Raw genomic sequence first — 144,179 nt, 5'->3', positions numbered from 1 at the left:
CCTTATTTAAAGTCCAATTGTCCGAGTTTAAGTACTCACGGGTGATTATTTTAGAAGCCAAATTGTCCCAGGAAAAAGGCAGCACTCTCTGGCAACGACTGTGCGGCTTCGCTCCACGGAAGAAGCAGTTGACTCACAGCACCGCGCCACTTTCCCCTCTTCGCTCCGGAGCCCGTTAGTGGGTTCTTTTGCGGGTTGGGGGGCGCTAAAGGTGCCCGCTGAGTCCCATGGTCACAGGCTTCATCCGCCTGTGATTTTTGAAAGGGTCCCCGCTTCGCCGTAGCGGAAAAGACCCGTTTCGCGTGGAGCTAGTCCCTCCAGATCAGAGGGAGTCCGCCATTGCCGATGGCGCCACCCCGGAAGCTCGACATTTCCAAATTTGTTGATCCCACCCTGTTGAATCTGGGGACCTGCCTCCTCATTCTGAGCCAAGCCCTGAATTTCTGCTCCCAAAATCTTGCCCTAATGGCACCACTGATGGACTCAGGCACCAGTTGATAGCAAATATGCCAGTGCCAGTAGCCACCTTTTTATTAGGAGTGCTTGTCCACGATACATTCCTATGTGGTTGTGGAAGCACGTTATGAGAATTAATAGTTTCTTCTGGAATACTGATACAGTCACTGGGTTGTTATTTTGGGTGAGATATTTCTGATGGATTCACTGCTATTTTTAATTTGATTTAACTGCTGAAATAGTAATGGTATTGAGTCATAGTTATTTGCAGTCTTAGTCTTACATAGCTATTTCAAGTCTAGACTGGATCCGAGTGATGCACAGAAGCCACACAGAAAAGTGCTTCAGTTTTAAGGCAAAATAGACCTCTCTTAGTGTGCCACTCATATACCTGAATTTATATTTATCAGTTAATCAAGACTTAGATTTGACTGCGCTTCTCTGCAGTTGCCTTATTCATTAGCTGCAAGTACGGTAGTTTGATCTGGCATTTTGGGTACTTGATTTCCTTGACCATTTTTAACGGGAAGTTTATTTACTGATCTTGCACAATTCAGCAAAGTTTTCATATCTGAAATTGAGATCCTTGAATCAGAGGTGCATACGGCTTGCAATGAATCAACTTTTTATTAGTTCGTACCTCACAGAGAGGTCTCTCTCCACTAGAAACTGGAGTCATGCAATAAAGCTGAATGTTGTGAGATTCAGAACAGATAAAAGGAGGTCTTTATTTATACGTCACTTTGTTAATCTATGGAAAATGCTCCCACAAGAGGCAGTAATGGCCACCAACTTAGATGGCTATCAAAGCAGGTTAGACATATTCATGGAGCATCAAGCTAAGTTTTACCTCTGTTATCAGAGGTAGACTGTCCATTGTGAATGTCCATTGCTGGGAATCACAAGTGACTCAGATTCTGCTTGTGGTCTCTGACAGAACAATATTCTGGACTGGGTGGCTTTTTGGTTTGATCCAACAGGGCTTTTCTTCTCTTTATAAAGGTCACACTCTGTGTTCAAAGTTTCAGAATTTTTAACTGATCATATTGCTGAGTCACTTGTGATTCTAATTGTAGCAAATTTGCTTATTATAAGAAATTTCATACTGTAGTGAAATGGCACCCCCAGTCCCCCCCCCCACTGTCTTTCTTATGCTTTTGCTCCTTAGATACAAATGAAAGGCAAAAGAGGGATAAATATCCCATTCATAGATAAGCTTAGTGCCACCAGATCACCCATTACCAGACAGAGTGCAAGGGGACCACTGGTACTGCTGTAGTCCAGGCATGTTTCATATGTTGCCTTGGCCATGTAACACTTACCGGGGGGGCGGGGGAGATTCTTCTTGGTTGAAGTTCATATGCTAACATATCCCAGAAGTGCAAACATGTGCAAGCATCCATTTCATAAGCTTACAACCCCCACAGCACCAGAGCTAGTCCTAAAGCATAAGATGTAAACATGTGATTGGGCCAGGCTATATGTTTGGGCCTCATATGTGTTACCACTGTAATATGGAGCACCGTGCATACAAAAAAGCATCTTCACTGCACACCATAACACCAAAGTAATGTATTTCAGATAACAGCTCAGAAATGCTAGCTATTAGAGCAGGGGTGGGGAACCTTTTTGACCCGATGGGCTAGATTCTTATCACTTTCGCAGACCAACTTTGACTGACAGGTGTGTTGTCTCACCCACCTATCCCCTGGTGTCATAATGATGTCAAGTGATGGACACCTGTCCCTTGCCCCAGTAACTCAGGAAGCTGACCATTGGCCCATCCAACTCAGTATTGTCTATACTGGCAGCATCTCTCCTGGGTTTTCAGCAAGGAACATCTTCCCTCCTACTTGGAGATGCCAGGGATCGAACCAAATAATAATAATAATAATAATAATAATAATAATAATAATAATAATTTATTTATACCCCGCCCATCTGGCTGAGTTTCCCCAGCCACTCTGGGTGGCTCCCAATCAAATGTTAAAAACAGTACAGCATTAGATATTAAAAACTTCCCTGAACAGGGCTGCCTTCAGATGTCTTTTAAAGATAGGATAGCTGCTTATTTCCTTCACATCTGAAGGGAGGGTGTTCCACAGGGTGGGCGCCACTACCGAGAAGGCCCTCTGTCTGATACCCTATGTATGCAAAGCCTGGTTTGCTTTCAGGGTATTTATACATCTTTTTATTCATCATTTGTCCCTCTCATGCTTTTCAGTGCATTTCTCTGTTGCTCTCCTAATTGCAAAAAGTCTTTTGCTTTTTTTAAAGTGGATTTGTTATGCTACGGCTTCAGAGCACTTTAATCCTATTTAATTGTGTGAGCCTAAATTTCTGGCATACACTTGAATTCCACCCCCGAAATAGTGACAGCCTGGAGGCACCCAAATATTGCATGTAGCCTTAGTCGTCTCCACCCAAAGACAACTTTGCAGCATCCTGAACAGCCTCTTGAGATTTCAAGGTAGGAAAGGAGCCTCGGTCAGTACACTTCTTTGCTGCCAGAGGGAGCCTGTGTTCCTTCAGTAAACGTGTGACTTAATGAACACACATTCATATCTGCTCCTTTCCGAATGAATGAAAAGTGCTGCTTGTGGATTCGTCAAAAACAACAGCAGTCCTTTCCACTAGCATCTACATCAGTTAATGAAACTAGTTTCCCTAGGATTGCCTGAAACTGATCTTTAGCTCCTAGGTCTTGGTTACTACTGCCCCAAAGTGGATCAGTCCAGTATCACGGACACCTGTGCCTTTTGGGCTTGTTTTGGTTTTTTTAAAAGGAGAGAGAGAAAAAAGAAGTCAGGAGAAATGGGCAGGAGGGGAGGCATTGCCAGAGGGAGGGAGGGAGGGAGGGAGGGAGGGAGGGAGGGAGAATACTGAACATATGGTTTGAGAGCAGAGATGGATAAATTTGCTTCCATTTGCATTTTAATGTAAACCTACCTAATTTGCATTTGCAGGGCTGAATGACAAGGGATTTGCCTTTTAGCCACCCCAAATCATTGCCACCCAAATGGAAAAAGGTGAAGGTAAAGGACCCTTGGGCAGTTAAGTCCAGTCAAAGGCAACTATGGGGTTGCGGCACTCATCTCGCTTTCAGGCCAAGGGAGCTGGTGTTTGTCCACAGACAGCAGTCCGGGCCATGTGGCCAGCATGACTAAACTGCTTCTGGTGCAACAGAGCACCATGATGGAAACCAGAGTGCATGGAAATTCCATTTACCTTCCCGCCACAGCGGTACCTATTTAACTACTCGCACTGGTGTGCTTTCGAACTGCTAGGTTGGCAGAACCTGGGACAGAGCAATGGGAGCTCACCCTATTGCAGAGATTCAAACCGCCAACCTTCTGATCAGCTAGCCCAAGAGGCTCAGTGGTTTAGACCACAGCACCACCCGCGTCCCTGCCACCCAAATGACCAGGATGTGAGAAGGTGCACCTGGTCAAACAAGGTTAGCAAGAGGCATTCCCACTGCATACCATGGCTACCCAGCTCTGAACCAATATGCAGCAACTGAGCCCCAGCTGGGTTATGTGAGCAGTAAGAAATGGCAAAAAATATCCATCTGAGCCTCTCGGCCAATCTAATGTATATACCCCACGTTCATCACATTTCTTCCATGAATAAAACTGTCTTGCTTATCTTCAAATCTGGATTACCCCAAAAAGCTAATTCAGCATGAGGATATGGATCAAATTGTAACTGAAGAGCCAATATACAGCATTTCTGTCTAGTTGCTAAAACTGAAGGTGGTATCAGAACCATAGGAGCCATCTATGTAGGGCAGTGGGGGGACACTGCCACCCCCAATGTTCTATGTTTCCCATTGAAAGTATGACTGCAAATTTTCCCTGATTTTATTGTTTTATCTTTCTGCAAGCCACTTTGAGGGTTGTTGGTGTTTTTTACAGTCAAGCGATATATAAATTTTATGAAATAAATAAAATAAAAGTATTTCCGGAACTTTCTTGCCAATCCGTTTCATGCAAAAAAAACCCCACCTAAGGGAGACATAATAATCTAAATACATTGTTATGCTTCCTCCCACATCCCTGAGTAGTAAGAAGTTTCTTTAAAAGAACCCCCCCACGCACACTTTTAAGAGATGCTGTTGCAATTTTCAGAAACACAGATAGCATTAGAAGTATTTAAATGCTCTGCTCAGGAAGCCTTGTAAAACAAATATTCTCTTCCAGGAAACTATAAAAAGGATAAATCAGCCAGCTGCAGACCATTTAGTATACTAACAGCTATCTTCAAATGGAAATCACAGTTTATCAACAACATGGATGCTCATTACATTTTAGAATATCCAGATTTTTTTCTAGTAGTTCTCCTGTGCCTTTTAACAGCTGCATGAGAAGGAACAAATAAGCAGGTAAAGTTGATGGAATAAGCAGGGAAATATGATCACTGGGTGAATTTTCTTCAGCTCTGCAGATGTTAAAAGCACAGGAGTGTTGCCAGGGAAAGAAGTCTCATATTTTAATATGGCATAATAACATGTTCTATCTATGCTACATCCACAGGGCTGCAGAAATCTTAAGACATGCTAAACTAAGGCTGCCATGTTGGAACAGGCCCACAGGCAAGAATCAAGGCTAAGATAGCTACAAACCAGAGCAATCCTAGTGAATAACAGCAGCAAATAAAAATTAGTTAGCTGGTCATAGGCAGATAGGATTCAGAATGCTGACAGCCTAGGTCTAATTCAGATGTCCAAAATGGTGTGGGAACAGCTGCAACAATGTGACTCCTACATCACTCCACAATGCAGGACACTCTTAGCAGGCTCTGTAAGGCTGAAGGAACCAGGGCAAGAAGGCTTATGGTGTTATGGGAGGGTAAAGCAACTGGACAGGATCCAAAAAGTCAGTTTCCTCAGAATTATTGACTTGTCAGTGCACCTTGTTAGTTCTCAGCTGGTTCTGACCCAGCCTGCTCAGGTGTCCAAGATACCTGCCTGACATTTAGCAGTTCCTATCTCCATCTGAGGGACGCGGGTGGGGCTGTGTGTTAAACTACTGAGCCTGGGGCTTGCCGATCAGAAGGCTGGCGGTTCAAATCCCTGCGACGGGGTGAGCTCCCGTTGCCCGGTCCCTGCTCCTGCCAACCTAGCAGTTCGAAAGCACGTCAAAGTGCAAGTAGATAAATAGGTACCACTCTGGCGGGAAGGTAAACAGCGTTTCCGTGTGCTGCTCTGATTTGCCAGAAGCGGCTTAGTCATGCTGGCCACATGACCTGGAAGCTGTACATCGGCTCCCTTGGCCAATAAAGCGAAATGAGCGCCGCAACCCCAGAGTCGGTCACGACTGGACCTAATGGTCAGGGGTCCCTTTACCTTTACCTATCTCCATCTGAAGACACCACATTCACAGGCAAACAAAAGATATATGTGACAAAATACTCATTATTATTAAAAAATGTAAATAAAGAAGGTCTTAGGATGGGCTGCACTATGGACCATATTCAAGAACCTAAAGTGAGCCCAGGATGGAAAGATGTTTGACCTCTGAGTGTACTGATTCAGCACATCCAGCCCCGAGGTGAGCACTGGGCTGATCACCACCAATCTTCCTAGCAGAGTGGAGGATAATCAAGATCTGCATAGGTGGCAAGTTCAAAAACAAGGGACTGCTTACTTCTGGCAAAGCTCTTGCAACTTGGTATTGTTTAGTTCCTCCCTTGAGTAAATTCCTGCTCATTTTCTGCTTTCAATGATCAATATTTTTTTTAGCTCAGTAGATGCACTGAAAGTGCTTATCACATCAGACTTTGAACCTAGATTGTCCATCTCTGGACATTTGGAATGTTGAGCATCAGGTCACTGTGGTTCTTTATACACAGTGGCAGGAATGTGAGGTTAACTTACACTAAATCAGACCGCTGTGACATCTAGCTTAGTATTATGTAGTACAGTGGTACCTCGGATTAAGAACTTAATTCGTTCTGGAGGTCCATTCTTAACCTGAAACTGTTCTTAACCTGAGGTACCACTTTAGCTAATGGGGCTTCCTGCTGCCACCGCACAATTTCTGTTCTCATCGTGAAGCAAAGTTCTTAACCCGAGGTACTATTTCTGGGTTAGCAGAGTCTGTAACCTGAGGTACCACTGTATACAGTTAATAAATGACAGTGGCTCTGTAGAATCTCAGGCAGGTTCCCCCGACCCCCCCAATCATGCACTCTGAGATCCTTTAACTAGAATGCCAGACACTGAACTAGTGGCTTTCTGCATGTACTGAGCTATGACTGTTCTCTGAATTACCTTCTTTGACTAATATCTGGCTAGCAGATTTGATCTGATACTACTGTAGCAGAAGCATTCTTATTTTCCCATTTAAAGCAGCACCACGACCTTTCTGGATCCCTTGAATACTGCAATCTTATGTACACTTGTTTGGGAGTAAGTTCCTTTGGGATTTACTTTGGAGTAAAGCTGCATAGGATCAAGCAGTGCATCTTAGCAAATGGGTGATAGTGAACAGACTAGGTGGATCTTTGATTATTTTCAGAAACAATTAGCATCAGATGTCTCCAGTTCTACTCTGATCCTTTGAATGTAAGCATGAGCAAGATCAATCAGTGTAATGAGCACAGTGGAACAGAACATGCTTTGCAACTGTTTGTCAGAAGAGGATAACCTTGTTTTCTGATCTCTGCAGAAGATGCAAGAGAACTTGCTTCATCCGGCTACTGGTTGCCAGATGGCAATTCTCCCTAAAGGAACAGGCTATGCAAATCATAGGTTTCTGCATATTTTCTCTGATATATACAGTATAAGAAGAATGTTTCTCACAGGCAGGCATGAATGTTGGAGCCAAGAATTTCCTGTAACAGTTTCCTCTTCAGAAATTGATTTCTTTCTCCAGTTGAATGAAATCTGGAACTTGTTTAAATCCCTTTCTTTTAGATCTCGTTCAGGTAAAAATGGTGAGGTGTGAGCTATTTAGTGACTTTTCTTTTCACTGTTCCTCCTTGCTCACCCCCACCCCTACCCAAACCTACAAAAGGGATTATAGGGGTGCACATACATTTTAAACTAGAAGGGGAAGAAGGTAGGTGCTGAATAAATTTGTGCCATTCCCTTGTCATTCTTTGAGCTGCTGGCCGGGCAAGGTGAATGAGGCTGGGAGCCAAGCAGAGAATAGAATTTCAGCAATGGATGCTGTTTCACCAGTAGAGAATGCCAGTTAGCCAACTTCAAGTTTTTACTCTTTGTACATAAATAAAGCATTTTAACAGTTTGGGACCAATTTACTTAAGGATTACCTTGCCTCAAACAGGCCTATTCCACCACTTTGATCTGTGGAACTTGAAGTTTTATATCATGCTTCTTCTGCCCCTGCGAGGAGCTGCTCTTTTAGTGTGACAGCAACTTTGTTTGGGAACTCCTATCCTATTCACATCAGGCAGGTGTTTGCATTGTTCTAGATGCCTGCCGAATTTATTTTGCTTAATCTCACCAAGCCTATCCAGATATAGAATTTCATCAGCTGTATTTGCTTGAAATGTTTTGCTGATTTTATTTGCATTTTAATGATAATTGTTTCATGTTTTTGATTTGTTTGTGGGTTTTATTTGTGCTGTTGTTTATTTACTGCTTGGAGAGCTCAGTGATTAAGTGATATATAATTTTTTCTTCTTTAAAAAATTGAAACAAATTGTTAAGGGGTCACTGTCATTGAGGCTGAAGTGTGTGGTAGGGGTGCCATTTTTCTACTCTGAGGATCCCCACTGGAGATTAAGCTTTCCATAGGATTCCTCTTAGAGGGACTGTGACACACAATATTATGAGTAGGTTCTGTTGCCGATCAGAAGGTCGGCGGTTCGAATCCCCGTGATGGGGTGAGCTCCTGTTGCTCGGTCCCTGCTCCTGCCAACCTAGCAGTTTGAAAGCACGTCAAAGTGCAAGTAGATCAATAGGTACTGCTCTGGCAGGAAGGTAAACGGCATTTCCGTGCGCTGCTCTGGTTCACCAGAAGCGGGTTAGTCATGCTGGTCACATGACCTGGAAGCTGTACGCCGGCTCCCTCGGCCAATAAAGCGAGATGAGTGCCGCAACCCCAGAGTCGGTCACGACTGGACCTAATGGTCAGGGGTCCCTTTACCTTTACCTCTGCCCTTACAGCTGCCAAGAGTGTTCCTAAATGCACCCGTTTATTTTGCCTCTTTAGGAGTCAATAGCGGCTATGCACTAGCATGGGAGAAAGTAAAGGGAAGTCCTCAGAAACAAAAAGCTGCTGAGAAATTTGGGGGAGAAACTTGATTTCATTGCATTTTAATGAGGAACTACCTACTTCACACATTCCAAGCCAATATGTGAACTGAAACACAGCTATTCTTTGAAATCCATGTATCTCCAGATTTCCCAGTGCACTTCTCCAACCAACTAGTGTACTGCATATTCAAATGTTTTCTTCTTCTTCTTTGGAGATCACTCGTAGCCAAGTAAGATTGTCTTCCATAAACATGGTTTTAACAATGAGTCCGTAAGTCTGTGGAGGCCAATTCTGGATCCATATGTCCTTCCACAGTGGGGACATTGGTTTCTGGGCAGGGGTTGATCACGGTGTGGATTTGCCAAGCGTGCCTTCCTCTTAGCACGTTTCTTCCTTTTGTCCTGAGTTTGAGTGTCTTCAAAGCCCATGACACCTTTGGTAAAGGCTGTTCTCCAATTGGAGCGCTCGCAGGCAAGTGTTTCCCAGTCGTTGGTGTTTATATTATATTTTAAAAAATGTGCCTTGAGACAATCTTTAAACCTCTTTTGTTGACCACCAGCATTATGCTTTCCATTTTTAAGTTCGGAAAAGGGTAGTTGCTTTGGAAGATGATAATCAGGCATCCACACAACATGACCAGTCCAACGAAGTTGATGTTGAAGAATTATGGCTGGTGATCTTTGCTTCTTCCAGTCCACTGGTATTAGTTCGCCTGTCTTCCCAAGTGATGTGTAAAATTTTTCCAAGACACAGTTGATGGAATCTTTCGAGGAGTTGGAGATGGTGTTTATAAGCGGTCCATGTTTCACAAGCTTATAGTAGGGGAAAGGATACATAAAAATGCATGCTCTCATGAAAATAGCACATACTGTTTTAGGGGGAAATGCTTGCAAAAATGTGAAAGGTAGTCAAAACCTGTGCATAAATATGTGTACCTTAGGAGAAATTTGCCTAATAATTCTGATGAATTTTCATGAGGTTCCCCCCCCCCCCTTTAATTGCAAATTGCTGCTTCTATTATGATTGGAGAAAATGAGAAATGGAGAGAAACCCAAATTGCCAGATTCATCCATCCTTTACTATACCTCTCAGCTTTTATCTGCACCTCTTTTCTGTGTTTTATGGCTTTGCAAGGCTGTACTTTTAATTGTTCCCACAGTGCTTGAAACTGGCCATATGCAAGCAGAGGCTGCTCTCTCTGGATCCTTCCTGCCTATTTGGTTTTACTTAACACCCTTCAAGGGAGCTGTGTAGCCTAGCTGTTCCACCAACCAGCTTCTCTACATCATCCAGTCTGATTTCTCACTGCCTTTTTCTTGCAAGACCTGTTGGCCAAGAAAACCGTCAGCTCTTCCTTGTAATTGCTGCTTATGTTTCTCCTTTTCCCAAGTGTATCTTGACCTGCTAGCCTGAAGGGATCATTAAACTTTGCCCAGAACTCTTACTGTAAAACTGTTGAATAATGCTCTTGGAAAATGAGCATGGTTTTGCATTGTTTTGCTTGTGAAATGAATTCCAGTTAGCAGAGCGTCTCTCTTACCACCTTCTTCATTGATCTACACCCTGCCACCCTACATTTGCCTCTCAAGCAGATATTTTTCTTCTTCCTTTTAGTAAATCTCACTTACTGTGCCCATGACATACAGTAAACAGGGCAGTATTCCAGTGAAGTATTGTATTGTGTTTTGAGAAATATGCTTTTTTAAAAACAGCCTTGCTCTTGTATTCCCCTTGAAGACTTGGAGACCATTTAGGCTTCAATGCACGTCCATTAACTGGCAAAATGTGGGAGCAAATTAGGAGCCATTTTCTGGTGTGGATTCTGTGAGAAGTAGCTAGCCATCCTCAAGAATTATTTGCACTGAAGCAGGTTAGCAATTTTTCTGAAAGAATTAATCAGAACACCTATGAAAAACCCTTTGAAGGAGAGGGTTTGCAGATTGCAGCATTAGCCCCCATCTATAGACTCAGGCTCAGGAGAATTTGCTCTCATGATGTCCTAGTTAAATACATTGCAATTGTTTCGAGTTTTGCCATTTGCTGCAAGCATGGGAATCTGCAGTGCACTTCCCAGCCACCATTGGCAAGTGATGGTAGTGATGGAGAGAAAGTTGCTTCTCAGTCACCACACACTGGGCAATGGTGGGGACCAGGATTCAGGCTAAAGGCACTGTGCCTGTACAAAGAAGCCTATAGCAATGTAGGGTGAGACATGCTGATTGGGTGTGCTTGGCCCAATATATCTGAAGGAGCATCTCCACCCCCATCGTTCAGCCCGGACACTGTGGTCCAGCTCCAAGGGCCTTCTGGCGGTTCCCTCCCTGTGAGAAATGAAGCTACAGGAAACCAGGCAGAGGACCTTCTCAGTAGTGGCGCCTGCCCTGTGGAATGCCCTCCCATCAGATGTCAAGTAAATAAACAACTATCTGACTTTTAGAAGACATCTGAAGGAAGCCCTGTTTAGGGAAGTTTTTAATGATTGCTGTTTTATCATATGATGATGATGATGATGATGATGGGAGCCCAATAATAATAATAATAATAATAATAATAATAATAATAGACCTTTTAAGAGGCATAGCTTTGGAACAAATGGAGCCACCATTTGTAAGTAGTTGCTTAGCAGCCTCAGTTCTTATTAAATGACTAATTTCTTCCAGAATGCTGGAAAACTATACATATGGAACCAGGAGGTTTAAGGTGCCCCTTCATAATAATAAATGAAGATCTGCTCACTTCATGTGAGCAATGTCCCATCTTTCTTTCCTAAATGCTTGAAGATAGCCAACATACTCTCAAACTTCACACTGGCCTAACTCCATAAGCAAGCTAAGTGGCTGGCAATGCTGAGTGGCTGGCAATATTTTTAGGGCCATGAATGTACAATCCAAAAAATGTTCTGTAAGATCCCTTGCAATGTTGCCCCTCTGTTAGTAATGTTTATATTGAGTTATCACACAGCAGGTGTTCGTAGCATTGTGGTCAGTTGCTCAGGAAGGACAAAAGAAAATACTCTTTTGCTTTACTATTCTGTAAAGCCTATTCTGTAATGTGCCTTGCCACAAAATAAAGGAGAAACAGTGAAGTACCAATAATCAGTTGCTTGTGTAAGTCATGGTATGCATGTTCACCAAAAGTACTTCCTAATAAGGATAGCCCAGCTACATCAGACCAACTAGATGTCTCTAGGAAGCCACAGTACGTGTGACAATCACTATCTGGATTATTATGAGCTGAAATACATTGCCGCCGCTGTGAACATGTGCCTTTGACCTTTAGATTCCTTCTCCCCTAAAGGTTTTCTCCCATTAAAAATCATTATTGTGCCTAGAATATATTCAGATTGTGTGCATTATAGTGGATAAGAAGTGAAGAACAGAGCAAAAAGAAGAAGAAAAGAAACCAGAGACTGACTTTTATTCTGTAGCCATTCTGCTACATTGCTGTACAGAGTCCTTCAGAATTGTAAGTGTATAATTTTTCAGAATTGTGCATGTCCATGAATAAGATATTTTCCCTTAAGACCTATATTTGTTCTTGTGCCATTACAGTATAAAGCTTAGTAGATAGATGATTTTTTGCATTGGAATGTCCTTGAATAATCCTCTCCTATATACTTTAGAAGCTCTCCTTTCCTACAAGAGAGTTCCTTGATTATACATTACCCAGACTTTGCTTGCCTGCTGCCATTGAACTACATTACTGAATAGCAGTTCCTTTTGAATTAGACTCTTCTCCTGTACTTTTCTGACCCCCTTAGAGACAACTGTGCTGGGCTGTGAATGGCTAGCATGAGTTATCTTTTATTCATTAGGATGCTAAATGTTATTGAAATATATGCTTAATTATTCCCTGCTGAAAACAGTGGTGTTCATGAACAAGTGTTTTGCATTTCACTATGTCCTGCTGCTAGCATAGTTAATAATGCATGTAATAAAAATCAGAAACTATTATTGCAGAAATAATAGAACTTATTAACATGATTCAATTTAGGAAATTGTTACTTCTGTCTTTCAGGAGCCATGAGCAGCCGTCTCTGAATAATTCAGGTGGCTAATCGTTATATGGAACTTTAGAGCTGAAATGCCAACATTTCCTGTTTGTTTAGAAAGAAAATCACTGCACACTGTGCTGCGAGTGCCTTCATCCTGGCATAGTAGTTCAAGAATTCCAGTGCCACCCCAATGATTCTATCCTGGGGAAAAAGCTTGCCACTTCCCCACCCCCCTTATGAGCAGAAATTTAATGGGCAAAGCGTTCCTCACTACTGCATTTCCATGCTGGCAAGAGTTGAATTTTTGCCTATCATTCAAGTTGTTGAATGCACAAAGCCTCTGCAGCTGAGGGGACATGAGAAGAAGAAGAGTTTGGTTTTGATATCCCGCTTTATCACTACCTGAAGGAGTCTCAAAGTGGCTAACATTCTCCTTGCCCTTCCTCCCCCACAACAAACACTCTGTGAGGTGAGTGGGGCTGAGAGACTTCAGAGAAGTATGACTAGCCCAAGGTCACCCAGCAGCTGCATGTGGAGGAGAGGAGATGCAAACCCGGTTCCCCAGATTACGAGTCTACCGCTCTTAACCACTACACCACACTGGCTATATGAGATATAGCTGGGGTATTTTTTCCCCCCAGTCTCGTGGGGAACATATGCAAAAGTGAGCAGAGCAGTGGATGAGCTAGTAGCCTACATTCCACTCACACACAAGTCAATGGTATCCATAGTACACACAGCCCTCTGTCTCCATTCAGGCAAGCCAGAGACACCATCAAAGGATGCATTCCAGATGAGCAAAAGCCTTTGAGGAAGTTGTAGACCAGGGGCATTGAGGGGCAAGGGCAGTAAGGGGAAGAGGCCTGTGAATCAGATGGAGAGGACTGTGGGCCATATGCAGCTTTGAGGTTCACCTGAGGCCTGTGTAAACCTCATCAATGTTTATGGGTCCTGGTCATACAAAATACCTTATGCTGCAGACATAGGGAACCTGTGGTCTTCAAGATGCTGTTGAATTCTAGCTCCAAACATGACTGACCACCAGATCATGCTGAATTTGAAGCTGTGGTCCAACCTCAACCCCCTTGTGCTGGCTGTGAGGGGTTTGAACTGAGTGGGAGAATCCTTTTGCTCACTTCTGCTGGCTGCTGAACATGCAGGAAGGCCTGCTAGAAGCAAGCTCCCAAATGGGTATTCCAAGAGTGGGATGGGGTGGGGGTGAGCTAGCCCAGATCTACTGGATTCTGAGCCATTCTCACTGCCAGTACTGGCTGGTATCTGGCTCGATCTGATTTAAATTGCTGCCCACCCAAATCAACCCACCCTGTTAAGCAGAATGAATGAAGCAAGCAGGAACTTTTCACTATGATAGAATAGAGCAGGAACATTCCTCAAGCAACCAAAATTTGTTTCCAATAACTAAGATTAAACATAAACCTGCACATTATGCTTTTTCACAAATGTGCCTAGATATGCTATTGCAATAATTCTCCATTTTTCTCCAGAAGCTGATTATCACCTGCCTGGCTTTGTACCTCCATACCCCTCCTTCCAACAATTACACACATCCATGGTTGTCCCTGACAACCAGTAGAGCCCAGGATCCTACCTAGATCCTGCTGTATTTTAAACACCTGGAGGCCAGGAAACCAATAGCCATCTAGTGATTTCACAGCTACATCCAAAATGGTGAAGAGAAGCTTTAAGGAAAGTAAAGGAACAGCAATTGGCTGGGAGCCATACACTCAGATTATGTCTTTTGCTTCCTCCAATTGCAAAGCATTTAGGTCAGTGGTCAGTGAGGGTGAGCCTGTGGCCCTCCAGATGTTGTTGACCATCAGGTCTCACCAGCCCCTGTCAGCATAGCCAATGGTCAGGGATGACAGGAGTTGTAGTCCAACTACACCTGGAAGCCCAAATTTCCCTAATTCTGCTTTAGAGCTGTGATTGGGTGATTGGTGGATTTCGAACTGCTAAGTTGGTAGATCTGAGATGCTGTTTCTCCCAAATTAAGTCTGGCAGCACAGAAGATTAGTCCCACAGAATAAGGCTTAAAGGCTCACAGTCTAGCATCCTGTTCTAATAGTGACCAATGAGTTGCCTATGGGAAGCCTGTAAGCCGCAGGTCTACTACTAATTGAAGTGCAGAGTTTTTGAGGACCAGGACATTCACAGGGAAACCAAAATGCTTGTTTACAAAGCTATTGTACTACCAACCTTACTTTATGCTTGTGAAACATGGACCACTTATAAACACCATCTCCAACTCCTCGAAAGATTCCATCAACGGTGTCTCTGAAAATTTGTATACATCACTTGGGAAGACAGGCAAGCTAATGCCAGTGTACTGGAATAAGCAAAAATCACCAGTGTTGAAGGAATGATTCTTAAACATCAACTTTGTTGGACTGGTCATGTTATTCAAATGCCTGATTATCGTCTTCCAAAGAACTCTATTCTATTCCGAAATTAAAAATGGAAAGCATAATGCTAGTGGTCAAGAAAAGAGGTTTAAAGATTGTCTCAAGGGAAATCTAAAAAATTGTAGCATAAACACCAACAACAGGGAAAAACTGGCTTGTGAATGCTCCAATTGGAGAACAGCCTTTACCAAAGGTGTCATGGGTTTTGAAGACACTTGAACTCAGGACAAAAGGAAGAAACATGCTAAGAGGAAGGAACGTTTGGCAAACCCTCACCATGATCAACTCCCACCCAGAAACCTATGTCCCCACTGTGGAAGGATGTGTGGATCCAGAATTGGCCTCCACAGTCACTTACAGACTCACTGTTAAGACTGTGTTCATGGAATACAATCTTACTCGGCTACGAGTGATCTCCAAAGAAGAAGAATCCATGATTTTGTCTAATCTTCCTTTAAAATTGCTTAGGTTGGTGGACATCACTACATCCTGAGGTAGCAAATTCGATTGTTTAACAGCAAAGAAGTACTTCCTTTTGTCTGTCTTGCATATTCTAATAGTCAGCCACATTGGATGGCCATAGGTTCCATCATTTATTTAAGTGTACCACATCCATCCAAGGAGGCCAATGTGATATACATAGTTATCTTCCTCCCTGTTTTATCCTCACAACAATCTTTATTTATCACTGAGAGAGACAGTGACTGGCCCAAGGCCATCCAGGGATCTTCATGACTAAGTGGGGATTTGAACCCCGGTCTTGCAGGACCAAGTCTGACACTCTAACCACTACACCATCCTGGTAGAGGGGCGGGGAAGTCTTGCTAGCCACTATTTCCATACCACGCATTGTTTCAATGCATCTCTCTTGTATACAGCTCATATTTTTTCTAAACTAAAAAAAGACCCATACATTGTAACCATTTTCCTCCCAAAGCAGCTCACAATCAGAAGGTTCTAAACAAAAGTTACAGTAACACAACATTATCAAAAGCCGATTACTTACAGTAGCTGCTCGTTTAAGCATTTTACAGAGCATTTTGCCTCCATTTGCTGGCCATATGTTACATATATGATAGGACAATCACAGGGATGGCAAATCCCGATGAAATATGACTTTATTTGGTATGCATAACATTTGTTTTGTAGTCTTTCTGTATCATGTCGATTTTTGTTGCACATCTGATTTAATGTCTCTTCTTTTTCTTTTTCTATTCCCTACTGGGTTGTAATTTTAACTTCCTAACAAAGACTTGGATTATTATTTTTTAAGCTGATAACTAAAAATCACACATTATCTAGAAAGTTGGAAAATGCTAAATTCTTAAAAATCTAAACATCTTAAAGTAAAAACAGAGTAGCATCATAACACTGCATAAAAAATGGTAAGAGGCAGCCAGTTTGCTGGAGTGTCAGATACAACAAGAACATAGGAACCAGGGGAGGAAGAGGAAACACTAGCTTTTATTGAAAGTTGTGAAAGCCTCTGTAGACTTCAGAAATGTTGCCTTATGGAAAAAACAAGATAACAGAAAAATCATTATGCAAAAACATCGCCTTAGAGAGATTTATGCCCCCAAGGAAGAGCTTTTGACAGCATCTAAATATTTACTTTTTACAGAGTTTGGGGACTTCATGAGTACAATAGTCTTAATCTACAAAAGGTTTTTATTGTGCCAAATTTTAAAAAATGAAGAATGATTTTAGGGGCCTGCAGCAAAAAGGAAGCATTTAAGACCCAGTTATTTTACATAGCATCATTAAAGAGCTCGTTATTTTGAAAGGAAGACAAAAGACGTTGAACGTGTCCCTTTGATTCCTCCTTTGAAGTATCAAGAGGGATTTTGAGATTCACTTGGCATATTTGAAGCTTCTTTGTGTTTATTTTTTTCTTCTGTTTGCAACCAAACCTGAAATTAAAAAACATCTCCCTGATATTCCCATCCTCCATATACTTGTAAATATCCTACCTCAAGAAGTCCGAAAGAAACAATTGTTCCAAGGTTCTGCAGACACACAAACATTATTTTTAGACAAACTGTAAAGTATAATTACTTAATTGACACTAAAATGGGGAATGCCTGACTGTGTACTACTGAAGGCTTTAACATGGGGGATTTTCCCTGGAGTATACTAAGTGGTCTCTGAGCTCCTAGATGGATTAAGTATTGTTGTTTACTGCTAGCTAACATGTGAGTGTTTAACCTTAGATCAGGTGACAAAGGCATTTGGTTGCAAATTCTCTATTCTGGAAGGGTGGTGGCTGAGTCTTTGTTCCCAGGCCCGGTGGGAGTAAAGTGTCTTTCCAGGAGCTGAACAACCATAGGGGCTAGAATGCAAACAAATGGAGCCTGAGGGAGAGAGAGCTATGTTGGCTAGCTCTGATTATAATTTTCTTTTATTTTTAAGAAGATGAACCTGTGCTGGACTTGTACAATATATTGTATGGAATTATTTGGATGTATCTTTGATGTTTTTGTCTTGCTTTAAAGAAAATTATGCAAGTAAAGTTTTGAATAATACTGTATCTAATTGGTCTGGACAATGCTTCATTCCAAAAGAAGTCAGTTTTTGTGCATCCAGTCACTTCAACCTGCAGAATATCAGTATCTGCAATATAAACACTGATTGATGCAAAATTATTATTATTATTTTTAAAAAGAGGTGATGAAAAATATCAAGGAAAAAGAGACTTTGAGGGTAGGCAGACTCTTATGCGGCTTTCTGAGTGGCACCCTGTCAAAAGCTTGTGAATACTTCTGAACTATCTGGAAAACTATAAAAGGACTAGACCTCTTATGCAAACACACCTCTGTGGTCTGAGCACTTTGATTTCTTTTCTTTTCTTCAAATCAAAACAGATCCCCCCAACCCATACATACACATGGGAAAATCTGGACATACAGACCAATCTGCTTGACTAAATCACTTCCACCTCATTATGATGTTAAGTAATGAATGCCTTTTGTGTCTGCATGGTATTGACTAGGGGGTCTGATCACAGCGTTTAAGCTGGCATGCCATATGGACTGCTAGAATAACAAGAGCTGCGTTGTGTGCCCAGTCTGAACAATTTGGCTCTTTTGCAATCAGGTGAAGAAACTTAATTGTGATTTTCTGTAGGACAGGTTTTGCAGAATGGTTCCAAGTGCGTAATGCAAATCTTCCTGTGACCCTTATCCAAATAGTTATGCACTGCTTGTAGCTGAACAAATATTGTGAGCGACAAGATTAAACAGACAGTGCTGTGAGGCTCCACTTCACTCTTAATAAAAACTCTCTGGAAATTCTGTGGAGGTTCTTGTTATGAAGTGGTTATGTACCATTTGATCTTAGTTTCCTTAGAAAGAAACATACCTCTTTTATGTATGTACAATAAAATGTCTGTGCAATGTTCAGTTACTGGTGTGTTTACTTTATCTACTTGCCATGCTTTTCTGCTTTCAATCAAAAACACCTATTCTTTCTGTTCTTGAGATTGTTTATATCTGTTAAGAAAGTAAGGCTTAAATAATAGATTTTTTTATTTTTTTAAATTGCATCATTTCCTTCACAGTTGGACAAACTTGTTGTAGAATTGAGTAACTTGTGTGGAAACAGATCAATATCACTTAAAAAAAAATACCTCAGACTGCCAAACTATACCTAGCAACCTGCGAGTAAGCCCAGTTGAACTCAGTGAGACTTACTTCTCAGTAATAGCACTGTCAATTATGTCACTACGTACTGGAAAAGATGTCTCTTCATTTTTAAATTTTGCTGATGTTCTGTTTGATCATAACACTTTAAATGCAATTTGTGTTCTATACGTTTGCCAGTAGTGTATCCTAAGGCAAAATTCACAAAGAGAATGAGTCGACAGGATGTGGAACTGATTCAAACTCTACAGAATCTGATAGAAATATAAAAAAAAGCTTTGATCCAGTCTTAAGAATCAATGAAAATACTGCAAAAAGAGGGAACAAGAGCTAATAGAGAATGAAAAATAAAGGGAATAAAAGATACTCAGGCATAAATTTCTGTAAAGAACAAAATCACACTTTGATCTGATAGCTTACAGTTCCATCTTATGTTTGAACTATCTATATGCATTTCATAACATGGGGAAATTCCACTGAAGTATACTAACTGGTCTCTGAGCTCCTTGTTGGGCTGATAATTAACTATTGTTTTCTGCTAGCTAACACATGAGTGTTTAACCTTAGATCAGGTGACAAAGGCATTTGGTTGCAAATCTCCATTTTGAAAGGAGTTGCCTGAAGTCTTTGTTCCCAGGCTCTTCAGGGACTCAGCAGGCTAATGGAGCCTGTGTGTGAGAGAGCCATCTTTGTCAACTCTGATTATAAGCACTTTTATTTTTAAGAAGATGAACCTGTGCTGGACTTGCACAAGATATTGTATGGAATTATTTGGATGTATAGTTGATGTTTTATTCTGTTTTACTCTGCAAGTAAAGTTTTGAACAATCTAATTGGTCTGGCCAATGCTTTATTCTGAAAGGAGTAAGTTTTTATGCATCCAGTCACTTCAAACTGCCCAATATTAACACCTGCAATATTAACTGTGCTGATAAGCATCTAAAAGAATGAGAGCTGGAGACACGTTGGGCTCATCCACACTTCCTTTTATGCCATGTTCTTAGGCACAGGTCTGAGATTTGCAGGTCCGTGTATGAGCAGATTGGGGGTTTTTGTCCCAGTGATTTCCCCAGGGAAAGTCTGTGTTTTATCTCTGAATCAGAGGAAATGGCAATTGGGTTTTCCAGTGACACGCCTTGCTCTGTACTGTGACTAACAGAAAAGCAATATCGTTTGGGGCTGATAATGCTGTGAGCCCCTCCATCCTATGCTCAGTTTTTTTATGTGTGTAAATAAATCCATATATCCTAAAGACACAGCAGTCTCCATTGAAACAATATGAAAACATCCTCTGTCTTTATAAAAATGCCTTATTCCTTGGCCTTACTTTGGAATTGTAACCTTATTATCATTTGATTCATTGCTGAAGCTCTGGGTTCCATGATGTGTTGTTAATACTCCCCTCCCCTTTCAAAATGCTATTGTTATATTTTATTTGTGCATTTTATCTTGCTTTTATAAACTGCCCTGGGAGCTCTGCAGAAGACTGGACTATTGATCTTTCAAACAAATAAGAGGATATGAAGACTGAGAAACAAGTTTACAAAAAAAAAATGCTGATTTGTAAAAAGTGGAAAGTTAATGCATGACAAAAACAATCAAGGCGGTCACCCTGCTGTATGCTTTCAAGTTTTGGGCGATAACATTGGGGGGGGGGTGGAATTGTGATGGCAGAGTGAGAGCAGCTGAATAAAAGGCTTGATCTTTTTTCACATTTTTTTTTTAAAGTTCTCTTTAAGATTGACAAAAATAGCTGGCTTCTTTCCTGGAGCTGTGTCTTCTCCTTTTAATGAATGTCAATGAAGCAGAGGCAAATAGCTCCATTTTCCTCACGCCGGGGCAGCTGCTCTCAACATGTAGTAATGTTTGGTGCTAGGATACAGATCTAAATTTAATCTTTCCTTGGGACAGAAGCGCAGGGGGAGATTACAAATTAACTTGAATGTGTTTGACAGCCCTGTGAACTCGTGAATAACACATGTGGGATGGTGGGTAAACATCTCTTGACTCTTCCACCCGTTTGTTATGCCAGGGGCCGCGGGCTCTGTGCATTCTGGATGGTTCCCATGTGTGCAGAAGGAAGAAAGAGACCCTTCTGCGGATCCCTGCAAAGAGGCGAGTTTCTCTCCAGGCTAATGTGCACCCAAATCCCACACCAATTAAGGGGAACTCTGCAGCATCCCATTTAACACAGAGAGATAATTCCTCATTTAATCATTGCGTTAGATGGAGCTGTAGCCTTCGTTTTGGAGCTGGGCTCTTCTACGCAGCTAGGTACTAGGGCTGAGCTTATGGAGAGGTGTGTTTCACAAACATTTCATTGCCTTCTAAATGGTATCTGCCCTCAGTGGCGTAGCGTGGGGGGTGCGGGGGGGGGGGGCGGCCGCACCGGGCGCAACATCTGCTCGCACTCGCAGCTCTCTGCCCCTACCTGGCTCCACGCGTTAGGGGGCGCAAATTACTTGCCTTGCCCCGGGTGCTGACAACCCACGCTACGCCACTGTCTGCCCTTCTTAGTCATGTTGTGGGAGGCTGTTAAAGGAGGGGAAGTGGAAACTGAATCCCCACGGTCTCCGCACCATTTATTAAATGATCACCTGGTGCTCTGCATGTGACAAACTGAGTCATGCAGGGTACCAGACATCATGCTAGGGATGAGCAAATCTGTTTCAGTTTCACATTTTTCCATTCTTAAGCATGGTTCTCCACATTTCTACATCAGTTTGTGATTATTATTATTTTTAAGTCCTCATGGCATTTTAATTTTGTAAAGCAATTTCCCCGAACACAATGCATTTTGGTATGTTATTTTCACCAAGCTATCCTGTTATCTACATTTTTTCTACATGTTACTGGGCTGGAGAACTGCATTGCAAACTTGAAAGGATGTATTTCAATTCTCATATTGTAGGTTCATCTTTAAATGCAAACCAACTAATAATAATAATAATAATAATAATAATAATAATAATAATTTATTTGTACCCTGCATCTTAAAAAGCAGAGACATCACCTTGACAACAAAGGCCCGTATAGTTAAAGCTGTGGTTTTCCCGGTAGTGATGTATGGAAGTGAGAGTTGGACCATAAAGAAGGCTGATCACTGAAGAATTGATGCTTTTGAATTATGGTGCTGGAGGAGACTCTTGAGAGTCCCATGGACTGCAAGAAGATCAAACCTATCCATTCTTAAGGAAATCAGCCTTGAGTGCTCACTGGAAGGACAGATCGTGAAGCTGAGGCTCCAATACTTTGGCCACCTCATGAGAAGGTGACTCCCTGGAAAAGACCCTGATGTTGGGGAAGATGGAGGGCACAAGGAGAAGGGGATGACAGAGGATAAGGTGGTTGGGTACTGTTCTCGAAGCTATGAGCATGAGTTTGACCAAACTGCAGGAGGCAGTGAAAGACAGGAGTGCCTGGTGTGCTCTGGTCCATGGGGTCACAAAGAGTCGGACACGACTAAACAACAACAACCCTGCCCATCTGACTGTGTTGCCCCAGCCACTTGAATCCCCGCCCCCAATTTCTAGCTAAGGCCCAACACATTTCGTTCTCAAATCTGGACATCTTCAAATATCTCAAGAGCTGACTCATGGAAGAGGGAACAAGAAAGGGGATTCTGACTAAACATCAGGAAGAACCTCTGACCACAAGAGCTGTTCAACATTGGAACAGTCTCCCTCGGGCGGTTGTGGACTCACCTTCCTTGGAGGTTTATAAGCAGAGGTTGAATAGCCATCTGCCATGGATGGGTTAGCTGAGATTCCTGCATGGCAGGGGGTTGGACTAGATGACCCTTGCAGTCCCTTCCAGCTCTACGATTCTATTAATGCAATTGGAATGCTTTGGCACCCAAAGCATGGCGGGAAAATGTTCAAAGTTTTTTGTTTCAGATTGATGTTGTGCTGAAGGAAGCCTAGTAAAAAGCTGTGAAGTGACTGCTCTGTACTGTTAGATGAGTGTAAAAAGGGTTAGGGAATGTGGGATTTTGGAAATCATCACTTTTCCCGCTGCCTTCAACATGTGTAGCTGTTAAAGCTGAAGAGCAAAGTGACAAGGTAATTTGAAGCTGTCATGGGAAGCAGCAAAAGTGAGTCACAGGGATACATATACCTTCATTATTCAGGTAAGAGACAGCCAGGGGACACACACACAAGCATATACACACACTCAAATCAATTCACATATCTAGGTCAAGTGAAGTCAGCCTACCAAGGTTCAGGCGAAAACAATCTTGGTGTCAGCTTCTCCAAGTAAATAAGCCATATTTATTTTTCTTTTCAGTTTTGAGTTAAAACACATGCATTCACACACACTATTTGGGATTAAAAGAGCAGGTTCCTGAGCAACCTTCACCAGAAGCAAATTACAAGGTAGTCATAGCTAGAAAACGCAGTGCCTAGCAATGGATATACAGTGGTACCTCGGGTTAAGTACTTAATTCGTTCCGGAGGTCCGTTCTTAACCTGAAACTGTTCTTAACCTGAAGTACCACTTTAGCTAATGGGGCCTCCTGCCGCTGCTGCACCACCGAAGCACGATTTCTGTTCTCATCCTGAAGCAAAGTTCTTAACCCGAGGTACTATTTCTGGGTTAGCGGAGTCTGTAACCTGAAGCGTATGTTACCTGAAGCGTATGTAACCCAAGGTATCACTGAAATACATTTATTTCTTAAATTGTTAAGCAGCCTCAAGGTTGCATGCATAGTTCTTCAACTCCTCATTTTACCTTCACGACAACTCTAACAGGAAGTTCCCTCAGCCTTTTTAGTTTTTTTTTAACCAGTATCCAGTATCTAGTTTTATTAACCAGGTTTTTTTGGTTTTGTTTTTTTTAAAAAACCTAGTATCTTAGATTTATCTGTTTAGCTTGTTTAGTGCTTCTGTGTCCTGGTGTTTTTTGATAATTGGAGTGATAGCCAAATACTGCATACTTAGAGCAGACCCATCTAAATCAATGGATTGCAGTTACTACGTCTATTGATTCAGTAGGTCTGCTCTGAACACAACTAATCATGGAGATAATTGTTGGGTTTTATGACAAGTGCAGCCCTAATCAGCTGTACTCCACACCCTCAAGTGCTTTTGCCTGGTTGGATGAACTTGGACAATGCTTCTTGCTTAAGTGGATTGAAATATGGGTGGGGTGTAGAAATCTCTGGCCTTTGCAGAGCTGGAATGAAGCCCACTGTACAAAGATAAGAGTCATGTTGGCTTCTCGTCTCTTCTTCTCTCCACCTCTGACCCCACACCCACTACTGGTATGCAGCTCCTTTGCTGTAAAAGGTCCCCTACAACAGTTTTATGGCATGCCCATCCCTAGTATCAGTGTCAACTTTTTTTCATGTGTTTCGTATAAAATAATTTAGAAAAATCTCTGCACAGTGTACAATGTAAAAGCAATAAATTGTATCATTAAGGCAGAAATGCGACCCAAAACTAGTAAAAGATTAGTAGAAAAGCAAGTTTCAAAACAAAACAAAACAGGATTTCAAAATTCAAATAAAGAAAAACGTATGGATGAGGGAAAGTCTGGGCCAAGAAAGAGAAAAAATGTATTTGTGTGTAACCAAACCACCTAGAAATAAATTCACACAGGACTCAAATTTTAGTTTGAGGTTTTGGCATAACTTTTGGTCACAACTTTATTGATTACAGGCTGTGATTGGTTTGCTTAGGCATTGGTTCAGACTATCTGAACCTGTCCAGGACTGTCCAGAACTGACAACTGCCAGCGCAGAGGTCAGTGAAGGTAAGCACCCTAGGAGATCGATTGGGATGGGAGCAGATCACAAGATCACGCCCAAAATGCTCCCAGGGGCTCTTGCGTGGCCCTATCCCCCTTTTAGGGGTCGGACAAAAGCATGGCCAACCCCTGGATTCCTTTAACAGAATACCCACACAGCAACCATTGGAGGGACAGCAAGGCCACAGCCATACCTAGTCCCCTCCACTACACATTAACCAATGCCTAACTGCAAACCTTACAAAGTTGTGACAATTTGCTACACAATAGGCAAAACCCAAATGGCACCAGCCAATCGGCCAAGTGGGAAAAATTCCTGTGGGGCCCCTGCCCCAACAGGAGATGACCCCCGACGGTATAGCAAGGTCAACCAAACCCTAAATATAGGGAAGGGTGGGCGGGTGATCCGGTGCATGAAGCGAAAAAGAGGAAGCTCAACGTGATCGTGCAGCAGTATATAAAAGTCCCTCAGATGCAAATTTAAGCACCCATTGGTCAGAAGCAGTCCCATGCCTCTGAGGGACCAATTGGGTAGTTGTGGCTATCCAAACATACCCACCCCACCAATCAGCAAGCGGTTGTGGTGATCTCACAACAATGCATGCTCTCTGTGAGGAGAACCCAATTTACAAGAAGAGCGAGCCCTGGTGCAGTGTAGGGACTCAGCATGTGAAGCCCTGGGTTTGAATGTCACCTCTGCTCCTCAACTCAAGAGAATGCCTTGGGGGAGGGGGAAATGTTTTTTCCCTCAGTTCCCCTCCTTCTTCACTGCCTCACATACATATTTTTAATAACATATGTTGTTTTTTAGTTTTCTCATACTTTTTTTTGATGCATTCCATATATTAAGTGGTATAGGAATGGTCTAAATAAACAAACAGAATAATAAAAGGTATCAGCCAGAAATAATATACTGCTGGGAAAAGTTGAAGAATGAACTTTTCTCTGTACCCGACTGTCATTGATGCAAATGAGAGCCCGTGGCTGGTAGGGGTGCAGATGAATTCCAGATAGGCAATTAATGGGCGTGCAACAGGTATGAGTGGCTGCCCTGCCCCAGGGCATTCTGACTTGTCTCCAAGCAAAGCCACAGCTCATGCATATTTTTGGAGAACAAGCACTTCTTAGGTACTTCATAGATCAAAGAATGAAACTGCCATTTCTGGGTCCCAACTGTGATAAAAATAGAAATATTATCTTGTTAAAAATGGGAAAACACAGAAACATCAATGCTGCCGTGGCTGGTTGGGAGAGTGAGTAAAAGCCAGGAGGTGACAGCATTTCATCTCCATGCAATGAAATCCTTCCAGAGTACCCAGAAGCCCTCTGTAGTGCCAGCTAGTTTGTCTTTCATTTGCTCATATAATTTTCAAATCTTGGCCTGGATAAATATCTTATTGACTGGTGTACAGAATTGGGTTAATGATTCTTTGTGCCTTATTGCATCAATGACTTTGAACAAGGCAACATTCCTCCATGGCGAATGCACTAATCCATTGCTAGGTTCCGATGCTGACATGAAACTATGCTTTGTGCTAACAGAACCAACACCATTGTTTGGGCTTTCAGGCATATAACAGACAACCCATGGTGTCTACTTTTTGTTTCCCATCTACTCACAGTATTTGGCCTCGTAAGCTCATAAATGTACTCCTGCTTCCATGGTGCAGTAGTCTTTTGAGGCTGAGCAATGGCACAAGCTGTAATTCTAGATCCTGGTTTTTCAGACTCAACCAACCATAGTTTGTGTGAAGCTCAAGTTGTTTGAACCATAACTTATGTCTGAACTTATCACACCCATTCAGAATGGGGCAGCTAGACTGGTGACTGGGAGTGGCCACCGAGACCATATAACACCGATCCTGAAAGACCTACATTGGCTCCCAGTATGTTTCCGAGCACAATTCAAAGTGTTGGTGCTGACCTTTAAAGCCCTAAATGGCCTTGGCCCAGTATACCTGGAGGAGTGTCTCCACCCCCATCGTTCAGCCTGGACACTGAGGTCTGGCTCCAAGGGCCTTCTGGCAGTTCCCTCACTGCTTACAGGGAACCAGGCAGAGGGCCTTCTCGGTGGTGGTGCCCACCCTGTGGAATGCCCTCCCATCAGATGTCAAGGAAATAAACAACTATCTGACTTTTAGAAGACATCTGAAGGAAGCCCTGTTTAGGGATGTTTTTAATGTTTGAAGTTTTATTGTGTTTTTGATATTCTGTTGGGAGCCACCCAGAGTGTCTGGAGAAACCCAGCCAGATGGGCAGGGTATAAATAAATGATGGTGGATAATGATGATGTGTGTGAGAAGTCTAGCCAGGTGAAAGATGTCTGTGACAGGAACAAGAATAGTATATTTAGATCTCATAGCTTCAGACCCAACCAAGTGCAAACTCAACAGGGACCCATAACTAATCACCATTTCATTTAATTGCAAACATATTTGTTGCTTTTACATTTAAGATGTTAGGTGTCCACTTAAGGTCCTGCTTATGGGCTTTGCATAGTCATCTGGTTGGCCACTGCAAGAACAGGATACTAGATAAGCCCTTGGCTTGAACCGGTAGGATTCTTCTTAATATCTTATGTTAGGCACACATCTATGTTCTATAAAATATGATGTGTGTGAACAGCCCAAATAACCTGGTTAACAGTTGTGTATATTTCCTAGTATTGTATTGGTTAGTAAATCTTGTGGTGGCAGCAATGTTGACATCTGACCTTCCTGCTCAGTGTTTGCAAGGTTGTACAACATGTACAGTACTACTGCATAATAAATCCCAGCTCACACGTGTTAGGAATCATGAAATCCTGGGCACGTGGTCTCTTCATAAATGCCAGAAGGTGGGGCAGCGCTGTCCTTCTCACTTTTGCTTAGACTCCAGGAGAGCCTGTGTTTCTTCTTAAGCACTTAACTGCTTAGTAAACTCTACTTACAATTAAGTACTGTTACAAAGGTACTGCCAGAATGGTTCATGTCACAGGGATACAGACGATACGCATACAGAATATGTACCAAACTTAGAATCATAGAGTTGTAGAGTTAGAAGGGACCATGAAAATAATCTAATGACTGCAGGAATCCTTTGCCCAATGTGGGCTGGAACCCATGACTCTGCGATTAAGAGTCTTGTGCTCTACTCACTAAGCCATCACAGAAGGCGATTAAATGACAAGGATGTTAAATGTGCCTTTTCTTTTAATGGCAATTTTTTTTAAAAGGCAAATTGCATCAGCTGGTGTGGTGGGGTGAAGACCACAACTAGAATCAAAGCCAGCATGGAGGGATATTTAACTCTTTCCTTTCTTGTTGTGGTCCTGAGGCAAACCCCAGCTTTTAAAGGTACTCTTTGCTTTGGAAGAAAATCTTCCACTGGTGCCAACAGGAGATTTCCCTCTGCTCCCTGCTCCAAAGCAAATTCCATCATCTGCAAAGAAGACTGTTTAATTTTGTCTGGATGGAGTATTTGTCATCTGAGTCTTTCAAGGAAAATGCATTTTCTTCTTTTAAGTATTTCTGGTTTCAGCCTGGGCTAGGCAGGCGAGCTGATGTAATTCCCATAAATATACTCCATATGTCACTTTCTCTGCTGCTTATTCCAGGTTATAAAACCTTGGAAAAATCTGAATAATAATATGTGGAGAGTGGTTGGGTTGGCGAGAAGCATGTTGGCAAAATGTTACCAAATTAAGACATTCACCCTCTCTTTCTCTACCTTATTTATTTAGTCATGAACAGAAGGGAGAACTGTAGCGTCGCTTTTGCTGCAAATCCCTTGAAGCGAAATGGGCACAGGGGACTGTCAGGCCGGATAAAGATAATTTACTCGGATACAGACTTTCTTGAGTGACAGGGAAGCAATAGCAACGAAACTTACAATGGAATGCAATGGTCTGACTCGTGCTTCAATATTAAGGCACCTGCATTTGAATCAGCCATGTGTCATTATTAGTCTCTTGACTCATCACCAGCTTTCAAAACAAGATAAAGGCGGCTACGATCATTTCTTTATGCTTTATTAAATGGGACGCAGTCAGCATAGCCACATAAATCCTTCAATATTAAGCTGCAAATAGCAATGCTTTATTAAGAACCCCCACTCAAGCCACAGGAAACACAAGGAATAACGTTTCACTACCTCCCAGTGAATGGTGAGCAAGTACAAAGGACGATGGGAAATTCAATCAAGAAACAAATTCTCGTCTCTGTGAGGTCAGGCAATAGTATTATGTGTGGATGTGGTTTAGAGACAGCCAAATTGGAAGGTTGTTTTTTTATTTCCCTGTTCCATAGCTGGCATTTCCCTCAGCAAGCAGGTGTGCAAGATGCTCATTTTGCATGGTAAAAAGCATATTTAAGGTCCTCCCACTGTCATTTGAAGCACTGCAGGCCATTAATTATAATTTTGTGGCAGCATACGAAAACACCTTTTGTAGCTAGGCAGTACGTAAGCACGTTTTGAAAAGCCCTGGGCACAAAGAGCTTGCAAGGTAAGCAACAGATAAGAGACAACAGGTGAATGTAAGCTAAGGATGAATCCACGTAAAAAGATAGGGCTCAGCTCAGCAGCTGAAATATCCTTTGCTATAAGATGTATTTAATAAATGGGACCATTTCCTACAAAACAGCCTATTTGTATTCCTACACTTTTTATAAGGCTCTTTTGTGTTCTTATAAAGGCTTGCTGGGAAAGTTAAATGTGTTATTGGCTGCAAGATGTCAGGGATTAAAAGCAGGTATTCAAATGCCATAGGTTAGTGGAATGAGTTATAGGCATTATTTAAAGCTCCAGTAAGCACATGGATACCTGGGAGGGCCAGGGCTCCTTTCTTCTGCATGTCAGAAACATTGTGTGCTCTATTTGCATACAGGGAGTAGGAATGGAGGAGAAATCTGATTCAGGTCACATTAAAAGCGAACATACATAAATCACACTTTCCAAAATAATAGGCGTAGCAAAACACAAGTCACCCTTGGAAATCAGTATTACTCTGACTTTTGAAACACAGTTTTCCAACCAAGTAATGAGTACAGAAATGCATGTAACATTAAAAAGGCATTATTTTAGGGGAAATTGCTTTGCAAAATTGTGTATGTTGAGCCAAACAGTGTGCAAACATGTGCATTTGCACTAAAATGCTGATGAATCTCCAAGAGGATAAAAATAAATAAATCAGTGTCTCATGTGGGGAATTAAACTTAAGACTGGAAAAAATCGAAATGGAGAGAAAATGAAATGGACAGATTTGCTGATCCCTAACATGGAGCAATCCCTACTTTGCTTTCTTGTTCTCTTGATCCACTTACCTGTCAGAGCTGTTGGTTTGTGGTATAGGTTTTAATCATGGATCAGGAGTGCTCTCACAATACAATTGCGTGTCTGTTGGTGTTTGAATTATTGAACTCCACAGGCCATAGCTTGGAGGCAGCTCCCATCCTTTGTACACTGCTTCAGTCCCCAGCATCTCCAAGTAGGGCTGGGAGGACTCCTGCCTGTGATGCAGTAAAGCTGTTGCCAGTCAGTGCCAGCAATGCTGAGCTAGATAGACCAATAGTCTGACTCAGTATAAGGCAGTTATCTATGTTCCTCATCCCACTGGCTCCTCTCCTCTCTGTTTTAGCAAAATTGTGCTCTTCTGCAGCCTTCTCAGAAGTGTTGTTTAGGTGGGGCAACTCAAAATGGAATAGACCCCTTCTGGGCCCTTGTAATCCATAGAATCACAGCATCTGAGTTGGAAAGGACCACAAGGGTCATCTAGTCCAACCCTTGCAATGCAGGAATCTTTTTGCCCAATGTGGGGCTCGAACCCATGACCGTGAAATGAAGAGTCTCCCATGCCTTAAAGCCCTATACCACAAAGAACAGGCACATGAAACCATTTCCCAACAGCCTTATTGTGCACCTGAAGAAGTTAGATGCTTAATGAGAAATGACACTGTCAGGATTAAAATTAAGCAACCTCTAAAATAGCTTGTGAAACAAGTAATGGAACACATGATTATATTATGAGAGTATATTACAGTAAATCTGGTTCCTTGATTATTGCTGAGCTTGATGAGGCTAATCTTATAAGAGCATTTTGAGAAAGTTAATGCTGATGAACAAGGAAAGACAATGCAGCATTTGGGAGATATGCAGACTTTTTGGCTATGTACTTACTGGACTGTAACAACAGATAAACTGGCATGGAATCCAGCTTTAATACCTACCAATAGGCTTGAGCAGGGCTCCTGCAAAATCTCTCTCTCTCTCTCTCTCTCTCTCTCTCTCTCTCTCTCTCTCTGTGTGTGTGTGTGTATAAGAGAAACAGAGCTTACTCTTAATGGTGTGATGAGTTGCTTGGGTGAGTCAGGATAACTGCTGAGTCCCCTTTTGCCACCCAAATTTTCAGTGGAATAGCAAACAGTCCACAAACATGATGTGAACTTTCAGTACAGGTGTTCCCTTGTTGCAATGATGTTGATGTGTGGCCAAGGTTGGATGGAGATAAAGATGTGATGGAGAGCAGCAGCCAGATATGCTATCCATCATTCCACAACTAAATTAAACATTGTTTTATGCTCTGTAGGGACTTAAGAGCATCTTAGGTTTGGGGAGAATGTGCAGTGAATCCCCGGACCCATTTCAAACGAAAGGTCCCCTTCATGGATACAGTGTTCAAGCACAACATCAAAGCGGAGGTGGATAGTCTTTATCAGGACTTAAGTAAAAAGGTTTGAGTATTATTTTGTAAGCAGATGGTTTGCCTTCTTCCCACACCATATGGTGTACACAACAGATGCATCACATTTCCTTCCTATTACAATGGATAGTTAACATCAGCTACATGTCCCTACTTGTATGATGTGCAAGAAAAAGTACTGTATGGAAATATAGGCAAGTACAGGTAGGTTCAGTCTAGCGGCTAGAATGTGAGCATTTGAGTGGGTTTTCAGCATCTGACACCTCAGCTATGGACTCACTGTGAGAGGGCATGAATCTATTTAAGTAAAAAGAAAAAAGCCTAATAAAACTGAAATGAAGCATAAGTGACTGTCTTCACTTAAGGATTGCAAAAAGAGAACTGGAGGACCAGACATGGAAGGAAATATGTATCCTAGGAGGATGCAGGGGGGAAATGAAAATGCATGTTTCCATTTGTGAAGGTTTTTAAGATACACAAAACCTTTAACGACTTGGACCCATTAACCTGTCAAGCTGCCTATTGTGGGGTATTTCCACACCTCCCACAACAACCTATTTGATATCTGAGGGATGCAGTTTTTTAATTATATGCATACACACTTTTTGCATACCTGGCCTCAGGGCTTTTTTTTCCAGCCAGAATTCATCAGAACTCAGTTCCGGCACCTTTCAGGTGGGCGCCATTGCCATTCTAAGAGAATGAGGGAGGTATTAATGGTGGGTTCCAGCACATCTTTTCCTAGAAAAATAGCACTTCATTGCCCAGAACTATGAATGGGCATCATTTTTGCAACTGCAAGATAGGCTCAATTAACATTACTTCCTGTTCTCTCTAATGCTCAGTCAATGAAGATTCTGGGATATGGCTATACTTCCTGGGCAATGGCAGTGCTTCCATAATTCCACTGTAAAACGACACTGAGCTACTAGAAAGAAGGCTATGATACAGATTAATTAAACCAAAGGCAGACAGAACTAATTCAAGTAAAGCTTTGACCAGATGTCTTTCATGGCACTGGGTATTCTGTAATAACATGCAGAACTTTTGTATCTGCAAACAAAGGAAGCAAGGCGGAATGTTCCATGCCTATATTACATTCCATGCACATTGGCGTAAAATGACGCAGACTGTTCTGATTATGAAGGGACATTATTCTTTTCAGATTGTAGATTGGTTCTTTAAGTACTCGGATGTGTTGAAAGAGAGAGAAAATGACAAGGCATTCAAATCTGTAATTAGCAAACTTAAAGCAGCTGTCAGAGCTGCTTCCAGATCCTAGCTCACAGAGGATCACGCTAGCCAGCGATCATTAAATAAAAGTCTTTATTGAGTTACAGTTTCCATTCTCAAGCTGCTGCGTGCAACTCTACGTCTCATGGTTAGATCGGCGAAGCCCCATCTGAGTCTCCGCCCCTTGTACACCAACTTAATATCCTAGCCTTGCTCCACCTTTTCCGCCTGACTGTTCTTCTCTGGGTCCCTCTGCCCCCCGGGGTCTCTTCCTTCCGGGATTCCTCTGACGCTGACGCTGACCCCCCTGACTCTTCTCCCTCCTTTCGGCGGGCTTTAGGACCTGGCTCCCTTTCCGGGCTGCCTACTGCGCCACCTTCCTGTGCATTTGAACTTGGCACGCGCGCCCAACCTTCCACCTTCCGTCTGACCGTTTCTTCGCTCCCCGATGGAGGTGTGGCCACTCCTGACTCGTGCCCTCCCCCCTGTTGTGAGCTGCCAGCGCTTGATCCCTGGCGCCCTTCCTCTTCCCTGCTCTCTGGCGGTGACGCTGGTCCTGATTTCCAACTGCTCCCCTCTGAGTCCCCTCTGGCTCTATCTTCCTGGGGTGTCCCCTTAGGCTCCCCCCTTGCCCTGGCCACTGGTGCTCCTTTCTGTGAATCTTCTGATTCACTGGAAAGACTCGGAGATCTCGGGTCGTCGTCATCACTCATCTTTTCTTCTGCCTCCTCTCCCTCGCTCTCTGTTTCCTCCCTTGCCCTTGCCTCTGCTCCTGAACCCCTGACATCCATCCCCCCCTCGAAGCCCCCTCTTCCCCCCTCCCCTCCTTCCGGTGCGGGATCTGGGTGCTGCCGTGTCAGGGGGACGAATGTCGGATACAGTTCGCTTCCCGTGGCGGGCCGCCATCCGAAGTCTTCCGGTTCTTCCTCCCTGCTCTCGTTGACGACGGTCACCTCCGCTTCCATCTCTGTGCCGCCGTGCTCGAAACCCGGGTCGTCCCCGAAAACGTCCATGTCCGTCTCTCCTTCGTTGCCTTCAGGAGACGTTGCTCGTCCTGGACCCTCCAGCCACCTTCTGCGGAACTGCTCCTCTGGTCGATCATCCCACCAATACGAGGGTTCTGAAGCAGATCCCGAGGGTGACCCCTCTGGGGAACGGGCGTCTCGTGTCGGTTCCTCGTCCGAGTCGAACCCCCGGAACGTGCTGGCTGAAAGCGTGGGCGTGAAAAGCCAGTCGTCGAAAAAGTCTGCTGGCATTGGCCTATGTGGGAAGAGGGCATGAAACTCTTCTTTGAGCAGAGGTTCGTCTAAAGCGTAGCCCGGCACCCAGCTGTTGGCACTGGCCGGGGTGCCCTCCTTGGCGAGAAGGTATTCTACCCCCTCTTCCCCCCATCTGGAGTCCAAAATCTCCGTGACTTCGTTGATGCGCTCCTCCTGTGCCACTCCCCCTTGCCCGGTTCTCTCTCGGAGCGGACCCGGTGCCGTTCCTGGTTCCTGAAACCTGTGAGGTGCCTTGTAGGGAGTGAGCACCGATCTGTGGAACACCGGATGCATTCTGGAACCCTCCGGAAGAGCCAGCCTGAAAGCCACCGGGTTGACCTGTTCGTCGACTTGGTAGGGCCCCAGTTGTTTATGCCCTAGTTTCTTCTTCGCCAACGACCTGGCCGGCACTGCGTGGGCTGCTAACCAGACCCAGTCTCCCACATGGATCTCTTCGCCAACCCTTCTGTGTTTGTCCGCTTGTACCTTGTATGCGTGTTTAGCCAGCTCCAGGTGCCGCCGCAGCTGATCGTGGACCTCCTGCAACTCCGACGCGAACGCATCTGCTGTCTGCGGCTCCCCCTCCCCCATTCTTTCCAGTCCCGGGAAGGTTCTAGGGTGCCTCCCGTTGTTGGCGAAGAACGGCGTGACCCCCGTGGACACGTGCTTCGTGTTGTTGTAGGCGAACTCGGCGAGAGGCAGGTAATCCACCCACGTCGCAGGCTGTTGATTCGCATAACATCTCAGGTACTGCTGCATGATGGCATTGACCCGCTCCGCTTGCCCGTTGGTCTGCGGGTGTCTAGCCGACGCCAGGTTGATCTTGACGTTCAGGAAGCCCATCAGCCTCTGCCAGAAGTTTGAGATGAACTGTCGCCCTCGGTCGGACAGAATAGACCGCGGCAGACCGTGAACCTTGAACACGTGGTCTATGAACAGTTTGGCGGTTTGTTCCGCCGTGGCCACCTTCGCACACGGAATGAAATGTGCCATCTTGGAGAACAAATCCACCACCACCAGCACAGCCGTCTTGCCCCTCGAGCTGGGCAGATCCGTGACAAAGTCCAGGGCCACTCTCTCCCATGGCTCGAACGGAGTTTGCAGCGGTTCCAGCAGTCCGGCCGGCGGTCTGTGCACTGGTTTGGACCTCTGGCAGGTGTCACACCTCGCCACGTAGTCCGCGACTTCCCCTCTCATTCCGGGCCACCAGAAGTCTCTGGCTACTAATTCCACCGTCTTCTCCTTGCCAAAGTGCCCGGCAGTGGGCGCGTCGTGCAGCTGCTGCAGTACCTTGGCGCGAAGTTCGTCTCCCGGCACGTAGATGGCCCCTTTACGGATGAGCAAACCATCTCGCAGCTGGAACTCGTCGGTCGCTGCCGTGCCCCTGTGCACCTCTGCCATCTTTGCTTGCGCGAAGGAGTCATCCTGCAACGCTCGTCGCACCGCATCCAGGTCAACTGTTGCCGCCGCGCACGCCCACACTGTCGGTGCGAAGATGTGCATGGCGGCCGCTGGCGTTGCCTCCTCCAGATACTGTGGCTTACGGGAGAGAGCATCCGCCATGATGTTGGTGTCCCCCGGGACATACTCTATTCGGAAGTCGAAATTCGCAAAGAACTCAGCCCAACGTATCTGCCTCTGGTTCAGGAACTGTGCCGTGCGCCAGTGCTCTAGATTCTTGTGGTCCGTGCAGACCTGCACCGTGTGCTTGGCGCCGATCAGGAAGTGCCTCCACGCTTTGAACGCTGCATGAATGGCCAGCAACTCCCTGTCCCAGATGGTGTAGTTCTGTTCGGACTTGCTGAGCTTCCTTGAGTAAAACGCTCCCGGCCTCCAAACCCCCTGCGGGTCTTTCTGCAGCAGGACTGCTCCCACGGCTCTGTCCGAAGCGTCTGTCTCCACCCTCATCGGCCTGCTGGGGTTGACATGAAGCAGCTGCTCTTCCGACGCGAACAGACGCTTGAGTGCCTGAAAGGACTGCTCCGCCTGCTCTGTCCAGATGAACTTCTTTTTCTTGGAGCTGAGCGTGTCCGTGATGGCCGCTGTCTGCATCGCAAAGCCTTTGATAAACTTGCGATAGAAGTTCGCGAAGCCGACAAACCGTTGGACCTCCTTCCGGTTGCGTGGGCTTTTCCAATCCAACACTGCTCGGACCTTGGCGCTGTCCATGGCGAGCCCTTTATCAGACAACTTGTAGCCCAGGAAATCCACCTCGGTCACGTCGAATTGGCACTTCTCCAGCTTGGCGTAAAGCCTATGTTGCTGTAGCCTGCTCAGCACTTCCTTGACGTGTCTGTCATGCTCCTGCTGCGATTCCGAAAAGATCAGGATGTCATCCAAGAAACAGACGCACGTCTTGTAGAGGAGCCCCGCCAACACGTGATGCATGAAAGCTTGAAAAACGTGGGAGCCATTTTGCAATCCAAAAGGCATAACTCTATATTCGTAGGTGCCCAGGGGCGTGAACATGGCTGTCTTCCACTCATCTCCCTCCCGCATGCGAATGAGGTTGTATGCCCCTCGCAGGTCCAACTTGGTGAACACTCTGCCCTTCCGTACCTTTGCGAGGAGGTCGTCGATTCGGGGCATGGGGAAGTCCGATGGCTTGGTCACACTGTTCAAGATGCGAAAGTCCACTACAAGTCTTTTTTGGGGCGTGTCCCGCTTCTTAACAAAGAATACCGGACTGCCCCCCGCTGCCTTGGACTCTCGGATGAAACCGCGCTCCAAATTATGATCTATGAACTCTTTGAGTTCCTGCAGTTCGTCCTCAGACATGGAATACAGCTTCCCTTTGGGTAGCGCCGCCCCCGGCAGCAGGTCAATTTTGCAGTCATATGGTCTGTGGGGGGGTAGCCTGTCTGCCTCTTTCTCGCAGAAAACCTCCAAAAATTCTGCGTACTTGTGGGGGACCGCTTGCAGCGTGCCTAGCTGCAGCTGTGACTCCTCTTCCCCTCCTTCCTGCCTGGGCACGATGCAGTGTTCAGCGCAAAAGGAAGAGCCAAAGGTCAGCCGCCTCTGGTACCAAGCCAGCGTCGGGCTGTGCTTGTCCAGCCAACTCATGCCCAATACAATGGGCGTGTCCGATAGTTGAGTGACATTGAAGCTGATGATTTCCCTGTGATTCCCAAGTCGCATCACCATTGGTGGCGTCTGCTTCACCACTTGCCCCCCTAGCAGCTCCCTGCCATCCACCGTGACAACCTGCAGGGGCAGCGTGGCAGGCAGCAACTGTATAGCGTGCCGGTCGACAAAGTCCTGCCCTATAAAGTCCGCATTGCTTCCGGAGTCAATGGTGATTGGCACGTCCATGGTGATTCCATTGGGCAGCTGGAGCGACGCGGTGAGCTTCACTACCGGTTTGGGCGGGAGGGGGTCCATGGGCTGTAAAATCTCTGGGGACTGCTTCACTGACACGTCTGGTTGGGCCCCAGTGCCTCTTCCTCCAACCAGACTCCTTCGTTTCCCTGCTGTGGTTGTCCTTGCTGCGTTGCTGCAGTTACCATTGCTGAGGCTGCAGTGTGCTTGTGGAGCCTCTGGGGACACTCTTTCGCCATATGCTGTGGATCATCGCAGATGTAACACTTCCTGTTCCCTCTAGGAGGCTTCGCTTTTACTGCTGCCGGTGCTAGGGCTCTGGCTGCTGACTGAGCCCTTGCACCTCCAACCTCCATAGGTTCCGCTCCTCCTCCTGGCGGAGGCGTGGATTGCGCACGCGCTGCTTCTCTGGGAAGGAAGGAGGAGCCCCTGGCTGGTTCGCGCCCTCCACGCCCTTCGTCCCTGCTCCACGGACGTCCTTCCAGCCGCACCCCCACCGCCAGCGCCCTCTGAACGATCTCCTGCGTGGTCCGGGGTCTCTCCCCCCTCGCAATTTCATCTTTAACCGAGCCGTGCAATCCCTCCCAAAACAGGTCTCTTACAGGAGCCGAATCTCTGTCCCATTCCAGGGCACTGACCAAAGCGAAAAAGCGGGCATGGTACTGCCTTACGCTGGCCCTCCCTTGCTTCAGTCCATGTATCTCCTGCTGAGCAATATCCACGTCAATGCTTGATAAAAAGCACCCATCCATCGCTTTAATAAAGGCATCCGCATTTTGGAGCGCCGGATCATTATCTCTCCACAAATTGCGCAGCCATGCTTTAGCATCTCCATGCAAATGGGACATGATGAATCCCACCTTCTCTTGCTCATCTCTAAAGTCTTTGTTCAGCAGTTGCAGTGCACACATTACATCTGCTCTAAAGTTGGGGTACTGTTGCAAATTCCCATCGAAGTGAGAGACCAGACCGCCTGTTCGTCTCCCCAACCCAATCCCCTCCGGTTTGGGTGTCAGTTGCCCTTGCTTCGTAAGCACTTCCAACCTGACCTGGAGATCCCTGTAGGCGGCAGCTGCGTCCTCCTCTCTCTTCCTGGATGCAAGAGCCTCGGCATTCAGTCGTGTCACTGCTTCTCTGAGTTCCACTATCTGCTGTTCGGCCGTCATGTTGTCTGCCGTTCGTGAGCTCGCTAGTAGGCACCCGCTTTTTCTCCTCTCCTCGAGGACGTAGATGCCCACAATCTTGAGATGGGGCTTACTGTCAGAGCTGCTTCCAGATCCTAGCTCACAGAGGATCACGCTAGCCAGCGATCATTAAATAAAAGTCTTTATTGAGTTACAGTTTCCATTCTCAAGCTGCTGCGTGCAACTCTACGTCTCATGGTTAGATCGGCGAAGCCCCATCTGAGTCTCCGCCCCTTGTACACCAACTTAATATCCTAGCCTTGCTCCACCTTTTCCGCCTGACTGTTCTTCTCTGGGTCCCTCTGCCCCCCGGGGTCTCTTCCTTCCGGGATTCCTCTGACGCTGACGCTGACCCCCCTGACTCTTCTCCCTCCTTTCGGCGGGCTTTAGGACCTGGCTCCCTTTCCGGGCTGCCTACTGCGCCACCTTCCTGTGCATTTGAACTTGGCACGCGCGCCCAACCTTCCACCTTCCGTCTGACCGTTTCTTCGCTCCCCGATGGAGGTGTGGCCACTCCTGACTCGTGCCCTCCCCCCTGTTGTGAGCTGCCAGCGCTTGATCCCTGGCGCCCTTCCTCTTCCCTGCTCTCTGGCGGTGACGCTGGTCCTGATTTCCAACTGCTCCCCTCTGAGTCCCCTCTGGCTCTATCTTCCTGGGGTGTCCCCTTAGGCTCCCCCCTTGCCCTGGCCACTGGTGCTCCTTTCTGTGAATCTTCTGATTCACTGGAAAGACTCGGAGATCTCGGGTCGTCGTCATCACTCATCTTTTCTTCTGCCTCCTCTCCCTCGCTCTCTGTTTCCTCCCTTGCCCTTGCCTCTGCTCCTGAACCCCTGACAGCAGCGTTTGCTAGAAATGAGATACTATCAGAGATGGTTAGTGACCTCTTGCTAGAGGAGGACTGAGGGTTTTACAAAGCATTTGGGGAAGCTGTTCAAAGCATTTGAGCACAACCAAATGCTATGGCTGAAAGGAAGAATTCAAACCTTAAAATTATGATGCAAAAGAAGAAGAAAAGCAAGAACCACAGGCTCTTCCTCAGATTTCAGAGCGTTTTCTAAATGGCATGCTAAATTTCTCCTCTTAATATTGCACATAGCCATAACTTATCATTCATTCTACACCCATTTCAGATTTAGCAAAAGAACAGTCCAGTTACTACATTGGCAACTTGAGTCAGCAGGACAAGCAGACCCCAGCCTGCATCATTGCATCACCAGGCTCTGAAAAGCCACACCAAACGAATAACAGAATTCCTATGTTATGGAGAAGGGAATTTCAGCAGCTCGCAATCAAGGATTACAAAATTCTGTCAAAATGACCTATTCGGCACAACCGTTAGAGATATTGGGGACCTCCTCGGCCTTTGTCTCTAGGCATTCTAGCAATATTCCAGCATTTGACCCTAATCTTGCAAAGTTCAGTACAGGTTGTAAAATCACACCCGAAGAGGTTACAGTTGATGGCACACTGGGAGATTCAAGTGTCAGCACTGATATGAGATAATAGATCTGAAGACAGCAATGAGGCAGGGAGCAAACAGGGATGTAAGGCAGTGTGAGAGAGGTTAAACAGCAGTTTCACTATGTGACAGTCTGGGAACACAAGAGGCAAAAACAGATTTAGGAGTCTTTGCAGAGCCTAGAGAAGAAATATATTTTGGGGTTGGGAGCACATAGGATGGTATCAAAGAACCGTGAACTATTAAATATTTTTGCATGGGAGCAAATTTTTTTTCGCAGCCTATTTATCAGGCAATTATGGAATATACTTCTAGAAGGCAGCCGGTATTGCTGCTGACATTTTTATGTTTTTTGGTTCAGCACACAGTGATCCAGACCAAGTGATAGTCACATATACTAAGGCAGGGATGGGGAACCTGTAGCTCTCCAAATATTGTTGGGCGAAAACTCTCAACATCCCTGAACACTGGATTTGCTGGTTGAGGCAAAAGGAAGTTAAGAGTCCAACAACATTTGGAGGGACCCGGGTTCCCCATCACAGCACTAAGGCATACTATTTGAAATGTAGTGACCCTACATAACAGATGGGCGTGTATAGTTGTAAGTGGATATGAAGGTGCATTCCCATCCACACTATCAATTCTTATGGAAATTAAATTTAATAGATTATATCTGTGAAAGCACATCTAAATCCTCTGATGTTCACTTAGTTTTTCATGCAGGCCATGGGTCACCAAAAAGGCTCCCACAAGGATCTAGTTCTTGGTTCTTGCTGCTTTTAGGCCTGAAATCTATCTATCTATCTATCTATCTATCTATCTATCATCTATCTATCTATCTATCTATCTATCATCTATCTATAGTACACACACACACACATATACACATATGCATATATAAAGACTAATTGTTGCTGTGGTGGTGGCATGTATGTTTCTGATTTTCCTGAAGTTTACAGCCAGGAAGAGAAATTTAACTCTCCAGTAAGAACATGGTCTTGCTGGTGATTTGCAAGGTGGGGAGAGCGAGTGTGCATGGCACTGTGATGCATGTGTAAGTTGTAGTGTATGCAGGATGCTCACAGTTTTTCTGGTTGGAAATATGCCCAGAGACCCCCTAAAAGCTGATAATGCCTGATCTAGGGCCATGAGTTACATAAGGATCTTTGATTATAGGATGAAGGCATCCAACCAGAAGAAGCTGGTGTATTGTTGAATTGACATGTCCTGACCCAGTCCATGTCTTGACACAGATTTTCTCTGTTATTGGATTGAGACGACTGTCAGGAACACATGGGCAAATTTAGTATTCATACAGATTTTAGCAGCACTCCAAACAACTATCATTGCACTAGTACATTTGCCAATTTTAAAAATTGATTGATGTTTGCTGTCCATCAAATCATTTGGCAAATTTGCAAAAAACAAGATCTGCTACTGTCTGTAATAATGCCGTGGTATGTTTCCCTCTTTTTTACCTTTCCCGATACAAAAAGGGTGTTCCGAATGCATGGGGTTTGCTTTGCATTATTACCTTCAAAAATTAGATTGTTCAATCGTTATGTGAGTTATATAAAATGTACTGAAAGTATGGATTCAGACTCTGATATTTTACATTTTTATATGAAATTAATCTTACAGTTCTCATTACATGACCACTGGTTATGAAGTCTTACAGAGCAACCCAATACTGCTGGCTGAATGGGGCAGAGTATTTGGTAAAAGTCCAGATAACTTGAGATATGCTGCCAGTACATAAAATATGCCAGTGGAACTGCCCTGCTTCAGGGATTGTAGAAAGAAAGGAGCAAAGCCCCTTAGTAAGTGCTCAGCCATGATGGAATTACAGGCTCAGTTTCAATTGGTCCACATCTGCCATGCCATGCCCCTCTGTCACCTGGCCCTTGTCTGTATGCTGCTGGGGTCTGAACACAGGTGAGCCACAGTTAGAAAAGGTCAGGCGGACAGATTAGCACTACAGTCTTGGCAGAAGTCCACTTTTTCATGCTTCCACTGGCATTGGAGCTAGGTCATGGTGAACTCAGGTTCCTTCATCCTGGCCCAGACCCCCCCCCCCCCACGAAGTCTCTGTGTTGTGGGCTGTGAAGCTACCTATTGGGAAGGTTTCTCAAACGAGAATGTGGCTCCGGGAAAAAAATGTTCATCACCCTGGTATATAGGATGGTTCAGTTCATGGCTTGAATGTATGCTGTATGTCACAAAGAGGGCCATGTAGGCAGCACTCCTGTTTCTCCTAGGTCACCCAAATGTCCTGGGTGCTTCACAGATGATAGATTGCACAGGGGGAAATCTTTTCATACACTTCTTATGCTGCAAATGGAGATCCACAGTGAGCTCTAATTATCCAAGAAAATTAATGTGGCTTGGGTAAGCCCATGCATGCTACACATGCACTAGTATTTTCATCAGAAGAAAGGAATTCTGTTAAAGAAATTGAACTGACTTAATTAGGACGGAACAGATTGGGAATTTCACAGTGTCAGTTCCATAAACAAAGTCTATAATTTTTATTTTTATTTTTAATGATGACACAAGCCTTAACCCAAGAGATGAAAACAGATGTCATCCTGTATGGAATGCAACTTCAAGTAGTATTCTAGTAAAAATGTTTCAGACACAGCCACTGATACATTGACAGTGAGCCTACAGCCCACCCACACTTCCACTTGTGCTGTGCCTAGAAAGCATGGGGGTGAATGATTTCCCCCCTTGCCCAGCTCCTTTGCAAGGGAAAAACTGCTCCTTAGCAATAGATCAGAACAAATGAAAATTTGGGGGGAAACAAAATTGGTTTGCTCTGATGGAGTGCTAAATAGTAGTTTTCCCCAGGGAAAAGCAGTGGGTCAAGAGAAAGTATGCATGAGCCCTTAACCACTTCTTGACAGGTGACTGGGCAGCAACCAATGAAGCTGAATACTGAAGATTCAGGAAAGACAAAAACTTCATACAATGCACAGTTAACCTGGAATTCCGGGAGCAGCTTGTTCACTGGGGTGGAAGGACCTGCAACAAACAATGGCCTCCAGACCTAAGCAGTGCTGCCACTTACTGAGACTTACTGGTGAATCTGAGGCTACCAACGCACCCATGCATCCATGCATATAGTGATCCCCTAAGATGTAGCGATATTCACCAGCTTGGATGGCTTTGAAAGGGTTTCAGTTTAGACATACTCATGGGGGATGAGGGTATCAGTGGCTACTAGCCCTGGTGGCTATACAGTGGTACCTCGGGTTAAGAACTTAATTCGTTCCGGAGGTCTGTTCTTAACCTGAAACTGTTCTTAACCTGAGGTACCACTTTAGCTAATAGGGCCTCCTGCTGCCACCGGAGCACAATTTCTGTTCTCATCCTGAAGCAAAGTTCTTAACCCGAGGTACTATTTCTGGGTTAGCGGAGTCTGTAACCTGAAGCGTCTGTAACCTGAAGTGTCTGTAATCCGAGGCACCACTACCACTGTATTTTACCTCCAATGTTTGAATTCAACATAAGGGGAGAACCTGTTGCTCAGGTTCTGGTTTGTGTGCTTCTCATAGGTATGCTATTTTTTCATTTAGCTGTTATTATTTTATCTGTAATCAAAACTTGAGTCTCTGTCAGGGCAGATAGTGGGGTGTACAAGCAAGCAAGAAGGAAGGCAGCCAGCCAGCCAGCCAACCAACCAACCAACCACTTTGTTATTCACCTCTTCTTCACTGGAGGCTTTTAAAGCGGAGGTTGACTAGCTACTAGCCAGGGTGGTACTTGATATTACTGCATTGCAGGGGGTTGGACTAGATGACCCACGGGGTTCCTTCCGCCTCTACGATTTTACCACGGCTCTGCTTCGTCGGCACAAAGACTGCGGGGTAGCCAAGCACGTCTTGGGGAAAAAAACCCCATCTCTTAAGGGCGACGACGCGCCCTTACTCCAGGAACCTTCGCTTAGGGACCTGTGTGCCCGAGCGGAGCAGTCATCGCGCAACACCCTCCCACTCCCGCCTTCCCGCCAGCCTGAGGATTCTCTCGCTCCCAGGATGAAAAGGAGGGAGAAAGAGAGAGCCGGACGGGAGAGCGGCGAGGGAGCGTTCTCACCGCGCAGGCGCGCGCCGTCCTCGCATTTCCCCCGGGCGGGCGGCAGGTGGCGCTGCCGGGGAAGCCTTCCCGGGCGGCCAATGGATGAAAGGAGGGAGGCGGAGCTCCGGCGCGGAGGGAGAGCGAGCGAGAGAGAAAGCGAGCCAGTGAGCCGGAGCCACGGTCGGCTCAAGTTGGTTCGCGCGCCGCGACGGCGGCAGCAGCAGAGAGCGAGGAAGGGGCGAAGGAGCGGCTGGGCTGAGAGAGAGAGCGAGCGGCGGTTGCGCTGGCTGGGCAGGTAGGAGTTGGAGCCGCTGCTGCTGCTCTCCATTCCGACCCCTTGGAGCCCTTTTCGCTCCTTGCAGAGAAAGAGGGGGGGGGTCTTATCTGTCAGTCAGTCAGTCAGTCACCCCCCTCCCAATTTCTCCTCCCGAGGGTCCCTTCTGCGCCGGCTTTCCCCTTCTGCGCCCTCCCCACTGCAGCCCGGAGGCGGGACAGCGCTTCTCCCAGAGCCCCCCCTCGCCCACCCCACACTCGTCCACGCGCACCGTCGTCGCTCCAGCTCCGGTGTGGCGGCAGCGCCTCCTCTCCTCCTCTCGCTGCTCAGGCTGCTGCTTCTAAACTGATTTACAACCCCCCCCCCCAAAAAAATCTCTCCCCATCGCTTTCTAGGCAGGAACTCCCGTCCCACCCCCGTTGCCACTTCTCAGGATCCATTGCTCTCCAAATCTCTCCTTCTCCGTTCCTCTTTAGGAGCCTTTCCTACAGGTTGTGGGGCGGGGAGAGAGAGAGGGGGGGCGGCGGCGGCGGCTACGGCGGCGTTTCTCTGTCGCCTAGCCCCACCAGTTGAAGCCCTTTGCCTGCCCCATGCTGCCCTAACCTTTCCTTAACGCTGCGTGGCGAGATTCGCATGCCTGTCCAAAGTCTCTGCTTTTCCCCCTCCTCTTCCCCTTCCTCCTCCTCCTCCAGTTTTAAACTCTCCCGCAGCCTCCCCGTTGATACTTTAGGTCCTCTTTTTCTCCAACGTGTCCTTTAAAGATGCTCGCTATGAATTGGCTGGGGGGGGGGTGTGCTTTCGTTTTCAGTTCATTGTTCGCTTTCCACTAGTGGGGCGATTGTGTTTGGTTTCTTGGCACGGCATCAGTTTGCAGAAGGTGGACTTCAAACCCGGGGGACTAGTATTTGGCAAGCCTCCTTCGCATCCTTTTTATCTTTCTCTCACACACCTTCCGTAGCTCAGCTGAGCTCTGCAGCGCTTTTGTCCCCTTTTTAAAAAACCATCCCGGACGATTTTCTTTCTACACCTGGGCTTTGCTCCCTGTTCTCCTGAGCCAGCAGTGTAGTTAGTGAGCAGTTCTTAGGACCATCTGCTGCACATCTTTTGCTGTGCATAAAAAGAAGGGAGCGACTTCATGTAGAGAGCTGAGTGAGGGTTGCTATTGCCCATACCCTTTTGTCAGTTTGATATGTAATACGATAATTCAAGCAAGTGTATTGTGGTAACTTTGTGATTTAATGTCTCTTTCCCTTCCCCGGGGAAACAGCAAATACAGAACTCAGTTTTCCCTCTTCCTTTATAAATAACAAACACATCTGAGCTTAACATAATTTTCCTTTGCCGAGGATGCTGTACCCATCAATTAAAGCTTCCACTATTTCATGTTTTAATTGTCCCAAGAGTCACTTATGCCATGGCACAGCAGTAAAACTGCTAGCACATCTGCAAAGCTAAGCACAGTCTGGTATGGTTTTAAATTGGATGGGGGATTGGACTAGATGATCCTGAGGGTCCCAACTCTACAATTCTTTAATTCTATGAGTGCATCAAGTTAACCTGCAAAAGCTTCTGCAAGTGTTAATTTAAGTTCTTCCATAGTTCATTTGAAATAAAGTTATGCAGTACAGCTGTCTTGATCTCTTTTAGGAAAAACCTATACGGAGACTGCATGTGCTTTTATCTAACCAGACACCTACTTTAGTTTAAAACTTTGGTTCACCTTTGAAAATACATATTTGTCTTCTGTGGAAGAAATCGATGGACTAAGTGGATGTAGTAATGAAGGACTTTTAAAAAATGAATTAGATATTCATAAAGAATATTGTGTTGATAGTATGAGTAGAATACAGTAAACTGTGCCAAGTGGTGCTTCTGAGAGCCATTCTACACATAGACACGGACTATGGAGGTAGAATTCTAGAATGTACCACTTCAGACTACAGGGGTGTGTGTGCGCATGCTATTTTGAGTATGCGCCATATAACAAGGTCCTTGAATATAGAATGCTTGCAACCAAGGATTAAGGAGAAATTAGATTCAGTTTGCATTTAAAGGCGGAACTACCAAATTGCTCTTTCCGAAACAGTATATGAACCAAAACACAGTAATCCTTTGAAATGGATACTTCTCCAAATTTTGCAATGCTGTTAATTCTCCAGCTAAGCAGTTGTACAAAAGTGCACCTACTTGGATAAAGTGTGAATAAAAAGGCATATAATTGTGAAAATAACATACAAAGTGGCATTATATTGGGAGGTGGAATGCTTTGCCAAAATTTGTACACTTCATGACAGTGAGTTTAGGAGAATGTTACACTAAAATGCTGATAAATTTTCATGAGGATTTTTTTAAATCTGCAAATTGCTGCAGAAATGTGTAGAACTGAATTGAAGATTGGAAAAATGAAATAACCGAGAAAGCTGAAACTGGGAGATCTGTCTTTAGCTATTACATTGGGGAGAGGGATAAACTTTCCCCATTATCTGTTGGATTCCTATGTTCAAAGAGTTCTTAATTTGGGTTGCATTCAACAGTACAGCAGAACAAAGTACTAGACTGGACTGTCCTACTTGAAAGTTCACTGTACTGTAATACCTCTGCGAACGTCCGCCTCATCTAGCGTCCATTCCAGCGAACGTCCATGGCAAACCCGGAAGTACCGGAACAGGTTACTTCCGTGTTTGCCACTTGCGCATGCGCAGAAGCGCAAACCGCACCGTGCTCGCAGACTCAGCGCTTTGCCCTGCGTCCTTGTTGGCTAGCGGCCAGGGTTCCAGAATGGATCCCGGTCACAAAACAAGGTATGACTGTAGATACAACTCTAAGAGGGTAGGAAATGGTCTAGGTTTGAATTTTCTGCCTGATGTGCTAATTTTGTTTGTGTGGAACTTGGTTTTTTTATGTGGAAGCGCATTAACCATCTTGATCAGCTTTTTATGCTCTTGTTCACTTAGGCATTTGGCTGTAAATTGATGCCGTACGTTATGATGATACCCTAGCATGTTCTGATGGTTATCTTTTAGTAGGGTGGGGTAGTATTTGTCCTTCTTAGGTTATTGCAGGTCGAACATCTTTAGTCAGTGCCTTTATATCTTTTTGATGTTGGCAGCATCTGTCTGTCTTGGGAGACAGTGGAGGAGTGCACCTTGAGGAGTAAAGTCAAATTATTGGAGCGCTATAGTGCCTGTCGTGGCTGTAGAGACCAATATGGGAGAGACATGTTTTATTTCAGGTGAGGCAGATGAAGGTGTCCAGTTTTGCTGCTACAGCTGCACCATGGCATTTCTTCCCTCTCTGATCTTTCTTTTGATTTATACTAAATATTTTATGTATCCTCTAATGTGAGGCACCTTGAGATATTTTATGTAGTAGGTGATGAACAATTGCAATTAATACTACTACTTCTAAAAATAGTATCACCTAATTTCCCATCATTCTGCTGCATGTGTTGACGCAGACTCAAAAGCAGCTGTAACACTGATGTCCTGTTTTGACATTTATGAAAGGAGGATTAGAGCAGACAGAATTTGTAGTAGGAGGATGCGAGTAGGATGTCAAGTAAAATCTTGTTAAATTTAATCTTTCAAGCAGGTGGCTGAAACTACTAGCACAGAGCATCAGATCACATGCGTATCTTTTATCTAAATGGTTAAACGTGGTCTTTTAATTATATTGGGTATATTGTGATACTAATTTTGATTGTTTAATGCAGATCATTATACTGGGATGATTCTTTGAGAATTACTAGGCTAACTGGGTTGTCTAAGTGGATTTTGTTTCTGCTATGCTGAAAAAGAATAATTGCACTGGAGCAAGAGCAAGTAAGATAATTCAACTGCAGTCATAAGCATAGATAATAGGGTGTCCCCTTGAACTCCATGTGTGTACCTCTGTGTAAACATAGGATGGGATTGCAGGGTGCTTGTTAGAATAGCTGTTTAACTTTAGTGTTTTTCTATTCTGCACAGTCTGAAAAAAATTATCTAAGATATTTTTTGCCTCTCATTAAATCTAAGTGTGTGTTAGTGTCAACTGTTGCACCATATAATCATTTTGTTCTAAAACATATTATTTTTTACAGATTTTATATCTATTCTCTGTGTGATTAAAAGTCTTTTAAAAAAATGATTTAGTTTAAAGTTGTTTAATACACTTAAGTGTAAATGTGGTACCACAATGTGGGGACTAACCTTGGGGAAGCATTCCGTAAGTTGGGGGCCACCACTGAAAAAGCCGCCTCTCTTAAGAGGTGATCTAACTATCCTTGCATGTGGCATATAGAGCCAAACAGAAACATCTCTTATAACTAAACTTACACTGTATCAGATCCTTCCAGCACCCAGAGTGGTTCAAACTGCCTATATTCATTAATTACAACTCAGCTAAGAAAAAATGCCATTCCCATGAGATTTGATAGATCTTTGTATCCCTTTAGATCCACTCATTGTAGTTGGATGCATGCTTGTAGCTGATTTCTCATACTCTTATTTCAGATGAGATCCTCCAAATCTAATTACTTGAAGCAGAAGTTGGGGGAAGCTAGTAAGTAAGGCAAGCATGTATGAAGAGTCTAGCTCTGCAATCCTGAGGGTAGGAAAATTTAATTTCTTGTCAATAGCAAGTGACCTCACTATACTATTTATTTGGCAAATTTTATGCAAACCTACACTGTCTGTTGTGATTTTTTTAGTGTGCAGTGGCTGAAAACGGAAAAAAAAAATCAGTGTTTATTTTTTATGATAGTTTTGTATGGTGCTGGGTTCTACACTTAAGTTTACATGGATGAGTGCCAAAGCACCAGCAAATGAGGACTAGGCAATAATTTCAGCTTCTGGACAGCTTTCAAACATATCCGTGTGTTACAGTTGTCTAGCAGGATCTGCAGTAGTCATGGTTGCTGGAACAAGTTTCAGCTAAAAGGCACTGTGTGCTTTAATCATCTTAAAGTTAGAGTTTAGCCCAGGGTTTCCCAGATTTCTGAGACATTGAGTCCCTGATGAGCTTATAAAGTCACTGTTGGCTCCAACTCCAGTTCTTAGGAATGTAAATGAAATAAAGTAAAGAAATAGTGATGCATAACCAATATTTATTAATCTGAATTGATGGAAAAAAGGAAGCAAAAAAGAGGACGAATATTAATAATGGGCTTTAACAAACATATGAGCATTGGGCTGCAGGTTTGTGAGGTGCACTCAGTACATGCTCATGCCTTTTATATTTGAGATCATAGGTATTAATATTTTTTGCACTGTAGCTCGTGAACTTCTTTTTCCCTTGGGCTGTTTCTGACCCCTTTTTGCTCTCTGCACAGTCTCAGTGACCTTGGGAGGTAATAGTGATCACTTTAGGAGGGACAACTTCCAACCTAAATATTACTGAAGTGTGTAGTGTAGTCTGTTTCATTAGGAAGGGAAGGGAGCAATGTAACTCCCACCATTAGTCCATTCATCACCTTGACTAGAAAGGTAACTAGATGGTGGCAAGTATATGAGTCTAGCAGGCTAAACAAAGCAGAGGTTTCATAATATGCTCCTTTAGGAAGAAGGAAATTGCCAATTCTTAAATGGAGGCATTGACTAAATCAACTTCCTTACCATAGTGACATCATCTAAAAAAAAGCAAGAGCCAAACACAGATGTCGTTGACTGTACATGGTAAGAAAAAGGTTTCAGCTTATATAGTTGCTGATTTTATAGTTAAAATCAGGAAGATCCTGGAATCTCTGACGTAGAATCTGTAGTCAGAGTTAGTCAGAGTAAGGTTACCGTGATGAATTTATTTGAAGTGCTGACATTGAATTTTTCCAGTGGGTCATCATTACCCACTTCAAGGTTGTTGTTTTTACTGTGTGTGTGTGTGTGTGTGTGTGTGTGTGTGTACAGTGGTACCTCGGGTTACATATGCTTCAGGTTACAGACTCTGCTAACCCAGAAATAGTACCTCGGGTTAAGAACTTTGCTTCAGGATGAGAACAGAAATCGTGCTCCGGTGGCGTGGTGGCAGCTGGAGCTAAAGTGGTGTTTCAGGTTAAGAACAGTTTCAGGTTAAGAACGGACCTCCGGAACAAATTAACTACTTAACCCGAGGTACCACTGTACAGACACATACAGAGACGCACATATACCATATTTTTTGCTCTATAAGACTCACTTTTTCCCTCCTAAAAAGTAAGGGGAAATGTGTATGCGTCTTATGGAGCGAATGCAGGCTGCACAGCTATCCCAGAAGCCAGAACAGGAAGAGGGATCGCTGCTTTCCTTCACAGCGATCCCTCTTGCTGTTCTGGCTTCTGAGATTCAGAATATTTTTTTCTTGTTTTCCTCCTCCAAAAACTAGGTGCGTCTTGTGGTCTGGTGCGTCTTATAGAGCGAAAAATACGGTATATGAAATAAATAAGTCATAGGTTATTTTTTTTATGGTTGTGTCCAGTATGTTAAAGGCCATTTATCCATATGGGAAAGCATCAATTGACTGTACTACATGTATGGGTTGGTGATAGCATTATTGTTTATTCCGCCATAGAGTAGGTTCAGTTGAATTTATTCCAAGTTACCTGTTATTCAGGTAGTCAGTCCTACTAATTAATTGCCCACCCAGTTCTTGGAACATAGTCCTCAAGTACCAAAGAGTTTAATGTACACTGATCCGTTGAGGAATGCATGCCAGAGGATTATATTGGCTGCCTAAATGAGATCTGTACTTCAGATAGTACTAGAGTTGCAGTAGGATAGGAGGTGCAGTATATTTATAGTCCCTATTCAAGTTACTTCTTGAAACTCATTAGGCTTTGGGACAGTCTTAATAGACCCACCACATCTACATTGGAACGAACTGTGACGGTGTCAGCAGTCACCCGTTAATGTCCTGTACATAACAGTAGTTAATACTTTCCCTCACCCACAGAGCATCACCCACTCGTTCAGTTCAAAATACTGTACCAAATCTAGTTATGAGTTGATTGGTTGATATCTTAGCAGAACCTCATTCTGGTATTGAGTGTAAAGCCAGGCCATCTGTTTCATGGCATACTTGATGATGAAGACTGAATTCTTGTGCGTCACCAAAATGCTATTGCCACTGATCCCAGCCTGATGCTGAACAGTGAACCCAGCACATTCCCAGACCTCTTGGCTGGCTCAGCATTTTCATCTGGGAACAAGTCCTAGATGACCAAACTGTAACTACTGAGTTGGCTTTATAAGGTACCTACCACAAAGTTAGCAGGCACCTGACTCTGTGTGCAGGATTCAGGAAGAGCTGATAGGTTTTAATGTTCTATTCCCTCTTTCTCCCAGATGACAGCCTTCACTTTTCAATGTCACATGCCCTTATTGTTGAGAACTTTTTATATGAAAACATTTTATATGTATTTTATATGTAAAATTTATATTCTGCCCTTTCTCATCCCAGAAGTGCCCAGTGTGACTGACAATATAAGATGAAATGAAACCATATCACATATGCAATAATTAATATGACAGTTACAAAAATACAGTGGCTAACTGTACCTGCCCCTTTCCAAGTTCCTTTACAAATGAAAATGTATTCAATTTTTTATTTGAACAGAGCTAGGGTGGAGAATTGTCTGGCCTCTCCTGGGAATTCCAGAGACACCAGAGAAAGCCTTTGTGTTTACATCCTCCTAGACATCCATTGTATTAATGTAAGAAGGGCCTTTGCTTTTGTTGGTGGACATATGGAGAAGCCATGTCTTCAAGCACTTGGGTTCCAGGGAATTTTGGGATTTGTAGTATCAGCATCTTGAAGATACGGGCAATTTCCAGTCAAACTGAAAGATAAAAATGGAAGAGATAAAAAGGAAAGGAGTCATATACTCAATTTCAATAACTACCTCTTTATTGCACTAAAAACATCCCCTCTTAACAAAGAAATGTCTATATTTACTGGTCAAACTCATTACTATAACAAAGGTTCAAAACCATCATAGCCCATTATAGGGAACATAACAAGGAATAGTAGATCAGTAACTAATATTTTCCTCTCATAGGTTGACGCAATAAAACAGCATCTTTTGACATTATCTTTTGGGCAGTGGGACGCGGGTGGCGCTGTGGGTAAAACCTCAGTGCCTAGGACTTGCCGATTGTATTGTCGGCGGTTCGAATCCCCGCGGCGGGGTGCGCTCCCGTTGTTCGGTCCCAGCGCCTGCCAACCTAGCAGTTCGAAAGCACCTCCGGGTGCAAGTAGATAAATAGGGACCGCTTACCAGCGGGAAGGTAAACGGCGTTCCGTGTGCTGTGCTGGCTCGCCAGATGCAGCTTGTCACGCTGGCCACGTGACCCGGAAGTGTCTGCGGACAGCGCTGGCTCCCGGCCTATAGAGTGAGATGAGCGCACAACCCTAGAGTCTGGCAAGACTGGCCCGAACGGGCAGGGGTACCTTTACCTTTTACCTTTGGGCAGTGACCCAGCAGTGAGCTGCCCTCCCTCCACCTCCCAGTAAATAAATAATCATCCCCAATGAAGTACTTAGAAGTCATTGTAGGAGGATATCCACCCAGTAAGAAGGATTTGGTTCACTATAGAGTTGCATGGTACTCAGCATGAGGTTCGGTTGTAAAACGGTTGCTGTTGAGCTAGTATACCTGATTTATTTGGGAAATGCCGTACTTTTCCATGTATAAGACTAGGATTTTTTCTTTAAAAGTTATGTTAAAAAGACAGGAGTGCCTGGCGTGCTCTGGTCCATGGGGTCACGAAGAGTCGGACACGACTAAACAACAACAAATGTTAAAAATTGGGGGCTGTCTTATACACAGATAGTGTATCTCCCCATTTTCTTAATTTGGAGTCCCCCCCAAAATGGGGTGTGTTATATATGGGGGCGTGTTATACATGAAAAAATACGGTATATGAATTTTGAAGTGGAAAACAAATTGATAATTCAAATCAACCCACACTGTTAATAATCCAGTGAATTTGTATTTGATGCAGTTGAGAGAGGAAAAGACTGATCAGTTGATATGAAGGCAGATGTAAATGAATAGTAGATATTGGTCTTGTTAATTTATGCTTGTCTAGAAAATTAAACAATGCAGGATTTTGTTATACTCTTTCGATAACTTAGACCACTCACCCATAGTGCTGTGCTTTGTGTCTTTCTGGGTGACATTTTCGTCTGCCACCTGTGGAGACTGTTGACCTTTGGTCTCTGTTAATGATTGTATAATAATGACAAACTAGTCAAATACGGCATCACTGTCAAGTTTTTAGGGCTGCCACTGACTCGCTTCTTCCTCTCCCCACCCCGCCCACATCATCAACCGCTATTTTTGTAGTTGAGTTATGTTTTTTGTCTTTGTAAAATGCTTGCCTCAACTTGAATTTCTGTTTAGTCGTTCAGATAGTTTCCATGCAGCTTTCAGGTTTAAGATAACTTTTCACAAAGAAAAATGTAAACAGAACATTTATGTTTTAAGTGGAAAAGTTTAAAGGGTCTTTGTGTGTAGAAATGTTTAGCTACAGTGATTATTCCCAAGGAATTTGCTACATAGGGAGTAGCTTCAGTCCATTTTGCAAATGCTGCTTTCTGTACTGCCACAGTCTTATCCTTGCATCTTAGAGGAGCAGATCAAAAAGTTTTTAATTTAGGCATAGTTAATTGTTTATTTTAGACTGCCTCAGTGGGAGAGAGGAGGAGTGGGGCTTGTTGAGCGTACGGTATATCTTGCCCCTGAACTTCTTCCACTCCAGCTGCCATTTGAACTTGAAGAATTGGTGCCTGAGTTTGCTTTTTCTCTATTGACTCCCTGTCTCTTTTCTCTTCTTGAACTGTCTCTTAGATTATAGTCCTGTGGGTAGAGACTGTCTTACTTTAATTGATTGTATTTAAGCTGCTCTGGAAGGGGTTTTGGCTGAAGGGCAACGTACAAATGCTATAAATAAACAGTTGCTTCCCAAGGAAACTTCATTTAGAAGTATCAAGAAAAGTTACTATTTGAATACAGTATATCAGTGGCTAAAGAAATCTCCACAGGACAACAATTTACCACTGGCAAATTTATCAAACAGAGAGAACAGTTCTTCTGAATAAGGAGTTAGTCCACAAAAGTCATTTTTTTTTGGTGACATTTATGTGCTTAAGCATGCTTTTGTTTTTAAAACACCTAATGTAAGCATTAGCTTTTATATTTATAGCAAATATTTTTAAACATGAAAGGGCCCAAGTGCAGTACAGTCATACCTTGGAAGTTGAACAGAATCTGTTCCAGATGTCCGTTCGACTTCCAAAATGTTCGAAAACCAAAGCGTGGCTTCTGATTGGCTGCAGGAATTGGAATCTGCGGAAGCCCCGTCGGACGTTCGGCTTCCAAAAATAGTTCGCAAACTGGAACAGTCACTTCCAGTTTTGCTACGTTTGGGAGCCAAAACGTTCGAGAACTAAGCTGTTCGAAAACCAAGTTATGACTGTATACTGAAGTGGGGTTATGGGTGGAAAGTCCTCTGATTATTACAGCAAGTTATCGCCATGTAATACGCATGGCATATTACAGTGTCTTGTAAGTATTTATAGAATCTCTTCTAACCATTTATTTAGCCTGACCAAGAACTATAGTTTGCACTAAGTAACTTTTTCATAAAAAGATTTCCAAAGATTACTGAAAGCCTTGTAACTTGATTATAATGATTTACTTGGGTTTTCTTCTTCTTCTTTGGTGATTACTTGTAGCTGAGTAAGATTGTCTTCCACAAACACGGTTTTAACAATGAGTCCGTAAGTGACTGTGGAGGCCAGTTCTGGATCCACACGTCCTTCCACAGTAGGGACATTGGTTTCCGGGTAGGAGTTGATCACAGTGTGGATTTGCCAAGCGTGCCTTCCTCCTAGCACGTTTCTCCCTTGCGTTCTGAGTTCGAGTGTCTTCAGAGTCCATGACACCTCTGGTAAAGGCTGTTCTCCAACTGGAACGCTCGCAGGCAAGTGTTTCCCGATTGTTGGTGTTTATACTACATTTTTTTAAAATTTGCCTTTAAACCTCTTTTGTTGACCACCAACTCGTATTGGCCTGAATATAAGCCTCACTTTCCCCCCAAATTCTGACTGTGAAAAATTAAAGTGCAGCTTATATTCATGACCTTACGGTATGCAGCCAGGAACGTGGGACAAACAGCACCAGGAGTGCGGTGAATCAGCGCCTGCCATGTGCGTAGCTCCCCGTCCTTTCTCCCAAGGCTGGGAAGGGAGAGAGTGAGGAAGGAAGGGGAAAGGCCGCTGGCAGCGCTGCGCGGCTCCCCCCTCCCTAGTATGCAGCTAGGAGCAGCAAGGAACGGAGAGGCTTATATTCAATTATTTTTTTCTCCCCCCCCCCCCATTTTAAAGGTGCAGCTTATATTCGGGTGCGGCTTATATTTGGGCCAATATGGTATATAAAATTGTAGTATGGAAATATGTCCATGCAGTGGTATCTTCTCCATACATAGGTCCTAAGATTGTCATCCTGACTTAAATCTCAAAGCATGGAAAGTCTGACTTGCTGATTTAATTGATGAGACCTCCTGCAATAGCTATACAAGTGCATTTCTTCTTTGTTGCTATAACCTAAAAATGTACAGAATCATTTGAAGCTTTTAAAAGGATACTTGTTTGGACAAGTTATTAATGGGCTTTGCATAAAAGTAGCACTCCCAGTGCAGTTGTTAAGTTGTGCCAGTGAACAGACACTGTCAGATATTACTCCGTATCCTCAGTGATACTTAATTCTTTCCCCTCACAGATAAAAGTAAAAGAGAAGGTTTATTTTTTCCAAATGCAATGGAGAATTGGCAAGCTAGATTTTTTTTTTTTAATAAAAAGCATGTCTTCTACATTCAAATTTCCTAAGAAATATGCAGCTTAATCTTAACATGAGTATGATGAACATAAAAAAGGACATTTTAACCGGACACATGGTGTGGACTCACTTTGACTGACTAAAGTGTTAGCCCTTAGTTCTGCTATTTCTGTGGAATTTCATATCAGCAAGCATAATCTCTGAGAATAACTTGTACTGTTTCATTTTACAAGATTTCTGTTTGTCTTGTATGGATTTTGCCTTGGACCTTCTCAAGAACCATAGAAGAGAGTAAGCAGTAGCGACTTAAGCTGCTTCTGTTCAGGCTTATGGGTATCATTTGAAGCAGGAAATTGCACCTGTCCAATTTAGTGACAGAATATTCACCACCCTTGGGCAAGATATGGATGGTTCGGAAGATAAAAAACACATTATGTGCTCTCACTGGGACATGAAGTTGCTTATAAAAGGAATTTTAAAGTAAAGGGTTTTTGATGTAGCAGCAAGCACAATACTGCATGGGTGATGCAGTTCGTACTATCTCTAATTTTACAAGACTTACCAATTAACACCCCAAAGTTACTAGGCATGTATGATACCCGTATGAAGCGAGTGAATAGTTTTACCACAGGGTTGCTGCATTGACTTCTTGGGAGGGTCTGGCCATGTTTTCCACTTTCTGCAATTTGTCAGACTGCATGAATCATAGAATCATAGAATCATAGAATCATAGAGTTGGAAGAGACCACAAGGGCCATCGAGTCCAACCCCCTGCTAAGCAGGAAACACCATCAGAGCACTCCTGACATATGGTTGTCAAGCCTCTGCTTAAAGACCTCCAAAGAAGGAGACTCCACCACACTCCTTGGCAGCAAATTCCACTGTCGAACAGCTCTCACTGTCAGGAAGTTCTTCCTAATGTTTAGGTGGAATCTTCTTTCTTGTAGTTTGGATCCATTGCTCCGTGTCCGCTTTTCTGGAGCAGCAGAAAACAACCTTTCTCCCTCCTCTATGTGACATCCTTTTATATATTTGAACATGGCTATCATATCACCCCTTAACCTCCTCTTCTCCAGGCTAAACATGCCCAGCTCCCTTAGCCGTTCCTCATAAGGCATCGTTTCCAGGCCTTTGACCATTTTGGTTGCCCTCCTCTGGACACGTTCCAGTTTGTCAGTGTCCTTCTTGAACTGTGGTGCCCAGAACTGGACACAGTACTCCAGGTGAGGTCTGACCAGAGCAGAATACAGTGGCACTATTACTTCCCTTGATCTAGATGCTATACTCCTATTGATGCAGCCCAGAATTGCATTGGCTTTTTTAGCTGCCACGTCACACTGTTGGCTCATGTCAAGTTTGTGGTCAACCAAGACTCCTAGATCCTTTTCACATGTACTGCTCTCAAGCCAGGTGTCACCCATCTTGTATTTGTGCCTCTCATTTTTTTTGCCCAAGTGAAATACTTTACATTTCTCCCTGTTAAAATTCATCTTGTTTGTTTTGGCCCAGTTCTCTAATCTGTCAAGGTCGTTTTGAAGTGTGATCCTGTCCTCTGGGGTGTTAGCCACCCCTCAAAGTTGAAAAGATGACCAGCTTTCCATGGTAATTCCTCTGTGCCTGTGATGATAACACACACACACATACACAAACACACTCTTACTTTTTTACATTCCATTGCTTTTAATTTGAATTCTAACCCACATATAAACATTCTAAACAAATAAGGTATCTGTTTGTTCTGAGAAAAAGTTCATGTGTGTGTGAGAGAGCGCGCGCGCACTGAAAAGAAGCAGTTTTGAGTTTTTTGAACAGTGTCAGAGACATGTGAAGAGAAACACGTTAAAGGGTTTCTATTCTTCCTATTGCAATGCGTGTTGAAACTGAATTTGTAAATGACCGTTTGTTATAGTGATATTGTAAATCACCAGGGGTGTCTCTCTTTCAACAGACTCTGAATTTTCCATGATGTGGGCAAAGAGACCAAGGAACAAAACAACCACCCTTCTTTGTTTCTAGTTCCGTGTCACAACTTTCCTGGGGGATAAGACTGATAGCCAGTCTATTATTATTACTTGTTTCATTATCCAGTTTAAAAGTATGGAGTTACAGTTGAGGACTGTGGTTTGGTTTTGGTTCTGTTTTTTGTTCAATGCTTTCCAAGCCCCAAGTTAGATGAAAGATTCCTGCATTGCAGGGAGTTAGACAAGATGATCCTCTTGGTCCCTTTCAACTCTATGATACTATGAATTCTAATAAGAGATGCTAAGTGGGACATACTCTGGTACATTCTAATAATTATTTGCAATATTTCAGCATTGACTTGCACCAGCACTTTTCATTGACTACATAACTATCATAGAAGTAAACATGAATAATTTTTGTTCATGTGTAGTCTTCCAGTAGGACTACAATAAGTAAATACATTTAAAATTTATGTAGTAATAAATCAGAACAAATAAACAGCAATGCTTTGATTTGAACCACTTACCGTATTTTTCGCTCTATAAGACACACCAGACCATAAGACACACCTAGTTTTTGGAGGAGGAAAACAAGAAAAAAATATTCTGAATCCCAGAAGCCAGAACAGCAAGAGGGATCACTGCGCAGCGAAAGCAGCGATCCCTCTTACTGTTCTGGCTCCTGGGATAGTTGCGCAGCCTGCATTCGCTCCATAAGACGCACACACATTTCCCCTTACTTTTTAGGAGGGAAAAAGTGAGTCTTATAGAGCAAAAAATACGGTACTTCACCAAACCTTTATTAGGCATTGCAAATATAGGCCATCATAAAACATCAATATATAAAATTTTAAAATATGTACAAATAAACAGCCATGTCAGAACGAGGATTTTCATTGGAGTTTCTTCCCGCTAAATAGTGGAATTCACCACTCTGAGAGACTCAGTTGATAAAAGCTCAGCCACCCTTGCAGTTACTTTGGCATTGAGTTTGCTTTGGCAGATGTTAAAGGAATATAAATTCTGTATTAAGATCAGCAAGCGTTGATTGATTCCTAACTCTACAAGTACGAACTGAAACAAAGGACAGTGATCAGCCCTTCCCTCTCGGGGCAGGAAACTGCGAACTCCCCTTTTTCCTCTGGAAAGTACTCATGGGGAGGGGGAAAGGAGGAACCGGCCAGGTGACAAGACACCACAACTCCTCCCCCAACCCCTCCTTTTTGTGATGTATCAATGATGTAGTCATGCTGTAGTTGTGATGTAGTCTTAGGGGTGTAGCATGAGGGATTAGTAGCTAATAAAAGTCGGGGTCTCCTTTTGTTCAGGGCTTCCATCTTGCTTCATCTTGCAGTGGGTGGGAGTCCTGTCGCGACAGTCTTCAATAATGACCAAGCCTATTGGCTGCTGTTTTGCTCCAATTGTCCTGGTTGGTGTCTTTACTTTTTGTCGGATTTCTCCGTTAACAGTAGAAAAATTGGGTTAGATGTTGTGGCCACGACAGCATGTAGGCTCAGCCCCAAGATTGAGATTGTAAGATGAAGATGTTCCTCTGAGGTGCTACAGATATTGACTTACGCAATATTTAGAATCTTCCATTATTTTTTTTAAAGAAAAAGAAGTCTGGCTTGTAATCCAGGTGTGACCAATACCTCAAACAAAACACACAGGCAGAGAGCAGAAGTAAACAGAAATGGGGTATTCTGTTATCATTGCAAAGCCAGGAGTTAAACCAGTTAAGTAGTAATTGCTGCTTTATCTCAGAATCCTAGGTGTGCAGCCAGATATTGAAGCCCCTCCTTTCACGTTCCATTTTGGAAGTGAGTGTACAAGCTGACCTCATGGATGCAACACCCTACTTTTTTCTTTGTTTTCCCTCACCCCAGTATTCCCTGCTTTGTGTAATATTTTGCCGGCTGAAGAATTCTGGAGAACATAAAAGCTTACCACGTTTTTGTGTCATTTTGGTTGGTCCTAATAAAGATACTGCTTGACTGTGGACTTTTGGAGTGTTTTCTTATGGACCAGCATAGCTAACTTAGTTTATACTTATACAGTGGTACCTCAGGTTACATACGCTTCAGGTTACATATGCTTCAGGTTACAGACTCCGCTAACCCAGAAATAGTGCTTTAGGTTAAGAACTTTGCTTCAGGATGAGAACAGAAATTGTGCTCCGGTGGCGCAGCGATGGCATGAGGCCCCATTAGCTAAAGTGGTGCTTCAGGTTAAGAACAGTTTCAGGTTAAGAACAGACCTCCGGAACGAATTAAGTACTTAACCCGAGGTACCACTGTACTAGCATAAAACGTATACACACTTTCTCACACATTAAGACCAAACTCAGAAACGCTGATAGCTGTTTGACTGATATTTCCCTTCCAATTATGCAGTATTTTACTATTCCCATTAAACTGTGGCAAAGCAATTGATTGGTAGCAAAATATCTCATGCAGTAGCTGGAGGAATGGATATAATGGGAATGTCATCCCTTGCTATACAGATTGGTCTAGGAAATGCTTTCAGGAGTTTCCTTGACAACTGATTTCTAGTGCAAGAACCATTTTGTATTATTACCTTGAATAAAAGCTGTAGCTTTTATCAACCTGTGCGTGCCTCTTTTTGTAGTTGCTGGTACAGTGTCCAAAGAATAGCACAATGGAAAGCAAAGACTGAAACTGGTAGCAGGAGGAAATAATGTAATGACAGGACAGATTTCCCAGAAATGCAGATTATGTGATCAAGTCATCTAGGTTTGCCACACATCGCTTCTTCATTGTGCATGGAACATGTATTTTAAAAAGTGTGTGTGTGTGGTTTATTTGTTTTTAAAGCCTGAATAAACTCCTTTACCTCATCATTTTCTCTGCCTCTATAATTTCCTGTGCTCCTAAATAGTACCTTGCTATCTAATTGCATATGTTAAGTTATTCCCAAAGGCCATTAATTAGCTGATGGCCTACGTTGGAGAGTGCCTTTTGGCCCCTTGGCATTTATGCTGTGAAGTGCCACATGACACTATTTAATCCTCAGTGCAGTTGAATATCTATATGAAACTGTTGGGAGTGTGGAGTACGGTGCCATACATATGCTGACAACACTCAACAATATTTCTCTGGAACATGTAAAATAGCAGAGATTGTGTGGATCCTAGATTGGTTCCTGAATGTAGTGGTGTGCTGGCTGAGGAAAAATAAACTGACCTTGAATCTTGACAAGACAGAGGTGCCATGGATGAGAAATTGGCTAATTACCTGCAGTCTGGAGATGCTTCTGGATCTAGCTTTGCCACCGGAGGCCCATATGGCCTTGGTGGCTAGCAGCACCTCTTGTTACCTTAAGGCGATATGATGGCTATTGCTGTTCTGCTCAGTCATATCTCCTGGCCATCAGTGTATCTCTGTAGAACTAACTTGCCTAGAGTGAGGAGAGAGTAGATAGAATAGCATTAAGTTGCCGAACATTCAGCTTGTACTACAGTGGTACCTTGGGTTACATACGCTTCAGGTTACATACGTTTCAGGTTACACACTCCGCTAACCCAGAAATAGTGCTTCAGGTTAAGAACTTTGCTTCAGGATGAGAACAGAAATCGTGCTCCGGTGGTGCGGTGGCAGCAGGAGGCCCCATTAGCTAAAGTGGTGCTTCAGGTTAAGAACAGTTTCAGGTTAAGAACGGACCTCCAGAACGAATTAAGTACTTAACCTGAGGTACCACTGTAGTTCCACATTAGGTGGTCCAACCTTTGCACATCTTGTCACCAGAGGGATACTGAAGAACAATCTTGCCTTGAGGAAAGGAGAAACAATACTTAGAGAACTTGACTGAAGAGCAGTCATAATGCAATGAACACAGAGACCTGAATGCAGGCAACTGAGAGCAAATATCTAAGGGAGGTCTTAAGTCGCATGCCAGTTTGGAGAAAAATGGTTCTTTTTGCTTTGTCCTACTTACTAACGCTCAAACTCAGGACGAAAGGGAGAAACGTGCTAAGAGGAAGGCACATTTGGCAAACCCTCATTGTGGTCAACTCCTGCCTGGAAACCTAGGTCCCCACTGTGGAAGGAAGGACTTGCGGATCCAGATTTGGCCTCCACAGTCACTTACGGACTCACTGTTAAGACCGTGTTCATGGAAGACAATCTTACTCAGCTATGAGTGATCACCAGAGAACTACTATTAACACTCACCTGTTGTGACATAACCAGGGATGAGAGAATTCCCACTATTCCATTCCTTATTGTAGTTGTTATTCTGTATTATGAATCTGACTTGTCGTTTCCTTTCTGTTCTGCTATTCTGTGTTGTATCACACTCGTTATAGATTGTTAGGGTTTTTTTTTATAAAAAAAATATCATGTAAATTGTTTTGAGATGCCTGGTTTGAAAAGAGGCATACAAATACTACAAATAATAAGGTGTTCCTGTTAGTATATAAAGCCCTCAGCAGCTCCAGGCCAGTTTACCTTTTCATATTCATGCCCATTTATCCAGTTTGATCTGCAGAACTTACACTTCTGCAAGTGCCAGATAGTGTTCATTCCACATCTGCCAGTAATTAATATTTTAGTCTGGCAGGACATATTCTCTGGAACACCCTGCCTATTATAATCAGGCTGGCATCCTCACTATACTTGTTTAATGTCTTCTAAAACTACCCAGACATAGGGTTTTATTAGGTATACTTGTTTTTAAAATTTTGTTTTTAATTGGTACTTTCCCATAAACATTTTACAATATTTTATGTAAACAACTTGCATTTTGTTCCCTTTATTGGCATGCCTGTTCAAAACAGTGCTCAACATGTTGTGTGTGTGTGTGTGTAAAATTCTGTCTAGGTTGTGCTTTTAAGATGTGTGTGATAAGACAGAAAAAGCAAGAGATTAAGAATAACATGACACCACAAGTTCGTAATATTCTTTGAGCTACCCTGGAGTGGAACTGCAGGGAAGCCAAAGCATGTTAACACTATGAAATAAAGGGTCTCAGTCTCTTTGCCTGAGAACGTGCAAGGAATTTAACTCCAGTAGATATTGAACGCAGCATATAATCCTTCTTAGTTCATAAGAACATGATTACGTAGCAACTGTCTTGATGGGTCAGTCCAAAGGTCTGGCTAGTCCACCGTCCTTTTCCCCACAGTGGCTGACTATATGCCTATGAGATTCCCACAAGTGGAACATATACACAATGACTTTAGTGTGTGATTTTCAGGGCAAAACTGTCCCCAAGTACTTTGCATCAGAATCATAACAAACACTATGTCCTAAGCCATTAGAATATTTGCAATTTCACCAAGAGCTTTTAGCTGGTACTTAGAAGTTTGTGAAATATTTTTGATTTAATAAAAATGTTTTCCCCATAACAGGAGATAGTGGGAATTTTTAAAAAGTGGTCTTTTACAAGGAGTGCAGAGAAAGGATATTTTCCTTAAAATAAAGTTCCATTTTTTTTAATGACGCAGCTGTTATTCTTATCTTTGGGCCTTGTGCAGGTCAAGAACTTGTTGTTATTCAGAGAAATGCTGAGCACTTTGCTTTTAAACAGAGGAAAGCAAGGCATAATCTCTGTTCCAAATCTCTCCAACACTTCCCCTGAACAGTTTGCTGCTCACTTCCAGCACTGCAATTTGTAATTGAAAAACAAGTGAAACACATGATTAAAGAGTTAATACAAACAAATTATCAATTGTCTTTTTCTTTCTTATGTTTGCATTCTATCTTTTCCCAATACTTAGGACTTAGGACTTTATGATTTTGCCATAAGTGAAATCTTAATAAATAAATAAGTAAGTATCTTTGCACTAACTCTGTATGACAAGAGTGGTTAACATTTTTTGGCCTGGGAGTCAAAATCACCCTTGGCCAACTTTCTGGGACCACATACCAGTGGTGAGTGTGGCCATCTCACAAGTTTACATTACTGTCCTACCTTTTTTCCTTTTTTTCTTTTAGTTACTTTGTCTTGCCATTAAATCATACAAGTAGCATGAAAGTTACAGCTGGAAACCAGGAGTGACTGAAACAGCTAAACCTGTGTTTAAATGCAACCTAGACTCAAGCTGGGAGCATTGCAGTCAAAGAACAGTGCTACTCTTGGCTCTCTCCTTTTTTTTCATAAGGGTAGAATAATTCTTAGTTGTACAACTAAGTGTCAAGTGACTTATCTAGTGAAGTTGAAGGGAGATAGCAGGAGAATTGAAGGCTTTTTAGAATAATAAACAATGAAACTTGGGGCCTTGGATTCAAACCACCCATCTTTTGCATTTGCACAGCATGTATGTCATCAGTTTCTACCCATTCTATTCTTCCTCCTCTGCCATGTATGCACAGTGATTCCCACCCCCCACCCCTGAGTTCAGAAACAGCTTTTCAGGCAATATGAGAGGCTGCCTCAGGAAGGGTCAGTGATAATTATACTGATGTAGAGGGAATGCTGGTCTTGGAGCTGGTGTGCAAGAACATTGAAGATTCAGAATATCAGATGTGGGGATGTAGGGTAAAAGGCCATGTTGAGCATAATTCCATGATCATAGGCATGACTAACAAGTATATTCGGTGGCTGGCAAAGGAAATAGGGAGGGCTTGGAGAGGGGAAGATTAGAAGCTCTGTATTTGCAAGAATCCAATTACTAAATAATCCTTTCAAGCTATTACATAATCCTCACTGCCTTTTCATTTAAAAAATGGCTGCTAAAGAAAAATTGCAATTTTTATGTTCTTCTACCTCTCTCTCTATATATATATGGATTTGTTTTGGTTTGAATAATTAGGAATCCCCCCCCCCATTAGTGTAAAATATTGTGTAATAGTGAGAGGCACATAACTGATGGCATTTATGAGAATTATTTCCCCAACTAAATAGCTACAATTATGTCGTACTCCAATAATCTGTGACGTTATTCTATGTAAACTTCAGTCGCGATCTATAGATTTGCTTTTTCAATGTTGAAGGTAAAATATTCAGATGTGATTACTGATTAAGACTCATCCTCTTGAAGAATATAATAGCTGTTTCACACCTAATGCTAAACGAAATTATTTCTTAGCAAGAATGAGTATGCATACAGCCACTCAGTTGGAAAATCTTGGCTGCTTTGTTCTTTTTGCTGCTCCTGGTGCTGCCATGCTACCTAGAACTAATGGCATGGTTTGGTTTAGCGTTAGGTGTATACCTGGGTTTGTGTTTGTCTTGCTCCTAACAAGCCACAAGCTGTAACCAAAGTTTGATGTTTGTTTACTGCATGCAATTTGTTTGGGGAAGAAAAGCATTGAGACTAGTTTAGCAAAGGCTGAACCCTAAGAAAACTTGGTGTAGGTGTGCAGCAGTGACCATTGTAGTCCGTAATCAGGTGAAGTTCAATGTGTGGAGATGGGGTTTCGAATTTATTCTTGCAATCCATTACTTGAAACACTTTACTTTGACATATGTAAGGCTGGAAGAGGTTGATTCTTAATAAAAATTTCCAGTTGTCTAAAGCAGGGGCAGCCAACTGGCAGCCCACAGTCTACATCCTGCTCCTGTGGCAATTTGTCAGTCCCTGGCAATGCTAGCTAAGTTGAATCAAAGCAGTTAAAAAATTAACCATAGTTTCAGCCATGAGGATCATAAGAAAGTTTTCAAGGTGTAAGAGAAAGAGAATCCATAGTTACATTTTGCATCTTGCTGGTGCGTAAATGTGAAGAGTATTTTGGGATCCAGGCTACTATCTGGTGAACGGCTGCAGTGATACAGGGTTAGCCATTCTGGTTTAATCTTTTCAAATTTAATTTCCCCCTCCTTGGCCCCTTCTCTTAGTTCTGTGCTGGAGCAGTCCTTAAAATGTTTTGCCCAAGCTCAAATTAGCTATCTGTCACACTGACAAGGTGTTGAATTCAAAGGACTTACTGCAGCTTGGTTCTTGTAACCAAGCCTTTGGAAGCAATAGAAATTTACTGCACAGTCTAATAATGAGATTTACTCAGGGTGGGAAGCAACTCATTTGTGCAAAACATTCTGGATCATTAATATATGGAGATGAGGGCTGCTTTTAATTGCCATGACAGACTATGAAGTACAGTCCTGCGATTGTCAGAGATTTCATTTACAGAAGTCCATGACTGGGCTAGTGATGTCTTGTTGTAACTTACAAAACAAAACTGTAAATAGAGCAAGAATTGCTGGTGGGCATCAATGTATTGTGGGCAGAGCACACAGGGGTGTGTGTGTGTGGGGGGGAGTATTCTCTCAGAATAACACAACAGAACTTAGTGGTGAGCCTAGGGTATGCGGTCTTTCCTGCTATCTTTCCATACAATGTTATACAAACGAATATCTGAATAAGGCTAAAGATTGCACCCCTTGGAATGCAAACGCCTGGCTCTTCTGAACAATATCTTAATATTTTGCGCTGGAAATGTTCTTCAGATGTTAGAAAGATTTTCTACAGTAATTAGGGAAAATCATAAGAAAACTTGATCCTAATACTCTGTGTGCTTGTTAGCTCCAGCTTTGTGTCACAGAGAAACCTAGACTTTCTGGGTTGCACATCAGAATGTTACCTGCACCCCTCAAAAATTGATCTTGAGGCTTGGGGGACCCTTCATAACAGATTTGGGGCTATGGCAGCAGAGGAAGGGGAAGTCCCATTGCACAAGTGGAGCTCTGTTCATGCAGCATCAAAGTCTCAATAGGATATTAGTTTCTTAATCAGGAATATTGATTTAGAAAAGATCTACTAAATCACTTAATTAGTTAATCAAAAATTTCAGAGTGCATGAATTCACTTTGCAGATAGGAAGGAAAATCAGTGGCAGGTGGTAACTTTGTTAAAGGTTAAAGTTCTGGGTTAGCAGCATTCAGGAAAGGGATCAGCAGATAAGCAGAAGACATGAGAATAGTCAAAGGTAGAGTGAAGATAATACAAATTAGCCACCCAGTAGAACTTGGAAAGACTAACAATATTATTCATTTTGAGTACAAAGAACAGGAACAATGTTTTCTTGTGGGTGTCAAGCGCAGTGTCTGCTCAGTGTCACTCTCTTTCCATCGCTGAGGCACACACAGAAGTGTTCACCACAGCAGCGAACAGATCTTTGCAGGAAGGATTTGGAAATTCCTCCTTTTGTTCAGCCTCCCAAGGGACTCTTCTTTCCCCCTATCTGCTCCTGCTAGAGCTACAGGACAGACAGAACTTCCAGGTAGAATGGGAAAGGCAAACTGCCAAGCAGAACTGAGCTGAGCTCATGGCACATACTCATACTTTCACCTGTATTATTCTGTTTTATGTCTAAGCAAGGAGTTAAGGGCCAGTTACTCAATATTTATTTTTCATAGCTGTTCATAATAGGTGAACAGAAGCCTAGAGGCCATTAAGAAACAGTCAAATTGTGCTTCAGTCAAAAATTTGCGTGCTATTTACAGGAACTTACTGCTATTTACGGGACGCGGGTGGCGCTGTGGGTTAAAGCCTCAGCACCTAGGACTTGGCAATCGAAAGGTCGGCGGTTCGAATCCCCGCGGCAGGGTGCGCTCCCGTCGTTCGGTCCCAGCGCCTGCCAACCTAGCAGTTCGAAAGCACCTCCGGGTGCAAGTAGATAAATAGGGACCGCTTACCAGCGGGAAGGTAAACGGCGTTCCGTGTGCTGCGCTGGCTCACCAGATGCAGCTTGTCACGCTGGCCACGTGACCCAGAAGTGTCTTCGGACAGCGCTGGCTCCCGGCCTTTAGAGTGAGATGAGCGCACAACCCTAGAGTCTGGCAAGACTGGCCCGTACGGGCAGGGGTACCTTTACCTTTTTACTGCTATTTACACCAGTGGAAAAAGGTAACTCGGTAAAAGAAGTGTGATAACATTCCCCCAAAGATATAGTGCACGTCTTTCCTGATTTTTATGTGAAACTTAAAAAAGTGGAGAATAAGATCCTAGGTTCCCACCCCCCCCGCCCCACAAAACAGCTATATTTTAAATTTAACTTCTGGAGTTGCTGATAGTTTGAAAGGCCCAATAACTTTTGAAGAACTCACAAATAATGATTCCTTATGCTCTAACTAAATCACTGAGAGCCTCTAATGGGACACTTCTTGAGGTTCCTCACACCCCTGAGGTTTGGTTGGCAATGGAGACTTTCCCCCCCAATGCTGCTGTAACCTTCTTGGGGCATATCTATGTGAGAAGGAGCAACTGCTGTCTCAGTAGATTGGTCTGTTGGAAAGCTGGAGGAAAGCTGTTCTTTTGCCTTTCCTGTAACTTTACTATATTGAGTTACCATATTTTTCCGTCTATAAGACGCACCCTATTTTTGGGGACTCGGATTTAAGAAAATGGGGGGAGATGGCCCGTGTATAAAACGCCCCCTCATTTTTTACATTATTTTTAGGGGGGGAAACCTAGTCTTATACATGGAAAAATATGGTATATTGTATATCTTGTTCAATGTTTGTATCGTTTACTTTCTTCCTTACAGCGGTGAGTTTTTTCATTTACTGTTTCTCTCTCGCTTTCTCATATTGTGTCAGTTTGCATCGTTTTGATCTCTCACACCAGATAAGTACAGTAATTTCATGGAGGCAGACTTTGAAGAGTGCTATTGATTATTATGGAGACAAGCCATTTTAATCAATTCATTTAAGCTGTCACAGTGATTCAGTGTAATAATGTGTTTACTCTGGGCGAGACAGGAGGCTGCTGCTCTAAAGTAGCAGAACGATGGGCTGCTTCTGACTCCCCCATGGAAGTGACCAAATACTCTTTTGTATGGTGGCTGAAGCAAAAACTGCTAAACCTGCAGTTTGACCAAATTCTCTATACAAATCTGCGCTACATAATCTAGAAGGGCACCATTATGGAGTCCCTTGATGTGATTAAGTCAAATCACATGGTCATACTGCATTGCTGAGAATATTTTTGGTAGCCTCTATATACAGTGGTCTGTTATATGAGATCCAGGGTGTAAACCCAAGACTGCTTCATGTTTTTATTATATGTGTCCATTAATTTAAACAATCTGGTAGCTTGCTGTAGAAAGAACACTGCAGTGAGATACCAATGACTCACAAGCGATGGTGATGTGGTTTCTTTGGCTAGGCAGCTTCTGGCTGACAACAGTATTTGTAGAAAGAAAAGGGAGTGCCAGAAAGATTAGAACTCAAAGGAAGTGCCAGAAGGTAGTGTTCATTGTCTCTCAGGGGCTTCATATGCCTCCTCCTGCTCCATAAAGGGAACCTTAAGCATCTAGTGTACTTCTTAAAGAGCCCTGTATGATGCTGTCACTTTGTAGAACAGCTCAGGTTGGGTAGATAAGTCTCCTCAGGTTTATTGATGGAAAAATGCAGCCCATGCATAGTTCTGAGGCAATGGGCTGCTTTTATTTTTAAAAAAAAAAATTAGGAAAAGAGAGTGTATGGCCCAGTTATTATTATTGTTTCTTAAATTTCGATAACCCCTTTCATCCAAAGATCACAGGGCGGTGCACAGTATAAAAACACCAAAATATGTAACATAGTAACAAACAAAAGAGTTAAAAAGGCCATAGATTGTTTCATTAGCCAAGGCCTGGGAGAAGGAATTTTTTTTGCCTGGCACCTAAAAATATGTAACAGAGGTGCTAGGCAAACCTCCCCAGGGAGAGCATTGCACAAGTGGGGAGCCTAGCTACAGCCTAGCTCCCTACTCTTCCCTTGTTGTCTAAATGTTTATCTGTAATTTCAACTTTGTTGATATAGCCTCATGCCGTACATCTTAATATTTTAGCTATATTTCCTTTCTAGCAGTTAGATACTTCTGAAAGGTAAAGGTAAAGGGACCCCTGACCATTAGGTTCAGTCACGACCGACTCTGGGATTGCGGCACTCATCTCGCTTTATTGGCCGAGGGAGCCGGTGTGCAGCTTCCGGGTCATGTGGCCAGAATGACTAAGCTGCTTCTGGCAAACCAGAGCAGCGCACTGAAACGCCGTTTACCTTCCCGCCGGAGTGGTACCTATTTATCTACTTGCACTTTGACGTGCTTTCGAACTGCTAGGTTGGCAGGAGCAGGGACCAAGCAACGGGAGCTCACTCCGTTGCGGGGATTTGAACTGCCAACCTTCTGATCAGCAAGTCTTAGGCTCTGTGGCTTAACCCACAGCGCCACTTCTGTTGGCCTTCAAATATGATTAATAATAATAATAATAATTTATACCCTGCCCTCCCCGGCCAAAACCGGGCTCAGAGCAGCTAACATTAAATGTATAACACATTAACATAAAATCAGGCAATCAATTAAAATACATCCTAAAATCAGATCGGAATCAGAAAAAAATCCAATCAGATGGCAACCCGCAGATTAAGAGATGAGTATTATTTTTTATTTCATTTGTGAATGTATTGCTGCATCTATGGTGGTCCTGTAACTTGATTGCATTAGGTTTATTTGTTTTCCTGTATTCTTGTATGAGGTCCCCCCTCCCCCCCCAGTAATAGATTATGATAAACTTGAAAGTGACAGTTTTAATATCCTGGCTGTGTGTCATTTTGTTTGGCAATGTAAATAGTTTTTACTGCAGTATTACTCATGAGTTATATCGTATTATTGTAGTACTTGTACTTGATCCCAAGGAAAGCCAATATCAAGTAGCACCTGAAAACAAATTGCATTGGCAGCTTCTGTTGGGCACAGTTGTTCATTGGGAATGATCCCAAATCAATCATGGATGGCATAATTACTTTTATTTATTAGATGTCACGATTTTCTTTTAAAACACCGTTTTTGCCTTGCTCTGGTATTTGAAAGCCATTGGCAGTCCAGGCCTACATTGACAAGAGAGAGAGAAATTGACGGGGTGACCTGCCAAAACCAAAACCCGCCTGGGCTAATACCCAACTGTACAGATGCTGGGCTGTCGTCATTCTCTTTTCCCTCCTTTCATTGATCGTTTTTTCTTGAAGTGTTTTCCTTCTTCAAGGGAAGGGAAAGAAAATATGATTGCCACCTCAGGAGCTAGTTCCACCTCCACCCCCCATTCCAGGGCTGTGTCCGGGAAATTGAAGGGTTTTGAATCCACTGGACTCAGAACCACACATTACATGTCCTCAGAACATCTCCTTTTTGCCCTCAGCAGTGGTGAGGGAGTATCAGTCACTGTCCTTACATTTTCTTTAATGGCTGGGATGGAAGTTCTCAAGGTGGACAACCTTATCTGCCTGATAGGGAAGATCCAAAACATTTCCTATGGCCCCTTGGATGACCTCACAGGGATCATAGGATTTAGCCTTTAAACAGTTGCTTACATTACTTAAACCCATTTACTTCAATGGGTCTATTCTGAGTGTAACGACTCTGAATAGTTGAATACCGCCCCTAACTGCTTTGTACAAAGCAAGATTTGGAATTATTTGTATGACTTTTGAAATGCTCAGAATATCAGTCCTCAATCGCATTTTGAAATAAGCTGAGTGGATTTTGCTGAATAGTTAATGTATTAAAACCTTTATTTCCCAGTAAAGGCCCCCTGGCACTTGACAACAGGTGAAGAACAAGTTATTTTCAGGGAAAAATAAACTTAGAATGAAAAAAAGGTTTAAAGGAGGAGGCAACAGGATTTTTTGGTATGCTGGAAACCATTTATTGAATATTGCAAAGGGAACTCATTGCTTCCTCAAGCAAAGCAAAGCCTCTTTATTATTTGAAGGTAGGGATGACAAAGGTGATACCCTCCAGCTCAGGGGTCAGCAACCTTTTTCAGCCGTGGGCCAGTCCACCAGCCCTCAGACTATATTTTGGAGGGGAAGAAAGAACGAATTCCTATGCCCCACAAATAACCCAGAGAGGCATTTTAAATAAAAGCACACATTCTACTCATGGTAAAAACACCAGGCAGGCCCCACAAATAACCCAGAGATGCATTTTAAATAAAAGGACACATTCTACTCATGTAAAAACATGCTGATTCCCAGACCATCCATGGGCCAAATTGAGAAGGAGATTGGGCCGCATCCGGCCCATGGGCCTTAGGTTGCCTACCCCTGCTCCAGCTGTTCCTGGACGGCATCTCTCATAGGCCATGCTGGCTGAGGCCAATGGGAGAAGGAGCCCAACAACAACTGGAGGGGGCACCACATTATTGGCTACCTCTGTTCTAAAGTATCAATTTAATTTGTAAAGTATCAATTTAATTTGTAATCAATGGAAATTTGTAAAGATACAATTGCAATTTATTAGTTTATTTCAGTAATCAGTAATAAAGTGATAGTAATGAAGTGATTAATAATAGTAGTAGGTAGTAAAGGATAGCAAGGTAGGCTCTGGTGAATATTATTTTGACTTTTTCATATAATAAGTGTGTATATTTTCTGTCTGATCTTTTTGTTTTATGGAAATAGTTATTTTACTAGTACTTACTAAAAAGAATTTTAAAAAAGAAAGAAATCATGTCCTTTTTTCTTAATCCTGGAGCTTCAGAGTTTCTCAAAAGGGTGAGGGTTATCTCTAATGCATTATTTTTGTATTTGTGTTGACAGGAAGTTTCTGACTATGGAGGTGAAATCATGAAGAAGTAGCAGAAAGAATAATAATGCTTTTCCGAAATCGTTTTTTGCTCTTGTTGGCCTTGGCAGCCTTGTTAGCCTTTCTGAGCCTTAGCCTACAATTCTGTAAGTATACCTCGGTTCACGTTATGTGAGAAGTGTAAAGCCTCACAGCATTCACCATGGCGTCTATTAAATTTGGCCTACTTTCTGTTTGCCCCCAACCTTTCTTTGTATTTCTTTGTATTTGAATGTAGCTCAAAGGAAGTTGATGCCAAGCTGTATATGTGAATGGGAAATGAATGCCACCACTTTTTCAATTCTAGAAACACGTGTTCTACACAAATTCTAACCAAAGTCATGCTGATTGTGATGATTTCCTGGTTTGCATGTAACATCAAATCATTTTAACTTTATTTGCACTCAGTGGTGCATACTTCTATAAAGTCCCTGATGTGATCCTTCCCTGCTCCTGTATACCAGAGGAAAAATAAGTTGGTGGCTGTATTTATGTATTATGCAAACCAGTGCTTGTGGATTGTTTATCTCCAACAAACCATAAGCGATTGCCAAGGTTTCTTGGGGAAACAAACCACAAACACTTATTTTCACAGAAACACAAAGTTGCTCAGTTTGAGATGTATGCACCAGTATGCTGCTCATTTTGTTAAGCCACAATTAGTTTATAAATGCATTTTAATGCTACATGTGAATTGGACTGATTGAAGGAAAAGCCCTCCCCACCACCCTGTCTATATGCTTTCAGATAATTGCTTGATGATTAAAAAAAATATTAAGAACTATGTTTTCTTTAAATAGAAATGCATTAATTGCGACTCTTTCTACAATTTGAGTAATTAAGTAATGCATAAAATGTCAGGGTGATTCTCAAACACAAAAGCTTGGTTACAGACTGGGGGAAAAAAGAGAACATATATATACTTATTTATATTGGAAGCTAGATGTGGAATTTGCAGTAATATGATCACCGCAAACTCTCTTTCCAGGGTTGTCATGCTGTAATTACTTATATACTTTCAAACAGTTACAGTGGTGCCCCGCAAGACGAATGCCTCGCAAGACGGAAAACTCGCTAGACGAAAGAGTTTTCCGTTTTGGAGGTGCCTCGCAAAACGAATCTGCTATGGGCTTGCTTCGCAAGACGAAAATGTCTTGCGAGTTCCTGGGTTTTTTTTTTTCTTTCCCCCCTCTTTTTCTAAGTCGCTAAGCCGCTTATCTGCTTATCCGATAAGCTGATAAGCTGCTAAAAGCCGCTAAAAGCCGCTAAAAGCCGCTAATAGCGCTAATAGCGCTAATCCGCTAATCCCGTCAATGGGCTTGCTTCGCAAGACGAAAAAACCGCTAGACGAAGAGACTCCCAGAACGGATTCTTTTCGTCTTGCGAGGCACCACTGTAGTTGCTTCTGTGCTGGTCTTGGCTGACTAGATACCTGCTTATGTGATTGTGAAAAAACTTATCTCAAGATGATTTTCCATTGATTAATTCAAACTGTGGTGACTGTTGTTAGTTTTTGAGGTCTCTGCTTTTTTAGACTTCTTTAAATAACCGTAGAAGGAAAGGATTATAACCTCTCTTCTTTGTAATATGTGAACCAGCCCTCATGTACTGAGACAGCGTGCCGTTTTGTGATGGACTCTTACTGATTCTGATTTGGCATGTTTTGCTAAACAAATAGATGTTCCTACTGATTGGCTGTGATACATTTATATACAGTGGTACCTCAGGTTACATACGCTTCAGGTTACACACTCCGCTAACCCTGAAATAGTGCTTCAGGTTAAGAACTTTGCTTCAGGATAAGAACAGAAATTGGGCTCCGGCGGCGTGGCGGCAGCAGGAGGCCCCATTAGCTAAAGTGGTGCTTCGGGTTAAGAACAGTTTCAGGTTAAGAACGGACCTCCAGAACAAATTAAGTACTTAACCCGAGGTACCACTGTACTGGTGTCATATGCTAACAAGGCCTCACTCCTGTTAGCAATCATGTTGCAACGTTCTGCACTGACTGCAGCTGCCAGATGAAGAACAAGGGAAAGGAACCAAGATACCACTGTAAAGCCCTTAACAACTTGGGACCAGTTTACCTACAAGATCACCTTAACCCCCCCCCCCCCAATGCTTTTTGATTGATTTGATGTTTGCATTGGCAGAATGTCTGTTGCTTTATGTTTAGCATGTGCCTTGATACTGTATGTTGAGTGCCTTCAGCACCACACCTCTGCTGATGGCTTGTTCTGAATTAATTATTCTCTTGTCTATTTGTATTTATATTCCATATTCTTCTTGGGAGTAGAGTTGCTGAAGTTCTTGCTTCCTTTAAACTCCATTTTTGGGATCTCTTGGCAGAACTGTTCGCTGGCTCAGTGTACATTATTGGTATGATAAGCTTGTGTTTGTTTTCTCCTATACAAGTTCCATAGTATGGGAAAACAAGGAGTCTGTAGCAGATTATTAGGATGAGGTTCAGGGGACTTAACACAGGTGACTCAAATGATGTGTTGTTTTGTTGCTTCTTAGCAAGTGCTACAAATTACTATCCCACCCTAACAATTTGTGACCATGTTTGGGTTCTTGCAAAGATTTCCAGTAAGTAGACATGGGGAAGCAATTCAAAATGAATCATTCACAGACCGTACTCAAAGATGACCTCTGAGCTGCAGCTGTCTATGAATTCAGCTTATGAGATAGTCTGCAAGCAAATTGTATTGATTAACATTTTAGCTCAATATTTTCAGCTGAATGCATCTTGGTTGACCATTTATAATTGAAACATATGTGCTTAGGAGTCATACTTACGATGCACATATTATGTCAGAACTGCTGTAAGGGAATGTGGAGGGGAGGATGGGATTTACGGTATTCATTTTTTTAAAACATATTTCTTTTTGGCAGTATGTATCATCAGACAATATATAAGGGTTTTGTTGATGGCTGAAGATCCTGTTGCTGTATTATTTCTGTGTGTACAGAAATACACATTTCCTCAGCAAATACTTCCTATAGGTTAGGCTGGTGTTTGCCAACCTCCAGATGTTATGGACTACAACTCCATAAGTCCGAAGCAGATCTGCTGCCTAGGACTCATGGGGGTTGTAGTTCAAAACATCTGGACCAGGTTGGAAGTAGGTGAAGGCCATGTTAAACACTACACTTGTGCCTTCTAATGTTCTCCTGCCATGGTTTGACCTTCATTAATATTAGGATGGGTACTCCATGCCTCAGCTATTATTTATGCATAAAACTATTTCTCATTCTGCTATGTCATAAAAATATGCCACAACAGCTTGCAGAAATAAAACAAAGTTAAAAAGTTAAAAACAGGCATCAGTTAACCATTGTTAATGGTCATAGTGGCACAGTGGCATTTATGACTGTTTGTTTGTTTTTGTTCTTCGTGGACGCCACAGCATGTTGGCTATCATTCTACCCTGAGGTTATTTTGTTCTTTAATGAACCTTTATCAAATTATTCCATGCTTTCTCTCCAGCCCTTTGGTAAAGCAATTAACCTATAGCTGTTTTTATTTATTCATTTGGCTCCTTTGCTAATCTGCTTGATGCAAAGGAGGAAAACCTTTGTCGCGGTGTTACATATATAGTTTTTCTTTATTAATGTTTATAAACTTTGCCCACTCCTTTATTTCTTCACAAATATCTCATGCTTCCTACTTTTCTTTTGCTTGTCTTTTTTCAGTTTCTGTCCTCCTTCCATTATAATATAATAATAATAATTTATTATTTGTACCCAGCCCACCTGACTGGGTTGCCCCAGCCGCTGTGGGCAGCTTCCAGCATACCGTTTTGGCCCAGATATAAGCCGCACCCGCAAATAAGCCTCACCTTTAAAATTCAGCGGCTTGGGAGCCGCGGACAGGACAGGCGCCGTTGCCCCATGGTCCTGAGCTGCTCTGTGCGGGGAGTGTGAGCCGCACCGCTTTGCCGGCAGCGTAAGGTCATAAATATAAGCCGAACTTTAACTTTTCACAATTGGAATTTGGAAAAAAAATGTGGCTTATATTCAGGCCAATACGGTATATAAAAACATAGTAAAATATTCTGGTTTGCGTTAGCAAATGTTTTGCTGCAGACCATAATTAGCAAGATGTCATCTTATGAAGCCATTTCAGTTATAAATGGTGACATGTGTACATTAAAAATATAGAAACATAGAAAATGGGTGTATTTAAAAGCTTTCATTAGCTAGAATGAATAGTTGATTTACTGTATGTATGTGGGGAGATGCAAACAGCACTTGAATTATTGTTTAGTTAAATGGCTTCAGGCTAATAATGTGGAAAGTAGCTAACAAGCCAATGGAATCTCCCTTAGTTTACAATATATTCTTTTGAAGACTCTGAGCTCCCAGGACAGATCCATTATCGTGTTGAAATAGTAGAAAGACAAGAATTTTGGTAGTCTAAATCGCTGCAAGTATTTTTTTTTATTTGGCAACAGTTTTTAATTGACTGTATTTCACCTGGTTTGAGAATAGGAAAGCTGTAACACCTCATTATGTCACTTAGTTGCTGTCTCCTAGAGAATACAAGTCAACCCAATAAGTTCTGCCACAGTGTGATGTGGAGCTCATGTGCATTAGATCCTAGACCAAAGAAAGATGTAGTAGTGAATAGAACATCCTACTAAGTGGATAATGTGTGCACTGACCTATTTTGCATGAACACTACAAATCTGTACACATTTGAGTCTTGGTGGGAGTGGGTGATGATGGGGTGATGATATATTTGTGTAGTACGTATTAAGTATGTAAGCGTTCGCTATATAGGCAATGGGGAGGTTAGGTGAAAAGGAGGTGGTTTTGAAGAATATAATGGGATCCCATTCAAGACTGATATGAGGTGATAACTGGTAATTCCTTTGCAGTAACTACCGTATTTTTCGTTCTATAGGACGCACCGGCCCATAGGACGCACCTCGTTTTTTGGGGGGGGGGAAATGAATAAAAAAAATTATTCCCCCCCCCCCTGCGGCTGCCGCCCCAAGCCTCGCGTGCTTCGGGCTGCAGGCTACCGCCCCAAGCCTCGCGCGCTCGGCGGGACCTCCTGCCGGGCGCGCAAGGCTTGCAGACACTCGCCCGAAGCACGGGGAGCCCTCCGGAGGGCTCCCCGTGCTTCGGGCGACAAGCTGCAGCCCCAAGCCTTGCGCGCTCGGCGGGACCTCCTGCCGGGCGCGCAAGGCTTGCAGACACTCTCCCGAAGCACGGGGAGCCCTCCGGAGGGCTTCGGGCGACAGGCTGCAGCCCCAAGCCTTGCGCGCTCGGCGGGACCTCCTGCCGGGCGCGCAAGGCTTGCAGACACTCGCCCGATGCACGGGGAGCCCTCCGGAGGGCTCCCCGTGCTTCGGGCGACAGGCTGCAGCCCCAAGCCTTGCGCGCTCGGCGGGACCTCCTGCCGGGCGCGCAAGGCTTGCAGACACTCGCCCGAAGCACGGGGAGCCCTCCGGAGGGCTCCCCGTGCTTCGGGCGACAAGCTGCAGCCCCAAGCCTTGCGCGCTCGGCGGGACCTCCTGCCGGGCGCGCAAGGCTTGCAGACACTCGCCCGAAGCACGGGGAGCCCTCCGGAGGGCTCCCCGTGCTTCGGGCGACAGGCTGCAGCCCCAAGCCTTGCGCGCTCGGCGGGACCTCCTGCCGGGCGCGCAAGGCTTGCAGACACTCGCCGGAAGCACGGGGAGCCCTCCGGAGGGCTCCCCGTGCTTCGGGCGACAGGCTGCTGCCCCAAGCCTCGCGCGCTCGGCGGGACCTCCTGCCGGGCGCGCAAGGCTTGCAGACACTCGCCCGAAGCACGGGGAGCCCTCCGGAGGGCTCCCCGTGCTTCGGGCGACAGGCTGCAGCCCCAAGCCTTGCGCGCTCGGCGGGACCTCCTGCCGGGCGCGCAAGGCTTGCGGACACTCGCCGGGGCTGCAGGCTGCTGCCTGCAAGCCTTGTGAGCCCGCGGGAACTCCCACCGGGCTTGCAAGGCTTGCGGATAGCTTCCTGAAGCCTGGAGAGCGAGAGGGGTCGGTGCGCACCGATGCCTTTCGCTCTCCAGGCTTCAGCGAAAGCCTGCATTCGCTCTATAGGACGCACACACATTTCCCCTTCATTTTTGGAGGGGAAAAAGTGCGTCCTATGGAGCGAAAAATACGGTACTTTTAAGTGCATTGCGTGATTATATGCTGTTTGAAAGAGGCTTGCTTAAAGCAAAGTCAATTTCCTTTCATAAGTTACGTTAATACTGTGCCGGCCTAGCTAACTGTTGCTGGGTGGTGAAATCCCAATAAATAGAACTATCATATAAAGTTCACTGATTGGTTGCTATTACTGTATTTGTTAGACTTGGGCTGTCCAAAGTTTGTCAATAATTCACATTTCCACAGGTAGCATTTAATGCATGGATGAGCCTCCTTAAGTCTAATTTGGAATTCAGGTTTTGCTAGTTTAGTAATAATCTTCACATTTGTTTCTGCTGCACTTTTGGCAAATGCAGGGCATGTTCCTAGCAAGACTGTAAATCCTGCAAAAATGTAAAAATGAAAAAGCAGAATTACTTTTAAGTTACATTGTTTTACTTTATCTATTGGCTTCACATGTCAGTTGCTTTTCAGACTTCTACCAAGGTGTTATAATTATTGAGCTACAGTTATATTTTATGCATGATAATTAGGTGAGGCTGTCGATACTTTGCAGTAATTTCAAGGAGGAGAAGTGAGTAGGTGTATGACTACTGCCTGAATTACTTTCTGCAAGAGAATGCAAAGAAAAAAATCTGGATAAACTTTTCACATATTTAATTTTCCTCCTGCCGTGTGGAATAATCTCTGAAAAACTAATGGGAGCATGCTTTTAAACTTAATGCTAGTTTAGTGATGCTTGCACAGCAGTCTGGATGTCTACTGTACATACAGTCTGAACAGATGTGCGTCTCTCTGATGGGTACCATCCTCAAGTATATAGGGGCCTCCCCAATGATTGACTGAATGGGAATATGGGAAATGGGAATATGGCTAGTTTAAGCCTGGGCACTTTCACTGCCATCACCACATTTCCTTGTCAGAACTGTCGGGCAGATTGATTTATTGCTCAGATAAGCGTCCGGCACGCTTCCCATCGCACAGCTCTGGCCAGCATTCCAAAGTCCACATTCCTGAGCAAAGCAGAGTTCGGCAGCGGTAAGAGAAAGACTGCAAAAAAAACAAACTCCAGAGCATTCTTCAGTGTGCTTAAATAAAGTCCACTCAGGATCTTAGCAGCTAAAAGCAGTTTTATTTACAGCAGACTATCCATTATCTATCACAGCGAACAGCATCGCGAAAACACGTCCTCTCTCCTCAAAAGCGAAAGTAGAGAGAAAGAACAAAGGCTTGAGGCTCTCGGAAGTGACGAACCTCCCCCCCCCCCCCTAGGCAGGGCGTACACTCTGAGCTGTTTAACCCTGTAAGCTCAGGTTCTCCTCACAAGAACCAGCGGCACATTTTAAATTCTTAAGAATTCTTACTTGGTAAGCAGGTTTGGAAGGGAAGGAGAGCAGTTTCAGAGAGCAATCCCACTGAACAGCAACTCTGTTGAAGACAGCACAAAATGGGTTATCTAAGCACTCAATGGGTTTTCTTTATAGACTCAAAGAGAATGACTTACAGTAGAAAAACAGAAGGTAACCTTATGGAGCAGTTTCACAAAAAAGCAAATCTACTTCCTAAACTTTAGATATGCTGTTACTTAAGTATTTCTACTTCCCTAATTGCTGTTGAAAGAGCAAAACAGCCGTAGAGTACAGAACTTATACCAGATCAGTTGTCTCATCACTGAATGCTTCTTCTCCTGAGATCTAATGGCCTGAGAGCCAGCCACCAAGGAGTTAATGGCCAGTGATGGTTGTGCTATGTTTGCCTTCCACTCCTGGAATCTGTTAAGAAGGAAGGAGCTTCCCTCTTAGACAGACTAGGCAGCTCCTATGGCCAGTCTCCCAAGTTGGTAAATTCACTTCATCACAGTGTCCATTTGTATTGTCTCATTACCTTGAATTCAATGTGTGATATAAGACCACTCAACTAAAAGGTAAATCTGTTCAGGAAGTTGTAAAATCCATGCATCCTTGCATTCCAGGAGGCATTGTAGGTTCCCAAACATAGTTGGAAGCCTCCATTGGGAACAGTAGAAATTTAAAGATGGGGTCTCAGCTGGTATGTTTGGGAAAGAAAGCAATGGGAAATGCTGGGAAGGATTGGCAGAGATATGACATACGTCTGGTCTTTCTGAGATTTTAAATAACTCATGGGAAGAGTTTGTTATTTAACCAATGCATTTTCTTCTGTACTTGTGTTTGAACTTCCATTGCTGGGTAAGCAAAAGTGATCTGCTGCAATTTCAGTGTAGTCATACTTTGAAATTTGTCTTAGCTGGACTAATACTGGGGATAACCAACAAGTGAGGCTGTTGAATTGTTTTGCATTACTGCCGTTTGTGTTAGAGCTTTCCAGACACCCCAGTTCCCAGTAAATTGATCTTGTTTGGAGTTGTATGGCATGACAGTACGACCATTCACCCCTAAGGATCATTTTTCTGCATTTTCTTTTCTTTCTAAAAATGTAACTAAAAATCTGTTTTCTGTTACTGTATTTTAGATACACAGGAAATAATTTCAGATGTCATAATTTATGGCTGTTTACTGCAGTGTGTTTGTCTGTCTTGTGTTCTCCAAATGTGTAATGATAGCACTAGAGGTTCTTAGCAAAGTATTGCACGTTGAAAAGCAATCATACTGTTCTGTCTTATCACTGTGTAATCTGCCTCATTGGTACATGTGGATATTGCTAATGTCTTTCAGAAGGAGGATTAAAATGATGGAATCTTGCTATGGCTGGTGATCAATTTTATCTTTAGACCCATGGGCAAATGTTTATAGAGGTAATTAAAAGAAAATGGTTGGAAAGTGGCCCAGTACTTTCTGTGTTGTGCCTTGAGCATAAGACATGTTTGCGGGATGATTGCTGTTTATATCCATGAACACATATTAGCATGTGAGATAAGAATATGATTTCTATTTCAGTTTCAGGGCGGGGGGGGGGGGGGAAGATGCATTGTAAAATGCTGGTGTATGTTCAGTTATAACTGGCTAAAAATTGTCAATATTGTCTGGTCTCTCTTTTCTTAACCTGTAGGAGGCATGTGAAAATGCATAGGGTATGTTAAGATGTAAGTAACAGTTAAGAAGGTTCATTCCAATCTATGATTGGAATCAAAACCAGGAATATTTCCCTGCTGTGCACCTTGGGGGGGGGGGCAGGACTCCCATTGACACCAATGAATTGTGGTGCAGGGGCTGTTTCTTTGAGGCTGGCTATTCCACAAGGAACCCTGTAGTGCAGCCAAGTCCATCAGGCTTGAAGTCAGTGCCTCAGGTAGTGACTGCAAGCCTCTGTTGCCAGGGAACAATAGGGAGAACATTTTAATAGTTCCTCCTTTTTTATACTGCTTAATACAGTGGTACCTCGGGTTAAGTACTTAATTCGTACTGGAGGTCCGTTCTTAACCTGAAACTATTCTTAACCTGAAGACCACTTTAGCTAATGGGGCCTCCTGCTGCTGCTGCTGCGCCGCCAGAGCCCGATTTCTGTTCTTATCCTGAAGCACTATTTCTGGCTTAGTGGAGAGTGTAACCTGAAGCATATGTAACCTGAAGTGTATGTAACCCGCGGTACCACTGTATATTCAAAATATCTTTAAGTGGTGTACAGAAAACTGAAGAAGCAACAAACAACTTAAACAAAGCATTACACAAATACACAGTTGCATATAAAGATGTTACAGTAAGACAAAGTTACAAATATATATAAATCAATATAGGTTCATTTTCCTTCTGACACATGCTCCTTCTCAGCCTCCAGGGTTCTCTCTCAGGGTCCAACAAAAACAGTGAGAAGAGTTCCTGGAAACAGCAGGCATCCCCATGGTTTCTCACTCTAGACTTGCTTTTTATGGGCAAGCCCAAGGTGAATGGTACTTCCTCAGGCTGTCCAAATCTGTCTCCGATTCAGCTGCACTTTTTACACTCAGTTTCAGGTGCAGCAGGTTTGCTGAGTTTCCCAAGGAATTCAAAGGATGGGAAGAGGGGGCCCCCATCAACTCAAAGCTTTTTCTTCCCCCTTTGTCTTCCTCTCCTACTCCAGCTGCCTGGCCCACACCTGGCGTCACATATGACACCAGGTGTGGGTCAGGTAGGTGTGGTTTTGGACGAACTGCCTCACAGTGCCAATTGGGACCTGTGCCAGGACTAATTCAGCTCGCAGACAGGAGATAACACACCCCTGTTTTAAAGGGATCTCTCCAAGCAACTCTCAGGCCTTGCCTGAGGTCTTGGAGAGCTTCTGCCAGCCAAAATAAATCATGCAGAATTTGAATGATTGCAACTAAAACACACACAACTTTTTTGAAAATTGCCCTTTACTGAGGATACAGTGGTGCCTTAGTTCTCGAACTTAATCCGTTCCCGGAGTCCGTTCGACTCCCAAAACCGTTTGAAAACCAAGGCGCGGCTTCCAATTGGCTGCAGGAGCTTCCTGCACTCAAGCAGAAGCTGCAGTGGACGTTTGGCTTCCAAAAAATGTTCAAAAACTGAAACACTCACTTCCAGGTTTGTGGCGTCACGGAGCCGATTTGTTCAACAACTAAGCCATTTGGGAACCAAGGTACCACTGTACTTTAGTATTAGCATTGTGTTAATACTAGTTTGTCAGCAACATAAGTATGTGTCACTTAATACTTGGTTTGCAAGTTTGCTCTCAAACTTAGGAAGCTGTTGATGGTTTCCTTTTTAATATAATTTTATTTCCATGCTTGTCAAAGGTAATGAAATTTGTTGATTTAGCTACTACACAAAAGCCTCTTGTTATAGTGTCACAATATTGTGATATTTGTAACTGTCTTACTGTAAACTGAGAGGCCTCTAAAGCTGCTGGAGCACATTTGTTGCCTGACTGACTTGGCAAAAAAAGAATTTGCTCAGTCTGCTGTCAAGTGTGCAAATGTAGGTATTTCTTTAGCAATTTGTTTACTTTGAAGTCCCCTGTATTTCAAAATATAAACACAGTAAACAGTTTCATTCTCCGTTTGCGTTTCTGTTTAAATAAAGTGTGTACTTGAACAATGTTACTTTATTTCTGGTTTCATCTGCTTCTGTAAATCCTTTTATTTCCCTGTTCTTCAAGGAGAGTTGAAAGATCTATCTAGTAATCTTTTTCCCCCTTTTTCTTTTTGGAGGGTGTCTTTTATTTGTGTGAATTATGCAAGGTTATATTAAGCACAAAATATATACTAAAGACCATTTATTTTGAACATACGACACATTTTGAATTGAAAGTTTGGCATTTCAAATAAGTTTTGTTTGCGATTTCTCCCTGTTTTCTCTTACTTTGATAGGAAATGGACCTGCTAGACAATGCAGTACAATAAAAACAGGGCCACTCTAGGAATGAAGGATTGAATGGAATTGGGGAAGTGGAGATGGGAAAGACATGTTAGGGGATAGAAGGAGGATAGCTCATGAGTTCTTACATGTCTGTTAACATTCACATCCTTTCTTCATATAGCGTAGTGGTGAAAAAACTTTACCCCTGCATTCAAAGTGGGAATGGCCTCTGCCTCTGATCACACTGGGGCCTTATCAGGGCCCTAGTTTAGGGTGGGGGCTAGAGGGGGTTTAACTCTTTGCTCCCTGCTGTGGTTCTGATCTGGACCGAGGCTCCTGCACCTTCAATTTGTATTGCCAAAGGAGGATTCATTAAACTGAATAGGTGGTTCTTTTGACAATGCTGGCAATAAGCCTTGGATCTCTATTGTAATGGAGTAGTAAAGGTAAAGGTAAAGGTAAAGGGACCATTCGGTCCAGTCGTGGCCGACTCTGGGGTTGCGGCGCTCATCTCGCTTTATTGGCCGAGGGAGCCGGCGTTTGTCCGCAGACAGCTTCCGGGTCATGTGGCCATCATGACTAAGCCGCTTCTGGCGAACCAGAGCAGCGCACAGAAACGCCGTTTACCTTCCCGCCAGAGCGGTACCTATTTATCCACTTGCACTTTGACGTGCTTTCGAACTGCTAGGTGGGCAGGAGCAGGGACCGAGTAACGGGAGCTCACCCCATTGTGGGGATTTGAACCACCAACCTTCTGATCGGCAAGTCCTAGGCTCTGTGGTACCATGGCATTAATCCTTTGCCCTCCACTGTGGCCCCAATCTGGAGTGTATCCAGTGGCCAACTTGTTTGTTTGGCAATATGAAGACTGAATTATTTCAAAAAGTTAGCAACTAGGAAACATCCACCATTGGTCTGTATGCACTGGCATGCTAACAGGCTGTAATCCTGACCCCACTTACCTAGAAGTAAGCCCCAATGAATTTGCTTCCAAGTAGACAAATAGATGGAATTGTGGTGTAAGAAAGCTCATACTCCTTCGGAGCTCACCACAACACATGACTAGAATTATGCTACAGTCCTAATTATGCTACTCAGAAGTAAGTCCTGTTGCATTAAGTGGGGCTTACTGCCCATTAAGTAGGTGGAGTGCAGTAGACTTGAAGTTCTACGATTCCTTCATTTTTCTCAAGCAATTGACATAAAAGATGTTAAGTAGTCCCAAATATACAACTTTATAATTGAGTCTGGCATGATAGTAGTCCTTAAATTGGCATAGCAGATGGTAAGATTTTCTGCAGTGCATTCTCAGGTTTGCTTTGTGTCTGAATTGGCAGCATTGGCATTGTACCCATTCAGCTGTCTAATCCATATGCACCTTATCTGTCTCTTCCAGGCTGGTTTTTTTGGGGGGAGGGGGCATAATATCTGCCACTGCGTTTTCTTAATTAACCATTTATTTTCCATCTCTTTACGTAGCATATACCCACCCTTTAATGTGCTTCTGTGCTAATTAGTCTCTTACTTGTGTTTTACTTTTTTCTGTATTTGTATATTTTAGTGAAAACTACTTTGCAAGACTTGGAAACCACAAGCCCCTTCTTTAGGGGAGAGGGATAATGAACTTTGAATAGTTCTTATTATGCATATTTTCTCTTCCATGCTGATGAAAAATTGCCACGTAACTTGAAAAAGTATTTGCTGTGTGACCTACTTCCTACGTCAGTGAAAAAGTTTTAAACAGTTTGGTTGCATGGAACTGAAAGAACAGTCTGTATTTAAGGCTACCACTAAGAAAAAAATTCCAGACTGAAATGGCTACTTTCTCTGCATACTCCTTTTGGACCGTTTGTGGTTGCAAAGGAAAAAGAAAATGGGAAACAGATTTCCTTTCTTTTATTCTAATTTTAGGTAAATGGTTTAAAATTGATGATTTTGCTGCAGCTGCTTTCTTCCTTCTATGCTTTTTTGTAATGCTTACATTTCTTCCTATTCTGATTACTATGCTTCAGACAAAAAGTAAACATATCTTAATGTTTTGCAGTTATATAAGACATAGTCAGTGATACCGAAATGCAAGTTTGTAATATTGATTTGGCTTATTGCACGGGTCTTTCCTTCTTTAGAAGTAGCTTTTGTCGTAGCCACTGTGATGCGTATATTCTTCCTATTAAAATAGGAACATTTATTATTAAAAGTATTTGTATTTTTGTGTAACTATAGAAAATATTATGAATTTGTAGCCCCTTTTAAAGGTGGTATTGTTGAACTATGGAGTAGGGTTGGGGAGGATAGCAGAAGGGCAGAGATTACAGGTATATTTTGAAATATATGGTAAATTGCACTTGCATCGCACTTCCACCGGTGTGGAAAATATTTCAGTGGCAGGGCATCAGTAGTGATGATTCCACATTTCTTTTCTTTTTTTCTGTTTCCAATCCCCCACCCCTTGTTGTGTGTCACACTTATGGTATGCCTAATGTAATAGGGATATCCTGGGAAACATTTGTATTTATATTTAGAGTCAAATGATAGAGCTGTAACATAATGCAACAATAGCAAAATGATGTGAATGTTGCTTATTTGTATTTTTAGTACACTTGATCCCTGTTAACCCTGTTAAAGAAGATGATCTTGGCTCCAAGAATCGAAAGAGAATAATGCCTGATCCTTTGACGGAGACACCTGCTATAGATCCAATTTTCGAAGCCCAGTTTTATTGTAACATTCCCAACATACCTGAACGCAGTATGGAAGGTAAACCTGTTACAGCATTGGTGTCTTCTGCTTTATTTCTGTGTAATTACTGGTGTTTTAATTTCAAATGCACGCTTTCTTGATACAGAGTGCTCTTAAAAAATTTCCAGGTAGAAGCAAGCTGCTATAGTAAATAAAGTAAAAGACAAAGCTTTGAAAACCTCACCACCTACTTATGCTTGGCTCAGTTGCAGTCAGTTCTACTGGATCAGACCAAGGGTTCTTCTAATACGCCAATGTGTTTCCTTTTTTAAAAAACAACATTTTATTGATTTCCCAAAAATAACAAAAACAAAAACAATGCAAAAACAAAACAAATTGACTTCCCTTGGTTCTATTATTTATAAAGATACTGCATGTCCATTGTTAAATTTGTAACATATTTAAATCACGTATTATTCATTCATAATAAAATTACAAGTTATCTTAAAACCCTGCTAATGTATTAACCTGTGTACATTGCTTCTGTATATATGCAATAAACATCTTTCATTCTTCCTTAAATTCATTATCATCACTTCCTCTTAATTTCATCGTCCATTTTGCCACTTCAGCGTATTCCATTAGTTTAACTTGCCAATCTTCTTTGGATGGGACACCTTCTTCTTTCCAATATTTTGCTACTAAAGTCTGTGCGGCCATTGTTGCATACATAAACAAATTCTTTGGTAATTTTGGTAGGTCCACTCCTATAATACCTAATAAGAAAGCTTCTGGTTTTTTAACTAAGGTTATACTCCAATTTGTTTCCAACACTTGGCTGATTGGATGGTCTTGGAAACATGAATGCAACACGCTCCCTTGCAAACAGACATTGAAATATATACCACCTTTTAAGATAGCAATCAAGAATCTGAGGAGGCCCTCTTAGTTTTGCTGAGTCAGATAGGAAGCTCCATTAAATTCAATGGCATTTACTTCTGAGTATGCATATATAGGATTGCACTGTAACTTGCACAAAATGTTGAGGAAGAGAAGAAACTCCTCATTTACGTAAATGACTTATTAAACTCTGGCATCTTGCAAAACAACAAAATTACATTTGTGTGTATATTTGAGAGACAAAGAGGATGGGTTGATAAAAGAATCTGAAGAACTGGAACATTTAAATAATCTTTTGGAATGTTTAAATAATCTTTTGGAATTATAAATAGACAATTACCGTATATACTCGAGTATAAGCTGACCCGAATATAAGCGGAGGCACCTAATTTTACCACAAAAAACTGGGAAAACTTACTGACTCGAGTATAAGCCGGTTCACCACACCACAAACCACCTGGTGTGCCGGAGCATGTGTGTGTGTGTGTGTGCGCACACATGCGCACATGGCAGAGGGGGCTTCTCTCCCCCCCCAGCCCCTCCTGTCCCCCTGCCTACCTAGGGTGCTGCTGAGAGGCAGAGGCTGGTGGCGGCAGCAGCGGAGGAAGAACAAGCAGCCCAAATGGGCTGCTTTTGGGCTGCTCATTCCTCCGCTGCTAACAGGGACCCTCACTCGAGTATAAGCTGAGGGGTTTTTTCCCCAGCATTAAAAATGTGCTGAAAAAGTCGGCTTATACTTGAGTATATACGGTATATACGATAATCGTTTTCCCATTTTAGTATCTCCCCTCCCTGTTCTTGTCTTCTTTTAACAGTTTATTTCATATTAGAATAATGCATCTTTGTTGCTTTTGTGTGTGTTTATGTTCTGTTTATTTTTTGACTTGTAAAGATCAGCTTATGTGTTTTTTCCTTTATTGCCTATATTGTATGTAGCTGAGTATATGAACTTGGTGAATTCTAAAACTGATTGTTGTTGTTTTAAATCAATTTTAATGTTTCTTTTATAGGTCATGCACCCCACTATTTTAAACTGAATTCTGTTCATGTGCTGATTCGCCATGGGGACCGATATCCTCTTTATGCCATTCCCAAAACGAAAAGGCCAGACATTGATTGTACATTAGTGCCCAACAGGTAAAAGTTTTGGATTTTACCATTTCTCTCTAGGCTTTATTTGTTCAGTAGAATGCAAGTACCCATAAATAGTCCATGGGCATTCTGTATTGGATTTCCACATGCTCAAGTAGAGACACACGTACTTTAAAAGAGTCCTTTCCACCCATAGTGCCTAGTCTATATGTTCACACAAAATACCAGTTATTTTCTGCTCTCCTCTGTTTCCATCTCTTGCATAAAGATTTCTAAAGGTTCAAGGCATGATGAAAGTGCAGATAAATAATGGAGCCTTATTTTATTTACTGAATTTGTTTGTGTGCCCATCAATTTAAACTCTCTGGTCGACTCAGACAACAAAGAATACTAAACTACATTAAAATACAATAACTAAAAAGCAATAAAGACAATAAAATGCAGCATTAAAAGCTCTTCTTCGGAGCAAAGGAAAATAAAATCAGTTAGCTGCTCAGATTATAAAATAAGTGCAGCTCAATTACTAAGACCCCACACAACTTGTTTTGTTCTACTTCTGTTTTATAATACAAGTTGTTTAAAAGGTGAGTAAATAAAAGCCTTTCAAAAGGTAGACATCTAGTAAGCCTCTTTGGAAGCCATTCCACTACTGAGAAGGCCCTCTCCATCTTCTCACCTTGTTTGAGAAACTTTGTGGAACTTTGCCTCTGATGATGATCTTACGGAATACACTAGGCGTATTCAGAATAAGGTGGTCTCTAGGTAAAGGTAAAGGGACCCCTGACAATTAAGTCCAGTCGTGAATGACTCTGGGGTTGTGGCACTCATCTCGCTTCACAGGCCGAGGGAGCCGGCGTTTGTCTGCTTCCACAGACAATTTTTCCGGGTCATGTGGCCAGAGCAGCGCACGAAAACACCATTTACCTTCTTGCTGGAGCAATACCTATTTATCTACTTGCACTTTTTTTGGTGTGCTTTCGAACTGCTAGGTTGGCAGGAGCAGGGACCGAACAACGGGAGCTCATCCCGTCACGGGGATTCAAACCACCGACCTTTTGATTGGCAAGCCCAATTGGCACAGTAGTTTAACCCACAGCGCCACCAATTTAGCTAATCTAGTGCCAAGCTATTAAGCGATTTAAAGGTTAAAATCAGCACTTTAAATGAGACCCAGGCTGGAAGCCGGTATTGCATATAAAGCCCTGCCATAATATGATATAAACACCTAGTCCCTGTTTCAGATCAACAGTTTAAGACCATTGTTAAAGGCAGCCCACATTGCAATATCCTAAATTTACCTCTGGGAGTTACCAGAGCACCTGTAACTGCAACTGAGCTATCTCTATTGATGTATAGTTACAGCTAGTTTATCAGCTGGAGTTGATAAAAAGGTACTTTGAGCCACAGAGGCCACATGAGCCTCTTACGGCAGTGTTGCATCAATAAGCACCCCCACACTGTGAACCCGATCCTTTGGGAAGAATGTAACTCCTTCCAGAGCAGGTTGACCAACACTCATCAAGAGTATCTTTGTTTTATTTGTGTTGAATTTCAGTTTATTAACCCTCGTCCAGTCCATTAAGCTGCTTGGGCAGAGTTCTTCATCCGCAGTCGTTCTGAGCTGGACATATTTTCCATGCTGGTCAGTGGTCAGCTGGAATTGACCAAGTGCCAACCACATCTGTATTCTCAGGTTCCAGTAACTGAAAGCCATCTAGAAATATGGGACCCAATGATGCTGTATATTAACCACAAGGGCCAAACAATTTCACCCTCGAGAGTGTCCTGCAAATGTGTAACAGCTAGCAACTGAGTTCTACCTTGACCAGATGGTAATTGCCCTTCAGCACTCAGATATGCTCCTCTGGAAAATGATCGAGGAGGAAAAAATGCTTTTCCCACCTCTATCATTGCCACATCGTAGGCTAGATAATGGGCTGTAATGTCAGGGTGTTTTGAAGAGAACCACAGAATCTCCCCTTCTCTTCATTAATCCACTCACACTCTTAAAACAGTTTGATATATTCTGTTTGTCAGTTATCTTTCTGTAATGTTAGCTGTAGTGCCAGCGCAGTTTGAGAATAGTGGTGTCCCCACCCCCACCTTTGTGTGCTCCTTCAACAATAGTGAGATCCTTCTGAAATGCAAGTATGTTGACTATGGATTCAGTGTAAATAAACTGCATTCAGAGGTGTTAAAATAAATGATACATTCATGTTATAAATTGCTTATTGGCATCACAGATGGGAGTCTAGTTTACTTATCTGATGGTTTTGTCAAGATAGCCAGCTAGAAAACAAAAGTTCATTTTTGATGCTACGAAAAGGGTCAGAACACATGCTTAAAGATAACTAGAATTGCTAAAGGAGGACAAGTAATATGTTGAATGAAGTTGTATCATAATTATAAAGATAATAGTTAAAACCAATCCTGGTTTGTGTTACGCAAAGGTGAGGAATGTAACATGAACTTTATATGTAAGTGTTCAGTATCTGTAAAATTGCATATAATTGAATTTGGAGAAGGGTGAGAAACAACCAACAGCGTATTGCGGTAAACACATTTTCACAAACAAAACTGTAGAATCCTGAAACAGGGAATGTATATTAAATGTTTTTAGGGTTGAACCTACTTGGTGTTACCAAAGTGTACTGGCCACAGTAAGCAATTAAATTCTATAATAGGATAAGCAGTTAGTAATGTGCTAATTGCAGTGATAGGATTTTTTAATGAACTTACTCTAGGGAATGAAACATTAATTGAAGAGAGATAATTCAAAGCCATTTGGAAAGCCTACAGGGTTTACCAGTCTCGGCTCTAAAATGTCTTGCTGTATAGCATTAAAGAAAATATTTTGCAGAGTTGTCAAGTGCATGTGACAGGGGTAGAAACCTTTTTTTTTTTAAACCCTTAGAAGCTGTATAAAACTTAGTTGTAATTAAAATCAGCAGATCACACTGTAGAGAAGCCCACCATACATTGAATTTGGAAGGTCAAGGTCAGTTTTTTATTATATCCAGTGAGTTACTTCATCAAAATTTATTCAGATCTCCTGATTTAGTTGTTCTCACCAATCACTTGGTAACAACCATAACATTTTCTGAGAAGAGAATAGTGTGATATGTGTGACTTTTGATATGTTAAACTAATTATTCCTGGCATTCCTTGAACACAGGATGCAAGGCGCTGTGTTGACTTCTTTCCACCAAGCAGAGAAACTTGGTGGACTCTCAGATGCTCATCTATACTGATTTTTTTAATAATTGTTTAATGTGGCTTCTGATTGGATAGAACCCCCATAGAGGCCCTCTGTACCTGCCCCCTCGCTGAAATAGGGTGACTGGTAACCAGACACATCCTTTCTTTTGAACTGTACTTCCACTGAGGCATAGTCTTTTTCTTTTCGATAAATGTGTAAAACAGTGATATACCTAGCAACCTTATGATAACATGCATCAGATGAATTGGACTCTGGTCCATCGCACCAATAATAAATTGGTTAGGCTTTAAGATGCACCAAATGTTTTTACTGTTTTTTTGCTGCAAGAGTTTAACACAACTATTTCTATGGAAGTTGTTTCTGGGCAAGCATTCAGGTTGCAGATTGCACCTGCCACGAACAGAACATGCTTCTTGGGGAGCCATTCATATTAACTCCACATTTCTGCAATGTGCCTACATGCTGGCCGCACACATGGTTCTCTTGCTTTTTTTCTAGAAAAAAGAGGTACTTTGACCGACAACCCTAAGTTGATGAGATTTTTTTCAGGGGGAGCAAAACCTTTTTTTTGGGGGGGGGGGGAGAAACGCACTGCCCCACAACCTCTGACACATGCACACAGCTGCCAGTATGCTACAAAAGGCTGCCAAAACACACCAAAGAGGTGGTGGAACTCAGTTCTGGTGAGTTACGGCTAAAAAAAGCCCTGTTAAAGGGCTTATCTAAAGCTAGAAGAGAGGCAGATGAACTTCATTGTGTGACATCGCGGAGAGGAGATGAGGGGATCAGCAGCTGTGGAGGCAAATTGAGCAAGAGCTGTCCCTAAATAATTGCAGGACTATTTTAGGAACTTTCTAGTTAGGCTTGTAGTGTAGCAAAGAAAGTTCTTAATAATGACATAGTGACTTCTGTGAAAGTACAGTTGTTTGTAGTGAGAATTAAAACAATGGTAGAACTGCCACACATACATTCATACTGATAGCTGTTTAAGATCAGTTATTTTTTCATTATAATTTGTATTTGTTTAAGCTCTTTGGACTTTGTCTTGCATTAAGTATCCCATTTGTATTCCACCCCATTCTCCATTTCATTTAGTATTCCACAGATGGAGTTCATTAATTACGCAGATTATGCTGCAGCCCTATGGACTTCTAATGGATATGCAGGATAGCTTAAGGGGTCCTGCTTGGGCTTTGTGAATTAAGAAGTGTGGTATATAAATAGTGAAGAATGAATGTAAGAAAATAGACCAAGTCCCTGGGGATTTTTCCTGTCAAATTTCAATTAACATTTTCAAATCAAGGTAGATTTCCACAGAGAAAACTTGTTTTTGTAGCTGTTCACCAGAATAATTAACTTTCTGTTTGTTTGTGTGTGTGTGTGTGTGTGTGTGTGTGTTAGGATTTAGATACATCATACTTCAGCTTTGTATTAATTTCAGATGTGAAAGATATGCTGCTTGATTAAAATCTGTTCAGAATGCTACCATCTAGTTTTATAAAAAAAGGTAAAGGACCTCTGACAGTTAAGTCCAGTCACAGACAACTCTGGGGTTGCGGCACTCATCTCGTTTTACAGGCCAAGGGAGCCGGCGTTTGTCCACAGACAGTTTTTCCAGGTCATGTGGCCAGCATGACTAAGCCGCTTCTGGCGCAACGGAACACTGAAACCAGAGCAGTGCACGGAAATGCTGTTTACCTTCCTGCCAGAGCGGTACCTGTTTATCTACTTGCACTTTGACGTGCTTTTGAACTGCTAGGTTGGCAGGAGCTGGGACTGAGCAACGAGAGCTCACCCCGTCGCAGAGATTCGAACCACTGACCTTTCGATCGGCAAGCCCAAGAGGCTCAGTAGTTTAGACCACAGCCGCCACCCACGTCCCTATCGAGTTTTATAGTTGATAGTAATGAAATGGCAAAAAGAAAAGAAATGTATATACCAGTTAAAAGAGGCAAATACAAGCTCTGTTATCTGATACTTCAATGGCTATAACAACAACAATGGCAAAACTAACATTATTTTTTTGAAACCTATATAGTGTATAAATTATGTATATAGTGTATATAGTGTACAAATTATTCCAGCAGGGTCTTTTTTGTCTGATGTCCTCCCAGCATCTCCTGTAAGCAAACTTCTTGAGCAGTTAGAGATCCACCAGGCAAAAGCTAAGGCCATGTGTTTCTTTCCCCTTTAATCTCTTGATCAGCAGCTGTTGTGTTAAGGGAGCTTAAAATGGGAGGTCTGCTTATTGATGTCAAACTTTTGTACTCAATATGCATTTCAGAATATCCTCTGATTTGCCAACAGAACATTCTGTTGGAGGGTTTTCTTCAATACATTGGAAGTGCTGTAAATGAAAAAGAAAATTAGTTCAACTAGTAAAAATATGGGATGGATTTCAGGTCGTGCCTTTGCACTCATTGAATAATCTTTGAGCCATGGGTGGGGTCTGCAAACAAAAGGGGGGCAGATGCTATTTTTCTCGGCTGTCTTCCCCCTCTAGCCCCAACAGCCCTGATAAATTAGCCCCAGAGACTTAGGAGATCCTCAGAGCAGGCTGCAAGGTGTCAGCGGAAGGGGAATCAGCAAAAATTGCCTCCCTCCCTCTTATTTTTATGGCATTTGTGCTGGATCAAAAGCTATTCCATGTGTAAAGGTAATGGTAAAGGTACCCCTGCCCATATGGGCCAGTCGTGACCGACTCTAGGGTTGTGTGCTCATCTCACTCAAGAGGCCGGGAGCCGGCACCATCCGAAGACACTTCCGGGTCATGTGGCCAGCATGACGAAGCTGCACTGGTGAGCCAGCACCAGTGCCGCACACGGAAACGCCGTTTACCTTCCTGCTATAAAGCGGTACCTATTTATCTACTTGCACTTAGGGGTGCTTTCGAACTGCTAGGTGGGCAGGAGCTGGGACCGAACGATGGGAGCTCACCCCGCCGCGGGGATTCGAACCGCCGACCATATGATCGGCAAGTCCTAGGCACTGAGGTTTTACACACAGCGCCACCCGCGTCCCTATTCCATGTGTACAAAGGCATAAATTGGATTCTAGTCACGGTTAGAATTATAGGCTTTTCGATAATTCACTTCAACATGCTAAAAATTTGTTGATAAGATTTTTAAATTTTAATTTTGGACATAAGAAAGCATCAAGTTAAACATTGTTATACCCCCAAGGTATTAAAAAGGGCCAAGTTGTGTAATTAATCTCTTGCATTTTTATTATTTCCATGTTTTTATGGAAATTAATTTTTAAGAATCTCTCTGGAGGCTTAAGCTTTCAAACTACACAGACTAACTTATTTGTGTTCCGCTCAGCCCCAGCAACCTTCACATTGTTGCCTGGATACTCCATCTCCTGTAGTATCTGTAAATTGGCCAATTCAACAGCAAGATTGCTAATCTGATTTTTTTTAAAAAAGCATATGGAAAGGTAATTGGCCTAGCAGCATCTGAAATACTTTTTCAAAATCTCTTTGCCACCTCTTCCTTCCATCCCTTCTCTTGCGAATTATCACAGTGGGAGACTTGTATGTAGGAAGCTTCCTGTATGGCTCCTAGAGACTAGCTTGCATTGTTTGATGGTGCACTATTAGACTGGCGTGCAACAAGGAAGTTTTCTATTGCTAAAAACGTTGAGATTTCAAAATACAGATTCCCCCAGTTTCTTGTAAATGCCACCATCTGCAGAGTATCTGCTAAATTAATTTGTGGCATGGCATACAAATATAGATACAGAAGCTCAATTTGAGACAAGTGGTGAAGTGAGTATATGTGCATCTATTGTGTGCCAAGCAGCTCACTAAAGACTCCTGAGTAACCTTAGCAGTAATGGAATAAAATGAGAAGTCCGCTTGTGGATCAGTAATTGGTTAAGAAGCAGAGAGCAGGAAAAACTGGACAGTTCTTTCAGTGGAAGGATGTAAAAAATGAAGTCTGTGAAGGAGTCTGTACTTTTTAAGTTGTTCATAATCAATTTAGTGTCGGGGTGCGCAGTGAGGTGCTTAAAATGAAAAGAGACCATGGAGAGCTCCAGAAGAATCTCTACAGACTGAGTGAATGGGCAGTAAATTAGCAAATACAACTTACATTAAAGTGTAAATTGACGCACATTAGGGCAAACAAGTCTTATGCTCCATTTAACATAGTGGCACTTACCTCCAAGTAAACATGCATAGTTTTGCTTTGTAAATGCACATTCAGACTTCTGGTATACCAAATACCGTATTTTTCGCCCTATAGGACGCACTTTTCCCCCTCCAAAAATGAAGGGGAAATGTGTGTGCGTCCTATGGGGCGAATGCCTGGAGAGCGAGAGGCATCGGTGCGCACGGACACCTCTCGCTCTCCAGGCTCCAGGAAGCTATCCGCAAGCCTTGCGCACCCGGGGGAGTTCCCCCGGGCGCGCAAAGCTTGCAGGCGGCAGCCTGCAGCGCGGAGCACGGGGCGCCCTCCGGAGGACGTCCCGTGCTTCGCCCAGGTGTCCGCAAGCCTTGCGCGCCCGGAGGAACTCCCCCCTGGGAGCGCAAGGCTTGCGGGCGGCAGCCTGCAGCGCGGAGCACGGGGCGGCCTCCTGTGCTTCACGCAGCTGTCCGCAAGCCTTGCGCGCCCGGGGGAAATCCCCCCCAGGCATGCAAGGCTTGCGGGCGGCAGCCTGCAGCGCGGAGCACGGGGCGCCCTCCGGAGGACGCCCCGTGCTTCGCGCAGGTGTCCGCAGCCTGCTGCCAGGAGCGTGGGGCGCCCTGAAGCAGAGCGCCCCTCGCGCCGGGCAGACATCGGCCAGCTCCACAAGCTCGGGGGACAGCGGGGAGGCGCAGCGTCGCCATCCCACTGTTCCCCGACCTGGTTTTGGGGGGGGGAAATAAAGGGAATTTTTTTTCCCTTTATTCCCCCCCCCAAAAAAGTAGGTGCGTCCTATGGGACGGAGCGTCCTATGGGACGAAAAATACTGTAGGTATTGATGTGGTTTTGCATATGAAGGCTGCGAGTGAACTCTGTAGAATTTGCCCATGTCACATTGGTTCTTAGACACAAAAGGTCTCAATGTCTTCTATTTCACTTTTCCCTTCCTGAAATAGTATTATATCTACAAATCCAACCATAACTAGAAGTTTTCTCATTTGTATATTCTGTACTTTTCACTATGTGAAAAGTAAGGGTAAGGTGTCATACAGTGTGCTTATATTGAAGTGATAGCATGGCACCACCTTGTGGTTTAAGTTAGTTTTAAAAGTCTGATATAAAGTAGCAAAGAGTTGCCATTTAATTGACCAATTTCTTTTGAACACTTGTTCAGACACAGAATGGAACTTAAGTTAACATTCTTTTTTAAAAACCACCTCTATTGCCTAATGCACACATAAAAACTCGCAACATTTTATATTAAAATATATATTTTTAAATTCTTTTTTCTTTTTAAAGAAACCTACAATAGCGCAAATGTCAATGCAGTGAATGGAGTAAAATCTTTGTAGACAATGCAGTGTATTGAGGTTCAGGAACTTTCTGTTATATAGTCTCACATTAGGACATTAACCAAAATTAATAGGTTGCTATTGTAATTCCAAAAATTATTAGTAGGAAAGACTGGTGAAAGGTATGTCTAAACTGTAGTGGAGATTATTTTATTTTGTGTTCAAGAAGCTGTACATCTCTCAGCTTGACTCTTTCTATAATTGGTATCCTCCTCTAAGAAAAGGTTTCATGCTGGGAATGAGCAGCAGGAGAGGCAACACGGCTTTGACCAAGAAAGTAAATGCAGGACTTTCAGCTTCTGCCTTCTGGAAGAAGGTACAGGGTTATAAAGACTAGGAGTAGCTGCCTGAGACACAGTTTCTAATCAAATGCGATTTTGGTTTTAAACGCAGTGTAAGGTAGTCTCTATGGGAGTATATTGTATTTAATTATGGGGTATCAGAGCTTTTGGGGGGCTAACCAGGCTGGGATAGCTGAGATAGCAGGCTTGTTGGTTTTTGAATGTCTGATGAAGATTCTTTCAGTTTCATTGTTCTGTATGGGACAATGACAATAAAGATGATCGTATCGTATCGTATCGTATCGGACCACCCTTAACTCACCACTGCATAATTTAAGAGCTCTTCAGAGTTGTCTGGATGTAAGAGATTCCTATGGTGGCAGTATAACTCTCAGGCAGGGTTTGGAAAGTTGTGAAGGCTTAGTCATTACTTCAGAAAAAGAGGAGAGGAAAATACTTTTGAAATAAGTAAGCAGTTAAAGAGTAAAAACAACTCAGACTCTTCATTGATTTTTAACTGTGGCTTGATCGCATTGCATGAGCAGAGCACACTTCTGCCTGCACAGGTAGGAAGTGGCAGAGAAAGCCATCTCCTCCATCTGCACTCCCTGTGCCTCCGAGACAAGACTTCAGATGTAGGAATAGCTGGCTATCTTGGACATCAGCAGAAGAGCCTTTCACTCTTGAAGTGGGATCCTAGGATGCAAACAAACAAATGTAGCTGCTTTAAAACACACACCAGAACACCCCCTCCTCCAAAGTAATGTAATGAAATTGTTGTCGTCTTTCCCCCTTATATACGAAAGTTTTGTTGGAAAGGTTGAGATCAGTCCTGCTGCTAGTAACTGATTTGCACTGTGATTTCATGGGATCCTTTTAGCAAGGGGTAGCTGGCTGCTTCAGCTTTGCAAAATGCCACATGCATTTATGATATTAATCAAGGGGTCTAGGCTGTGCAGTGGTAAGAGCAAACCTGTCTGTCAGTAATGGGAAAGAAGCATATAAGAGCAGAGCTGTTAATGAAAACTGCTTGGTGGCTTTGGTCTAATTTTCACTCCACTGAGTTGCTGTCCTCTGGTTTGTGCAAAAGCACACTGTTACCATGTCACTCCTGGATTAAAATGTAGTTTGGCAGTTTAGTGGGTGGCGGCTTGAAGTGAAAATGAAAAGAAGCACCCAGCTGTGTTTCATTCTGATTTGATTTTTTTTTTTTGTAGTTTTCTGAATGGTAGCCAGTTTCTTTAAATGGTTTTCCTGTGCTAGGTTTTTAAATTGGCATGTACTGATATTTGGAAATTGGCTTATGAATTTAAGTTAACTAGATTTAAATACAGTCATACCTCGAGTTACAGATGCTTCGGGTTGCATGATTTCGGGTTGCGCACCAGAACTGGTTACTTCCGGGTTCTGGTGCTTGCGCATATGCAGAAGTGTTAAATCGTGCTTTGCGCATGCACAGAAGTGCCGAATCATGACCTGTGTGTGCGCACATGCGGCGCTGTGGGTTGCGAACACTGCAGGTTGTGAACATGCTTCCCGCACGGATCACGTTCCCAACCCGAGAGTCCACTGTACATCCAGATTTATGCATTTTATTATTTTTAACTATCTAGAGACTCAAAGCACCATGTAAAATATAATACTCTTCCAAAAGGACTTTACAGCATCAAATAGCCTATGGGTACCTGTATTGTATTTGAACTGATTTTATGTATGTGGTGCTGCTGTTTTAAATTGTACATATGTAATTGGTTTTTTAATGTTCTCATAGTTTTTATATATGCAGTTTTTATATATGCAGTTGCTTTAACTGTATTCAGATATATAACTGTTTATATTTGCTTTTGGTTTTATTATTTTGTATATTGTTTTGGCTCATGAGAAGTGATTTGTAACGAAATAAATAATAATATGATATAAGAAGGTGAAAATGCAGCCTAACTTGCATGCAGCAATATTAATAGTAATTTAGAGGAAGCATGGATCTCCTGCTCTTCTTGTTCCAAGCTAGAGCTTTTCTGCTTATTTCTTATTTGACATTTTCATAGGATGAAACCATGTACTATACAAACGTGTTCATCACAGTAATTTCTCACCTCTCTTTTAAGAAAATAAATCCCCAGAAATTGGTACTGAACCATCCATTGCCTATCACTCCACACACCAGATACGTTGTTTTTCTCTTTTATGAAGATAGTAGGTCATTTCATAGAGATCATATAGAAAGCTAACATTGTCCTGACAGCAAAATAGTAGCTCTGAAATAGTGCATCCTGGGTTACAGCAGCACAACTTCTTTGGAGGTTTTCTTATGTATTTTTAGCTGTTGCGTTTCTTCCCTCTTCCTCCCATCACACGCTGGTTTTTTCAGGCCTTAACACCCATCTGCATGGCTGCATATTTCATTTCTTTTAAGAGCAGAGTTTTGTAGTTCCCTCCCCCCACCCAGCAGTAGGTATGCCTTCATAATGAAATGGTGTGACTTGACATAATTAGAGCACTTTAATCTTTACAGCTTCTTCATGCGTTTAAGAGTTTTTGTTTGGTTTATCTCCTTTAGGAAACCTTCCCACCCTCAGCTTGAAGCTTTTATTAGCCATATGTCTAAAGGATCAGAAACCCAAATGGATGGCACTCTGAGCAGCATGCCTCGTTACCCCAGCCATTCACTGTGTGAAATGGGAGAGCTTACACAGACAGGTGATTTTCTACAGCTGTTTTATTTCCATGTCCAAAAGAAACCAGCATGTCAAGAGGCTCTTTGGTTCTTAATTGGAACTTCCTAGGTGCTTGTTAAGGGTTCAAAAAAATGATTTTTCCAGGGGACATCGCTGGTACTTTCTAAAGGATACCATGGTTGTAATAGCAATATCCCAATTGTTTATGGGTTATTGTTTTTTTTTAAAGAGAAAATTGTCATATTTCCTTCTTGCCTGTACAACCATTTAAGACTTGTGCAACTAACATTTTTGAAAAATTAATATGTTTTTATATTCTTAGCATGATCTGCCCACCCCAGCCATTACCCTTTCACATGGATTCTATGAAGTGACTGCATGAGCAGAAAGCAGCTCAGGCACTCAATATTTTTATACTCCTTCCTGTGCAACCGCATGTACCCCCAAAACCTTCTCAGGGGTGGGGGGTCGGCCAGAGTTTGGTGAACGTTTGGAGCTATGTCACATGGAAGGGAAGATGCTTCTGAAATTGGACAGAGAGATTTTGTGCCATTGTAGCTGCCACTGGAGCAAGATAGTTCTGCTCCATTTCAGATGATTTCCCCCTCACATCACAGCCCATGTGACACAGCTCCCAAAAGGGTCAACCTTTGACCCTCTTGAGAGGATTTTTGACTGGGTGCTTCAGAGGGGTGGGAAAGAAAGAATAAGGTAGGTTGCATGCCTTATACCCAGGCAACTGCTGGATACAACACAATTTCTCTCACAGTACAGTGGTACCTCTAGTTACGAACTTACGGTAATTTGTTCCGGAGATCTGTTCTTAACCTGAAGCTGTTCTTAACTAGAGGCATGCTTTCGCTAATGGGGCCTCTTGCTGCCACTGCGCCGCCGGCACACGATTTCCGTTCTCATCCTGGGGCAAAGTTCTCAACTCAAGTTAACTCTTCCAGGTTAGCGGAGTTTGTAACCTGAAGCGTTTGTAACCTGAGGCGTTTGTAACTCGAGGTACCACTGTACCCAAGATCACTCTCAAATTATTTTGTAGAAGAATGCTTACCTTCTTCTTTTTCTTTTTTTGAAGGGATTGTACAGCACTTGCGAAATGGACAACTACTGCGGAATATTTATATAAAGAAGCATAACTTGATCCCACGTGACTGGACAAGTAAACATTTGTATTTGGAGACAACTGGAAAGAGTCGAACACTACAGAGTGGGCTGGCACTACTATATTCCTTCTTGCCAGAATTTGATTGGAAGAAAATTAACTTTAGGCACCAGTGGAGCACAATTTTTTGTTCTGGAAGCTGTGATTGCCCGATAAGAAACCATTACCTAGAGGAGGAACAACGGCGCCAGTACAGCCTACGGGTGAAAAACATACACTTGGAGAAAACGTATGCAGATATGGCAAAGATTGTTGGCATACCCACAAGGCAGTTAAGGGCTTCTAACCCTGTAGATTCTATGCTGTGTCATTTTTGCCATAATGTCAGCTTCCCATGTACCAAGAATGGCTGCATTAACCTTGAGCACTTTAAAACAATCAAGACGCATCAACTTGAAGATGAAAAAGAGAGGCAGGAGAAGAAATATTACTACTTGTATGCGCTACTGGCCACTCATCCTATCCTTAACCAGACAGCCAGTCGTATGCAGCGCATTGCAGAAGGCAAGAGAGAAGAACTATTTGTCCTTTATTCTGCTCATGATGTCACCTTGTCCCCTGTTCTGAGTGCCTTAGGCATCACTGAGGCCAGGTTCCCAAGATTTGCAGCCAGACTAGTCTTTGAGCTGTGGAAAGATGGAAAGAAATACAAAGAACATTTTATCCGCATCCTTTATAACGGTGTTGATGTCACATTCCAGACTTCATTCTGCCGGGATTATAACAAACATTACACCAAACTGATGTGCCCCTTAGAGAAATTTGTTCGTTTTGTTAAACAAGACATGTTCTCACCTTTTAATAGCACCAATTACTATGATGCATGTCACAGGAGACCATTCTAAACAAGGGAGGAGTAAAATGTTGCATTTTGTATTGTCAAAAAAATTGTCTCCAAGGCAGGTTGACACTGTCAAATCCTAGTGTGCCTAAGTGCAAATGAATATAGCTTGAAGTGGTTTTGTCGTTTCCCCCCAAAAAATGCATTCTAGATTGATATAAAATGTCATCAATTCATAATGTTTGTCAGCCTTAGCAGCACAGGGCCTATGTTCTTTTGTGCTCCAACTTGATTTGTCTCTTAGCTGCTGTAAAATGGATATTGCTTGAAGAACTGAATGAGTGCATTCCAGTTCCTTGTTGTTCCACTGTAAAAGTTGCCACAGTAAACACAAACCATACTTGTCATAATCGAAAGTATCCTTCATTCCACGAATCCATTCATACGATCTAGCTAAAGTAGGAATCATTTTTCCTTAGGGCAAAAGTGTATTATCGGCAGGCTTTGTTTTTGTTTTTGTTTTGTTTTTGTTTTTTGTTTTGTTTTTTTAAAGGTGCATGGATTCAAATGCTTCTGCAAACGCTTCTGATGTGTTCAAGAGAACTTCTAGCTACTATACAGGGACTACTTCATACATGATGTAGATGCTGTAAAGATTGTTACTTCATGGTAGAGGCTGCCATGTTTGACGTGGCTTCTTGTTGTGTTTGGTTAGAACACATGCGAATCTACATCAGCATAGATGACTTCCTAGGAGGCATTAGCAGTCAGAAATATGTTTTTTTGAAATTACCTGTACAGGCAATCCACACAGGAAGCCATTTATATATAAAATCAGCCTCCTTGTGGAACCCCCAGCATATAGAAGTGTTTGGGTTTTCTTTAGGTAAGGAGCTATCATATTATATACAAAGCAGCCCCTGGGGTAGATGAAAAGAAAAGTTCCGTTCTTTGCACTTTTAGCACTTTATGTGTACTTCAAACACAAAGTACAAGTTGTGTCAGATGCTAGAAAGGATTCATACACAAGAAGTGAAAGCTTAAAATCGGGCTTCGGATACATTCTTTAGGAACTGTTTATGTTGTTCAGATCATTTGTGCTGTGATAAGAAGCAATGTGTTATAGCCGTATGTTGTAATGGCTGCATGTAGCCAAACAAGAACTTGACTTAATGCTTAATTTTGTAGTCCATTTAGTACTTTTATAGACTAGGAAGACATTTTATAAGCTCAGTCTTGTTTTTTACTGTCTGGTGATTGTACTATAGTGTACTAGGTTTTTTTTTAACCTTCTTTGTAAAGGGATGCCAAAAGCTGTTTTTCAACACTTTACTTTGGGCGTAGAGAAAGATTCAGAAATCTATTATAAATAATTTTACTGGATAAATTAATAATGCATATTAACTCAAATTTTAGATTCCTTACATCGGGTTTTTAGACAGCTTGGAAAAGCATTTTGTTACTATTGGAATGCTGAGTTTTGTAATGTCAAGAGTTTTTAACACAACCTGAAACCAGACTTTAGTGTAATTTGTATTGAAATGGTGGTAGCAATTAAAAGAAGCTGTAATTTGTGTTCTGACTTTATTGGCATTTCAGCCCCCTTTTGAAAACAATGCATTTGAATGTTCTATAAATAAAGTTTTGAAAAAAAATCTTTGAAGTGGTTCCTAAAAGCCAATATTTCTGTTTGTGCTCTTCAAACCAGAGTTTGCAAAATTGATCTTTGCCTAATCGGTTATGTCAAAGGTTTGTTGCCATATTGGTTGTTGAAATTTAATAGATTCTTAATTAGTGGTGCTTGATACATCACAAGGATACTAAAAGCTTCATAGAAAATATGTAACTGCAAATAAAGTATGTAACTGCAGAAAAGCTTCAAGCTCAAATACGAAGCTAGGTTACTGCAGTATTTGTGATAGTTGTTCCTATGAAAAGCCTGCCATTTTATTCTATTCAGTACACGTTCAGGTGGTCTTGCTCAGAATAAACCTGTCAGACTACCTATTCCTCAAGAGCAAAATCAGTCATAGACAAATGAGAAAAGCAGGCACAGAAAGGAGAATTCTGTGCTTTGCCTCTAAGTTTTGTACCTTGAGTCAAACAAAGAGGAATTATTCCCTGACCAGTCAAGACCAAAAGAGAGTATTAAAAAATGGGGATGAAACCTGCAAAGTGTTCTAAAAAAAAATCCTCATATACAAAATGTGGCAACTTCTAAACACAGTAATGAAAGAGAATAAATGCAACCTTAAAAGCCTTATGGTTAGGACCGAAGGAAAGGGTTTTTTTAATGAGCTTTCCATAGGTACAATGCTACATTAGCACCACTCAAGCAGATATTGTTGGCTGTTATAAACAGCAGTATGCAGAAAAAAATCCTATCCAGAAAGAGATTAAATTATACATAGAATATCTTCCTTGTTCTTGCATGCTTTGCATGTAAAAAGTCCCAAGTAAAATCTAGTCTTTCGAGGTAGCGATGGGAAACATTGGAAACCTTGGAGTGGCGCTGCCAGCCAGGGTTGACAAAATGGGTGCACCAATGGTCTGACTTGGTATAAACTGCTTCCCATGTATCTGCAGACATAGAATCATAGAGTTGGAAAAAGTTAAAGCATTATCTCGTCCAACTAGCTGTCATTTTGCAGGAAATTCTTTACTGCTTTACCCCTGTAAACCAGTCTCTTGCCTTATACAAGCTTCAATGAAAGAGAGTCCTCCAAGACTATCTGTTACACAATTTGAACACCTCAAGGCATCAGAGAGTGTTTCCTAATGTTTTATCTTATCAGAATTTCCATTCTGGGGATTGCAACAAAAGCTGGCAAAAAGATGTTATTTCTTCTACGCTCTTATTCTTAGATCCACTTTTTTTGTAGACGTGTCAATCCTCTGCAAGATTTTAAACCTCAACGCCACCCTGTGGCAACGTTGATTTGATTTTTCATGTTTTTTGAAACTGTGTAGGAAAGGCTTAGGCTTCCCTCTTGTGGCCAAATGTAATAGTACCTTGGAAAGTAATTGTAATTAAAAGCTATGCTCCTAAGAGGAAAAACAAGTAAAGTTCTTTCTACAGATTTTTCTAAACAAGCGGATTGTCAGCATTCTGACTAGAGAGATCAGTTTAGGGCAATATTTACATCCTCAAACCTTATACATTTACAGAATTATTATCAATGATAAACACATATTATATTGCATCGTATTTATGTGAGCAAAATGTAAGAGACGTCAGAACAATTGTGGAAAGTCTGGCCCAGTATATAATGGCAGAGGTTTTCCATTCTTCCACTCCTCAGCTGCCGCATGTGAGAGAAATAAAGGACACAAACCCTGAAATAGCTGATAGTCATTTATTCAAACCTCTGCCATTGTTTAAAGCTGCTACTTTCCTCTGAGTTTCCTCCATCCCTGCTTCACTTAAACTTCTGCCATTGTTTCAAACCACTAGTCTCCCCTTTCACTCCCATGCCATAGCTGCTATTGTGCAACCTGCCTTCACTTTTTCTCCTCTATTCCACCCTGACTTCCAGGCTTGCGATGAAGCACTACAAATCTTCCAATGGGGGCTGCGCCATGACATTCTTATGTTTTTATTATAGAGAGAGCTATGTTTCCCCCTAATTCCTTAAGAGTCAGTTCACCTGAGACAAAAGTAGCTGTCCACCAAACATTTTGGAGCGACTTGCCTTCACAATAGTTGTGCAATTGAGAAATGCAACCCTTTAGATCACAGCAGTCTGCACACAACTCATGCAATGGTGCAAGTAGTTAGTTCTGAACTATGCCTTGGCAGAAGTGCGAGTAAATGCAACCAGGCAAATGGCTTGGCTCAAGTGAAGCCACTCTTTGCAGCTATATGGCAGTGTCCTGGTTCCCATGATGGCGATCTCAGTTTTTAACCTGGCCCCTACAACAGGAATCAGTATGAGCACAAAAAGAAGAACCTAACAGCCCCTAGTATCCGCATGTGGAGAACAGATTTCCAAGGCAGTTCGCATGGTTGTCAACAAGGTTCCTTGGGGATCAAGTCTCATGGCATGCAAAACTAGCTCTGCCATATGATTTAGTTGACAAAAAGTGGCAATTAGAAATGGTGTCAACTCAAAGCAAGAAGAACAATGCGCTGGGTGCATTGCCGCCTTGGGCTAACATCTGTCACACTAAATATTTGCAAATAAACAAACCTATTAAAGTCAAAGTCTCCTTATGGATAATTTGCAAACATGAAAAGCGGATAAACTAATTTGATAAACAGACTGCCTTGAATAGTTGTCCTTGACATAAAAACGTGTTAATCACTTGTTTTTCCATGGAACAGTGGTGCAGGGTTTTTAAAAAAAATAATAATTGAAGCTGTAAAGCAAACAAGGCTTGAAGTGTCCTTGCTGTTTTCTGTGAAGACTAGTTTAAGACACAGAAACGCAAGCAATCTACCCACAAAACTAACATAAATAGGAAAAAATAATAGGCCAGCTCTAAAAGGATACTCACTATCTCAGCACAGGCTTCCATGTGTACATCCAAATGTGTACATGAAAAACCTTTAATAATAATAATAATAATAATAATAATAATAATAATATTATAATAATTTATTTGTACCCTGCCCATCTGGCTGGGTTTCCCCAGCCACTCTGGGCGGCTTCCAACAAAGACCAAAAATACACTAAAATGTCACACATTAAAAACTTCCCTGAACAGGGCTGCCTTCAGATGTTTTCTGAATGTCAGGTAGTTGTTTATCTCTTTGACATCTGATGGGAGGGCGTTTGGAAAACAAACCTTTTGTACACAGTGGCTCTATATGCAAATCTATCCCCTCTGTTGAAATGAATATGGTTTTGAGTATCCTCAAGAGAAATATGCTATCTATACGATCATGTCCACACTAAACATGAGAGTAATTCTTCACAATGATAAACCCTACACGAGAAACACATAAGACAATTCCAATACATTTCCACATGTTTCTTTGGATAAAACATGTCAAAGACGCATCAAATGCGACAAATCGGGACCATTTGTAGGAATAGTCCTACCAAAAGCCTACATTTTGAGGAAAAGGGAATACTTTTGGAGGGGTTAGATAAATCCTTTGATCCAAAAAGATAGCACAAGCACATATTTAAGAAACCTACAAAGTGCCTGTCTGAAGAGCATGTTACTTTAAAACATAGGTGGGTTGCTCACCAGTCTACCTTGGTTTACAACCAGGGAGGGGAGCCAGTGACCCTCCAGTTGCTGTTGGACTACAGTTCCCATGATCCCTGATCACTGGCCTGCTGGATGGAGCAAATGGTAGTTGGAGTACAACAACATTAGGAGGGCCATAGGCTCTCTAGCCCTCATCTACAACCTGGCAGTGATGGTTGGCCTGCTAGGTACTGAGCGACATTAAATATTCCTCATTTCAGAAGACGATTCTCAATGGCTAGGTTAAATATTTTGCCACCAGCAAACTATGTCCTCTCTTTTTTCCACCATGTGAACCTGACCAGTGAGGATGTCAAAGCTGGATGCTCCAAGCCCAGACCGCATGGCTTTAGCAAGCCATCTTTGTGTTTCCATACAAATAACGCTTATCATTTTTGAAACTAAGTTGTGCTGCCTGTCTTTTCTTGCTGCTGAATGGGAAAGCACATGAATTTGACCTTTGAAGAGTTTGTAAGCAAACCATTTCTAACTTACCAAATGTGTGGTCTTTCTATACTATACTAAAGGAAGTGGATAACTTTGGAAGCAACTTAGAAGGGGATATTTTAAAGGTCTGAAAGCCTATATTTCCATGCTTTACATTGCTGTATGCTTTGTGATTTTAAATCTCTGCTAGGGCTCTCTCATCAAAGAGTACAGTAGTACCTCGGGTTAAGAACTTAATTCGTTCTGGAGGTCCATTCTCAACCTGAAACTGTTCTTAACCTGAGGCACCACTTTAGCTAATGGGGCCTCCCGCTGCCGCCACGCAATTCCTGTTCTCATCCTGAAGCAAAGTTCTTAACCCGAGGTACTATTTCTGGGTTAGCGGAGTCTGTAACCTGAAGCGTCTGTAACCAGAGGTACCACTGTACTTGTTCCAAACGTGGATCTGGGCACCCAGAGAATTCCCCTTTTATTCTTTAACCAAATATAACCAACCAACAGCAGAAGCAAGCCTTAAAATCTCAGAAAGTTTTGCATATGTATTACCTTGGTTTTGCTTTGCCTGTGATTGACTTCAGAAGGGACTTTTGCTTTGGCTGTGGTTGGCTTCAGGAGCTAGCTTCCTGGCAGAATTCCCCCCCCCCCCATCTATAAGGAGGGAGGGTGGAGGTGGTAGGGAGGTGAATAAGGTACAGGTGTACCAATGGAGCCAATCCTATGCTCCTAACTGTGTTTGTTCACACAGGGCTGACATCCCTACAGCCTGCCCACCCATACCAGTATATGGCAGTGGTGCTATTGCTGCTCCATCCAAAAGAGCAAGCCACTTTTGGTTGTTTTGATGACTAGGGTTGCCATATTTCAAAAAGTGAAAATTGGGCACAAAAGATGTTGAGCTTTTTTCTCTTTTTTTCAAAACTGCAAAAACCCCAAAAATGTTTTAGAGCTCTTTTGTGCTCTTTTTTTCCTGGGGGAAATCAGCAAAAACGACACTGCCGACATGGCTTGCCCTACATCTGGATTTTCCCAGACATTTTCCCGATTTCTGCCCGGACACTGCTTCTGACTGCAGTATTCCGGGTATGTCCAGGAAATTGTGGATGTACGGCAACCCTACGACTCTCTTTGGCATATTAACTATCATTGTTAGTTACCATATTTTTCGCCCTATAGGGTGCACCAGCCCATAGGGCACACTTATTTTTTTGGGGGGGGGAATAAAGGGGGAAAAATATTTCCCCCCGAGCCCCAAAGAGCAAAGAAGCCATGACAGCGAGTGGGATGGATCCCGCTAGTTGTCCTGGCTTCGTTTTTAGCCTCGGGGCTGGGGGTCCGGGAGCGAAGGCGAGGTTGCGCAACCTCGCCATTGCTCCTGGAGCTTGTGGGGCTGGGGGCAGGGGAAGCCCGAGCTTCCCCCGACCCCAGTCCCCAGAACGTGTTGGAATTCTGCCTGGGTCAGAGGAATGTGCCACAGCGTAGGCACCGGCAGATATTCCTGTCGACCTCCCCGCGTCTCCACTCTGCTGATAAGCAGGCGAGGTCCGGCGATTCTTCTCAGATGTATGAGAGGAACACACCGTTCTTCCTCTCTCCCCTTTGGTGTCCCCAGGGAGGGGAAAAAAGCAGACAGAAAACTATTTACATCATTTATTTCTGCCTCTTACATCAGTACAGAGAATCGTGTCTGCACTCAACAACAGCAAGAAGAAACTCCTCCCAAGTACATCCAGTACGGGTCATATGACACACACACACTGAGCTAACATCCGGTGCTCAGTACAGAATGGACTGCCCCTTTGTTCCCATGGCAACAGTCACAAACATCCTGTCTGGCTTTCCAGCCACAAGCAGCTGGCTGAGCTGCTAGAGCCTTTGCTTGCTGCAGCATTGGTGCTTTATGGTAACATACTCCCCCTAAAGTATCAATGTGTGCTGCGAGCAAAGCGTCATCCAGAGAAGAAAACAAACAGTTGTTATATTTATAACATTCCCCTGTTGTTTCAGTTCCACCCTTGGAACTACCCGCCACTGGTTTAACCAATGTACCTCTCTGGTTGTGTGACTTCGCATTACCTCGGTTAACAACTCTCTGTTGTGCCTTTGTCTCTGACTCAGACACAGCTTCAATCTGTCCTTGGTCGTTTACAATAGCAACATATGCAAGGTTAGCAAACTCCTTTGAATACCTCTTGGGTGGTACACCCTTCGTTGCTCTCTCAGACCTACGTATGAGGTTCTGATCCTCTGTGCTCACTGGTTCAACCTTTGGACTCTCTGGAGAACCAGTACTAAGCTTAATCAATGGTTCATCCTCCTCTTCTGAGGGTCTAGTCATTATGTGAGATTTCCTCTCAATGATTGTGACAACTGAGCTGTCTGAGCTATCGCTGTCATCATCAGTACTACTGAACTCAGTAAGATCAAACTCATCATCATCATCATCATCAGAATCCTCTGTGGGAAATGCGTGAACAATCAACCTCTCCTGTTCAGGAGCACTCTCTAGAAACCTTGTGAGAATCACCTGACCAGATTCAGACAAAATTACTCTGTAGAGACCTTTTTCATAACCCACAAAAATGCCTCTGGCATTCTTTACACCACCTGGAGCTTCTGTTCTCACATGAGACCCGAAAACCTTGAAATTGGCAACAGAAGGTTTTCTATTGAACAGCTTCTCAAAAGGAGAACATCCCAACTCTGTTGAGACCTTTCTCAACCACACATGAAGATAGGACGCTAGTGATTCGGCCCAATATTCATGTGGCAAATGTGAACTCAGCAATTGCGCATTCATCCCCTTTTGCAATTCTTTGTTCACTTTTACACAGACCCCCCTGTTCCACGCTTCTTGCGAAACTGCAACTTTGTGGTCTATCCCTTTTCCATCCAGGAACTTCTGAAACTTCTGTAACAGAAAAACTTGCTTCTCATCTGTGAAAAGACAATCAATGTTAGCATCATGCATACTTTTAACCTTGTCACAAAACTCCTGAAACTTTTCTAAAGTTTCTTGCGGTTTCTCCATCATATAAACCCAAGAATAATTTGTGAAACAATCCACACACACAAGGTAAAATCGTGCACCGCCTCTAGATGGTTCTAGAGGACCAATCACATCAGCATACACCCGCTGAAATGCTCTGTCGACCTTCTTGGTCTTAGTCACCTTCCTGGTGCTCACACTGGTCACACCTGCGAGAGAGATTTCGTTAGAAACATCAGAATTACATTTCATGTAATCACTTTGATCAAAAGTCAACAAATACAGTCCATCTTTCTCTTTGGCAGTAAGAAACAGTTCTCCATCTTTGTAGATCTTGCAGCTTTTAGCATCATAGGACAGTTTCAGTCCTTTCTTTGCAATCTGCGACACGCTCAGCAGATTAAATCTCAGTTCTGGAACCAGGAAAACGTCACTTATGGTCAGGTTCAGACTCTCAAGATACACAGTTCCAATTCCGGTCGCTTCCAACTCTTGACCGTTGGCCTGTTTCACAGTGAAGCTTTGCTTCCTCAACGTCGAAAACAGTCCTCTGTGCGGGCACAAATGTTTTGTACAGCCCGTGTCGATTATGAATGCGTTCCCAACATCTGGCGTGGTTCCTTTCGCCATCATAGCCTTTGCAGGTTTCACCTGGCACTTGGTACGGCTTTTGCCTGACGCCTGAGACTTCGTAGAGCTGCTCTTTGCTCCCCTTGACTGGCGCGGCTTCTTACAGTTTCGCTGTAGATGCCCAGTCTGTCCACAATTGTAGCATTGGACAGCACTCCATGCTACTCCATGCTCTCCAGTAGCATCAGCAGTGGGGGAATTAGAACTCTGTTCTTCCCTCCCCCTGTCTTTTTCTTCCAGTGCAGCAAGTCTGTCGTGTTCATTCAGGACCACAGCACAAACTCTCTCCGCGGTCAGCTGCGCGGCCGGTAGGGAACCAAGCTGACTGGCAACAACCTTGTAGGTGCGGCTAAGGCTGTTTATCATCATGAAGCAAAACACTTCCTCCTGAAGACGGAAATTGCGTTCCACCATCTGTTGACGCAGAAACTTCATTTCTGTCAGGTGCGCTTGAACATCTCCATCAGGCGCAAGTCTCAGATTGGTCAATTTCTCAAAATACAGCAACGCTGAAGAACCAGCATCTCTCTGATGCGTTGTACGCAGCGTGTCCCATACCTCTTTCGCATTTTCTAAATGCTGAACATGCACCAACTGATCATCTGAGACACACAGAATTATAGCAGTCCTGGCCCTTACATTCTGTGACTCCCAACCTCTGGTTGGTGCTGCAGGGATGGGGTTTTCAATTACATCAAAAAGCCTCTGATTCTGCAGCAGGGCCTTCATCTTTACAGACCAAGATGAATAATTGTCATTGGTTAAGGGAGGTGGGCAAGGCAAACCTCCCCCTTTCTTGGCATCCATCTTGAAGCCAAGCCTCTCTCACACTGTCAAACAAACTGTAAAATCCAACAGTTGTTTTTTCCTTTCTCACGCAGCAAACTGCAAATTGTTTACGCTCTTTGCACCTGGCAGCTAAACTCAGGCTGCTATTGAAAAGTCCCTTCCAAGAGCTCGTAAACTTGTAGCCAAAACATTCTCTGGTTTTGTTTCGCTTTCCCAGGCTTACACGCAGAGTCCAGCCCCTTTGCCAGTAACTTTCCAGGACCGTTACCTAGCAACAATGCATTTCAATAAGACATCTTATCTACCACAAAAATTTGTGGAATGCAGGCTTCAGCCTTCAAGCTGCAGGCCTCTTCTCCCGGAGCTCTTGTTTTCTTTGAAACGCAGCTCCGTGAACCAGGGAATTAATCTTCCTGCGTTCACACTTTTAGCCCGAAATGCAGCATACCTTGAACTTTGTTGCTCTGGAAAACACCTCTTCTTTCCACCAGCTGTCTGTGGAGCCTCTGGCTTCTTTCAGACGCTTCTCTTCCTCCTTGGAGCTGAGGAGGACAATCCACCAGCCTCTCATGCAGATGTCCGATGAATCGCAACCATCCTCTGCTACCACTGTTGGAATTCTGCCTGGGTCAGAGGAATGTGCCACAGCGTAGGCACCGGCAGATATTCCTGTCGACCTCCCCGCGTCTCCACTCTGCTGATAAGCAGGCGAGGTCCGGCGATTCTTCTCAGATGTATGAGAGGAACACACCGTTCTTCCTCTCTCCCCTTTGGTGTCCCCAGGGAGGGGAAAAAAGCAGACAGAAAACTATTTACATCATTTATTTCTGCCTCTTACATCAGTACAGAGAATCGTGTCTGCACTCAACAACAGCAAGAAGAAACTCCTCCCAAGTACATCCAGTACGGGTCATATGACACACACACACTGAGCTAACATCCGGTGCTCAGTACAGAATGGACTGCCCCTTTGTTCCCATGGCAACAGTCACAAACATCCTGTCTGGCTTTCCAGCCACAAGCAGCTGGCTGAGCTGCTAGAGCCTTTGCTTGCTGCAGCATTGGTGCTTTATGGTAACAGAACGGGTCCGGGAGCGATGGCGTGTCTGCCGGGCTCTCCAGGCTTGCGGATATCTGCCCAAAGCCCGGGGCGCGCCACGCTGCGCTCCCCGGGTTTCGGGCTGCAGGCTGCTGTCCGCAAGCCTTGGGAGCCCGGCGGGAACTCCTGCCGGGCTCCCAAGACTTGCGGATAGCTTCCTGAAGCCTGGAGAGCGAGAGGGGTCGGTGCGCACCGACCCCTCTCACTCTCCAGGCTTCACCGAAAGCCTGCATTCGCCCCATAGGACGCACACACATTTCCCCTTCATTTTTGGAGGGGAAAAAGTGCGTCCTATAGGGCGAAAAATACGATATTTTAGCAAATGTATATTTTATAGTTTCCTTTTGTTGCAACAGATCTTCCTGTAAACTTCTTTGATTGATATATTAAGAGACAAACACAATATACAATATCAAATAAGCTCAAGTATAAGCTGAACTGTTTATTTTAATTGTATGTTGCTCTAAATAGCACTGAGAGATAACAGAAAAAGCTGTAAGTATCCTAACAACAAGATTTCTTAATGTTTTGTCGGTTCAGTAAAAAATAAACAATGCTGCTTAAAACATAGCTGTGATGCCTTTGACAGCCTACCGGCCTTTGTTTGTTTTTCACAAGGGTGTAAACTCTTCAGCCCTTCCAAAATGGAGCCTAGCTCGATGTGAATATTTCATCTGTCAAACCCAAGGCCCAGAATGTGGCAGCCTTGAGGTTTCTCTCCAGATCTAGTATCCTCAGGAGGGTGCGAGTCTGTATTTCTTCCATGGGCTCCTGCCAGAAATCTCCGTTGGGGGGTGAACAGAGGCTGGCTGAAACCTACTATGTTTCATTATTTCCTCTCTCTTAACCAAAGAGGTTGAGAGAGATTTCCTGTTAAGTTGGTGACAGGCTGTGGTGTGTTAGTAAAATGCTATGCTAGAAGTGCCATTCAGACATGGAAATTAGTTGTCCTTGATGCATTCTTGCATGATTGAAACCACGTATTTTTGAAGTGATCTACTGAGAAGCTTAAGGGTCGGGGGGGGGCGGTTAACAAAGAAAAGAAACAAAGGAAAGGAAAGGGGAGGGGGATTTGTATTTTTCAATATTGAAAAAGTTTAAGGTCGAAAGGCAGGCATGCACCTTGCTTATTGGGAGAATAGTATACAGTGGTACCTTGGGTTACAGATGCTTCAGGTTACAGACTCCGCTAACCCAGAAATATTACCTCGGGTTAAGAACTTTGCTTCAGGATGAGAACAGAAATCGTGCTCTGGCGGCGCAGCGGCAGCAGGAGGCCCCATTAGCTAAAGTGGTGCTTCAGGTTAAGAACAGTTTCAGGTTAAGAACAGACCTCCAGAACAAATTAAGTTCTTAACCCGAGGTACCACTGTATTATAAGCTGAGAAATGAAAATGTGGCCCTAGTACCAGACCTCTGTTTTCTAGGCTGACCCAGAGAAAGGACCCCTGATTGTGTAGATAACAACTATCCAGTGGGCTTTGACTGACCCACTTCAGGGCCAAACTAGATGTGATGTGGGGATTCTGTGATTAGGGAACCCCCTGTCTTTTTTTAAAAAAAATATTTTTTATTAAAGATTCTAATGAAATACAAAAGAATGTGCAATCTCTCTTTTTGTTGTTCAGATTATAAAGCCTTGGTTACATTCAGGGTAAGGCAATAGGGTATCCAGAGGTAGGGGGAGAGAATAGAGGGGAGAAGGTGGGCAATAAACTTTTTCTTAAAAAAATGTTTAGGGCTACTCTCATTTTCCTACTCATATTGAAATACTGCCCCTCAATGAGGCCAAACTTACATTCACAAAATGTTTAGGGGTATGCGTACCCCTGTGTCTCCCCAGAAAAAAAAAGCACTGGCAGCAGCAACATTTGTGTCCACTTGATTTGGATTGGGGGCATAGAGTGAGAAGAGGTGTGTTTTAATCCTTTGCCCTCACATCTGTTCCCTGGTGAGAATATCTCTGCCTGCTGCAGAGAAGAAAAATATCCATGGCAATCCCATTGCAAGTTTGGTGATTGATGCATGCTGCACTTGCATACTAACAGATCTCTCTCTGCATGCATTCTTAGGCAATGAGCACTGAATCCCAAATATTAATTCCTCCCTGTCAACTGGACTGTGTAAGGCATAAGGCTGTGCTTGTTGCAGATAGGGTCCCCAGGCAACCATGCAGGGACTGAGCAATGGGGAAGAAGCAAATGTTGTTTTTGCCTTGCCTCTGGCAACACAAACAGGGTTGCCAGCAGACTTTCTCTGCACTGGCCGTGCTGGGCCTGCTCCCTTTCTTTCCGTGGCCTGAGGAAAATCGTCAGTGAATGCTGCTCAAACAGCAAGGAATAAGATGCTTTTGATCCAAAAGGAGCATTGCTCTGTGCTTTGCAGGTTTAAGTACAGTGGTACCTCGAGTTACAAACGCTTCAGGTTACAAATGCCTCAGGTTACAAACTCTGCTAACCTGGAAGAGTTACCTTGAGTTGAGAACTCTGCCCCAGGATGAGAACGAAAATCGTGTGCTGGCAGTGCAGCGGCAGCAAGAGGCCCCATTAGCGAAAGCACGCCTCTAGTTAAGAACAGTTTCAGGTTAAGAACGGACCTCTGGAATGAATTAAGTTTGTAACTAGAGGTACCACCATACTTGTTCCACAGCAGTTTCTAAATTAAGCTGCATGCTGAGAGAAGCTCCCCAAGTTTGATAGTTTATATTTCACAGACATGAAAGCCACAGTTAGAAAAGCCAGGCATTCTGAAATATATTTCATTAGCAGCATCAAATGAAGTATACACCCATGAGCAGGTATTTCTCTCTCGTAGTAGTAGCATTTCATTAAGATCCCAGCCAGGGTTGTTTGGGGCAGAAAATCAACAGTGCGCCATTCTTTGGATGTTGTTGTCAGCTGTAGATTATCTTAGTCCCAGGGCCAGTCCAAAGCATTTTGCAAAAGACACAACGGTGCCCCTTCCCCTTCCATGTACAGAAGCTGAACAGACTGGCAGCCAAATCTTCAATCGGGATCCTTCATCGTACTTAAGGGCAGCTAGCTGGATTTGAGGGTGGCAGGCAGGCTGTGTAGCACACATGGATTTATCCCACAAACTTACATCCCATTCCCTTTCCGCATGCTGCTATGCTTCATCAGCCTCACAAGGCAATTAGGCCTGGGCGGGTGTCCCCAACTGAAGAGTCTTCTTCTGAAAAAACCATGCAAAACCTTGGCATGTGAAGGGAATTCCAAGGGCAACTAAAGAGGCGAGGGTTAATCCTTTGAAGAACCCAAGCCTTTGATCTAGCCATTTCATGTCAACTATGCAATCACATCCCAGTTAGGCTAGACACAATGCACAGTGCACTCACCTCTCCTCTCCTAAAGCAGGGAACTGGGAGCCTGACATCCTCCAGATGTTGATGGGCTCCAAGTCCTATCAGCTGCGACCAACATGCCAATGGCTGGGGTAATGGGAGTTGCACTCCAACAGCATCTGAAGAGCCACACGTTCCCCATGACCTACTGTAATGGTTCAAGGGGTTGCTCGTGCGTAAGCCGGTGCCCACACCTGGCTGGGTTGCCTAAGTGAACCTTTTCTATCCGGACAGCCACTCACCCGTGGCTGTCTCAATCGCTGGCAGAATCCGTCAGTGGGCGTTTCTTAAACTTCTTCCAGCATAGAAGTTCTTTCACCCCCAGTCGCCTCCTACTTTCCCTGCGCGGAAGCCTTCTGCGCAAGGAAGGCGTAGGCAGCGGAGAACCCTTCCTCCTCCCCACTGGTCCCGGGCAAGGAGTCATGTGACTCCCTCTCAGATTCCCCCATCTGCCCCCCTTCTCCACTGGAGCTGAGCTGATTCCCTTCCCCAGAAGATGGACTGCCTCTCCCAATCCCGTGACGCTCTCTGGGATCCCTCTGGAGCTCTCTCTCTCCCTCCGGCACTGATGGCAGTTCCCTGGCACCTACCAACCTCTTTGTGTCCTCAGCCAGCTCTCCCACCTGTCTGCCTTCTTACAACCAGTCCAGAGGATAGCCTTGGCTGTAAGCTGTCAGGCCTGAGAAATTCTCTCCCTCCCCTCCCAATGCTTTCAAGGAGCTGGGAAGAAACAATAAAGCTTTTAATTAGGCTTTATTCAGTCACTGTGGTAAGAGACAAAGAATTCCAGTCTTCCCTCCATAATGGATTTGCTCACTCTGGCTCCTCCTCATTCCCCCTTCCTCAACAGCATTGGCCTCTATGGAAGCCTCCCGTTGCCAAATGTCACTGTGTATGTTGCTCTTGTACCCTCAATGACTGTCGCGTCCTAGGGGACGGAGGATCCTCTATGCTGTCTATTAAAGTGTTCGCTGGCTACTCTCTCCCTTCCCTTAATTCTCCTAACTCAGCATAGCTTGGCTGCTTGCCCGTCTCTGTCTCATTATCTCCCTCATAGCTTGGCTGCAATTCAATACTGTCTCTTCCCTGTCAGCCTTAGGAGAAGCGGGGCAAGTGGGGGGGGGGGGAATCCCCACCATGCCTCTGCCTCATCATTCCAGTCCCTGACATAAGCTTCCTCTTCCTCACTCTCAGTTTTGTATTTGTAAAATTCAGAAAGGAGCAGGAAGAGGACTCTGCCTATTATTGGCTCTGGTGCCACCTACTGTTGGCTTCCTTGTCTTCTGCCCCACCAGTCCCAATGGACACCGCTTGACCATGTGGAGAACTCTCTCTTCCCATGTATAAGACAATGGACAAGGAGCCATTTCAGAAGCGGTCATCCTCCTTTGTGCTCATGTGGTCATCATCTTAAAACAAACTTTCCCCTTCCTAAGTGTTGTTTTATTAATGCTCAGATTTATGGAGATTTAAGCAATCAATCTCTCAATTGATTAAAATTCATACTGTTCATCAACTATAGTTTTTTTAATTGCGTGAAAGCCCTGCTTTCTTGCAAATATGAAGAAATACAGGCATTACAATCCATTAAAACTACCTCCCCCCTCCCAGCTACAGCTTGATGAATTTGCACAGATGGCACAACATCGCAAATGTAGTTCATTATTAAAAATTGCCACAGGAGGATGCCCTTAAAAACGCATGCGTGCGCGCGCACACACACACACACACAGACAGAACAAGGACTTCATTTCCTGAAAAGTCTGGGGAAGAAAACCGGGAACAGAAAGTCTTACATGAACATAGCTGTCATTGTTTACAGTCCTGGCAACATCTCTCTACCAAACTGGCACCAACAGCAGCTTTCTTCAGATGTTATTAAATTGAAAGCATGCAGAAGGTGTGGGGCTGTGCACCCTGCACCTGTTCTCACTGTGTTTAGCCACAAGGTTTAAAGGTAGTCTTGTAAGTATGTGCGTAAACACACAAGGTTTCCCACAATCAGGAACCCTCTTGTGACAGGTCCCCAGCTGCAGGGAGACATAAACCTTTTCAGGTGGCACACCCTTTGCTAGGTCGGGGTCGGTGGGAAGAACTGGTGAGCAAGACCCTGAACTTCCTAAGGATATAAAAAGAGCCTGCGGGATTGGGCCAATGCCCCAGCCAGTCCAGCATGCCGTTCTCACAGCCAGGAGGGATGCTGCTCCTCGCTTCAGCAGGTTTTTTTTTTTTTTAAAGTTGTTAAGAAAGGAAGGAAAAGAAAGAAAAGCAGAGAGGAGATGCCTCTGCTGTCCTGAATTTCAGAACACACTGGTCCCACACTAGAATCTAAGTTGTTTGTTAGCTGCCAAAAAGGATGGTGCAATTATCTCCCCCTTTCAAATCAACAAAAGCATTCTCAAAAGGTACTTTGGCCCAGGTCTAGTTTAAACTGACCATACTTCCCAGATTCATCAGGGAACTCTTGTTAGTTTAACAGCGGAAGCAGATCTTTCTGATCTTCTTAAAGCCACACTAGAGGAGGAAGTGAGATTCATGCACTCTTGTTTTTATTCTGATACTGATCTGATTTTAGGATGTATTTTAATTGATTGCCTGATTTTATGTTAATGTGTTATACATTTGATGTTAGCCACTCTGAGCCTGGTTTTGGCTGGGGAGTGCTGGGGAGTGCAGGGTATAAATAAAAAAATATTATTATTATTATTATTATTATTATTATTATTATTATTATTAATTATTATTATTATTATTTAGCATTATGGCTGAAGTGGACCACTGATTTCCAGATGATGGAGCAAGCATCCCTTTGATGGAGTCAAAGACAACTATGAGCATTGTGACATCTCAGCATATGCCTTATCACTTTCTATAGATTTATTTCTTGTAAATTGCTAATACTTAAGCATCTTCTCCTACCTATAGGATTTTTATTTTATTTTATGCCCTTCTGTTGTCTTGATCTTCTTAAATTCCATTTCAATTCACTTTGAAAAAAGATCCTCCTCCCTTTCTTCCAGGGACAGCTCCACCTTCCAAAATACATCGCAGCCTTACCAGAAATCTGCATGGAATCATGATGAACTGCATCATAAAAAGAACAACTGGGACGAACCCCATGCCAAATGTAATGTATTCAATGATTCAGATTCTCTGTTAACGTTTCTTGTACTTCTTTCAAAATTCCTGGGGGGAATGGAAAACAAAAAGAGCAGAGGCAGAGGAAGAATCAATAGCACGAAAGTTCACTTCTAATCTAAAATGACAGGTTGACAGCAATTGCATTCAACATGAATTGCAAATTCACTGCAGAAGGAGGATCTTAATCTGATCATTTATATCATAGATCATCCTATAATGCAATGTCTTATGTGCGCTAATAGCTTTTGTATTGTCTTAAATGCCCCGGTAGCCTATTTGGGTTATGTGCAACAACCTATATATATTTATTTACGTGGTGGACTAAATAAGTCTTAGGGTGAGGTAGAGAAATATTTCTTGGGCAGAAGTCTCCCCTACCTTCTTACTTTGTTAGAAAGAGTAGTGAATTAATGCCTATGCTGAAAAAATCTGGATGTCATTTGGATATGGATATAAATTGGGCATTTCATGACAGTAAAACCTCTTACACAAAAACTGATCATTCAGGGTTCCTGATCACATGCATGGTCCCATGCTTTGGGCAAGGGCCATTGCTCAGTACTAAAGCATCTGCTTGGCATGCAGATGCTTCCAGGTTCGATCCCCAGCATCTCCAAATAGGGCTTGTAGAGGCTCCTGCCCGGAACCCTAGAGAACTAAGAAAGGTAAGCTAAAGGACCCTTGGATGGTTGGCGCTGTGGTCTGAACCACTGAGCTTATTGGGCTTGCTGATCGGAAAGTCGGCGGTTCGAATCCCCGCGACAGGGTGAGCTCCCGTTGCTCTGTCCCAGCTCCTGCCAACCTAGCAGTTCGAAAGCATGCCTAGAGAACTACTGCCAAGCAGTGTAGACAAGATGGACAAATGGTCTGAATCAGCATAAGGCAACTTTCTATACAGTCATGCCTTGGTTTTCGAACAGCTTAGTTGTCGAACGTTTTGGCTCCTGAATGCTGCGAACCTGGAAGGGGCTGTTCCGGTTTGCGAACTATTTTTGGAAGCCGAACGTCCGACGGGGCTTCCGCGGCTTCCAATTGGCTGTAGGAGGTTCCTGAAGCCAATCAGAAGCTGCACTTTGGTTTCCAAATGTTTTGGAAGTTTTGGATTCTGTTCAACTTCCAAGGTAAGGCTATATTCCTGTAATTTGAGGGAAATCGACTCTTTGGGTGCCATAAACGGAGCATAAGAATTGGGTACAAGTTTGTGGTAGGATCCTAGATCATAAAGTATAAAATATGTTTGGCTAAGGAGACGGTTTGTTGTCCAGCCTCAACTCTTTTCTAAACCCATCTAAATCTAACATCAAGGAAACCCACTTCTGGCTTCAGCTCAGTGAGTTGCAGTAATGGGGCTTAGCACCGATTTTTTTCCTGCATGGCTATGAAATCTTGCCTATTACAGTGATTCGGAACTTTATTCCCAGTTAAAATAGGACCATAAATTATAACGTTAGTGCTTTAAAAATAAATAAAAAAATCCTGCCTATTCTGGCTGCCCCTGACAGCCTTGGATTCGGATTTGGATTCACCTTGGATACGGATCACAAGCTCTGGTACTTGGAATAATTTTTGCTTCTGTGGCTGGCAGGTCAGAAGAAAATTCATCAGTCAATTCATTACGGTAGCGGTAATGCTGTCTCTTCCGTAGAAGCGTAAGCACTCACTCTGTGCAGTCTCCTGTCCCTGGAAGCAGCTGTTGTATTATATGGAGGTGTATAGTAATGTTTCTGTCAGAGGCATCAATTGACCTTCAACAATAGTGATTCTTCCATATAAAATTTCCCCGGGATTGCTTTGCTGTTTTCTTTCACACACACTTTATGACACTAATAACACTTGCTCTACGGGAAGGGTGTACTTTGATTCCCCTCTTTGTTTAAAACGTCGAAAACAAGATGGTGTTGGGAGGCTCGCTGACTTTCAAAATTATGCTGATGACTGTGCCAAGTCAGAGGCGCAAGCTTCCAGCCGTTCCACCAACCTTGAAAGGGTAATAAAAGCATTTATGAATGCTGGTGATTTTTAATGGCAACATTTTTCTGACGACCTCCAGTGCCTGGGACAATATAAGGCTGTTTAGCTCATTATGAACTCTCAAAACACATTACATACAAAAGAAATTAAGAAAGCCATAAGCCCATGGATTCAAAGAAGGTTTTCAATATCTAAAAATAAAAGCAGTATAGCTATAAAATTTAATACCCCACCGAGCATGAGAGAGGGCTGCTATCATCTGTGCTGCTCTTTCTTGCACCACAGTTTGTCTCGTAGTTGTGGCTGTTATTTTCATTTTAAAGGTGTGTGTGTGTTTTAATATCCTTATTTGTATTTTTCTTTTCTGTATAAAACATTTATTGGAGCTACTTTATATACAGGCTCAGCTGGGGTTCCAGATCCAAATGAATACATTGGTGTGTCTTGAACTCATGGAATGGCAATGGAACTGCTCCCAAATTTGAAAAAATAAAACATTTCTGGAAAAATAAATAGCATACAGAGAACCCATAAAAATTGTGATACTGTAAATAAGTAACCTGGCACACATACCCTCCTTGCATATGCAAAGTATGATGACTTCCTGGCATTCACATGCCCACTTCCTTTGTTTTGTGATCTCCCTTTCATAGCCTTTTGTTGAGTATGTTTTCTTTGGAACATGCATGTGTCCCAGTTAAAAAAGAAAATACTAGAGAAGATCAAGGATTGTCCCATTGCCTTCTTCATGGATGTGCTATTATGGTTCCAGTGGTGGTGGATTCCTATTGGTTAGGATGGAAGGCAGGAAGACCAGGAATAGGTGGAACCAGATCCAATGATAGCCATAGCCAACTAATTCTGGTTTCATCCCAATTTCCGCTCTCCGCAAAATTCTACAAGGGCAACACTTAGAAGAAGGAAGCAGACAGGCAGTGCCACCTTCCAGACTGGTCATAAGTAAGAAATAAAGCAGGTGGGAGGTGTTTCAGGGCAGGCTGAGGTTGGTGGGGCAGTGCCTTATTTGCCTTAATAGACCAGACTCCATTATGTAGCTTTCACAGCTGACCAAAGCTGAGTAGTGTCTTACAGGTGTCACTGTCCGGTTCACGGGTGATTGAACCCCAACTGGGGATGTTGGGACCGGGGGGCAAGATGGTGGGGTGGGAGCAGGAATTGGATCCAGGAAGCCAAGAGTCTGAGGGTCAGGAAGCAAGGAGTCACGAAGTGAAGGGTCCAAGGATCAAGAAGCAAGGAGCCAAATGCAACAAGGCAGAGAACGTGCTGCTGTGGCAAAGAGCTGAAGGGAAACGCTGACCTTATATCCCTTCCCGGCTCTTGCCACCAGGTGCTGTGAGTTACCAATCGGCCTCACCTGTGCGGCCATGCCTTGCCTCTTCAGAACAAACTTAGGAAGGCCACAGTCCTGCAAAATCCTACTGGTCACAGTGCCTGGCTCCTGCACGCACTCATGACAACGGCTGGTATCTCACACCCAACGATACTCAGCAATAAGTTCTGACAGGCAATGCCAGGAACTGGCTGAAGACTGAGGAGCAGTGGCTGGATGCTGATGAGTGGGCACCGGGAGAAGGGAGGTTGGAGACTGACTTAGAAGAAGGAATCAGTGATCTGGGAGAGCCTGGAACAGCCAGGAGATAATAGCCAGAGGCAGGTGAAGCTGCAGGATTGGAGAGTGAGGAACAGGTGCAGGCTAGTGCAGAGTCAAGATCTTCCACACCACCTCCTCCTCCTCCTGCCCCCACCTCTCCTGCTCTACTGTTTCCCAGGACCAGGCAAGAATTGAAGAGGGAGGTGCAGAAGCCGTTTACATGCAAATATAGTCTTCACCTGCTTGCGTGCAGCTCGACTGTGGAAGATACGTAAGCTGAAGTTGGGGGTGGAGCTTCTCTGGTGCTGCAACTGCCCCACCAGCTGCACACCTAGGTGTGGCAGAGAGATACACGACTGACAGACATGCCTTTTCCTAACTTGTAAGTGTACTTTTGAAAAAACAGAAGAAGTGTCAATTCCTCACTCTGGACATTCCTTGCTTGACAGCTGTGACAGGCATTGGACTATGTATGCAAAGTATCAAGCCCTTGCTCTCCTGGCAAAGTTTTTTTTTAAGCCAATGTGTGGCTGGGAGGGTTGGCAGGCCTGCTTGAATCATATAGAGCTGGGGAGAACCTGTGGCCCTACCAATGTTACTGAACTAGAACTCTGGTCTTTCAACTGTGTAGTGAATGCAAGTTGGAGTACATCTCCATCTACAGGGCCACAGGTTTCCCACTGCTATTGCTCAGCTGCTCTGCCATATGCCTGCTTTTGTGCTATCATCATCATCATCACCCCTGCTTTTTCCCTGATGGGACTCGGTGTGGCTTCATAACATATGTGTGCTGGGCCCGGGGGTAACCCTTGAAACGCAGTCCAGCTACGAGGCAGGAAACCAGACGAGGACAGGTACAGGATCTGGCATGCAGCAATGTTGCTCCTGCAACCTGGGGCGGGGTCCGTCAGCCTTTTATCTTTGTCAGGGTAACGGCTGGTCCTGATGCCCCGGCGACTCACCTCCCTGTTTCGCGCAAAGGCGAGCACTCCTCCTGCGAGTACTCAGGTCTCTCCTTCTCTCAGACCTTAGTCTCTGCAGCTCGGGAGACGTTGGTGGGTTACTAGACCCAGGGGCCACCTCAGCCTCCCCTGACCAAACCAGTAGTGGAGCAGCTGTAAGTGATGGCCCAGCTGAAGGCAGCGAGGTAATCCCCACATCTGGAGCCAAGGCAGGCTCAGGCCCCTGACTTGGCCCAGTTGGTGTTTGTTGCAGGGGAACCTGTGCAGACTGGAATTCTTCAGGGTCAGGCCCCAGACTTGGTTCAGATGATGCCTGAGGCAAAGGATCCAGTGCAGACTGAGACTCCTCTGGCTCCGAGCCCGAGTCCCAGGCCATCACAATATGCTAGGGACAAACAAGGGTGACAGGCCTCAATGCCTGCTTTATGATCTTCCCAGAAGCATCCGGCTGGCTACTGTTGTAAAAGAGGATTGCCTATGTTCCACAGTAATAGGTGAATCTACACAAACGTGACTGGCATTAAATTTTCCTCAGTTAAGATTGGGTGTGGACCTATATATTCAAGTAGTTGTCATACCATTCCTGTTGCATATGACTTGATTCACTTGTTTGAATCAGCAAGAGATTACTTTATTGTCCTGAATATTATAAAGTCCTGAATTAGATCCCTGTTAATTGGCCTGATATCCTCCCCATATCAGCTACTCCTGTTATTCTTGTACTTCAATAAATAATTGCCTATCCGAAATGTAAACTTAATTTACAATGAATTCATTTGAAAGGGCCTATATCATACTCATGATAAATAAAGATGTCTCCCTAGCCCACCCAGTCACCCGGCTAGTACAAAAGATATGTGTGGCAAAGACATTTTGAGCTATCCCGGTGATGTGTTCAAATGAAAGCACTGCTCTGTCAACACATAATAGCTCTCTCTTCCTACTTCCTTCCCTCTTAATGACAGGGTCACCTAGCCTAATTGTGTACCCCTATTTCTTTCTAATAAGTAGCCTCTGAAAGGAATTAATGATCAGACATACTCTCAAGCTAATGGAAATGAAACAAGAGCATGTGGGTGCTTAGATAACTTTTGAAGCAGACTAGAAAAAGCAAACCACCACATGTAGCTCATTTTGTAAGCCAATTTGTCCACAGATTGTCTTTGTAATGCGTTTCTTGCTTCAGTTGACAAAAATGGTAATTTCGACCCCTTCATGCATCGTTACACTTGCTGCAGGTTTCGTCCAAAATAGGGATGCAGGGGCAATGCTCTCTTGCCAAGAACAGAATGACAGTGTTGTTTCTGCATATGCTTTACATGTGGTCAAGTATTATGGTCACACTGGCCAATGGGTTAATTAGTATTTTCCTACGGATCCAAAAGACGAGGCTTCCTTCTTTACCAACATGTGTCTTAAATGCAACTGGAAGTTATTTTTGACAAGCCCCATTTTAACGTGGGGTAAACAGAAGAAGAACAGAATAGTCCTCTTATTTTTTTGCAATGGAGCTTCCTTAGAAGGACTTCTGAGGAACCTCCATTGCAAAAATAATCAGGACTTTCTGATGTTCTTAGGATTGTATTCCACAACCTTACATGCACCTCCAAACCACACTTATAAAACACATTGTTCTGCCCACTGGCCCACCCAAGGTCTGTGCATTCAGCAGATGATGTGACTGGGATGCTTCAAACCCACAACAGTGTATGCACATAGGCTCTTTCATATGTTCCTTGACTCTGCAGACATAGCCCATGTGTTTACCTAGAGCTCTGTTCATGCCTTCTATAGCATATGCATCTGTGGGGATCGTGCGCCTTCCTCCATGCTTTCAGCAAACATGGTTTGAAGGCAGAAATAGGCTTATGCCTTTATCCCTTTGCCATGGCATCTAATTCCAATTCTGATTCTCCAGCAGGATAGCAGTGAACAAATAGGAGATAGAGGATTAGCTCCTCAATGGCATCAAGCAGCAATTCCTTCTTCATGTCACTATGACTAGGCCGAAGCCTTGCTAAGTTTCAGGAGTTGAGTATGCAGCTTCTTTTGAAGTCTTTCTGATCCCTGCACTCCAAAAATATTGAGGGCTTTAGCCCTTGAATTATTTTGTTGATGTTTTTGTTGTTGGTGGTAATCTCTATCTTTGGCCTAGTATAGGAGCACTTGGGGAAAATGTACCTGCCTGTCCCCAGAGTATATCCTGTGCTCCATTTGCACAACAACCAGGAGAACAGACAATTCTGTCATTCAAAATAAGTTGCATGCGTTTACACTTAGAGCGTTTTTAACATGGCAAAGGCCGTAAAAGGATGGATTGATAGCTGCTGGTGATTGACTGCTCTTCCAGCCTCTGTGCCATTTGCTAAATGATAGGCATGAGTTATTACTCATCCTCATTATTCATGCCAAAAGGACCCACTATTATAACTCATCATGAAGTGAACTCAGCATGAGCAACATCATAAATCTGCAGGAAAATAAGATTGATGATCAGTGTACGTTTATTTTGCTCCGTAATTTATGTGTGATGCATTTTGTCAGGGCAAATGATCATTTTCTAATCCCAAAGCCATCCTGTTTGCTTGCTATAAGCCTATAACCAATCAATATTATTAAAAATGAGGGCACTGGAGCCTGTGAGTGATAACTCATAATGCTGCAAGTGACAGACTTTCACTAAAGAAGCTCTCCAGTTGGTACTGCAGCCGTAATGACTGCTTTAATGGTGGCTGTCAAGGTGCCACTAAATTTCTTCCCAGCTATCACCACTGCCTTCCAGTTATAGGAAAATCCTGGAACTGTTGACTTGAGAGACAGTCATTATGAAAGAAATATTACGTGCTCTGCTGCTAGCCTCATGCTGTGTGTTACAAGGAAGGGTTAATAAATGGCAAGGAATCATCACTTTTTTCCACACTGAAAGGACATGAAGACTCCTTGCATGCTCTAATTATACAGAGCTTTGAAAGAAACAACTGAAAGAGACTATTGCCCATCTTTTAGGGGATGCAATGACAAATAGAAACTCAAAAAATGTACTCAAATATCCATAGAAGAAGCTGGTGCGTTGTGGGAGGGGTATCTTTTGCTGCAGGGAACAATCCGCTTTAAGTTGCATGATTGTGTTGCACTAAGTTTTTAAAGAGCCAGAAGTCCTCTCCTGCCAAATGATAGTGAGCATATGAAGGACAATACCCATCTAATATCTCTTTATTCCCAACATTTAGGTTTTTAATTAGCTACCCTCTAGATCTTAAAACATATCCAGTACTTCCCATGAACATTGTGATAAAGAAATATAAACTTCTATCTGTTATGGAAAAACAAGTTCATTGGTTCCTTTCCCCCAGTGTAACCAGGTGACACCATACTTTCTGAGAACAGGACATTAGGTTTCAGCAATTTATATATTCATTTATTATATTTATTATATTTCTACCCTAACCTTTATTGTGAATGATTCCAGGGCATGTTACAGTATCATACAATCAACTGGCTGATACAGTAATAATAATTACATACAATTCACAAAACAACCAGAGCAGATAAAATACTATAAGTAACAGACAGTATTAAAAAGAGACCATAAAACTGCAGGAGAACTCTTCCCAGAACACTAAGTTAACCCCCAGATACCTAGGTAAATAAATATATTTTAAGTTGCACCGAAACTAAAAAGTGTCAGCATCAACTGACATTCTATTGTTAGCCTAATGGATATTCTTCTCATCTGAAAGAAATTGCAAGTCTTTTATTTTGCAAAGGTCTGTAAAACAGTTAGAAGGCTATCAATAGCAATCAGTCATTATTGCTAATGGATGAAGAAGCAAGCTGTGAACTGCCTTCCCTTAGAGAAGCAGAAATCTATAAGTTGCTGATAATTACAAGAGAAGCCAGTGGAAATGAAGGCATTAATATATTTGGCAAGGCTCCCAGTTCCCAAGTTCACTTTTTAATCCAAAACGTTGACTGACTCACACACCTTAAGTATAAGTTTGTCTCAACTTTTGAGTTCAACTTGAGTGTGAAATGGTAAAAAAAGACATCAAATGACCCAAAATGCAAAGTTCACTGTCTTGCTGAGAATTTTTTTTAGGCCCTGTGTGGTATATCTTCAAAAGAAAAGTTAACGGACTGCACCACTGAATGCATATTATACAGCAATCTGCATATTGTACATTGTAATAATAATAATAATAATAATAATAATAATAATAATAATAATATAGTGGTGTTGTTATTGTCATATAGTCACCATGAGAACAACAGTGTAATGCAAATTTGGCTCAGTGACTTGCTTGATCAGGGACTTAACAGCCTAGGCCAGGATATGTCATGGAGCATCTTCTCAAGAACCTCCTTCATGAAGTTTTGCAGGAAGCCTTGCTCAGACTCAAGAAGAGTTTGGATTTGATATCCTGCTTTATCACTACCCAAAGGAGTCTCAAAGCGGCCAACATTTTCCTTTCCCTTCCTCCCCCACAACAAACACTCTGTGAGGTGAGTGGGGCTGAGAGAATTCAAAGAAGTATGACTAGCCCAAGGTCACCCAGCAGCTGCATGTGGAGGAACGCAGACGCGAACCCGGTTCACCAGATTACGAGTCTATCGCTCTTAACCACTACACCACACTGGCTCTCAGTGTGGCTCTCAACCAGCATGCACATATTTTTCTTTATTTAATGGTGGCATGAGAGCTGTCTTAAGCCATCAAAAAGGATGGTCTAACTCCAACACTATTTTAAAGGCTTGTTTTTCCTCTGCCAGACTTAGGTTGGCTAGGCCAGCTTTCGCCCTGCTGCCAAACAGAGTTTGGATCTGGTGTAACTTGACACCAGGTTAACTTATACCAGCTTGCCTTACATCGGCCATCTTCCCACATGAGTACAGGGTGGCAATCTGTATATTACTAAGAGAGGCTTACAACAACATACAAAATACTGCATGACGATGAATAACAGGGTCAATGAAAAGTCTCCCAATTAACCTCCCGATGGATGGAGAGGTGCTCCAAGTCATTGGGGAAATTGCTCCAGGCCATGCAGCAGTCATCACAGCCCTGCTGGTACTACTGCCTGCCACTGCTACCAGCAGACTGCCAGTTTGCCAGAGCCCATTCGCACCTGGCATTGGCCCTCTCTCCGAGCCATTGACTCTAGTAGCTTCAGGCACACTCAAACACTGTCTTAAGCGACTCAAAAGGAGAGTCAGTGCCACTCATTGTACACAATGCTGAGCTACTAGATGGAACAATGGACTGACTTGGGTTGGAACAGCTTTCTATGTTGGTATGGGATGAGTGTCAGCAAGCACAAACCCTTTTCTGTGCTTTCTCCGAATGTGTCAAGAAGCGAGTTGAAGAAGTAAACATAGAATCCTTGCAAGACACAGTGAAAATCTGCTGGGAAATGCCACCAGCATCTCAGCTGAAGTCCAGTACAAAGTGCACTGTCAGAAAGCTGGCATACCTAATCTGTAATAATATAACAATAAATATTAAAGTTTCCCAGTCCTTGCTGGTGTTGCTTTGGGAAGCAAAACTCTCTTGCGGCTGCTGCTAGATTTACATATAATGACAAGCTGGAGTTTATGCTGATGACTGAGTTGCACAGCAAGCTGGGCCTGGTCTTTATCTACACACCTGCAAAACTCTTTGGTAAAAAAACCACATGCGCACAAAAAAACCTCAAGGGCAACAGTCAGTAGCTTAAAAAAATTATGATGGATAGCAGTAATTATAAACCAATAATATACGGGAAACAGAAAAGACTGCAAAGAATTTCCTGCCATGTGCATTTGAGGAGGCATCTGGACTACATCTGGTTAAGCGTGGATTTAAAGGACTGCAGGCATTCAAAGAGACATGATTGTGCTATCACAGATAATGACATAAAGCCATAATTTATAATAACTAAAGAAATTTGTGTGGGGTGGGGAAGAAGCATCACTTAGGTTTATTTTTGCAGAGCTTGGACCCAGTGTATAAATTGACAGAGCAATGCTGGATAGATCACCTTGTGACCTCACATTCACTTAAAAAAAAGTTACGTTCAAGAAGATTGATAACAGTCCTGAAAGAATGTGATGCTGGGACTACTATTTAGCATTACATGGTGACATGAAAATAGGACTGGCCTGAGCTTTCACATTTTTGGTTGGGGAAATGAAAATGATGTTATTGCAAATGAGTCTTTTAAATAATTCTGTTGATCTTCCCCAGCGAATGATGGTTATGAACTCGGCTGACTATTCAAAAAACCAAAAAACCCAACAACACACCAAAGCATGTAAAAGATATTGCTCCTTAAATTTTGAAGATCCTTCCCTGTCATAAAATAAGCGTCATCTATTGCATCTTGCTCTATCTAACGTGATTTAAGTATGCTTTGCCATTTGTAAAAAAAGTTGAATAAACCAACTCCGTTAGTTAAAGCAACGAGTGCCAAGTTACCGTACCAAACTTTTTCACGCAGGTTCAACTTTTAAGCTGGACAGCAAACTACAGTATGTGAAAACAAAAGTATCTTTGGGTGGGGTCATTTTTAAATATAATGCCTTAAATAAAAATGATAAGGCCTTTGGGCTCAGTTTAGGAAATATGCTAAAATCCCATAGGATATTAAGGTAGAGGATGATGCAGTGGGAATTCTGTCCTGTTAAGAACAAACAGTGTAAAGTGTTATAAGCATTATAAATAATGTCTGTGTCCTACCACACACATAGTATGAATAGCCATATTCTAAAATGGTCTATAAAAGCAGGAGTTGGGAGCATAGTTTTCTCAGAGGGCTGGATCCTAAAGTGGCCAACCCTCCAGGGAGCACATGGACCTCGTTGTCACCAAATTCTCACTACAGCTTGAATTCCACTCCCCCAAACTCAAGCTGCAGCAGCAAAGGAACAGCCCAGAGGCTTCAGCTTCTGAAAAAGATTGAGAGGGCCTGATGCAATGTCCTGACATCACATAAGTGACATTGTGAAGAGCCTGGGGATGGAGCTGAATGTGGTGGTGGCATGGCCCCAGCAGCTGGTGGCCCCTGTACTCCCTCTCCCCCAGCAGCAGCAGCAGGAGAAGGAGCCACTGGCCACTGAGTTGCACTGCACCTGGCTCTGCGTTCACCCTACTATGCAATTTGAACATTGGGGGCCTCTAAAAAATCAGTGGAGGAGGTAAAGAGGCTCGGACCCTAGGAGTTGGTGCCTATGGTACCTTCCTTGGCAGCCGTGACTTCAATTCAGTGCTCTTTGCAGCTGCAGGTTTACCTGCCCTGTGGCTTGGTGTCATATGAAATCAGGTGGATGTGGCTTCATGGAAAAGGCCTCCTGGGCCAAATTAGGAGCCCTGCTGGGCCAAAGCAGACCCACAGGTGAGAGGTTCTTCACTGCTGCAACAGATCAAAAGAAGAAGAATCTGCAACACACAGGCACTGAGCAGTGCTAAGCGTGGAGGAGAGTTGAAGCAACAATTCACTTCTTCCTTTCTGACTCACTCATTTTTTGAAGTAATGGATTTTGAGCATTTTGACATATCCCTTATGAAAGCTGTACTGAACCCTTCAAATCCTTGAGCAAAATGCTGCCTGATAAAAGAAGACAATTCTGATGTGCCACAAAGCTGAACATAGCCAAAATGCACTACGGAGGGTTGGGATGGGCAAATCTGTCAATTTTGGTTTCTCCCAGCTTCTTATTCTTCCAGCCTTAAGTTTAGTTCTCTGTATTTCTGTATCAGTTTATTTATTTTTTAAATCCTCAAATAAGTATTTCAGTGCACAATTTTTCTAATGTGTACATTTTGCATGTGATTTTATCAATACTTTTGTATGATTTTTTCATTAGTATATGCATTTTTATACATGCCTCTCCCAATATACACATTGCTTGGTTTGGAAACTCCTTAGCATAATTCTGAGAAGTGTGAAAGTTGATAGATAGCTGAACTTCAGTTTGCATATTGTTTCAGAAACTGCAAATTAGGTAGTTTCACATTAGAATGCATACTAAACCAAAACCTTCCCATGTCTAATACAAAGTTAGTAATGAATGTTATACTTTCCAAAGAACATGTGGCTATTTCCGTTCAGTATTCCTTTTATAAACTAGCAGTTAGTTTCATCTCGTGGGAAACCAGTTATTTTTCATTCATTTACAGATTTACAGCACAATTTATAGCATACATAAATAGGCACCATTTTCAAGTGCCTAATTACCATGCTTGATAAGATGAATCTGAATCATCGGACCATGTCACAATGGAACCTTCTTCGGTGTTAAATATGGAACAGGTCAAATGGCATCCCCACATTCCGACCATTCATTGAAATATGATGGCAAACAACAGCAAGGGGAAAAAGAAAAAGAACGAACACCATCAAGAATAGACAGAAGGCAACCCCCCCCATTTGTTCCAGCAGTATGTAGCAAAGGAAGTAAAAAAATTGCAAATCTCATTTTTATTCCACAGCATTTTTTTTCCTCAGAAGAAACACAAGCAATTTACAGGAGATTGCAGCTTGTAAAACATTTTGTGATTCTTGGCAAAGAGTTGGAGGACTACATCATCCTTGTAGTCTTCTTCTTCTTCCTCTTTCTCCTTCTGCTGAAAGTGTTCAGAGGTTCTGCTTTTTCCTTAAGTAAAATGGAAGCAGATCAAGGTCATCTACGATTCTACTGACTCTCGATATTCCCTTAGCATCTGTAAGTATGCCAAGGATTAAACTGAGTTATGCGGGTGTTTTCAAAACAATTTAAAATCAATTTGGGTGAATTATTACCAGATCACTGGAACCGTGGGAAGCAAGGTCAAAAGATCTATAAACCACGGGTGTCTATTTTGAACCTCCACATGTGGAAGATGCTCTTTCCAGGTAGCAGGAGCCATCCGATGTAGATGGACTTTACCATCATCATGTCCAGTTTGAGGACTATCCTTAAGGCATCTTTCCGGCCACTATTAGAAGAAAGAATGTTCAGTAAGCACTGGCTCGAAAGAATAGGACAATACTTATGTTTTAATACTGGCATTTCTATACTCCTTTCTGGGCTAATAAACAGCAAACACTTAAATAAGGCTACATACAACAAGTGAGGCAACCTACTTTTCTTTTCTTGACCCTGAAGAGCCCTGCCAGTTAGAGTAGAAAAGAAGTCTGACAGCTTCATATGTTCTTTTTGCTTTGGCCCTGGAAAAGAAAATGAAAGGTCTTTGCCTGTTTTAGGTAGCGATCCTGTACGCATGGTATAAATCAATGCCACTTTGTTCTGAGTAGAGAAGAATAGGATCAGTCCTGTTTAAATTCTGCACTTACTTTCATTACTATCATTACTTTCATTTCAATTCTGCACTTGCTTTCATTACCATTCTTAGCGCAATTGCTGAAATAGTTGCTGTTATGATGTAACAGTACTCTGAGGTATAGTGTGGTGTGTTTTGATTTTCATGTAAAGTAGATACCCAAATTGTGCTATTGAGCAGAGTTTGGTCCATATAAGTCTCCATGACTTGATGTTACAACCCGATACACCGTTATAACCCTTTCCCCCCCTCCTTGCTGTGAAACAATTTGAAGACACCTAATTTCAAATTATATCTCACATATTCACAGGCTTTAATCCACAGATGACAAGTTGAAGCAACATTTGCATTCAAATTGCACCATTGGATTAATCACATTGTATTTGCTGCAAATAATTAATTTGGCTCCGGTCTGAAAGTAAAATTAATTGAGTACTAGAAGCACCAAGAGATTTCCTTATTACTCAACATGTGCAGGGGAAGAAAAAGTACCTACAGTATTAGAGTCCTATTTCCTTAAAATATGTTTTTCTTTCATCAGATGGTACTTCTATTTTTTTTTCTATTTTAAAGTTCCAAATGTGAACACTGAGGAAATTTAGATCCCTGCATCTTTCTTGTCATTAGAAATTGCTGTGAGATTGTGAAAAAGCTTGGCTTCCTGTTTCCTGTGTGTCAGGGGATGGGCGCACAGATGGAGATAACTTGCTGTGAGGTGGGGTAGCCAATGTTGCATCCTCAAGATATTGTTGCAAACCATCTCCCATCAGCCCCAAGCCATCATGGCCAATGGTCAGGGACAACAGGAGTTATTGGCCAACAAAAGGGCACCGTATTGGCTACCTGAAATGAACTTAACTTTCTCCAGAAATGATGCGATGAACAGGAGGGTTAGGTGTGTCGGTGAAATATCGATCTGCTTTCCCTTTCCCTGTGACTACTGCCACATTGTTTTCCAGAAGCCTCTTCATTTAGTGGAGAAATTGCCAATCTGATATGCTGACCGAGCTGGGTGAAACCCTGTCAGTTTCTTCACCATCAAAAGGAATTACACTGCAGGGCTCTCCATGTTTATAGAATCTTAGTCCTTGGGAAATTGCTGACTGAATTGCTCCTTCAGCTGGTTTATACTTGTGAATGTCACTTTGGGACATACTGCCTGAATTAGTAGTTTCAGGTTCAACTTGTTTTTTGTTGTTGTTTTTTATATTTATAAAAAAAATCAATTTAAAATACAAACATAGTTTCAGGAAATCATCCATCGGATTGCTCTCTAACTCAGTCGGCACCTGATAGATTACACCTCTCTGGAGAAACCTACACGTTGCATTGGTCAATTTCAGCATATGCCAAAGTCTATATCCTGCCATTTCATTTCTGTTTCCATTTTCTTGTCGTTTGGAAGATAGCAGTTTGTGAGTGCTTAAAGGTCAGCACTGCAGACATCAAAATATTCCATCTGCGTTCCTGGATATGCCACCCAAATGGATATGGAGAAGCTTTCCAAACCTCCCCCATAATAGATTTTAAAAGCAAGTTTGCTAGGTGGCTGAAGGGAGGAGAGAGAGAAACCTGTAACATATATATGTGTATTTGCTTTCATATCATTTGCTTAGAAGACAAGGCAGAACTCAAACGTGAGTGAATAAGTAGCAACTGTAGCACATGTAGCAACTCAGTGATAAATTCTGCACTGTGCAGTTAGCTAGTATGGTGTTCCCATTACCAGTGCTCCCTCCCCCTTAAAAAATGTTTAGGGGTACTCTCATTTTCCTACTCATATTGAAATACTGCCCCTCAACGAGGCCAAAGATAGATTCACAAAATGTTTAGGGTTATGCATACCCCTGTGTCTCCCCAGAAAAAAATCACTGCCCATTACTATGATTTATGGGACTAGCCAGGATGTGGGTGGCGCTGTGGTTTAAACCACTGCGCCGCTTGGACTTGCTGATCAATGGTTCGAATCCCTGTGACGGGGTGAGCTCCCGTTGTTTGGTCCCAGCTCCTGCCAACCTAGCAGTTCGAAAGCACGTAGTGTAAGTAGATAAATAGGTACTGCTCTGGCAGGAAGGTAAATGGTGTTTCCGTGCACTTCTCTGGTTTTGCCAGAAGCGGCTTAGTCATGCTGGCCACATGACCCGGAAAAACTGTCTGTGGAAGCGGACAAACGCCGGCTCCCCCAACCTGTAAAGTGAGATGAGCACCACAACCCCAGAGTCATTTGCGACTGGACTTAACTGTCAGGGGTCCCTTTACCTTTACTTTTTTATGGGACTAGCTAATGCAATTCTGAACGAATCTCTCTCAAATTAGACTAATTTGGGCCCACTCAGTTGATGTTGCCTATGGCCTCCTGTACATGTTGTCCCCTGCCACTGTTGCTGTTCCTCAGTCATGTGAAAGGTGTTTACACTTTAGGGTCTGAACAACATCCATAATGATATGCACAGGCACACACACAAACATCAGGGCTGTGAAGTCCTGGCATGGTGGGGTGACAAAGGATGTATACTTCGCCTTTTAATAAACTTTCTCAGAAGGCCGACAACAATTTCTAGATGTCAGGAACAGTATGGGTGTCTTTTACAAGCTTTGGTAAGTTCACCAACTGCAGCTTTTTCCGTAGAAAGTGGAGCTAACCTCCATTATCAGTTCCTTAGTTATTCCCAGGCTGGATAATTGCAATGCTACCTTTTTGGATATTTCAACCAGCTCACAATGCTGGTCCAAAGGTTACAGTATATTAGCCCATTCTACAGCAGAAAACTGACACACAATTTCCCTCCTATTCCTTTATCCTCCTTCGGTAACTAAACGGTTCACACTTCTGTCATCTAATAGTTCAGTCAGCCTCTTCAGTTGTCTCCAGCCAAGAAAACAATGTGCAGATGCCTCAGTAGCTATGCGGGCCACAGTTTCAAAGCACTGTGACAACACATGACTAGTCAGTTGTGTCTCTGATTAGTTGACTTCCTCTTGGGGATTACTCATACTTGTCTACATAGGCAAGGGAGTTGGGATGGCGGGTTGATGCATCACTCCCCTTCGTGCATTGATCCCCAAACACTACAGTGGGCAATTCATAGATCATACTGTTTAGTATGCCTGCACCCTTGTTTATGTAAAACGCAGAGGGGAGGAAAAAAAGAACAGTCTCCAGAAACAAATTTGACACAGCCCACTTTCCCTCTGTTTTGCAGATTCCAGTTTTCAATGTCTTGGGGTGGGGGTGGGGGTTTTGATATTTTATTTCACTGGCAGTTCTTTAGAAGCTGACAGATCCTTTGCAGAATGCCATGCTTTAAGGTGTGCCTATGTTAGAAGTCTGCTTGCACTTTCCCCTCCTTTCCTCTGTTCTTTGTCCTGTGTTGAATTTAAGGACCTACTTATATGAGTAGCACCATTAATGTTACTGGGAGGTTTTTCCCTCAGTGTTAATTGCCATGATGTTTTGGGGTTGTTGTTGTGTTTGTTTGTTTGTTTTGCAATTCTGCAAGATCATAGTTATGTAGGGAAAGCTTAAATCTCCTTGCAAGTTTTAATGAGAATATTGACTCTCCACAATACAGTGGTACCTCTGGTTACGAACTTAATTAGTTCTGGGGGTCCATTCTTAACCTGAAACCGTTCTTAACCTGAGGTACCACTTTAGCTAATGGGGCCTCCCACTGCTGCCGTGCTGCCGCTGCCGCCCAATTTCTGTTCTCATCCTGAGGTAAAGTTCTTAACCTGAGGTACTACTTCTGGGTTAGCGGAGTCTGTAACCCGAAGTGTTTGTAACCCAAGGTACCACTGTAACCTCAGTGGTATTCAAATAAACAGTTATGCTAGTGCAAGGACTTTTAGTCGAGCAATGTGGCTTTCTCTTCCCATGTGCCCCCCTAAATCTGCCCCAGAGGGTTGGCTGTAAAGCACCATATAAATGGATGGTTTAAATAATAAATTCTTCTTCTTTCTCTTTGGTGATCACTCGTAACCAAGTAAGATTGTCTTCCATGAATATGGTCTCAACGGTGTGTTTAGTATAGATGTGGTTTCCCTTCTCTTTAGTAGCCAGCTTCCTCAGAAAACACCTTGATCTTGAGTTCTCAGGTGTTTTTCCCTCAATATATTTTTTCTGTTATAAAAACGGTGCTTGATTCATTAAGAGGCTTAAAGGGATCTCAGGGGTTGCATGTGGGTCACAATATAATGCAGAGTTAGAGGCACTAAAATCCATAGATTTCAGGGAGTTTGATATGCCTAACTTTGTCCTGGGTTTTGACTTGGAGGGTCTTGCCCTATACCGCAGCAGACTGCAAGCTGCAGAAATAGGATCATCAGTAGGAAGAATGATATATCTTGAAGAAGCTGCCCCAAATCAACATTACAACCAATGCTACATTTGTGCTGGTTTGCCTATAAAATCAGGAGAATGAAGACAGTTGTGGAGACTGCCTGTAAGAAGAGAGAAACATAAGTTGGAAACTTAACCCTGAACAGGAACCACATTATGGGTTAATGAGCAGGAATGTCTGGCGTAGACATGTGTCTTGGGAAAGGAGAAAGCAGGGAAATTCTTTCTGCTGAAGCTGAGCAAGTATTCATATATTCATTCATGAGCTTTCCTCTATGGAAGGTTTAAACTGGATGGATGTAGAGAGGCATTGCCAGCTGCAACAGGTCATGCTCCCCATCACACATATCAAAACCATCCATAATTTAACAGGATGCCCCTTAGTGTGTGGCCAAACATGTACCATCATCCTGGGACTTCGTAAGCAGATGTGCTTTTTAGCAGCTAAAAGATATGGCTTTGTTAGCTCAGGGCTGGTGTCATTTCCATAAATCTTTGCGGAACTATCCCCTAGTTTCTGGCTGGGGGGAAATTGACAAAATATTTATAATATAGACAGCAAGCAAATATATATATTTTTGAACTTCACTGCCAACTACAGTTTCAGTTCTCTCTTGGTTTCCTCATTAACAAGCTATTCATTCTGATGTGTAAAAGGTTTCAGCTAGCTTAATTCACTGGGAAGTGAAAAGGACAATTTGATTTTGCCTTTATATTGGACTTTTGCAGCAAAACCAAGGTGAATAACTAGGTCCTATAGCGGTACTCTGATGTTTTGCTACCCTGTTACTAGGTTCTATCAGGCTGACTTAAATTTGGATTTTGAAACACTTCCTAAAGCAACAGTATTTGCATTCAGCATTGAATTTAATCAGCCAGCCCTGCTGCTTAAGGAACAATCAGGAATGCCTGAACTGACTGTTGAGGCCACAGTTGTTGAAGAATATCTTGTTTCCAGAGAAGTGTTGTGTACCCCTTAACACTGTGGCCTAGCAACAGATGTGGTAGAGCTGTGTTCAGCAGAGATAGGACCACAGTGAGGCCAGGCCCTTCGACAGAAAACTGCTAGATGGGAGACATCACTTCATCAAGCTGCAAAAGGTAAACATGATAGGGATGAAATAATGACAGCCATGACTCTGGGTCTGCTCACGAGCAGTGGCGTAGCATGGATTTGCGAGTGCCCAGGGCCATGCCAAGGGGGGTGCGAGGGAGGGAAATGGACAGAGTATGCATGCACATTCAATTGCCTGATGGCATCTGTGTTACCCAGGAGATCACAGCTTCAGAGATAAGAAGAGTTGCTGCGTTGTCTGGAGACGTCACTTCTTGGTTTGCACAGAGAAGACCTTTTCAACAGAGCCCAGCGACAGAAGCATGCAGCTGTATTGAGGCAGCACTGGGTATTGAAATTTTGCACCCCTATTTTGTGCCTTAGGCAACTGCCTCTGTGCCCCCCCCCCACTATGAGAACTTGTTTTTTCCGTTTCATGTTGATAAAGCTCAGCACCATGTACAGAATGCTCATGACCATTAAATGTTCCAAGAATGTTGACTTCCCTTGAACCTGATCTTAGCCTGATTTCGTTCTCCTTTCCAAATTTGGCTCAGGCTCATGTGTTCTTTTCTTTTCTTTTCTTTTCTTGCCTCTGCAAAAGAACAATTGAATCAACGCCTGCTATTGCAAGATGAAAGTCTGTTTCCTTGCTGGATGAGCATGATTTGATATGACTAGGAAATACACATTTACAATGACATGTGTATATAGGGGCGAAAGAGCATACTAAGCATGGACATTTATTTGTAGACTTAATAAAAAAGTTGATGTGTATGTATATATCCAGTGCTTTTTTTCTAAAAAAATGTTTAGGGGTACTCTCATTTTGACTCAAGAAAATCACCATTTTATAGTTCAAATCAGAAAAAATAAATACAGTAAATGGACAAAAGTACAAAGATTCACAAAATGTTTAGGCATATGTGTACCCCTAGAAAAAAGCACTATATATATATATATATCTTTAAAAAGAAATAAACACTGTCTGATCCAAGCATATTTATTCAGAAGTGTAACTGATTTCAGTGAAACTCTAGCTTGGCAAAAGTACTTTGCCCTGCCTTATCACTGGTTTCTCTTTACATAATTTTGTTGTTCTTTTGTACAACAGTAGATGGCAGAATGAGATCATCCTCTGAACAAGGAATAGCTCTTAAAAACACACACTCCTCTGAATCTTCTCTGGAATTAACCTTATTAGTTTGAAAAAAAAGTGTGGAAGGGGAAAAACCTGTAAGCCAAGGTGTTGCTAACCCCCCAGTCCTTCCAATGCTTTTTGATGCATTTACAAATCTTGAGCCTGAAGCTACCGTATCATTAACAATAGGGATAGAGTAAAAAGCAATTTATAGAGACTAGAATGAAGCAAAATGGGTGTTTTCTTGGAACAGAACTCAGATAGCTCATATCTCCCCACCCCCAAGCTCACCTGTCATTTTCTTGGGTTGTTGACAAAGTTCCCAAAGAACATTTCCCTTTTTGGTCCCTGAAATTCTAATAATTCAATACATTTGTAGCATTAAGGCAAGACAAAGGGTGGGGTGGGGGCTGCAGAGAACCCCGACATTACTACAATATCTCAGCTCATTCAAAGAAGCATTGCTGAATCTACCTCATTGTATGGACAGGAGGAGTCCCCCCTACCCCAGGCAACCCCCAAGTGGAATAATGACTCAAGACAACGTGCTATGGGATTAAATGTAGGGAGACCATGGCTCAGGCATTGGGCGTTTATCCTTCCCAGTCCCCAGCCCGGGATCTGGGAGACTTCAGGGTTATCCAGAATGTGTGGGGATTGGGCTGGCTCTGGAAACCTATGTTCAAGCCGAGAGCTCGCCCCCCGTTTCACCGCCGTTGGAGGGGAGAGCAATGACAACCTCTTGGCATATGGCCAATGCCTCCCCTCAAGACCCCTTTAATGGGGAACCCTGGTATCACCGCTGCAAGGGGGGGCATGGGTCACCGCTTCACGCTCCTCCCCCGATTTAGGAAGATAGACTAAAGGATTCCGCCCAAGGCCTGAAATCACCAAAGTTGTGATGTTTTGCTACGGGAAAGGCAAAACCTGCCAATGCAGGAAAATTCATTTCTGGCCCTTCAACAGCAACCCTGACGTAGCAGCACCTGCATACCTGTGGAACCTGCAAAAGAAGACTTAACTGAGGGAGGGGAGGGTGGGAGAAGCTCTGGAGCAAACTGCCGCTTTGCAGGTAAGATTCACCTTCTGTTGTGTGGGCTGGACAGTCCCTCCTCTTACCTGGCCAATCCCCTAGCAACACCTCCCCAGGCAGGATTGGGCGATTGGCTAAGGTAGGCGGAGACCTCCAGGTATCCAGCCTGGGGAGGATGAAGCCAGCCTGAACTACCAGGTGTCACACTGGGATCCAGGAGGCTGTGCATGACCATGACCCCATTTGATGTGGGGAGTGGTCATTGGGAATATGATATATCTGCAGGCACTGGAACATTGCAGAATTGTTTCCTGTAGGACATCTTTATTTTGGTATAGGCTAAAGTCCCCCCCCCCCCCAGTATTCTTAGAAAAGGTTTCTGTTCAATTTGCCCTGAGGGAAAATATCAAAACAGCCTCACTATAAAGGTTCACTTCAGGCTCACTTAAGGGGAACAGAAGAGCTGTATGATTCACTTTATAAAAATCTCTGTGGCAGAATATCAGAACTCAGGATATGATCTGGCTTGTTAGCCAATTTTTCTCTTCCCTTTGCCTCTTCATCTGCTGATATTTGAGCTTCAGCTGGTCATTGCCGGATGTTTGCAGGATAGGACCCCTGGATAAGGGGCCAGGAGGTTATAGGCTAGCGGGAGGTACTTTGGTGGAATGAGAGTTGACAGGAGTTTGTGGTTGGGTTACTACAGTTGCATGGTAAGTGACTGGAAAGCTAAGACAAAGCATTCAGAAGTGGAAAAACTCCAGACTTAGAACTACTTAAATGTTCACCCTCCAATTCACAAAGTATAATAATATTAATTTATTTTTAGTACCCTGCCCATCCCACTGGGCTGCCCCGGCACTCTAGACGGCTTCCAACAGAAGATAAAAGAACACAACAGAACATCAAACATTATACGCTTCCTGATACAGGCTGCCTTAAGATATCTACAGAAGGTTGTTTATCTCTCTGATATCTGACAGGAGGGCATTCCACAGGGAGGGTGCCAATACCAAGAATGCCCTCTGCCTGGTTCCCTGTAACTTCACTTCACACAATGAGGGAACCACCAGAAGGCCCTCAGAGGTGGACCCCAGTGTCCAGGCTGAAAGATGGGCATGGAGATGCTCCTTCAGTATTAAAGAGTTTGAGGTTCTATTGTGACATATTTTATTCCAAAACTAAACCTCTGTCAATGGGGGGGGGGGAACCCCTCCTTTTATCAATCTGGGGTCAAATGGAAGCAATAAAAAAATAATACTTGGGTAATGGTATTAATCATGACACCACTTTCATTAAAAAACACCTCCCAACTTTAATGAGAACTCTCCTTTCCTCAGTAAAACAATATACAGGGTGATTCTTTTAAAAGAGGCCCTGTGGAACATGTGTACTCTGTTTTAAAGGACTCACCCTGTACTTGCAAAGAAGTCATTGGAGGGGTCAACAATACCCCGGAAGATAAATTATACCCAAACCTATGAAAGTGTGGTCTGGTGTGTAGTTGAGCCCATATTTAATTGAATATAAAATGAAACACTGTGCTATGAATATACATGTGCCATAATTATAGCAGTTACATAAGCTTGGAAATTAGTTCATCCCTGATCATTGGGTAAAAGGCTGTAGCTCAGTGGCACAGCTTGGCTTCCAGATGTTCCCAGGCTGAATTCCAACCACCTCCAAGTGGGACTGGGAGAGACCCCAGACTGTAATTCTGGAGAGCCGTTCCCAGTCAGTGTAGTCAGTACTGAGTTGGATGAACCAATGGTCTGACTCTGCTTAAGGCAGGTTCCTGTGTTCCAATGTGGTGGTTTGGCACGAGCCACTACACTCTCCTCTGAATATTAAAGTGACATGTTTTGTAGCTTGGGACTGGTTAGTTTGTCAGTGAACAATACAGAAACCAAAGGGGAATAAATTAATAGTTTCTAAATTAGCTCTTTTTATATTGTAATTGCGGAATAATGTTCCCTCGTATTCTTTTCCCTTAATACTCTTAACATTGCTACACAATTTACACGGGCAAAAGCAGGATGCAACATAAATTTGCATTTAAATAGCTATTTTTCTGTGATTCAGTCATTATTTTTTTTGGACTCATCCCAGACTGAGGCCTTAGACACTGTACAGAGAACCTGAAAGGAAATGTATTCAACAAGAGAAAAGAAAAGAAAAAGAATAAGGTCTAGGCAAATCTAAACTACTTCGGGGGGGAAATATTCATCTCCCAAAGCTAATAATTATATTTCTCTCACATGTACAGATTGTTGAACTCATTCTGCCAGGTGCTGAGTCATACTTATCCTTATTAATTCAGTGGGAGTTGAGGGGGCAAGATAATTAGAAAGACGAGGCATTACGAAAGGCCAGCAGTCTCCCACATTTACTCATGTGTCATCTTCAATAAGGTGTTTTTACCAACCAAATTATATTCCCAAATAAAAAGTATTGACATGTTACTGATTTTTTTTTTTACCAGTGTTAGTTTTGCTGTATTATGTTTTTATACTGAATACCACCTTGCTATATTTCTTATGGAAGTGTGGTTTCTAAATATTTGACCAAGTAAATGAAATAGGAAAAGTTTCCAAATTTTACCTGCAGTGCAAAGGAAAAAGATCCACCCCATACATTTAAAGAACATTTGATGCATATTTAAAGCACATGACTTCCCCCAGGGAATTCTGGAATTGTAGCTTTCCCCACCACAAGACTACGCTTGCCAGCACCCTTAACAAACTATGTTTCCCAGAATTCTTGGGGGGAATTCAATTGCATTCAAATATATGTGGTGGATATGCCTCATATCTGTGATGTTATGTAGTTTTATAAGGACAATGGCCAGTAAATGGAGCAGGGCAAGGAGATTAAATAGTGCAAGTAGGAAAATAAAGTTGTTACGTTTTACCTCTCCCAATATGGCCTCCTGGCCCTCCATTAATCCTACATGGTGTCAGAATGGAGTCTACCACCCAGAACTAAGTTCTACAGAATTCACAGAAGCATACTCCCAGGTAAGTGGGGTTAGGACTGTAGTCTGCTTGTTTTCCTAATGGGGCAGCTAGCAATGAGTTTGGGGCAGAAAGAAGGTAAGCAAGACTTTCACATTAGGAAATGTAGGAAATGTAGAATGTAGGAGATTCATGACCACTGATGGGTCTTCTTAGCGCCTAACTTAATACTATTAGCCATCATGTCTTAAGGTATCTTTGG

The 144,179-nt window shown here is 43.0% G+C and overlaps 1 protein-coding gene and 1 long non-coding RNA gene across 3 annotated transcripts; one reads left to right on the top strand and one right to left on the bottom strand.

Annotated features, from left to right (window-relative positions):
• The first annotated feature begins 43,792 nt into the window (after window positions 1-43,792).
• PXYLP1 (2-phosphoxylose phosphatase 1) lies at window positions 43,793-102,442 on the top strand. Of its 2 annotated transcripts, XM_081006945.1 has the most exons (6): window positions 43,793-43,988; window positions 72,198-72,329; window positions 86,216-86,377; window positions 88,210-88,336; window positions 99,832-99,971; window positions 101,034-102,442. In XM_081006945.1, exons 2-6 carry the CDS (start codon window positions 72,251-72,253, stop codon window positions 101,963-101,965), a joined length of 1,440 nt encoding a protein of 479 aa, XP_080863071.1. In that variant the 5' UTR covers window positions 43,793-43,988; window positions 72,198-72,250; the 3' UTR covers window positions 101,966-102,442. The 2 variants fall into 2 exon arrangements, with proteins under 2 accessions (XP_080863071.1, XP_080863070.1); XM_081006944.1 differs by lacking the exons at window positions 43,793-43,988; window positions 72,198-72,329 and adding an exon at window positions 85,270-85,531.
• LOC308478095 lies at window positions 51,509-53,120 on the bottom strand. The gene is made up of 2 exons (XR_013986867.1): window positions 53,064-53,120; window positions 51,509-51,756 (listed from the first exon to the last, which is right to left on the bottom strand). It is a non-coding gene; the product is annotated as an uncharacterized lncRNA (long non-coding RNA).
• Window positions 102,443-144,179: the final 41,737 nt, after the last annotated feature.

Source organism: Podarcis pityusensis, assembly GCF_964106645.2.
Source record: "Podarcis pityusensis genome assembly, chromosome: 5".
In the NCBI taxonomy this organism is placed as follows: domain Eukaryota; kingdom Metazoa; phylum Chordata; class Lepidosauria; order Squamata; family Lacertidae; genus Podarcis; species Podarcis pityusensis.
The sequence above is the reverse complement of the archived record's forward strand: the minus strand, read 5'-3'. Positions and strand labels throughout refer to the sequence as shown.

Excerpts from the sequence above, each read along its gene's own strand:
- PXYLP1 (XM_081006944.1), top strand. The coding sequence starts at position 85,435 with ATGGCTACTTTCTCTGCATACTCCTTTTGGACCGTTTGTGGTTGCAAA. Across the intron at positions 86,378-88,209 it reads ACCTGAACGCAGTATGGAAG|GTCATGCACCCCACTATTTT; the intron begins GTAAACCTGTTA and ends TTTCTTTTATAG. Across the intron at positions 99,972-101,033 it reads GGGAGAGCTTACACAGACAG|GGATTGTACAGCACTTGCGA; the intron begins GTGATTTTCTAC and ends CTTTTTTTGAAG.